Consider the following 144,179-nt stretch of genomic DNA (forward strand, 5'->3'; position numbering starts at 1 on the left):
AATTGCCTTGATCTGCTGTTCAACCCTAAACAACAAATTGATTCTTTTAGTCCTTTTCAAGTATTTTGAATTAATAAGTATCCTGATGCTTTCCTATAGTACCTGTACATGGTCTCCTGGAATTATTTCTGCCTTTCCGGCTATTTCTTTTTACTTCTACACTGATTTTTTTATGTAGCTCTCCTTTTTCAAATCCAAGTTTGTGGCTTAGAATTCTGTGCTTTTTTTCTTTTATAGGGTGTTGAAGAATAGCTGTTCCTGTGTGTCGCTGGGGACTAGCTGCTTTTCTATTACAGGTTTTTAACTAGTTATTTATGATGTCTAAAAATACAGTGTTCTCATCACCCTGTCAAGATAGTTTCCCAGTCTGTGTGGAGTAACTGTAGCTTCAAATCATTCCTGTTTTCTGTCTACATACCCAGTCTCCTGTAGCCCTGTGGACAGTGTCACAATCTGGTCAGTTTTAAACTAATCTTAATCCATGCTTTTTTAACATGTTACATCATTTCCCCACTGGCCTTGCTTGCTCTGATGTTCTCCTGCTTCTTGTATTTGGAGAGTTACAGCTTCCCATTGGGTTTTGGTCCTCCCTTGAGCTTCATCTTGCTGTGTCCCCCTTATGCGAGTCCCCCCGTCTCCTGCAGCAGCACAGGCTTGCCCACTGGGAGGTGGGACTATGGTGGGTGCAGCCCGTGTCTCTGCACTTCTTGGCACAGAGCTTTCTGTCTCTGAAGAATTGCCAGATCTTGTAAGCAAGCTGTTCTTTGTTGTAGGAAATGCCACAGCACTGTTGTGTAAACCTAGAGTTTACTTAGAGTGCTCTGTGCAGTTTTGGCCTGTTCATTTCTAACAGGATATAGCAGAACGGGAAGAGGTCCCGCATAGGTCGGTAGGTCAGCAGTGTGGACGTTTCTGGTACTGGGCATGACTGATTGACAAAGACTCATAAACGCAGAAAAGAGATTAACTGTGGGGGATCATCAGACATACAGACTTATGTGAGTACTAATGGGGAGGTGGGCAGGGAGTGCTTGTTCACTGCCTCACAAGGCCTGAAGGTATCAAAGGGAGTCAGCTTCAGGAGGAGTAGAAGGAGCCTGGTGGGTAGTAAATCTGCAGAGGTCTCTTCTAAAGAGTACGTTGGGGGCAAAATGTTTATTTGGGTTCAGTGTGAGGCTGGTTGAGTACCTGGAAGAAAACAAGCCATGTTAGGCTCAAAAAATCCTTAGAAGTGAACATGGTTGGAGGTGGGAAGGCTACTCAGGAGAAGGCACATGGGGGTGTCCCACTCTTGCTCTTTCCTCAGCATCCACTTAGGGCTGTGGTTGGAGAGCAGGCTGCCCAGGGAAGAGGGGTCCTTGCAGGGAAAAACGGCTGCTGGTACGTTCTCATCTTGTGCTGAAGCTTTTGCCATAGGTTTTGATTTACATTTCTGATCTCCACTAGACCTTCACCTAATTGAGTAGATTGACCCTGGCTCTTACACAGCAGGCAATTAATCAAAGACTGACTAATCAGCTCTCTCAATGGCTGGCACCTTGCAGAAAGGCTGGGAATCATTTATGTGCTACCTCTACAAACCAGTTTTATGCTTTGAGATTTATAGCCAGTTAATTCTATTGAATTCTGTGGATTTACTGTAAATTTTAATTATTATAAACTCTGAAACGTAATAAAAGTTACTTTAGTTAGCTACCTTAAGTGGAAATTTAAAAGTGAAGTTCTGTAGATGCTTTAACTAATTACACTCAGTAGTTTTACCACACTGTTAAAATTTAGCTGAAATCTGTCATCTGTCCCTGAAATTAAACACCTTGAAAAGTGGCTGGCTGAGCGATAGCGTCTGAACTTATTCTTGAGGGTTTAAAAGTAGTTTTATTTCAAGGTCTTAATTTTAATCTAAATCACTTCCTAAGTTAACGTTTGACACTGTTGAAATCTAGAACTTGACTTTTGAGCTAAGCTTCTCATTTACCAAGCTGCAGTAGTTAATAATCACTCAGTGATGTTAACTGCCATCTATTAGGAGTTTTAAATTGAAGATGCACTGTGAAATAAGATAAAATTAAGCAAATCAGAATAAATGTGTACGAACACTTAGTCTTGTCACACAGCCAGTCTTGTTAGTGTGGTCTGTGCCAGGGCTGAAGCAAAGGGCAGCGAGGGGTACGGTTGGAGGCTGTGGCAGTGTCTCGAGGGGAGCAAGCCACTGCTGACATCCTCATCAAGAATGACATGAGGTGTAATCTTTTTTTTTTTATTTCCCAGCCAGACATATGTACCAGCTCCAGGGTGGTCCTCTTAGCCCCCTTCTGACTTCATTTTTCTGCAAGAAGGAGGTAAGCAGATTGTACTTTGCTTGTTTTGTTGATGCTGAGTTTTGCTATGATGCTTCAGAAAATCACATCTATTCCTTTTCTAGTAACAAATGTTCAAATCTCTGATTTACCAGCATTAATACATTTAATTAAATAAAGTAAATTGCCGTGGGCAATTATGTAGGCTGTCTCTTAATGTACCACAACTTTCTTTTGGTTCATCTGGGAACCCTGGATCCTTGAACCCTGGAGGTCCTCCGCTGACTTTTTCCATTGCTTCCTAAAGCTGCTTGACAAGGGGAGGCCAGACACACTCATCTTTGCCATGTTGTTTATGGTCCTTGGTGCCTATGTTGTAGAAGCTGCCTGCTTTGCTTGGCTTTGTCTTACTGACTTTTGTGTTCTTTTTGTGAGTTCTATGACCTAAAGCATGTTGCTGTCACTGAAAGCACAATCTTTTTTTGATCTCCAATCAAATCCTGGGCTGGACTGCCTTTGAAGCTGTGCCTTTCCTGATGGCAGATCCCCCCTGTACATTTTGTCTGCACTGTTAATCTCGTGGCTCTTTTCATTGTTTGATTTTCTTTTTATTTCTGGTAGATAACTGCATGGGATTCAAGTGGAGTTGCATAGACTCTGGAAGCATAGTTGATCTGTTTAAAGCGTGGATTCCCTGCATGTTATGGGGTATGGGCATTTCCCAGTGCATTTGAGTTTCTCTTTGGTTACTGCAAGTTTTTGACGACCATTGTTTTGATATTTATTTTTAAAGTATTAGTTCCTCCCCCCGCCCCCCATCTACATTCGGACAAATCTTTGTTTCAGAGCATGGCTGGAGCTCGGCTGGCTTGGCAGTGCAGCCCTGGTGTCCTTTCTCCTGCTTGTGTCGGTGTGTTCCAGGCAGACCTCTGTCTGTCATTCACATGCACTGAGCATGGACAGATGACAGTGCTTGTGCGTGTCCAGTGCTGTGAAGGTTTTGTGATAACACTCCTGTTGTTTTGGGCTCCTTATTGGTTGCCTGTATTTGCTCATGCATCTCCAGATGGTTTTACTGTGTATCACGAGCAGCTGGTCCCCTTCCTTCAGTCTGATACTGCTGCTTATCAGTGTCGCTGGGATTAGATTGTAGTGTTTGTACATGGCAAGTGTTTGAATTAGCTAAAGTCATTCTGGAGGCATCTTTCTGTTATTTGACAGTGTTCCCTTTCAGTGTACATGTTACTGTTTGCTGGGGTGTTTTTTCTTCCTGGGGTATTTGATTCTGTCTCCCTCATCTCTGTCAAAAGAGCTCTTTGGATGGGTATTTTCCTCTCTGCCTTTCATATCACTTTCAATGCTGGAGTAGTTGCTATTGCCTGCATACCAGGTCTGTTTGTCTTGTCTGTCCAGCTACACTGCTTTAGCCTATGTGCTGACTTGGTGTTTGCATTATTGTTTTGGTTCCTTCCCTGGACAGAGCCATTGCCTGTGGTTCTCTGCTTGCATTTTTGGAGATTTAGATCTGCTCTTCTCCATACTCTTCCCTGCAAGCTGGACTCCTGTAACCCACAAGCTCTTGATTTACTTTGATGTTTCCAAAGTAGTATGTGGACTCAGTCGCAAGGTGAAAAACACTGATTACCCGTTTCTTGATTTCTGATCAAAACCTGCTATTTTTCTGGGGAATTCCAGCCTCCGTTCATCTCATCTGCAATTGTAATGGTTTTGGTTGCATTTCTGGCAACACTGTCTTTCAGTGCTGGAATATTATTTAAAAAAACCCACCCACCCACCTTTAATTGGAAAAAGAAAATCCTCACCATTGATTTTCAGGTCTCTAAATAGACTTGAACCACCCTTGTGTACATAGACTTTTTCTTTGGAAGTCCACCTCTTACAGAACTTGAGTTGGCCTGTCTGCTTGCTTTGTTTCTAGGGGTTGATTTGCATGCCAGCTTGTCTTTGCTGGGCATCCCACTAGAGTGCTGTTCCAGGCTTTCCTTCCTCCCACCTCCACTGTCACAGTAGAAGAAGTGTGGGTTGCAACAGAGACCAGAGATCCTGGGGTTCCCTGAAACTTCTGCAAACTTCTGTGAACTGGACTGCTCAGATCTTCTTCAGATACTATTGAATTAGTAGGAAACGTTTTCACTGGAATAAGAGCTCTGGAGTCCAAGTTTAGGGTAGAAGTCAGGGTTGGATCTGAAAACCCATCTGTGAAGTTTGCAGGTACAGAGGATTGTAGCGAGCCTGACCATCAAGCAACACGTACTGGAAGAGCCACAGGGAAACTGTTTGATCAAATTACAGCTGACAATAATCTAAACAAGCACAATTTCTCTTTTTGCATACTTTGGCAAACCAGGTCGGATTTCTCTACTACAGGTTTAGAGGGCACGTGTTTTTTGTTGATATTTTGAGCTATAGGTGAAGCTAACCTTTTTGTTTGTGGGTAATGGCTTGTAGTTTCATTTCAGTTAGTTTTAAGTGTGGTTTCAGGTAAACAAGGCTGTGCATTTGGTCTGTGCCACTTCATAGAAATTTTTATGAGGAAATGCCAGGGAGTCCAGACACGTGTTTAATTGTAACGCTGCTTCTGCTAAGACAGTTTCCTCCTTTTGAGTTTGGGACCTCGTCATCTGTACCCGGTGAATATGACTTAGGCAGAAATGTGCTGTGTAAATATTTCTGACTTCGTGCCTATTTAGCACAGGCATCTTCCTTCCATTATAGTCTGCTACTGTATTTTGTTAGCCCAGAGGAGTGGAGTACGAGGCAGATGCTGGGTGAGTTCAAAGAGAGACGTTTCACTCGTATATTCATAACTTGGTAAGAGGAGTGAGAAGTGCACTGTCCTGAAGTCTGTTTCATAAGATTTTCTAGTTTTGGGGCTCTTGACTTGGAGGCCTGACTCTGTTGTATGCAGTTCTGTCTTTTGTGTTGTATTTCTTTTGAATAAGGCTTGGGGCAGAGGGAGGAGAGTAATTTTACCTTGAGCCCCAAGAAGTGGGAGATGTATTTATTTTTGCAAGTCTAGAGAATGTTGAGGAAGGCTTAGTATAGTCAACAAAGTGAAAGTGTGAGTTGCTGCTGCTTGTGTGAGTTTTATTGCTGTCCTGCTTTTCCTGCACATTAATGGGTTTTTTTAGCCAAGTTTATCTCTAGCAAATGCTGTGTGCAGTGATAACTGTTTTGCGAAGGAACTACAATGACAGTGGTGCATGTTAAATACTGGTGCAGCATCGTGGCAGGTATCCCATGGCTGCTGCTCTGTGAAGGAATGAAATTGGTCACGCCAGTCTAAAGCCTATTTTTCTTGGCATAACTGGGCCATGCTGGTGTTGATCTCTCGCCCAGGACTGAGGTGGTCACACTGTCCGGGTCCCTGTGAGTCTTTCACTCTCCAGCAAGGTACGCCAGGATGCAGGGCCTGGGGATGGGTGAGGGGCTATGAGGGCAGCAGTGGCAGCCAGCAGCAGGAGCGGGGCTCTCGGGAGCCCTCTGGAGTGCTGGGGTACCCCCTGGCTCCCTCCTCTTCCCAGGATTTACAAAGTCTCCTCTATTCCCTCACCGCTTGATAATGGGTCTGGGTCACTGCAGATGTCACCCTGTGGCATGGCTTTGCCCATAGTGAGCTGAATTAATTAATTAAAGGGGGAGATGACATTCCCTGGCTGGGAGGTGACTACCAGACACGTGCTAGCCTAGTTTTTACTCGGGGTTCATTACAAGGTGACATGCCTTATTATCTACATCAGGGCAGAGGTGATCTGAATGACACTTGTCTCGATTCAGTTCAACGCGGTGAGACGCTCCTGTCTGGGGAGGAAGAGCATGGAGTGTGAAGGCAACGAGGACTTTGTGTGGCTTTAAATTAAAAAAGCAAATTCAGATCAATGAAAAAGCTCAGATGAAATACCCTCTTCCTGCTCTCTAAGAGATGCAAGCTTGGTGTACCTTGAAAAAGAAGAATTAGAAATCAGTTTATGAGGGGTTCTCTCAGAGGCCCTGGCAAAAGGCTTTTGGTGGAGCTTTGAAGGAGAGCGTGGCCGGCTGGGCGCCGGTTCGGCGGCGGATGCCTGAAAGGGATCTTGCTGCTTGGCCAGGCTGGAAGCATGTCGCGTTGCTGGGGGAACCGGCCATGCCGTGGCTCCCAGGTGAAAGGATGTTTGATCTTTAAAATAATGGTGTAAAGGTTTATGTGAAACACATTGTCTGGGTTTTAAAAATAGCGGCTTGACATTTAGCGGGACATAATGGGACTATTTCTAGAGTTTAGCTTGTGGTTGACAAATAATAATAAAAATGTATTTGAATTTCTGCCAATTGTGCTCTAGCTCTTTTAGCACAACGGTTCTGAAAAAAAAAAAAAACCAAGCAGAAGGAGTGTCGAGTTGACAAGGATGGGAGTTTATTCTCCTAACATTATTGTGGCATTATTTCTGGATTACTTTTTCCATTGGAACTTTATAAATGACGGATTCAAGAGTAAAGCTTAGAGTAAGAATGTGGGGGCAAGGAAAGCAGCTGAATGCATGGGAGTCAGAGAGGAAGACTTTAAATGGTCTCCCGTTTTCCTTCATAAATATGACACTCCTGATGAATCTGGAGAAATCTGAATAAAGGTGAATAAATGTCATATTATCACAGAAAAGATGTTAGGGGCTACAGTGAAAGTTTGGAAGGGAAGAGTCCACAAGTTAGGGAGTAACAAAATAATCAATGGGAAGAAGTTTGGAATAAGTGACTTCCCTGGTGCAGCACTAACTCAGTGCCAGTGGCATGGATGGAAGATTGTTTTCCTGGGTGCTGGGTAAGCTGTGTTGAACCTGAAACCTTCCTCTCTCTTTGGCAACTCATTTCACTGCCTCCCTTCTGGAGCTGCTACTCAGACATTTATTTTCAGTCATGCAGCATTGGGACTAAGAGTATGTGCAAGGAATGAGGCACCCACAGACCTGCGTGCTGAACTGCCCCGGCCCCTTCCTGGTAGCCCATCTCTGCAAATCTTCAAGTGAATGGTGCTTGCTTCTAAATTAGTGGGGAAATTTCCCCCTGACTTAGCAGACAAGGCAAGTCTCCTGGGCAATGGATGAAACTTGCTTGATCAGTTGGCTTCAGTGACTCGTCTGACATAACTAGACTTTGTGTTTCCCTTGTTGCTCGGCTGCACCCTTGCATATTTTTAGCACAGTGCTGCAGCCACCACCTCCTGCTCTGGGACCTTGTATGGCTGATCAGCATGATTACTCAGCCATGCCTGATGCTGGCATCACAGAGACAGAGGAGAGGCTGTGAGTCTGGAAAGAGCCCTGCTGAAAGGCTTGTGTCCTCAACAGTGGCCTTTCACCAGGGTTCTGCTCATCCTGTGCCTTTTGCCTGCAGCCATCACAGAGCCCACAGAACCAGACACTCTCTTCAGTTGCCTCATCCATGGGGACGCCAGAGAAGACCACCCTGGCTGAACAGGGAGCTTTGGCTGCAACTCAGGGAGAAAAGGAGAGTTTACAGCCTTTGGAAGAAGGGGCTAACCATACACAGTGATTACAAAGAGGCTGTGAGGCTATGCAGGGTGGAAATCAGAAGGGCTAAAGCCCAGCTGGAAATTAATTTGGCCTCTGCAATCAAGGATAACAAGAAAAGTTTCTATGTCAGTAGCAAAAGAAAGTCCAGGGATAGTCTCCATCCCCTGCTAGATGCAGGAGGAAATATGGTAACAAGTGATGAGGAGAAAGCTGAGGTGCTTAATGCCTTCTTTGCCTCAGTCTTTAATAACAAGATTAGTTGTATCGATGAAATCCAGCCTCCACAGCCAGAATACAGAGACTGGGAGAACGACCCCCCTGCAATCCAGGAGTCAGTCAGTGACCTACTGCATCACATAGACATACACAAGTCTATGGGACCGTATGGGATACACCCGAGAGTGCTGAAGGAGCTGGCTGGGGTGCTCACCAAGCCGCTTTCCATCATTTACCAGCAGTCCTGGCTGACCGGGGAGGTCCCGACTGATTGGAAATTGGCCAACGTGACACCCATCTATAAGAAGGGTCGGAAGGATGATCCGGGAAATTACAGGCCTGTCAGCTTGACTTCGGTGCCTGGGAAGCTGATGGAGCAGCTCATCCTAAACACCATCATACAACACATGAGGGACAACCAGATGCTCAGGCCCCGTCAGCATGGGTTTATGAAAGGCAGGTCCTGCTTGACAAACCTGATCTCCTTCTGTGACAGGAACCTGCTTATTGGATGAGGGAAAGGCTGTGGATGTAATTTACCTTGACTTTAGCAAGGCTTTTGACACTGTTTCCCACAGCATTCTACTGGCAAAAATGGCTGCTCAAGGTTTGGACAATCGCACACTTCGCTGGGTAAAAAACTGGCTGGACGACCAGTCCCCGAGAGTTGTGGTGAACGGAGTTAAATCCAGCTGGCGGCCGGTCACGAGTGGTGTCCCCCAGGGCTCGGTTTTGGGGCCACTCCTGTTTAACATCTTTATTGATGATCTAGATGAGGGGATCGAGTGCACCCTCAGTCAGTTTGCAGATGACACCAAGTTGGGTGGGAGTGTTGATCTGCTCGAGGGTAGGGAGGCTCTGCAGAGAGACCTGGACAGGCTGGAGCCATGGGCTGAGGCCAACTGGGGGAGTTTCAATAAGGCCAAATGCTGGGGGCTGCCCTTGGGCCACAACAACCCCCAGCAGCGCTACAGGCTTGGGGAGGAGTGGCTGGAGAGCTGCCAGTCAGAGAGGGACCTGGGGGTGCTGATTGACAGCCGGCTGAACAGGAGCCAGCAGTGTGCCCAGGTGGCCAAGAAGGCCAAGAGCATCCTGGCTTGTATCAGCACTAGCGTGGCCAGCAGGGACAGGGAAGGGATCTTGTCCCTGTACTTGGCGCTGGTGAGGCCGCACCTTGATTCCTGTGTTCAGTTTTGGGCCCCTCACTACAAAAAGAACATTGAGTTACTCGAAGGTGTCCAGAGAAGGGCAACAAAGCTGGTGCAGGGTCTGGAGCACATGTCCTATGAGGAGTGGCTGAGGGAACTGGGGGTGTTTAGTCTGGAGAAGAGGAGGCTGAGGGGAGACCTCATCACCCTCTTCAACTACCTGAAAGGAAGCTGCAGAGAGCTGGGGATGAGCCTCTTTAGCCTAGTAGAAAGTGACAGGACAAGAGGGAATGGCCTCAAGTTGCACCAGGGAAGGTTTAGTCTGGATATTAGGAAGCATTTCTTTACAGAACGGGTTGTTGGGCGTTGGAATGGGCTGCCCAGGGAGGTGATGGAGTCCCCATCCCTGGAGGTGTTCAAGAGTAGGGTCGATTTAGAGCTTAAGGATACGCTGTAGGTGGGAACTGTGCTAGGCGAACGGTTGGACTAGATGATCTCCAGGGTCGTTTCCAACCTAGATGATTCTGTGAATCTGGTACAGCAAGACTCATGTTAAGTCAAGGGGCTTGATGTCTGCTGAATAAGGACTTTTTTACCCCTCTTTAGCTCTTTCTAAGTAGATTTTATTTTGAAGATGCAAGTCTGGACTACTCTTCTGGGGTCTGCCAGGCAGCAGCTTTATAAACAACATCATCAGAATTTGGGGGGAGAAGAGAGTTGCATTAGGAACACCTGCATAAAATTGCCTCTGGGAGCAGTTTACCTTAGAGAGGTATATATACTGCTGATAGCTGATTAGAGCCAACTTACAAATTGCTGCAGGCAATGGGGCCAGGAGCCCTTTTGGTTGGTAGCAGCCAGGTCTGCAAGTTCCTGCTGTGTGTGGGGTGTACTCCCTTCCTTCTCCCCATTTTCTGTCCACTTTTGCCACGCTCTCTCCTGTTTTGAGCATTGTGAGTAGCTGGGTTCAGATGTGTGGTTCTGTTTTACAGCCTTTCCATGCTGATTTTGAGGAGCACCAGATATCCTATACGCCGGAAACAAAATTTTGCACAAATTAATAGTTCTGGGAAGAGCTCCAGTTTCACTGCAGAGACCTTTTGCAGGCAGTGACAGTGGGGATGGATTTGCCCTGAATGCTGGGAAAAAATAACTCTTCTGCTGGGAATCAAATCTACATCCAAAATGCACATTCAAAGCAGCAGTTGTGTGGACAGTGAAAACAGGATGTGATCTCACATTATCACAGAACCTTCCTTAGAATATACATTAAGGTTAAAAAAACCCAAAACCCAGGAGCTGAAGTCCATTCTCTACCTTTTTTTTATTTTTTTTTTATTAAAGTGTGACTTTGTAAGAGACAGTCTCCAAGATGAAATCTCCAACTATTCATGGGTGTCTAGCAAGTGTTTGACCTGGTATGCATTAGGATGGATAACAAGAATAGTTTTTACTCTGTGTACAACCCCCATGAGCAAGCACAGAGCTGCTGAGGCAGCTTTGCTCTTCCAGCCTGTGAGCCCACAACGGTGGAGCAGAGCCATTCAGGGAAGTAATGACTGGCTGAGGCCTGGCAAGTGCAAGGTGTAGGCAGCTCCCCGGAGAGGAAACACTCTGTTTTAGGCTGAATGTCCACTGTGAGCCTTACTTTACTTTTTCACTGCAAATCTCTGGGAATCCAGGATGGAAAAGGTACATTTCTAAAGTACATCCAAAATATTTATGTCCAGAATGTGAATTTAAGCCAAGTAATAAATTATATTTTACAGGAGAGAAAAATCACTTAAAATTTCATGATAAATGAATGGCATACTATTTTAAGGCAAATTTGTCAGCAAGATAATATTTGAATAAAGACCTAGCACCCATAAGGTGAGAGCAGTAAGAAAGCTACAGGTGAGGCAGTAGTCTTTAAACAAACCCTGTCAGAAGCTGCATGGACTGCTTTATCTTGTTTCTGTGGCTAGCATTCCTTTGGTGGCTGTCACATGTTTACCAAGCAGAAGCCTTCCTTCTTCCTTGGGACATAAAATCAGCAAGTACATACAGAGGAAGGAGCAAGAGCACGAGCACTACTCCTGTTTTTGAAACTCATGACTGTGCTTCTCTTCAGCTTTGTTCAGCTTGTGTGAACACTGCAGATCCCAAGAATTTAGCAACCTGTACCAGGAAGAAAGTTTTAATATGTGTTATTTACAAGAAGAGTGTTCTTGGGAAATTTTACTGCTGGTTTGACTTATTTTGCTGCTTTATGTGAGTGCGATTAGGTAAGTCTCATGTTTTGAATGATTTGTGACTATTTCTTAGTGAGGATAGCTTTCCTAGTTCGTTACTTTGGTGACAATTGCAGTTTGAAAAGCAAATCCTGTGTTACCAACACTCGTTACTTTGGATTTGCATGGTTCTTTGGTTTTCTTGAAATACATGGTCTTGGAAATGGCAAGTAATGAAATAGGAGTTAGCTTTTTCTTCTGTTTTCTGCTTTGACATTGTGCTGTTTCCTGCTGTCATTTCAGATTTTACTGTAAAGCAGTACTAAGACCATAATTCTGTATCCATAATGAGTAACACAAGTGCAGAGTATTTAATTCCTGTTAAGCAGAGGGCACATCTGACCACTGTGCGAGGGAAGCCATGGATACTTGCAGGTATTTGTGACTGAGGTAGGTTAAAAAAAAGGACCTAAGTGTAGCATGATGGCTGTGGGAGAAAACACCTGAAGAGATCCAAATAAAGTAGCAAGTAGACTCCATAACCTGGTTTAGTGTGCCTGAAAGCATCCAAGGAACATGTTGCACTTTATTCTTGTGGTGCTTTATGTCAAATGTTTTGCTGGGTATGTGTGGGGATGTTTGCTCACGTGGGCTTGACTGGAGCTTAAGAACTGCAGAAGCCCTTGAAATACATAGAATCTATTTTAGTCTGTCTCCATTGCATCTGTTTTGGCTAACAGTCGCCTCTATCTGCCTCCCCCTTCTCACTCTTCTGGCTCTGAAGTGGCATGGCTCTGTATTTATCCCTGAGAACAGGCTGACGTCACAGCTTTTACTTGAAAGAAACTGCGGGCGGATGCTTTGAAACTTGTTAACGCAAATGAATCCTCCGAGGCAGCGTTGTGGTCGCTTTCATCTGGAGGAGGCCCTTCTCACAGGTTTTGTAGTGCTGGGATCCTGCCCTGCATGTTGTTTTTACAAAGGAATTATGGAGGGTGTCTTGCATCATCAACATTTGTTTTCTCTGAGATCATTCCTTCTCCCCATTAGATCAGTGACAACTCTGCTTTTTATTTCCATGCTTTTGATTTTCCGTGCCCTGTAGAGACAGATATTTTGGGCGTAAGTCCCAGGGTCCATCTTTGATTCAGTTTGGCTGAACTGAGATTAAACAAGGCTGAGAAGTGCCTGGAACAGAAAGAAGGCATGATATAGGAAAGAATAAGGTGGGAAAGCACACATAGGGTGCCAGCTGTTCTCCTGGCCATTAAAAACAGCTCTGTTTCCCTCTTGCTCATGCCTGCAGGACTTCATTGCCTTTCTCTTATCACAGAGCCCTTGGTTAGCTGAGTGATGACTTCAGTTCATGCCCTTTTCCATGCAGCCCTAGTAATAAGTTAACTGGTTTGTTATACTAATGTGAATAACAGTGACATGGTAGAAGGTGGCAGTACTTGCTAAGCTCTTTACTTTATTAAATACGTGCCTCTAGAAACCACTGATTTTTTTTTTCCCCAAGCATTAGTTTTAATGGCTTTTGTTATTGTTAGAACATATTTTCCCAGGGCGTAGGTCACTTGGTCGATACCAGAGGCCTAGAAATCTTCCACAATATGCTCTTTCTTTGAAACCACACCTTGCTTTATGAGCAGCCGCCTTCTGCTTCAGGGCTACCTTTTAAATACCAGCAATTCCTCCATCCTGTTCCTCAAGAGCTGAAGCCTCGCTTGGTAGCTAGCCCAGGTCCCAGGGAGCTGTGTGGTGGAGCAGCATCTCCTGTGCAGATGTTCTTCATACCAGGTCAAAAAATATCTGAGGGTCCCCTCCCCTAAATGTGGCAATACAGTGAGTTAATCTGGCAACAAACAGTGTGTGTGGAATGAGTTCAGTGTAGGTCCTGCGACTTTTAGGTGTGCTAGTGTCCTCTGAGATGCAGTAAAGAATGACCTAGGAGGGCAAGAAGAGCCTGAATACCAGGGTTGACTCTGCTTTTCAAACGTCCAGATCCCCTTTGGCAATTGCATGGAAAGGTCATAGTCAGGGCCATTTTAGGTGATGTAGCACTGGGGTACATCATGTAGATGGTAATTGATGACTTCTTACAGACATGAATCTCATCACCATCAAACAGAATTTCTTGTCTCAGCAGCAGTGCAACTGTGGAAAGTTCCTCTCCTGTTTACTGTTCATGCCTCTTTTGTGGCTCATTGGTTGTGCTAAATGCCAGACTGATTGTTCCTCTTTGTGGCTGGGCTCAAATGCAGGGTCCAGACACCTTTAGTGGAGCTGTAGAAAGGTTGGTCTTGTTTCTACTTTAATTTAAAAAAAAATAAAATATCAATTGCTGGTTGTGTTTTCAAGGCAAAATTAGCCATGAAAGCTGCCCTTTTAGCACTGACAATTAGAAGTTGTCCCACTTTTACTTTTTGGTCAGCAGTTTGACACTGCTGTTACCTGAATGTGTCTAATGGGAGCTCAAAAAGGGACAGAGTGGATTGAGAAGGCTCAAAACACGTAGCACCAGGCTTGTAGGGAGTGTATGTTACCAATATTGGAAAATGTATTTTTCTTTCAAAGGTCAGGGGCTGAGGCATGGACCCTGTGAGTGTCCTGCTGCCTGCAGGCAGCTCTCAGCAGGCAGCTGGTCTCCTGGCTGCCTGTCATCTCTGCAGCCTGCTAGGCACGTGCTGAGTGCAGGCATGGAGCTGCCATGCAGATAGAGACCATGTTGTGGCCTCTTGCTACCCCCCTCATCTCCTTCAGTAGCTGTCAGGAGATGTCCGTGGCCTACAAGGAGCCAACAAATAATGGGTCAAGGAGGAGCCAGGGCTGTGTTTGGAGGGTGCCCTGCTTCGCATGGGCACATGGCCTGCTCTCTGCAGATGGGAAATCATCTAAGTATTAAGAGATTTGGTTTGATTAGCTGAAATCTCCTGTTGGCAGCACATTTCCAGTCCCTGGAGCAATGGAGATCAGACAGGTTGCCAAGGCAACACACAGCCTTCAGCAAGAGGTTTACTGCTGCATCGTCCTTGGTCAACTGATGGAGTAGCATTTATTTAGGTCTTTGAGAAAAAAGCTGCTGTCCAGCCTTTTGCTGTGGTGAGTCATTCTGCCTTGGGTCAAATTGGTGGAACTATGAACAAGGTTTTGTGGATGAGAAAAGTAAGTACATGAGAGCATAAAGATCCCCATTAGATTCCTCTCTGAAGAGGTGAGAGCACTTCAGTTCTGAGTGGAGACAGCTTATTCATTGTTATCCCCCTAAATAAGAGAGAAACAGCAACTGAGATCCTCCTTTCTCCTCCTTCTCCTCCCCTTTTCTGTCTCTCTCAAATGTAAAATACTTATTTTTGTTTGCTAGAGGACTGTGCTCACTGTTGAATTCTTGACCCATACCAGGGATCCTGCCAGTTTAACCTTCTGTCACTGCTTTGCTTATTGCTCTCTGCTCCCTCCCTGTTGCAGAAGCCTTGATAAATTCAGTTTATATAAGTTTTCATTTCCTCCTTTTGTACCACCTGAGAGATGAAAAGCTCATCATGTCACCACTGTGAACGCCACTGCGGCAGTGGTGGTGTGCTGGAAGTCATCGTGTCTGTTGTCTGTTCATTGATCTGGACTCAAAGTCAGGGAGTATGTTGAGACATGGGCATCTCTCCCTGTGACTCTTCCCTGGTTTTACTGCTATAACAGGGTTGTGCCAGCAGCATGCAGAGATTTCTCTGAAAATTTGGAAGGGACCTGCTGCAACGTTCTCATATGCATGGTCAAGGAGGGAAATGCTATTATGTTGAGTGCAAGGCCTTGATTTGATAAGTTAGTGAAGGTTTCTTTAAAATAATTCTGGCAGTGATAGGAAAGATGTGCTACGAGGCTAACAAGACCACACCTGGTGAGTTGAAAGTGGTGCATGGGAGACACCATCACAGTGCTATTTTTCATTTCTCTTACTGTTGAGATAAATATGGTTGTGCTCAGCAGTAGATACCTTTCTAGTTCAGGAAGAAATCATTGTACAAGCAAGATTTATGAAGCAGTCACCGCACGGTTTAACATGGGGAGCCAGAATGGCATTTTCTGAACATGCAGGTGCTCCTGTTCTCTTGTGAGTGTGTACCTCAGCTGGTGTCATGTAGCATGTGGAGACGAGAAGGAATTAAAAAATAAACCTAGATGCTGCTTACTGAGAGACAAATTCTCTGTCATAAAACCAAAGCATGACCTTTGTAGACAGCAATTTGTATGTGAGAGGGAAAAGTGCCAAGTTCAAGGTCTTGCACATGGATTGAGGCAATATCATGCACAAATACAGGCTAGGTGATCAGTGGATTGAGAGCAGCCCTGCAGAGAAACATACTGGGGGATATTAGTGCATGGAAAATGAACATTAGCTAGCAATGTGTGCTCACAGCCCAGAAAGCCAACCATATCATGGACTGCATCAAGAGAAGTGTAGCCAGCAGGTCAAGGGAGGTGATTCTCTCCCTCTACTCCACTCTCATGAGACCCCACCTGGAGTCCTGTGTTCAGCTCTTGGGTCCCCAACATAAAAAGGACATGGACCTGCTCGAGTGGGTCCAGAGGAGGCAACAAGGATGATCAGGGGGCTGGAGCACCTCCCCTGTGAGGACAGGCTGAGAGAGTTGGGGTTGTTCAGCCTGGAGAAGAGAAGGCTCTGGGGAGACCTTACAGTGGCCTTCCAGTACCTAAAGGGGGCTTACAGGAAAGATGGGGAGGGACTCTTTATCAGGGAGTGTGGTGATAGGATGAGGTAACGGTTTTAAACTGAGACATGGTAGATTTAGATTAGATGTAAGGAAGTTCTTCCCTGTGACGGTGCTGAGACTCTGGCGCAGGTTGCCCAGAGCAGCTGTGGTTGCCCCCTCCCTGGCAGTGTTCAAGGCCAGGTTGGACGGGGCTTTGGTCAACCTGGGGTAGTGGAAGGTGTCCCTGCCCATGGCTGGGGGGTTGGGACTAAGTGATCTTTAAGGCCCATTCCAACCCAAACCATTCTGTGATTCTATGAATTAAAAAGGGTGGAGGAGCCTTTAAAAGTCTACACTGGCATCCTTACTTATTTACCCTTTTTGAGAGGATGACAGTTGATAGATGTGTCACTGTGATGATGCACGGTTATCTTCTTCCCCTGTCTCAAAATACTGCATTAGTGGTGCCATGGCAACAAAGAAGTTGTCTTTAAGGAAAAGGAAAAAAAAAGAAGCGTGACTTCAGTGTTCAAGAAAGGTGGCAGACTGACAGCCCTAGTCTTCCCTTTCTACCAGTAAGGCAGTGGTGGTGTCAGCTATGACAAAATGTATCCGATTATGAACTGTGTGTTGTACTGTGACTGAAAACAAGCCTGGGACATGATCAAAGACAAACCTACTACAGGAAGAGTGGGCTGAGAATCTTCTGAGAAAACATGGTCTTGTTGGACAGTTAAATTCTGTTTAAATTACACCTTTTTCTAAGACATACATGATCTTGAAAAAACTTTCCTAGGCCCAAGTTTTGGCCCTACTCAGGGTAGAATTCCTCTCTGTGCAGACTGTGGTGATGGTGAGAGAAACCAGCTGTTTCTTGCCACTGCGGCAGGTTTTCTGGAGGTTAGACAGTCAAAGGACACATAGAAGGGGCAAGTTCAAGTCTCTGTCCTGCTTGATTCAGACTTGCATTTGAGTACAGGTCTCATGTCTAACACGAGAGCCCTAAACAGCAGGAGGTTGGATTTTAGGAACTAGTTTATTTCTCTCATTTGATCTAATCCAGATTGTATATGTATTTGTCACTATAGCCTTCTTTTGCTTTCCTACATCTTAAGTGAAAGCCTTGACCATGAAGTTGGCCCGCTCACTGCTTTGAGTGATGGCTGTTTTTACAAAGGAGAATAGTTCCAGCATGCAAAACTGAGAATTTGAGCATAGCTTGGACATTAGAGTGAATATTGAGATAGAGTCTAATGGTTTCTCATAGATGGTAGAAAGTAATTTTCTGCCTGATTCTAATTTTTCTGCTCTGATCTGCAGAAGGACTGAAACAAACAGTTGTGAAGACTGCAGTTTTCACATTGATTATTTCAGCTGTTGGCCCAGCTCTGAGAACGATCCTGTCAGGGACCTGTGGTATCACAGGAGGACCAAGGCTTGCATGGGTACCACAAGGTTCCTCATGCTGTCCCTGTTAAACATCTTCAGCCCTGACATGGAGGGGAACAGCCTTCAGTTTGTGAATGGCAGTTCAAGTGATGTGCTGCTCAAATTCTCAGTCTCTCTTGCCCTGTTAACTTCAATGAATTTTAAATACCATGCTGAATTGGAGAGTTTTCTAAGATTGACAATTAGTCTCTGAATCACCCTCTAGAGGCCTAGATTATTGCTTAAGTCACCTCTGTTAGACAGTGTGAATGCTCCTCTGTCCGTTAGGACACATCTGTTCCCTTGTTTCATCCATATTTGTGGTATCTGTGCTTACAGACAGAGGAATGGAGTGAGAGCCAGGACTCTTCTGGATGCAGAACTTCAGGCATCATCATTTGCAAGCACCGTGTACTTGCTGTTGACTTGAACTATAGCTCCACATTTGAAACACATCCAGAAAAACTGATACTTCATCATTTCTAATTGAAAACCAACTTTGGTTGAAGGCAGAATATTTCACAGAGCTATATCTGCTTGGTTGCAAATGTCATCAGTAGCATTGCTTAAGGCCAGGGTGGGATTGCTGCTGCTACTGAGAAAACAGTGCTGCCACAGGGTTGTATAGGGTGAGATACATAACAGTCTTTGTAAGGGGGAAACTCTGGCCCAAGGGTAAGCCTTCTTGAACTTGGGCATCCTCATTGCTGGCTTATGGCTCTCACAGGTGAGCTGCTGGATGCTCTGAGGTTTTCCCTCCAAGTGTTTTATGTTTTGGTCATTTTTCTATAGCAAGTTCTCAGTGAAGTCCAGACTGTACCCTGAGATCTCAAGTCTGGGTCTGCCTTTTCAGTAAACAGGTTGAAAAAATCAGATGTACGAGGGCTGGCCCTACTGCTGGCCCCAAAATGGGCTGCACAGTGAGCCAAGCTCAGCCTAAAGGGTAGAGGATGCCCTTCTGTAGTTGTGCACATGCGACATGGTACTGGGAAAAGCAAAATGTGGGTTTAAGCATGTAGTGCTAGGGTGTGAATAATAGACCCTGAAACTAAGTTGACCTCTAGATGAACCTCACAACCAAATGTTATCCATTATTAGTATCTGCTAATTAGTAAAACCTGTATTACCATTAGCATTTATTAATTAGTATCTGATCATTAAAGATGCATGTGTGCTCACTAGTGAAGGGTATAGCTTGGACAAAATGTAATCAGTAGTGAGGATGAAATGGCATGAGAATGTATCCAGCTTTCCTTGTTTAGCCTTGTTGAAGGCTGAGAACCCAAGTGTTCGGCCTTGTTAGAAACTCCCTTGGTTCTCGTCCCCAAGCCCTGGCCAGGCTTTGGGTGGAATCCAACAGGAGAATGAAACCAGATGTTTCTGCTCAAAGAAAAGTGCAAGTCATTCTGACTTGCTGATTTTTGGTACGTAAGGCTGGACCCTCTTGCTGCGACTTTGGATGCCTCACCTATGGATGGATGCATCATGTAGGACTTCCCACTTGCAGGGAAAGGTTCTCCAAATCCTCGCTGCAACCAGGGCTCCCCAGTGACTGCGGATCTGGACGTTGGTAACGTATGCAAGTGGTGATGTATCTTTCTTAATCACTGTTTTCCCCATTGTGTAGTGATGATTAGGTGCATTGCCTTGCTTATTGTTATTTTCTGTAGTTAACTGTATGTATTAAGTGCACTATTTTGTTTTTTTTCTTATTGCTTATTTTCTGTATTACTTGGTTATATCCTGTAATTAACAGTAAAATAGGCCTATTCTTTTTACTCTGGTATCTGAGTTTAATTGGCACTCTCAATCAGCAGAACAAAGCAAGAATTTCTCTCAGGCCTTCCATTTCTTAGGTGAGTGCCTTTGCTTAGTGCTACCGCCTCCATGTCCCCTGTAGTGCCTGTTGTGCCTTCTTCCCTTGAAGTCAGTGTTGGCAAGAGGTGTCAGGCACCTCTACTAGATTGCATCCCTAAGAAGAATCAGGCTTTGGAGGAAGAAATGGAGTCCTGTAGCTTTCAGGTGACCCAAGTTGACAGAGGAGATGCCTGGAGGCCCGTGAGTGTCGCTGTGGTGTCATCCCTGGGAAGGTGCTATAGATGTTGTATTTGTAAGCCTCAGACTTGGGGTGAAAAGTAAGGTGTTTCAAGACACTGAAGTGCTTGTGTAGATGAATAGGACTTTTCCTGATCTTTTGGTTTGTGTCTGTGCAGTGGCTCCCCTTCTGTGGAGCAGCTGTGTTAGCATTTCCCTGCTTCACAGAGTTGCTGGGGGGATAAATGCACTGAAGTCTGCAAGGTGTTTGGGTACTGTGATTATGTGGATCATAGAACAAACAGAGATGAAGTTGCTGTACTGTCTCTGAGGCCTTTGAAATTGCATGTGTGTTACAATAGTAAGCCCAAACAGGTAAGATGCAGTAGTTGCTCACTGACTGGTGACTGGTACACAGCTTGTGCCCAGTAGCGATCCTGACCACACTAGAAATCCAGGGACCAACTGGGAAACCGAAACCGGAATGAGAGAGCAGTGTCCCCTTGTATACTGAGAATGACATTACATGATGTGGAATACTCCAATGACAGATCCAGGCCCAGCCCTCAAGCTGTGCTCCCTCTCAGCCCAAGGAAAGTTAACTCTATCCTGGCCAAAGCCAGGACAGCATGCTTATGTCATAGGCCATAAGGGCAGCTTAAATCTTTAAAGGTGACCTGCAAATACCTCAGCAGTAGCTAGGAATGGGCCCATTCTTCTACGCTTCGATCGGTCAAATTTTACTGTCAAAGTTAATAAAAGTACAGTCGAGTCAAAAGTGCCTTTCAGTCCTTCATATTCTTTATATAAAAGGACTGGAGAACTTTCTCATTCTTGCCATCTGTAAATCAGCACATAAAAGTAAAGTGTGCAAAGGTGACCCTCAATGCAGGGCAAGTCCTCCTGCCTTGGGTGGGAATTTCACCCTTCTGCTACAGTGCTGAATGTGGTCTGATTGCATTTCTGATAATGTATTTGTGGATCACCTTGAGAAGAGGAGGAGTTATACAACTGTTCCCTCACAGTGCTGTTAGGAAGGGTCGGGCTTTGTCTCCTTTGAAACCGATATCAGGAGAGAGCTGCAATCCTGTGAAAACACAGATTTATTTCTGAAGTGTTTGTGTATTGTGTGTGTGGTGCACATGAATAGAATTGCCACCTGTCCAAGGCTGATAACGATGATCTGGAGAGCAGTGGTCATGCACTCCTTATTCTAGCAGTTTGCTGTATGAAAAATTGGTACCCACAGCTTCCCTTGGTCTGAATTTATGAAATGTGCATGCAATGAGTTGCATTACCCTTTGTGGCATTTTCTGAGCTTGCATAGATATGGATCTGTTGGAGGTTTTGCCATAATGGAAACAGTGTTAGCTGTGGCTCATGAAAACCCTTGACTTATTTTTGGTCTTGCACTCTCAGAAAGATCCTATTAGTTATCCTATTCCCTTAGGATTCCACATATGGCACTATTTTCCTTTATAACCTTGGCCTCAGCCTGTGAGTGGGCAAAGTGACAAGATCCTGATAACCATGTGCTTTGGGCACTGAGTAGAGGAAGTGACTGAGAAACCTTCTTGATGTTTCCGTTGCACGCAGCAGGGGACTTGTCCTTGCAGTAGGGCTGCTGTCATCGTTTCACCCCACATAACTTTCTTTCAGTAGTTGCTGAGCCTTGCTAGACATGAGGCGTGTTACAGACGGACTCTTGTGCTTTGCTGCGCTGTGACAGTGCTGATAGGGATGAGGATATGTAGGTATGCAAGTAGGTGGAAACTTTCTAATACATCATAATAGTAATAATAATAACGTGCACTTCTACTGCCTTGCAGCTTTCGCTAGAACTTCTGCCCACGCATCAGCCTACTTGGTTCACAATGCAGTGTGCATGCTAGACAATTAGTGGTTGATAATGAAAAATGTCATGGGAACCAGCAGGAAAATCATAGCTTACTCCAAATATATAATGAAATGTAATTAGCACAGACAGTAAAACAGACAATTTATGGTTTTTTTCGTAATTAAAAAGTACCAGTAAACATTCCTTTTGCAGGAAGCTGGGTATCAAATGGAATTAAAGAGCTATTGTCTGGAATAGGATTTTATGCAAAATTTAACTCTTGCAAAGCCTAATGGATTAAGGTTTTGTTAATTGCAGACTCTCCAAGGAAATCTATTGTGGTACTTCTTCCATTCTTTCTCCTGGTCCTGGTCTGTCTGGAGGGGCCAAGTCTGCTCGCAGAAACCTGATACAAGCCAAATACCCAGCTGGATTCAATGCATGTAGCAGTGTGGCCAATACTTCCCTCCTGTTCTTCCAGACAGACTGTCCCCTGAAGTCATCTTGTAGTGTGGAGGTAGGTTTGAGAGAGAGATTGGAGCAGGAACAGCATTATAATGTCTTGTGCTCCCGGTGTCCTTGGTCAAATGTCTTCTGTTGATCTCACTTCGATCTCTGATCTCTTTCCCAGCTTGGGGCCCTTCGCTCTGCACCTCTTTTTTGTTCTTAAGCCGTGTACACAAAGGAGTGTGTTCAGTTCTTTATGCACACCCTCAACTTGCCAGGAGTGCAAACACTGTTTCTTGGCTTGTGCTCTCACCTGGGGCAACAGAATGTGTGGACCCACTGTGGCATTGCACAAAAGCGTCTATGGCATTAATTACTTGGCTTAAAAATGGGTGAGTTCTGGCTGGATATCCCAAAGTTCATGTCCCAAAGCACATGGTGGCCAGCTCCTTCCCCAGACATGGGTGCCCAGGGTTTGAACCAACCCTTGAATGCCTCACATCTCTTCTTTTTGCCCTCAGGTACAGTCTATTATCTATTGCCGTAAGGCTGGATATTTTACTTGTGTGAGAAACTCTGACACACTTCAGCAATGCTGTAAAACAAAAGTGACATGTGTGCATTTCTGCTGCTCTTCCTCCTCTATACCCTTCCAGGCCCAGACATCCCACTACAGGCCAGAACAGAGCTCTGCTCCAAATCAGTTTTACAATAATTTTCCAGGCATAGTCTTAGCCTAGAATTTCAAGTCTGCAGAGAGAAAGCCCTTCAGCTGAGGGTTGAGAGGAGAGCTGGGCCATGTGGTCAGGACCCTATGCAGGTGCAGCATGTTTTCTGGTTGATGATGGAGAAGCAGAGCGCCAGCATGCCTGCCATTGCAGGGGGATATGAGCTTCCAGCTGGAGCCAGGTGCACAGACTGTAACATTTCTACCCACGTATGTGAGACAGTGCTCAGGTGCAAAATCACAGCCCTAGTATCTGGCACAGATAACATGGAGGAAAGAAGAAGGAACTTCTGTTTAAAGCCATGGGACAGGATGCACAAGCTCCTTTGCCTTGTGATGCAGAAGACCCAGCCACCTCCTCACAGTTGGGCAAGACCCTCCCAAAAGGAGAAGGACTCTGTGGTTTACTGTAGGAGCCATACGTGTAGGAGGTGTCAGTTTGTGCCGGAGCTGTGGTGGCCCTTCTGGGCACCTTTCCTCTTTGCCTGGCATCTACAGTGAAGGGTGGGGTGGTGCAGGGATATCAGCCCTGGTTGGTAGCAGGCTGATAGTCTTTGCTGTTCAGGATGTATGGGGAGGGGTCTGTGCAGTCCCTTCTTACCTGTGCTCCCAAAACCTCTGCCTCTGTGTGGACACAGCTGTTAATGTTCAGCTTGGAAAGCATCCTCCTAGTTGGGCTTTTGTGAGCTCTGACAGGAGGTGCCTTTTACATCTCTGTCCTAAGGAGTAGGAGAAGCCTGAAGGATTGTTGAAGTCCTGCGCCACAGCACTGCTACTTTCTTATTTCTTTGTAGCTGACCAGGAAACAAAAATAGATGGGCAATAAGGGTGTTGTGACAGTCTGAGATCCTTTAGAGCAAATGGAGAGCAGCTGATAATTTGTCTCCAGACTTTTTTTTTCGGGATGCCTGGACTAGTCAAGGGTCTGCTTTTTCCTCTGGAAGGTACCATGCAGGTTTGTTGGAGAAAGGGGGCCTTTGAGGGTTTCTGCAGCTGGAGGTCATGTAGCATATTGGAGCATGTATTGGACAATTTATGTTTAAAAATATTGGTGGCTTGCTTGTGTCCTATCTGAGGAGGGGAAGCCCTGGCATCTCCTTGGGTGCAGAGCTGAGATTTTATAAAAGGGCTTGATAAATAGTAACAGTGGTGTCTTTGTCAACCTTCTACATCACACTCTCTGCAGTGAAATCACTCACATAGAGCCTTCAAAGCCATGATTGTCAGTTTGCTACATACATGCTCCAATTTCACACACACGTGCTTGCATGTGAGCTTGTGCACATGCATACACACACACACACACACACACTTGTGTGCTGAGATGTGGTGAGCATAATCTGTCTTCCTGCCTATGCAATGCTCAAGAAAATGAGGGGTTGGTGATGGGACCCAGCCAGGCCATCATGTGTATTGTGGGGTTATGTCTACTTTGATTTATACTCTGGTCCTTTGATTTATACTTGACTCCAGCAGCCACTTAGTGGTGACTTCAGCAGCTGAAAATAGTCAGAGTAGATGTATCGCTCAGCCACTCTCATGTCCCCAGCCCTGTTCCGTGGGTTGAGATGTGAGGGGAAGATAGAGCTGGTATGTTCCTGCCAAATTATCCAGGGAAGCTATGGCACCAAATTTCTGTGCTGGCAGGGAGATCCACTGTCTTCATGACCCTTCTTAGTGCTGGTGTGGCACAAGGGGTACACAGAATTGTCACCAGAGAAGTGACTGTGCCCATGCAGAAGATAGCAATGGAAATGTAGCCTTGATCTTATTTTCATTTAAGATACTCTAATTCAGTGCATATTTCTTTTCCTTCCATAGGCTGGAGGGAGCAAGGTCAGAGCCACCACTGGAGTTTGTGTGACCCATATTCCTCTGGGTTCAGTCCCAAGCACTTGCCTGTTTTTCATGTGGGCTGCTGCTATGCATTGGTGATTTTTGTTTCTAATTGGCTTGTATTATTATTTTTTTTTTTAATCCCCTAGATCATAGTCCTGCTGTGCACTATCAAGGCTGTAACTGGAGACAGTGCAGCAATTCTAGCCTAAGTCTTTCGCTGAGTCAAGTCTTGTAAACTCCCAGTGGGATGTTTCACAGGCAGGGCTGGCTCTGTTTACATCCTTTCCTCTAGCTCATCTCGTCTGTGAGCTGCAGCTTTGCAATCACAGGCATCCCTGGTGGGCCACTGATGCTGCTGATGTTTCATTTTTATGGGGTCTTTGACTTGAATTGAACAACTGAACTTCACCCCTTCCTGGTGAAGTAATTACCAGAATAACAAGACTTTTTTTTTTTTTTTTCTTTTCCAGATGACACAGTTTTTGACGTGTGTGCCCTTGCCATCTGCATCAGATGATGTATATAGTGTTTGTCCCTTGTTTTGGCATTTTAATATGTGTGAGAGAGGTGAAATGGCTTTAAAAGCTTTTTGCTGGCGCCTGCGGTTTGTTGCAGACCCAGTGATACAGGCAGAACATGATAAATTGAAATAAGACTGTTCCTCTACAGTTTGACATAGGGATGTTGATGTATAGGATTAGGTTGTCAGCTGGTGCAAAACCACTGTGCTCATTACTCATGGCCAAACCTGACACCAAGGGAGCTAAACTGAATTACCTGAGCTGGAGGCTGGTTTTCTGCAGCAAGAATGGTAATTTTCTAGTATGGTAATATACTTCTTACTTAAGGGTAAAGTAACAGTTGAATGAGGATCATAGGCCATACATTAACCTAGTTCTTAGTAAATGTAATGAAGATAGTGAATACCATTGTGTTGTAATCTGATGGTTTTAGAGAAAATACACAAGTTGCAATGGAGGTGTTGGGGCCTTTCGCTCCCTGAGCTAATCTTCCCCACAGCCTTTCTTGAGAATTTACTGCTAGCTGTGCGGAAATGATTTATGACCAATAAATCAGTGGCAGGATCCTTGTTGCAGTATAGATTGAGAGCATCACTCTTGAAGCTGGCGGAATTCTGCATTGATACAAAAGTTTATTAAAATCAGTTACAGTCTTTTCTGCGTTGGAGTTCATCATGTAACAGAAAATAAGACCTTAATCAGAAGCAAGTTTGGTGTGTAATGTACCCTGTTGTCGATGTCTGCAGTAGACTGGCCCAATGCGAGTGTTGTATCTATTTAATGCAAGTCCAAGTTCCACTGAATTTAATTGCTATTTTTTTCTGGGAAGAGGATGGGGAAGCAGAGCCATGGGTACAGATATGGTTAAACCACATCTATCTCTAGGTGGTTTTTCCCACTTGTGCTCATGTTTTCTTTCTGACTTTCTGTTCCTAGTTACTTCTGAGGCCATTGGGTTTTTGTCTGTGTTTGGAGTCTTCGTTATCTTCCCTGCAGTCCTCTTCCACTTCATCAACAAGAAGCTCTGCTTTGAAAAGAGAGGTGGACTCCCATGTCTGGAACAACAAGGGAGAAGAAAACACTACAAAGAAAAGTCCAGAGTTCATGAGGGCCTTGGTAAGTATCACAGTATTATACTGCCTTTGATGTACAGAATCTTCTTGAGGCTTTGATTGCTGGGAAGACAGAGAAAGGCCCATTTGCTGTGTCTCGGGTTATTTCTGTGGAAAACAGCAGCGTTTTGGATAGACTACAGTAACCTCCAAAACTTGATCAAATGGATGTGCAATTGCTACCATGGTCCTATTATCTTTGTTGTCTGAAGTAATCTCTTGAAAAATGGAGGGCAACACTGAGGAGAAAGCACACTCCCCCTCTCTGTTGTGGGAGTGTTTTGTTAATCCAGTGAAGAGCAAAATGTGAGCAATTCTGAGTAAAGACACTGTTTTTCTGCTCTGAAGGATGTGCCTGTCCTGGTTTTCTTGTAGTAGCTATTACATGCTCTTTCATGTGTTTGTTCTTGTCTGGAAACATTATGTCTTGGGTAAACCCATGAGTCCTGGAGTCAAAATAACTGGGAATTTTACTGTTATACAAAAAACAACATTTTAATGTTTCTCTGCTATCAAAAATGCATCCATTCTGGTAATGGTGGTAACTGAGAATTTGGTGTTGTCACCATACATTTTTTGGTAAATGTGCATATAAGTGTATAATCATTGAAATAATCAGCCAAGAGGCCTCAGAAGCCTCCCAATTGAAAAGTCTGCTTCTTGGTGGATCAGTCTTAGAGCTAATTATAGAAGGACACAATCACAAAGCAAGGGGCCCCTGCAGGTGGGGGTTTTGTTGTACATTTTGCCTTGTCCACTGAGTTCAGCATGGCTGTTGCAAAGGGCATGATCTGGTCACACTTTAAGAGTTCAGAATTTGTGGACAGGCAAAGGCCTGGATGCCACATGTGATAAGAAGTCAGTGGGACTGACTGCTTCTTGATAAATGCATTGGGGAGCCAGGGACAGGCACAAAATGTTAAAAGCTCAAAAGGTACTTGAAATTATTTCTGCACCCCACCCTGCCATTGAAAAGTCCTAACATTAATGTTTCTAAATAAAGACTATGGTTTTTTTTTAATAAGTTTCCTTCATCGATATTATTTTTAAGTCTTTATTCCCTTCTCTTCACCTCCCATCAAGTGGTGTAAAAATGTGGCTTTTATTTCAGTTTTTAAGATGACACATTTCTCAGGAGTGTGTGGGCGTTGACATTCTATGGAGCTGTCACAGGCTATCATGTAAACATGTATTCGCAATGCTTTTAAAAATGTGAATTATTAATAAACAGGGTGGCTTGCTTTTTTTTGTGTTTTGGTCCTTCGAAATTTTGAAGGACAAAAAATTACTTCCCAGCTGACACACTCAATGGCAATTTTCATTTCAGACTAAATCTTATGTGTCTGAGTAATAAACCTTTGAAAACATGGGTTTATAATGGAAACACTAATTTAACTTTAACTACAGCTGTGCCGTACAAGCAAAATACCACACACATTAATGAGGTGCTAAATCTGATACGGCAGAGGAATGTGTTGTAATCATTAATTACAATGGAAGCTTAAAGTTGGAGCCTGCTTTTTCCGTTCAGACAAAATCAGCTTGGCGAGTTGGAGCTAAGAGCTATTTAAAAATATCGTCTCTATATTTAGTTTAAATTTCACCGTAGCGTTTTGCTGCTTGTAGGGCCAATATGGAATATGCGTGTAGGAAATGCTAATGCTTTTAAAGGACAGCAGTGTAAGAGAATAGATTAAACCCTGGGCTAACATAGCATGTCATATGGCGAATGTAGAAACCTGGAGCCTGAGTTTGGGCTGGGAAGCCAGGAAAGGCTGTTTCTAGCATAGCAGTTGCCTGGTGAGGGAGCTCTCCCAAGAGGAGTGTTGACAAGCAAGAGTTTGTTTCAAATTCGGAATCTGACTTTGCTGGGTGGAAAGGAGCGGGATGGGAGTGTTTGTAACGTGTAACGTATTGGTTAGCATTCACTTTTCCTCTTCTCAGCTTCTTGTGGTGAGCTGTGTTTGTTACAAGACCATCTTGATTCTAAAGACTCTGCTGCCCTTTGACATGTAACTCATTAATGATAGTTCTTTCTGGTTCTAAGCTCTCAAATTGGGGAATTTTTTTTTTTTGCTTCTCCACATCTGTAATTACAAGTGGTTAGAACATATCTGTGTGCTATGACTATCAGCTTTATAATTGTTTAAATAGGAGAGAAGGTATTTTGCATTTTGATTCCTCTGGCATGACAGTAACATATGTAATAGGATAAATGCCAATTTCCAACAGCGTAGGTAAATAAAGGCTGTAGCCTGAGAAAGGTGTGTATGGGTTCAGTGCATGAGATCTTTCTCTTGTCCTTGGATCTAGTTGAGTTTTGAGTTATCTACTGATAAAAAAGAGGGTTGGTATAGAAGCATAAGCAAATCTGTCTACTTTATGCTTTGCAGGTGCACAGGCTGACATTCAGAAAATGTACTGTAAAGTGTCAAAGTTGTTGTTTTTGCTTTTCTCTATAGATGCTGACCTCAGAATGAGGCAAGTGACAGAATGAAATAAGTGTTTCCATCGTCATGGCTCTAGGATACATCTGGCTGGTTTGTTCCTAATTTAATTTTAATTGCACAGTTTGTGTCCTTATGAAAGGAACAAGATAAGGGAAAGATCTTTGTGAAAATGAAGAATTAATTGAAAATCTTTCAGGAGACTCCAGGACAAAGCCTCTTAATTACTGGGACACAATGGATAACGTTTTTGATACTTGAGGCTTTTGTGGATCCTGTTCTTGACTGCTTCATTGACCTTAGAGATGAGCCCATCTCTTGAGCAAGGATGTGCTGCCCTAATTGCCTCTCACCCAGCTGCAGGAGTCCATTCACTGCAGGGGCTGGAGCTCATCTGGACACAGCCAGCCTGTATTTAGGATGGACTTGGCACTGCAAGGGAGAGCTCAGAGAAGGCTGCAAAGCTTGATAGAAAGACTGGTAAACATAACCGATGTGAGGGTAGCACAGAGGTAACTTCACATGTATCAAGCTTGCCGGGCTATGCCCAAGCACGTGCAGAAGGAAGTGGTGGCAGCATGAAGCAGTTACTGAGCTGGCCGATGTAGACCCTTGGTGTAGGTCATGTGCAGGATTCCTTACTGAGGGAAAGATTAAATGCCATGCATTTGGCCTTAATGGAGTCAACTGGAGTGGTTCCTCACAGCATTGGTGGTCTTTCAGTTGGTGGGTGAGTGTGTGTGGGGTTGAAATTTCCCTTTGGAGCATCCTCCCATGCAAGGACGGAGAGGACCTTCCCTCAAACAGAGCCTGACAGATGTCGGTGGGGTCTCACGTAAGACCATTTGATGCTGTGATGGTTCGATGTCCCTTTCTGTAGTGTGAATTTCAGGACCAAGAGGCAGTGATGGTGTTCTTACATCCAGTGTTTATAGCATTGCTGAGCCCTTTGCTTCAAAAGTTTGTAGGTGAAATGAACTTCACAGAAACATGTGACAGTGCTGGGCCAACCCTTGTGTAAAGAGCTGTATCGAACCTTGTGCTTCAGTGCTGTGACTCAAAAAAGAAAAGGGCCCTCTTTGTTCTCTACTGTAATCTTTTTATAATGATATGAGCTGAGACCGGGAAAGAAATTGTAGTTTCCTGACTGCTTGATACAAAAATATTCCAGTTGTGCCTTGCCTTGAACACTTGTTGTGATGTTAAGCCTGTACTCCTGATACGTGAAATCAGCTTAAACATCATGAGGTTTGAAGAAACATTTTTTTTTTCCATTTTTCCTTCTATCTTATCATCCTTGAGAATACTTTCAGTTCATGTTCTCAAGCTGTTCTGCACAGCCACTGTTCTAGCCTCTGGGGCTAACGGCACACTTAAAATAAATAAAGGGAGATGCAGTTCTTACATAAACCACTCATCTCCTGGAGCCGAGTCTTTAAGGAGAGCATCAACACCTGTAACACTTGACAAAGGCAGGAATGTTAGCAGCACTGCCATGATGTCGACCTTGCTTTGTCAGTGCAGCCCTGGGCCCAGTCAGGCACTGGGAACTGATCATGTGCGGCGTGCGGGACTGTCATATGCTAGCTGAGGCTTAGCTTCATGTTTAGAAACAAGTAATGTGGGGGAGTGTGACAGTACCAGCCTGGTGTGCACAGTAGACTGGCTTCCTCCAACAATGCAGTAAGCTGTGGAAAGCCCAGGAATGTCCTTCTTCAAAGAAATACAATTGTTGTTGGTGTTTGTAACCCTGATGCTAAGTACCCACTAGCTCCATTGTCCTTGGCAGGATGGAGATTGAAAATGAGTCCAGGGTTATCATGTCACCTAGCTGAGGTAGGTAGCTCAGCCAGGGTGTTAGGTTCCTTGACAGCCAGAGGCAGGAGGGAGAGACGCTCTTGAAAGGGAACTTTCTCAGTACCCAAATGAAGCCATTCTTCTAAACTGCTTTTTCTCTCAATTGCTTCTAGAGGCTCGTAGGAAGAGTGGCTGGACATGGGACAGTATGACTGTTGTCACTGGTGCCTGTCCTGGACAGTAGATAGCCGGGTTTGTAACAAGGCTGAATTAAATGAAAGATAAGAGTAGCTGAGGGAGCAGTTCTGAAGGACAACTGCCTGCTCAGATCTATTTCTCTGAATTCTTCTAAATCATTTGAAACTAGGTTTGGTTCTCCCAGTGACCCCTCAGCCTCACAGCACGTCCAGCTGGAGTGGTGGTTGACTTAGCTGAAGTGAAGGGAGATGGGAGCTATGAACTTATCTGTGCGCACACACAAAGATGGATAACCAGGAATGGATGATCATCCACTGCATTTGCCATTCGGCTGTGGTTCCCCAAAAGCACTGTCTGCACTGCTCAGTGGTGGTCCGGAGTAATTTCCATAGGCTCCGTACCAATGGAGTATGTGTGGGGGAAGAAGGAGGGAGAGTAACTGGGTGACTCCTCAGAATGTTTCTAAAATATCTTCATTGTGTTAAACAGCTAGACATGCTTCCCACTGCTAATTTCCATGCAAGTAATTGCTCTGATTGACCCTGGCTTGTTCAGTTGCTGCAGACTGGGTAGCATGATTGCAGGCAGGGTCGAGACTTTGGTCTGCTCTGTGCAACAGCTTGACAGCACCGGTGGGTGGGTTTGAGTGGTGGTGTAAAGTGGTGTTTCTCCAGCCTTTTGAACTTGTGATTTCCTTTTGGATCTTCTGTCTTCATGTAAGCCGACAAGTGACAGCAGCTCAATTACAGAATGCGCTGTAATTTCTGACTGCAGGTTTCTTCTTTCATTCCCCTAATCAGTAATTACAGATGTTTCTCACTCCTTTACCTTGAAAGAGCACAGTTGCCACTACTAACACCACTTTTCTAATAGTCCATTGATCTGTAAGTTTCTTTGTGCCCTTTTTGTAACCCCCACTTTGAGAAGTATAAATAAACTTATTAATTGTTGCCTTTTGTACTACCACTTGGCACAGAACTGTTGCTCTTTGTGCCTATGGGGACAAGCGGCTCCTTAAATACAAAGGACCTTATTTTGATTTGGAGAATGTCAGTGGCCTCAGTGGAGTGACTCTGGACTTAACACCAGTACTGAGGCAGAATCTGGCTTGCTGGTGTATCCAGGCCAAATATTATGGTCATGAAAGGTGTTTCCATTTTCTCCCTCCTGAAAATTCCCTCAAGTTTTGTATTAATATTTTGTTGACCGGAGTATCTATCTGTGCAGTCACAGAGTCCCTGTTTCGTGAGACCACTGGACTTACATGAACACACTTCTGAGTTCAGGAGGTCTAACAAAGGCGTGAAGTGATCAGCACAGGAAATTGCTATCAGCTTCTCAGCCCTGTTGCTGGTGGAGCTTCTGAGCATAATATTTGGATGCTGGTCTTCCAGGGGCATTTTTTTTCCTGAATTTATCACCATACACTCTATATGGTGGAGAGACCTGGGTTTTTTGAAACAGGCTCCACAGTTTTGAATGATTAATGTCACATTTGCATATTTCCTTTTTTCTTCTATCCCTTTCCTCTTCTCCCCATCCCACTGAAACTGTGAGGATCAGTAATTGTTGCCATTATTTTTGACAAAAGGAGAGCGTGCAACAAAGGAATGGGAAGAAGAGAGGAGACACCATGGGGCTAAATATCCTGATCAAAACCACTTCTGTCATTTGGGTATCAATTTTTACAACTAATTTGGCACAGCATCACTAGTAGCGAGCTGCCTGCAAAGACATGAGATGATTTGGGAGTGAGGAATAAGTCTGCAGGCTTCCTCTGCGTAGGCTAAACCCCGTGCAGCAGGGTGCATTGCTGTCTGTCTGATCTCATCTTTGTTTTCACTTCACCCTTTTGGAGCTTGCAGGACCAGTGTGTTGCAGGAGTGAGTTTATTGCCTTGTTGATTTGTAATCCATGAGCGTTTCCAATGAGATATGTGTAATTTATTGGCATAAACAATTAGATCTTCCTTGAATGCCCTGGAGTTTCTGAATCATCATCTGAAAACTATTATTACAGAGCACGTAATCACTTGGAAAATGCCTCTGTCTTTTTTTTTTTTTTTCACATTAAATTCAATGACATAATTAGCATTTCTATAACACATAGGCCTGAAAGGTACCAAGATGTTCTGTATTTCTGTTTTGTTTCACCTTTAGGAAAACTTGGTCAGCAGTGACACTCACAGTTGATGTGAACCTTGGGCACTGTCTGTGCACTTCCCTCATAATGTTTCTTCAAGAGGCTCCAATCAACTGAGCAGCTTCAAGTGCACAGGGTGGTTTTGGCACTGTGTCAATTTTAACTGGAAATACAGTTTAATCATATCAATGTTTGGTTATCCTTCACTGTGAGAATGGAAGAGCTTTGCTAGCATCTTGTTAAATATGATTCTGGCAACTACAGGAGGAGTGAAGAGTCCAGATTGTTCCCAGAACTAGGATAGAGGATTTCTTGGCCCAGTCCTGCTGCTGCCTGCCTTCAATGGAGCACATTTCTAATTTCCCCTCTGCTAGTTTATATGAGTGGTAATTGGGCTCCAGTCTAAAAGGAGGATCAGGCTCATTATAGTTTTCAATAGCTTAAAAAGAGTTACTGAATCATCTTACGCCTCCAAGCCTTCCTTACTTCCTCTTTCATGAACAACAAAATGGCCTTGCATTTTGCACAGACCCTTGATGTTCTGGGCATCATCTTAGATTCACACCTTGGTTTAGGTCTTTCCCCCTAAGCTTGGAGCAAGATTTCATGATGGGTCTGTAACACTGCTTTTCCTAGGTGTTCACACCAATAAAGCTCCTCTCTATGGATATGATCTGTAGCATGCCAGGTGAGCATGAGGGGCTGATGCTCTCTGTATCAGATCAGGAAATAAAGGTAAATCATTAGCAACGTTTTAATTAAAAATTATCAGAAGTGGGGAAGGCAGGAATCGTTCCTCTGGGTACATGCAGCATGGCTGTCTAAACTGGTGACCCAACACAATGCTCAGTATTTTGGTTATGGACAGATGGATTCAGCAACTTGTCCAAACTCCTAAAAAAGCTTCTTGGTATAATTTTCTTGGCAGTGACAGAAGAAGTGCATCTTTCTAAAACAGTGATGTGACAAAGATGTCTTCTGATCTTTGCAAGCTGGGAGATGATTTCCTCTTCTTGTGTCTCTATATGGGATGGTACATACCCAGGCAGAGAGGTGAGGCTTCGGATTTCTTCCTCATCTAGTGTTTTGGAAATAAGCACTTGCTTGAAAATTGTTCAGTTGTTATATACTGGGACCCTGTGGTCTAAAGCCTCACTACAAGGGAGGAGTTTGGTAGAAAACTTTTGTAAGGCCACACAAAAAGTGGCTGAGGAAACGAAAAGTTTGTGCCTACGCTTTACAACAGCTTGAATAAGGGAAATCGTGAGAAAAGCAGATCCGATGGCAATTTTTTAGGAGCCTGCATATCAAGAAGATTGAAAGACACTTTACTAATATTACAAACCTCTGCATTGTGGTAGTATTTGAAATTCTGCTAATAGTCATCTTTTTTTAGCCATACAGTAATTGCACCTCTCAATGGGAACACTACTCAGGAATAATGATCCTATCAAGACAAGGGAATATAGATTGTAGTAAAGGTTATGATGGTTTCTGTGAGAGGCTTAACATTGATCCTTTTAGCTATCTGATTTTCCAAGAGGAAAAAAAAACCCCAACAAATAAACAACTTTGAGTTAAGCAGGCGATTCAGTGTGAAAATTCTTGTGGTTAGTTGTAGAAGATGGAACTTGAAGTGAATTTGCTAAACTGTTTTCTTTCTCTCTCTCTCTCTTTTTTGATGAATGCTTTTAAAAAGAAATGGATTTTTCTTTCCCACACATTTTAAATGCTCTTCTCAGTTCTTTTATTTTTTTTTTTCCTAATGCAAGTCAAAATTGTTAGAGAATTCAAAAGTAAAAATCCATTATGTTGAAAAGGCCATGTTGTGAAATATATCATAAACACCCTGTTAGAGCAGTGCCTGCTAATTAAGGGAGAGAGCTCCTGGGAAACAGCAAACCTATAACAGAGCCCAGCCCCCTTTGATCCTCTGTTGAGTTTGTAAAAACGTTGCCCGCCTAAACTTGTCTGCAGCTTGTTACACATTTTATCCATCTGCTGCAAGACCAAAAATAAGCAATTTATCATTTAGTTGAACTCCAGTTGTTTGGCATATGTGGAGACTGTGGAGTCTTCACTAAGAGGATAAGAGGAAAAGCCAAGTAAAGGCTAAACAGCCAAGCACCCTGGAAATTGCATTGCTTTTGCCTGTAGGGGTTATGTAGGTGCTGGACTGCAAGTTTCTCAGGTGTGTTGCAAGTGTTACTGCAAAGTGGTTCAGATTTTTTGGGTGAAATATACTTCAGTGTTTATCCATTGTCTGTAAGGTGAAATCAAACCATTTGTTGGGGTTCTCTGGCTTTAATTCAGACAAATTTCCAGGTCTTGGGTAGAATTGTGGATGTATATATACATGTGTGTATGTGTCATGTTTCCCCCCCAGCCTACTTATAGCAATATGATCAGGGCAACTCCTTTGTATGTGAAAGATGCACTTTCAAGTCTTATCTGCCTCTTCAGATGCCTTCATGACTGCATTCCAAGCCCTGCAGGTGATTGTAGATCACTACTTTAATTCTGTGACTAAAGAAAAATCTCACCTTGAAAAGCTCCCTCTGTCTTTATGGTTGTGATACCAACCTCCTTAAGGAAGAGTCTCTTGTTCAGGACCGCGATGTTTGCCTGAGCCATGGTGCAGTGAGCTACAGCATCCGGGAGAGGTGGGATGTCTCTGTTGGACCAACTGCGTGTTAGCTCTGAAATCTAGTAACAAGAGGAGCTAATTATTCCCTGTGCAAATATCACAAGTCTGTGTTCTGTTGATTTTCGGAACAGATCAGCACTTCATTTTAGCACCCATGTGTTTTATCTGCATTGGTTAGCTGTCACTCCTGGATGACTGCATCCCTCCAAGGGCTACTGCTGTCATGTATCCTGCAGCTGAGATGGAGGCAGAGCATGATAAAGTTCTCCTTTTATCAGAAATCAGAGATTCATTTGCTGAATTGTCTGTAAATAAATGACAGGTTAAAAATATATCCAGTGTTTATCCACCCAGATTTATCTTCTTTCATGCCTGGGAGAATGTTGCTGTTGCAAGTGCCATCTCCTCCCAGTGACTTCACTGGTGCTGTGACATACTAGTGGCAAATCTGCATTATGCTGAAAATGTGTTGTTTGGAGTGTCTAATCACTTTAGGTCTATGAGAAAATAAGTTGCACAAAGTTGAGAGGTTTTGCCAAGGACAAGGTCGGAGAGAGGAGAGTCAATGAAGGGAATGGTTTACCTGGGAGGTTATGCCATGACATCATCTGTTCTTTACCAAAGATTTAATGCATGGCAAAGGGTGTTACCTGGGTCCCAGCGCCTGAGCCAGAGGCCAGCCATTGACAGCTGGATACTGGAACAATGTATGCCCTGAGCCCAGAGAGTTTGTAACAACCATCAGCTTTTAAAACGGCTTTAGTAACCTACATACATTTACTGCCCTTGTTAGGACTGTAATTCTTAACACATACTGAAGCTGATAATAAACTTGTTGGAGGTGTCTGCTGTGTAAGTCAACATCACTGAACAAAATCATTTGGCACAGGTGTTTCAAAAGGTAGAGAGACCTCTTAAGCCACTGATCTCATCTGTTAAAAAGCTGCTCACCGAGCAAGGTGGGATCTTTAGTTTATGTTCCATTTAAAAATCCAATTTCCACTGGGATTCCCTCTACATTTCTCTGGAGACCATTTCACAAGTTAGTACGCTCAGGTAATACACTGCTGAGCTTATTATTTTTTTGCTGCTTATACTGTATTTACCCGTTTATAGTTTGATTTCTCCTAGACCTCAGAATTCAGCAAGACACTGGTACAAATTTTTGAAGCTTCTTTTTGCTTCTTTCTAGTTGTCTTATAGCCTAAAATCTGCAGCTATTTAGTTCTTTCTTTGTAAACCCATCATCCTATTTGTAGGTTTCTCCTTCTCAGAGTTCCTAAAAGAATATCTGTCTTGTGATAATGTGGGAAGATGTATACTGGGCAAAAAGGCACCTTCACATTCTGCAAGTTACGTTTTTATTTAGCGTTTGGATGAGTTTTGAGAAAACACATCATACTGACATGATACCAATGCTTTTGTTAACTTGCTTCTGTTCCCAGTAATTTCATACCTATAATATTCCACCTCCTGTGTTGGTTTTCTTAATTTCTATGAAGGACAAAAAAACTGTGAGTTGTGTCACACTGTGGGCAGAGAGGACTTCTTCGGAGTCCTTCTGGAGCAAAGCATTTGAGATAATTGTCTGCCATGGGCTGGCTCTTCAGGCTTTAGGCCTGTCACTTTAATCAATCAAAACACAATTCTCCCCCGATTCCCCACCCTTCAATTTTCCCATCTGGACATGCTAATGCTAAGGATGTGGTGGAAGTCAGGGCCAGGAGATTATTTGAGATTTTTGACTACAGGTTGTTTTGTACTCTTTTTACCAGGTCTGTTGAGAGCTGTAACCAGAATGTGTGCGCTTCAGAAAAGGTACTTCTGTTCTGATGTTCTGTGTTTTTATTTTTATATAAGGTTTAGCAGTTGAATGAAGTCTTTCCAGATGTCTGTGGGAATATGTGTAATTTGTCCATCATTTCTGGATTTCTAGTGGTATTCTTAATCCTCTCAGTTCTAAACATCTTACATAGATAGTGTGTCGACAGGTGTTGATGGACAAGCAATTTACAGTAATCTCTTATGGTGCTTATTCTGTAGCTCCCTGAATTATAATGACATGCTGGCAAACCTGAACAACTGATCACCAGATACTGGCATAGTGTTAAACATGGCTTCTGAGGCTGCTCAGAATTTCCTTCAGCCACTGTCTTCTTGGATGTCTCAAATATATGAAGCTATCCAACAAGCAGGAGACTCTATATCTGCTTCACTGCTGAATTTGAGTGGAGTGGGTCGTAAGTCAGAAGAAGAGAGGAACCAGGACTTGGAGAATAATGGAGGAGTTTATGAGGATTATTCTGAGGAATCAGATGATGAACAACACCTGGACCTCTGGGATGAGGAATATTTATATCCTATCGAAGATGGTCACATTGAGGGTCCTGATCTTGCTTCACAAGACCTCCCTCATGGTTCTGACATGAGTCTGCACAGGCAAAAACGGTTTAAAAATACCAGCAGTTTACCAGACCAGTGTGTTGAAAGCACCAGGTCTTTGATGGCCAATGGATCCTACTGGATGAATGAAGATCTCCAGCCGCTTGATCGGCTTCCTCCCATCGCTGAGGAAGAAGGTGAGCCCTCTGTGAGGATGGGAGGTCATAAGCACAACCTCAGCTTGGGTGACTCCTTAAAAAGTAATAATGGCAAGGCAAGTTTTGCAGGTAAGCTGCTAGCACGCACCCTGACAGTATTATCCAAACTTGTCTTTCCTGGTATTGATTTGATTTAGTTGCTAATCTGCTCGTTATGTTCTGTGTCGTCTTTGTTTCCGACAGCTGAAATAAAACTCCCCAAATCCCAAAGAAAAATCTAACCTTTCCTCTTCTGTTTCCAATTCTTCTCTCGTTTGTGAGACTAATCTCATTGAAATAAGTGCAAATCTCCAGGGTGAAATGCTGTGTATTAGAAGGCAGTCTGGCCCTGTTGCTGTAGCAAGGAGTATTTTTCTCCCCCATGTTTTGTTTCTGGTAGCAGGACCCTTCCAAGGGAGTGTTTAGCCTTAAGCCTTTGCTTTGAGAACCATCTGCCTTTGCGTCATTGCTATTAAAGATATATATAATCTCAAACCTTGTTTCTTTGTGCCAGGAATCTCAAGATGTTACTGTGCCATGTGCTGTGAAATGCTATACTAAAAAGCCAGCCATATCTCATGATTTTATGGATGAAAGGCTCCCAAATCGCTTTCCTCCCCTCCCACCACCCCCACAGGCTTTTCAAATAAGACTGAAGAGGACAGCAGGCAGGAGATTATGGGAAGGAGAACTGAATTTGATATTTTCAGTTTTAAATAGGCCTAACTATGATTTCTGATCATTAAGTGACATGAACATCTTTTCAGGTGATTGTGTTCAGGACTGAATTTCAGCCATGTGACTTGTACTCACTAAATACTGCCATAAATATGACTGGAAGTTACCTGGGTCATAGAGGACTGATGAAGACGTATGTCCCAACCACAAGCAGGAAAACTGCAGTCCTGCTGACACCATCCTTGGGTCTTGCTGGGTTAAAGCTGCTCTTTATGAACATCTCAGGAAGGGGGATAGGGAAGGAAAGGGGAGGGGAGAGTAGTTCTACAGTGCAGAGCTGATGAAGAACTTGAGACTCACTGAATGGTCCTCAGAATTTGGCTTCAGATATCTAAATTAATTTTTTTGTAGGAGGCAGTAGATCCTCTTGAAAATGTTTATTTTGTAATGTCCAAGAGCTTTTCATCACTCTTGGCTTCTAGGGAAGTCTTACATATTTAGCCTTTTCTGTGCAGACTGCGGAAGATCAGCCTGTTTGTTTTTGTATTTAATAGGAATATCAGACTGAGAGGGTATAAACCTTGACAGTGTTCTTTAATGAATGTTAAAATTAGCTCTTTTCTTTATTACTATTCCTCACACTGTTATGGCCAGGGAATAAATAATTAAAAAGAGCTTTTCGTCTAGCTGTTTTGTCTCCCAAACTGGGACTGCTTGTTTCATATTCCAAATGAATGATTGCCAGTTCTCAGGTTAAGCACCCCAGAGCTGTATCTCTTGGATACAAGTGCTATCCAGGCTGCAACCTTGTCTCCTCTACCTCCAAGAGGGGCTGTTGGTGTGATTCATGGCAAATCCTGAGGAGGCTGGGAAGCAGCCATGTGCTGAATGCGTTATTCTGATGGTGGCCTCCAGATCTTTGTCCTGTCTCTGGACTACACCCTTGCTGACAGTGGATGGGAGAAAAGGTGGTGAGGTCTCCAGGAAATGGGGGCCAGGAATGGGCTGCTGGCACTGTCAGAGCAGTTTCTCACTTGCAGTCTTCTCTGCAGGGACATCTGAGAAAGAGGGTCCTTAGGAGTGTGTGATGGACCAGATCAATCTTCCTGGTGAGAGACACATAGAGTGACAGTCAGAAGCCAGAGTAACCCATCTCTGCCGCTAGAGGAGAGGGTGACTCTGAACCTCTCTCCCAGCTGAGAGCAGATACTGATCAAGTTTCTGTTGGACTCTTTCTTAATATTTATTGTCTTTCCTTCTCAGTGAGTTTTCTGGAGCCGTGACAAACTGGAAGTTTGGCCTTACATAGCTCCCCAGCACCTACACTGCCACTGTCTAGAGCTTTCTACTTCCACATGAAGCACTTTAGAGGACATTGCATAGCTTTTTACACCAGAGGGAATGTCACTCCAAATGCTCTCAAATAGTCTTTTAACTTTTTGTCTCTGCAATGCACTGCACAAAGGGCCATCCAATGGCCTCAAGACTTTATAGTCATGAATTTGGCTGTTTGAGAGTTGGAGGGCTGGGAGCTGATGCCTTTTTTTCTCAGAACTAGGTTGTGTAATAGGAGAGAAAGTGTTGAACTGTGATTTGAAAACGTCTTCCACAAGATCTTTGATGTGGAACAACTCATTTTGCTCTTCTAAGTGACCTTTCACTTCCAAAACACACACATGCTCTTTGTATTTCATTTTTCAACTCTTTATTTCCTCTTTTTCCTTTAGATTTGTTCTCTAACATCAAGAGTATGAACTCTTCTGATGATAACCTAGACATGCAGAGAGTCTGTAATACCCTGGCAACTTAAAATTTCAGTCATGGATTAAAATGATAAAGATAAGATGTTTGAGATATCTTTATTTCTGTTAGCTTTGTTACCTAACCCTAAGTGACAGTGTAAGCGAGCATATGGACTTGCTGACATTCAGCAAAAGCATTCAGTAGCATCAATATTAGCTTTGAACATTTTTCCTTCCATTTGACATTTTTTCCCCCCATTTCTGCAAAATACACGTTTCCTGTTTATCCTTATATTCTTTTCAGAACAGTGCATCTTGACTTTATTTCACTTAATGTACCATATTTCTCTCCACAATAGAATATTTTAAAGCTAAATTGGCACAAAACAGTAGCAATGCTCAATGCTTTTTGTTGCCATGGAAATATTTCTGGGCACTTACTGAAGACCTGGTTGCCAATAGTAATGTAACAGAGAAAATAGATATGCTTCATTTAACAGCCACTGGTGATTAAAGAGCCACAGAAACCCATTACAAGGTCATTCCAATATATAGTTTATTGGGTTTAGGGGGAAAAAAACCCCACCAACCCTAGATGAGAATCATCTTGTTTTCAAAAAGATACAAAAGAAAATCCAATAGTTGTTCCTCTCTCAAAGTTAGAGCATGCTTCTGAGATGAAATAAAATAAAATTGCAGTTAAAAGCTATCATTACCCCTTCTCCTTTTTATCAAATATGTTTTTGACCACATTTTTGCCTCCTAGGAAGTGTTTCTTAGCTCCCAGAGTAGCTTTTCTGAGGCCCCAGAGCAGCGCACACATTATTCAAAACCATTTTTAGGCTTAGGGATCTAATAAAGTGTTTGAGCAATGAAATTCTTGGGTTCTAAGTCAAACGTCTGTTAGATACTATGAGGCATGCTAATCGGCAGGGTGCAGGTTTGGCTGCTGCTGAGTCCTGGTCTGTACTTAAATGATGCTAGGAATGTTGTGCCAAGGTTTCAAACAAATACGGGGAAAAGTTTTTCACTTTGGATGCATCTGATCCACAGTTCAGAAATGGGGAGGTAGTTCAGCAGGAAATACTGCAGCACCAGGTGTTGGTTTAAGAGCTGAATGGTGGGCAAGCAGAGACCCTTCCATGCATGCAGATCCCTGCCTCCATCTGCACATCACGTAATTGTAAATTTTTCAAATACAGATGAACTTTCTCTTGAAGCTGCCTTAAGACCCTCCTTCGTTGTCTAACCTCAGTGTTTCTGATAGAGAAACTGTCTCCCATCGCAGAACGGGGAGGGAGCAGCCTTTGCATCCCCCTGCGGCTAAGATACTGCTGCTCAGCTGACTGGGGGTGGCTGTCAAGAGTGTGGCTGCCAAATCCATCCTTGCACATTTGGCTTAAGAATTGAAAAAAAACAGTGGAGCAATAAGCCACTTCTAAAAGTAGTGCACTGCAAGCGGAGGGGTGGAGCTGGCCAGTCCATCTGTTTCCCAGTCTGAATCTATAGAGAAAAAAAAGTGATAATGAAAAAGGTGAAGAGCAGCAATAATTGTGCTATGAATGCAATGGCTTTAGCCCAGTTCTTCCTCGGGGGCCATGTCTTCTGCAAACAGAAAGTCAAAGTGACCATAAAGTTAGCAGTTTCAGCAGACACTGCTCTGAAAAGGCATGGGGACAGAAGCACCAGCAGAGCTGAGTCTTCTGAATCAGAGCTGAACTATTTTTGCACAGCGAGTTCTGTGATTGAAGAGTCTCCCGAGCTGTCTGACACTGTGTTCATAACACTAGTGTAATATATAGGTGAGCACTACACTTAAACTGCAGGAAGTCCTTTGAGATTTTTTTCCCATCAATTAGACATTCTTGGTGCTAGCTAAAGATTGTGTTTCAGTTCCACTCAAATAAATTTTTTGACCTTGGAATGCTAGGAAGTTTTGATGTCCTAATATGAGTCTTGTCTAGATGGCTAGATAGTTATCCTCAATACATGTGTTAGGGGAAGCACACCTCTGAGGCTCTGGGAGTTTTTAAAACTAGAAAGCAGTATTGCATTTACTTACCTTGGCCTCCAGCTTAACAGGGGTCATTGATTTTTGCCAGTAATTGCTGTAGTAGAGGAAATTATTCTTTCTGCTGTATATGAGCATTCTTGACCTCAGTAAATGACCCTTCATATGGCCAGGAATTCCTAGGCAAGATGTGAGTTTTCATTAGGTTCTATAAACCCATACAGCAACATATTCCTGTAACAAAAAGATGCTGCTTGTGTGATAAATAAAACTTCTGCTTGAACCTGAGACTATAACAGATAGATAGCCAGTTTCCATGTAAAGATACAAAGTGATCTTTATGAATTTTATCACCTGTCTGGCTGCGGAGCCAGCCAGTGCTCTAGCCAGAATGTAGCCCTATAAAAATCAGTGCCAGTACTCATAGCAAGACACTTAAAGAGGCCACACTGAATCAATAGCACCACTAGGACTGAGTGAAGGAAAGCAAAGACAGTGGATAAAAGCACTTCACAGAAAACACTCCTGACTGCTCGAGTGGGAGAAAGCACTAATGTATCTGGGGATATGCATCTGGTCTCTGAAGAATGTGGTACAAGTCTGCAGCTTTCTGAAATGAAGTGCAGATGTGAGTTTGCATTGAATGCCTTCTCTCTGGAAAATTCAGAACCTCTCAGAAAGCATTTGTGTACAGACTTTTGTCCTTGTGAAGGTGGTACCGTGTTCTTTTTTATATTTAAAGTACTCCTTTGCAGTTCTGTCTTTTCAAAGTTTCAAATTATAAGGGATCTTCATCCATGATGCTGAAAGTGAGTGGTGATGAGAGTATGCCATAGCCCTGGAAGGAGGGTGGATTTTGGTATGTCAGCTTTACAGCTGGGGAAATGAAGCCAGGGAGTGGTTCAAAACACAGATTTTCGAAGGTGCTACCATTGCGGGCTCTGGCTTAGGCCTGCCAATATTGCTGTTCATCCTCATTTGGTGATTCTATACACAGTACCTTTGCAAGCCTGCAGTGGATCAGTGGTTTGGGTTTCCACTAAGTTTCTTGTCTGGTCGGCAGAGCTTCCTTTTTTCTAGCTCCCTAGGGGGCATGAGGAAGGATGCTCTATTCAGGAGTACTTGTCATCTGCTCTTGCCATCTAGAAGGTTGCATAAGCTGTATGGAGAAGGTTGTATTTGAGAGGAAGAAATGGATTTTGCCATTCAGTGCAGTTACAGAACAAATTGTGTGAGTGTGTGTGTTTGTGCATGTATTTTCTGATCCACTTTTGCTAAGTGGCATCCTCTTCCCACTCCCCATATGGCAGTTGCGACTCTGTCTTCCTCTGGGAAGGTTGTTTAGGACTCAAGAGGCTTCATTTACCAATAAACAGCATCTTGGCAGCATCTGGGAAGTGCTGCCTCTCTCCTAGAAACCCTGCCTCCTCACCTTCCATCTCCTACTACAGGCGAGGCAGGTGTGAATGATCTCATTGCGTTGTGGTGGAGGTTACGTGCAGTCATACTAGCAGCACTCTGTGCAGAGCTGGAACATAGTATTTCTTGTGCTGATACAAACACTACTACTTTTTGTCTTTTTGTTTGTTTTTTTCTTTCAGTTGCAGTTGTTGCTAGCTTGGCCTGTTTTGTAGAAAGCTACCTATGCAGACCCATGATGCCAGGCAAATACTTGCAGAAGTCAATGACCATTAGCACTTTTGGAAGCATGGGATAATCCATCTCATTTTCTTCTAGTGTCTTTGCATTGCTTCACAGCACAAAACCCACTCATGTAAGCTTATATGAGATGGGATCACTCTGCCAGAAGGTGAGCTGGTGTTGGTCCTCACTTCTTGCCAAACAGGGGTGTGGATATGACTTCTTTGTGCTCAGTTCATTTTTGGCTGTTGTAATGACCTGTAGGTAGCAGCCATCATTTTGAGTGATCTCAGTTTTAGTAATCAAGGGGAAAGACTTCAGTGAAAGAAAAGAGGGAGAATACAGTCATGGAGGAAAAAAATGTGCAGTTTTTATAGACAGTGAATGGCATTGTTGGGCTCTGTGGGTCTTCCAGGTAATGATGAAGGTGTGGTTGGGCTGTACCTCTGCAGATACTGTTTGCATGATTCTCATGCAGTTTCCTCAGATTGAGTTAGGGAAGCTTCATTAGTATGTGTTTGTAGACAAACATGAATGTCTTAGGTTGAGTCTTAAACCAGTTCATAGCAAAATCTGTAGAAAATCCCTTCTAATGACCATGAAAAAAGCTGATGCTCTCATGGCTCCATCACCCTACCTATCAGTAGGTTCATCAGTTTGCTGATGTTCAGGCGGATGCTCCCCTGTCTCGAGAGCTCAGTATCCATGTGAGATGAAGCATCCCTGGAGGGACTCATTGCACTGGGCGTGAGTGCTTGCCCACACAAGCTGGGTGCTTGGAGGCATTTCTCTCCTCAGGCTGAGAGAGATTCAAGACCATACGGTCTATATGTAGCAGCATAATCTGTGTGGGAGTATTTTCCAGCAAATAGTATGAGAGTGGTGGTGCTGGAGAGAAAGCCCTGAATTTGGATTAATGAGAGCACTGAGGTTTGCTGAAGCTCTGTGTCACAGGGTCAATTTTGAGGTCTAGACTTATTGCCATAAATAATGTAGCTATAAAACTCTTGGGCCTGAGGGTGCAGTTTTGCAGTTGTCAGTAGCTGATTTAAAACTGCAGCCGAGGTATGTTGTCCTTCCCCGATCACACAGTTGTGCTACTTTCCATGTCTGGCCTCATGAGCATGCCACTGTGTGGTGAACTGGACCAGCTCATTGCTTGTCTATCCCCTTCCCTGTTACTTTTGAATCAGGGGGGTTGCCCACACGATTGCTAAAACTGAAACAATGGGAAGAGGGGAAGGGAAGTAGGACAGGATTGCCCCTTTTGGGTGACAGCTTTGGTCCTGAATGCATGCGAGTCTTGTTGCACCACATCTCACCCACTGCTGCTGCTGGTCTGTGATTTTCCCAGGAGTGCCATGGAAACTGTGGTGTTACAGCAGTGGTGAAGGGGGGCTGTGGTGAATCAACCCTTTGGTAGCAAACAGAAAGTTTCAATTAGAAAGATCAGTGGGAAAATAAATATCCGCCTTGTTGCGATGCAGTTGTTATCCGTAGCAACCCCAAACAAATATCTTTGCGAGGGAGTTGATTTTCACCCTGTTAATTATCTAACAAAGACTTGTGGGTGTGAAGCTAATGGTTACAATGTTGGGTGCTATGAATGGTATGTAATTGGCATGCGTACGCTGGATCTCACAGGTTGTGAGTATGGCATAGTGAAACCACATTAAAGAGGAGCAAGAGTCAGTGTCCTGGGTCTCCTGGGCATTTCCTTGGCCAGTTTGATTTCTGCTGGGTAGAAGGCCATTTTCTGGAAGAAGCTAGTGCCAAGTCAGAGAAACTTCCTTAAATGTAGGGGAGAGAGCTTATGAAGTGACTGCCTTGCATTAGAAGAAGTGTGTATCCAAGCCAAGCAGACAAGTAGAAGAGATGATTGATGGGTAACCTGAAGGAATTCAACCCACTGTGGTATGAAAGCTACCAGGAAGACTGTCATAAAAATAATGCTTATAAAGTGAAAGGTATTTTTTGTTGGAAGGAAAGGATAGTGTTTTCTAACTCATCAGCCATTGGGATCTAGCAGTTTGTTTAGTTTCCGAGTCCGTGAGCATTTACAGCCCCACACCCCAGAGTGTACACAGCTACACCTGTGCCCTGCAGTGTCCCCAGCGTACACACAGCATCTGTGACAGAAAGTACTTTTCTGCCTCTGCAGCTGCATGTTTTCTTCAAGCAACCTAACCTGTGCAGGCAAAGGGGTGTAAGCTGACTCATGGATGTAACTACATCCACACCAGGGGTTTTCCTGGCTTTGCAGTGTCTCCTGCAGTGTGTAATCTCTTTTTTCTTCCACTTCGCTACAAATCCTGGGCCTGCGCTAATAAAACCCAGTAGCATAAATGAAACCTGACTCATGCTTATTCCACATGTAAAATGTAAAGTAGGTGATTGGGAAAATCAGGGATGATTGTGCTTCTGCCATTTCCTTTAGCTGTGGTAGAACCTTAGGCAGCAAAGTGAGAGTCAGTTTGAAGCTAAATCCCATGTTCCTATTCTTAAAATCCAAATCTGAGAGTAGGAAAAAAGCAACAGGAAAATATCTTGATTTTCATGCTGTTTTCTGTGGGCAGTTCTCTATTTCTTTGCACAGCAGTGTGCAGAATTGGAGTTTATTGCTCTGACTGCTGTATTGTTCAGCTATAGAGGTACTTGATGGTCAGAGTCAAATAATGTCTTGTTTCTCATTACTCTCTGATTTTTTTAGTTTGCTTTTTTTTTTTTTTCTTTTTGTTGGAAATGTCCCCTGGTATGAAAGCTGCCAAATTGTGATTCTCTCTGCCTGCATTGCACGCAAACACCCTAATGTGTTCATCTCAGAGAGCTTCCCAGTTGGTTTGATCATGGGGTAAGGACAGATGAAGAGGTAGAGATTGATGCGTTGCAAAAGCAGGACACTGTCGCTTGACACTCAGCAAAGAGGGGTGGACATTACCTTTAACACTGGGCACCAAATACTTCCCTGGTTGGTATACCTACCAGAAAGGGACAAAAACACATAGGTCTGGGTGCAAGGAGAAAGTCCGGCTGACTTCTGTTTGTTGATGAACTATCAGTTGGTGTTAGTCAGTGGTTCACAGTCACTGTGCACAATCTCTTTATCCACAGCGTCATGTGTAGAAGCATGGGTTTACTGCAGCACAGCATATTCTCCATAATTTTTAAATACATTTGAAGCCTAGGTGGATGTTTAGGATTTTGTTTCAGTTTTATAAAAAGAAGGCTTTTTGGGATCAGATTGTATCCAAATCAGATTGTATCAGATTATCTGCAAATAGTTTTGAGCATAAATGAAGCTACGGGGTGCTCTCCTCCTTAGTCAAGCCCATATATCAGGCAGTTGCGTTACTTTGTACTTCTGTTTGAACTCCCAGTTCAAATGGTTGACAGCAAGAGTGAGAAGACTCCAGACTGAAGACAGTGCAAATCAGAGCTGTAGTTGTATAGGAATCAGTAGTAGCAGCTCCACGCGTTTTGCTGCACATTCCCTTTACAAAATGCTCATCCTTTTTGTTTGAGAACCTTTAACAAATCCCTTGTTTGCAGCAGATTGTTCCAGTTTTCCGAAAGAAAAGACCTTTCCTTTCTGTGTGCATTTCTGGGTTTTGCTGAGTTGGGAGCTGTTGCAGATCACTGTTTCTCTGTCATCCTGATCATGAAAATTTTAAGGCCAGGCCTATGTGACTGCTTCTATAATAGCAAAAAACATGGCACAGAGTGCTCCTGGGATCCTCCAAGTATATGCATTATGCATAGATGTACTGATATTGTCTTTGGTTATATGATCAAATACTTTTTTTTTTGTATAGTACTTCTGCTTCCTTCAGGGCTCGGTGATGCTCCCATTGAAACTCTCATTGACTTCTGTAAAGCACAGCCAAAATCTTTAAGAAGAAAGTGGACACACAAGGGCAGCATTAAATATATAGGAAGCAGAAATTTGGCATTTGCAAACTTTTCATTGTTTAGCCAAAATGACTGTTTGTTGTTGTTTTTTTTTCACATGCAGGCAGGCAAGATACATGGAGTACATCTGTATTTTACACCTACTGTATGTATTTTATTCAGTAGGGTTTTTTTCCTGGATAAGCTTTGAGCAAAGAATGGCTTATTCTTTATACTTGGTAACACTGCAGAGAATTCTTGAATTATTTATTTCATGCATTTTAGCTTAGTGTATTTGGATGCCTGTAAGCTAACTTTGTAACTGATTGGGTTTTTGAAATTTCTAAATAAATAGTGGTAGTTTGAAATACCTTGCCAGAAAAAGAGGTCACCCTCCTTCCTCCTCCGCTGTCTCCTCTGGGAAAAAAAATATAAATCCCACATGCCTCCTTATGAGTGGTGGGAAGTTGATTTGTAAAACAGATGCTGCATAGAAGTAATTGAGTTGAAGTTGCTAGAAATATGTATGTGCTGCACAACATCTGCAGATCTCAAGATGTATTCATTATCTTTCCAGAATTTAGATTGTAATTATGGGTCCTTTATTTAAGTTGCCATGGTGATATAGAAAATGTTTCCCCCTTGTCCTTTCCTAATCAGGACTCTTGTATATTTGAATGGTGAACGTTTTTCCCTCCCCTGGGTAAAGTTAGTTTTATTAATACAGAGATATTAAGTTGACACAGAGCTGTCTGTTGCTCAGGCAGAGATTCAGCAGCAGACATATCAAGCATTTGCTACAGATTCCCCAGTGCCACCATTTAATTAGCCTATATGCTTCCAAATGCTAGGGAGAAATAGCATCCCGTGTCATAATGAGTGACGCAGTCACGCTTTGGTGATTGGTAAAATTGAAGTCAAAGTCAAGTGGCCAATAATATGTCAGTGAGCCAAACTCCTCCCCTCCATCCCTTCACCCTTCCCCTTCTGCTTAGAAAAAGGGCTCTGTTCTGTTCTGCAGGGAGTTGCATGCAGGTCACCCAGGGAGTGCCCTTACAGGAGCAGCCCGGGAGTGCTGCACCCACGTGGCCTTTGAGAAATTTCTTGTAATAACCAGGATTGTACACTACATTAATGCACATTTATTGAGGTATACAGCCTCACACCCATGGACCCAGGACTTTAATGTTACAGTTGTTTTAGAAAATGGTGAAAGATGTGGCTTAATTACTAAAGATTTTATTTTACTCAGGATTTCTGGCAAGCTGTTTGAGTGAAAAGCGGACTTTTGTTTAAACTGGAATAATCTTTATATTTTGTCTTAAATACCCAAAAGATATACACATATAAATAGATCTTAACAGCATTTGCCAAGCATTTAAATTAATTTTGAGGAGGTGGCATGAGCTGCAGGTAGTGAATTGACAGCACAGTTAGCTGAAAAGGAATGTTTAGTTTTATGTGCTTTGATTATTTGAATAGACCGTATCACATTTAGGCCATAGGGTTGTTACAGCTTGAAATAATTTCTATTTAAAAAAATTCAGAGAAGCTTATTTTTAACTTCTTACATAAAAATTTTATGATAGCTGGTCACTGACCATTTACAAACTAATGCCTAAAACTTGTTTCATTCTTATCAGAATAGGAACACTTAGCTTTTTCCTCCAATTGAGAGCAATCTTCTAGAAGGAACAGCAGGCTTATTGTCAAGCTGTGGCAAATCAGACCAGAGGGTCAAATCTACCAGTGTGGTGGCATGGAAGAAACTAGTTTCTGCTGGGCTGATGGTGGGAGCAGTTTGCTCTGGTACTGACAGCTTCCTTGCTCTGTCCTCTCTGCCCGAAGAGTTGAGTGCTGTCTTCTGTGCAGCAGCAGGTAAAATTTAGGGAGCAGTGACAGCAGTTGTCATTAAGTTTATACTGCAGATTTTTAATAGACCTAACACAGTGTGTAAAAGAAGGATCTGGTTTCTCTACCTGTAGCTGTGTGATTGATGTGGAATTTGAGGTGGAAAAAGGTGCTTTCCTTCCAAACCAGGCAGTGTCACTGAGAAAGCTATACCCTCCACGCATTTGTCTGCAATGCCCATTTGTTCAGCTGCTCGGGTTTGCCATGGCGATTATCAAAGCAGGTCTTGGCAACCATATCATATACTTTGTGCTCAAGAACGAGCAGCAGGCCGACCACACTTGACAGCTGCCTTGTTCACACATGTGTACACAAACATGCCCGTCGTCCCCACCACTCCTTCTCTGTGCACGTCTGTGGGTCAAAACATCTTGCTGTTGTGCTTCCAGGGAGATCAGCAAAATGCTCCCGTGTTTTCATCCTGACAAAGCAAGGCTGAGTATATATAGTATGTATTGAACCCTCCTTCCCCCATCTGGCAGATATTCACACACTAATGAGGGTGCAGTCATCTCATATTCAAAGCACATGTTGGTAGCAGGAGGGGAAGGGTACTCACAGGGACATGCTCAAATGTGTATCTTCACTTTTAAAGGTTACAATTTACATTGGTCTCCCGAGTTCCTCTGCTGCTGGCAGATGGAATCGGCAGTGCCTGTTAGCCATGTGCCTATTTATGTGTTCACGGTATTATCCAGAGCAGGTTACCTCCGAGTTGCTTTTTCTGCCCAAAACAAGTTCCCTCTCCACCTTTATCAGAAGCTGGAGGGGAATGGAAGCATGAAAAAGTTTTCAAGTCCTTTGCTCTACTACTTTGTGTTTTTACGTGCTAATGATTTTACAAGTGGTTCTCTATGTGTGTTGTGACTTACTTTGTGTTCTGCTCTGTTAAATATCTTCATTTTTAAAAAAACCCACAGAGCAATGTGCAGTTGGGAAAGGTCTTATAATATGTAGATGTCGCTGATAGAATATGACATTCACAGGCTTTCCAGAGGTTTGAAGAAGCATGTGATTCTCAAGTTCATTCCCTAGTCCTCCCTAAACCCTTGGCCCCTTCTCTCCCCAGAAGGTCCATCACAGAGCTAGAAGTGTGCTGTGTCATCTGGCTTCTTGGCCAATGGCAGCAGACTGTCTAAAGACTGGGTTGTGTTTTTCTCCCAGTAAACAGTTACAGGGAGGATGAAGAACAGACAGCATCTTCAGGCTGCGATGATGAGGTGATTAAGCAGTCTGAGATCTCTGTGTCATGCTCACAGAGTTTTCGATCAGAAGTTTCTGAAAAAGCAACAGCAGCAGGCGTGGAGCATAGACCCAAATTCAGCCGTTTGCTCTCCAGCCATGAGGAGTACAGGACAGAGGTATCTGAATGCAAAGGTACTGTTTGCATGAAATGAGATGAAAGCAGTTGGAGTGTAAGATCTGTAGCCTCAATATGGAGAGGTTCTTTTGTTGTGGAGAACAAGTCCTGAATCTTGCTTTCTTATTAAACTTGGTTGTCTTATTAATTACCTGCAGTTCATAAGACTCTGGATCCAAGCCCTGCTGAAGTTCATGAAGATCTTTCCATTAACTGTATATGGCTTTTGACTACTGGCCTCTAGTACATAGGGATTTTCATGGATTTTATTGCCAGTTTTGCCAGAGTAAAGACTGCAGGACTTGGTTCTAATTACTTTTGATCTATGTCACTTAAGTCATTTCTTTAGCAAGCCTTTGAGCAGAAGTTGAATGTCTCCTTTTGTAACAGCTTTGCAAACACAAGGTGAACAGTGAATGAATTATGCTGTATCATTTGCCAGCGCATATGCCAAATGTCAGGCAATGACGGAAACTAAAAATTTATGGCACAGAAGGGAAGAATTTTATGATCTTCTATGGACTAATGTAATGACTCTTTTATACAAACAGAGATGAAATGCATTTAAAAACGTAGCTACTTAGAAAATTGGCCTGAACACATTCTAAAATCTGGAGAAGTTCATTAGAGGGAAGAGCCGTGAAAGTGCCCTTTGTTTTTAGTTCCATAGAATGTTTTAATTTTGAAATACAATTGCTTGATTTTAATGCAACCTCTGATTAGAATGATCGTTTCAAGGTATGACTCTCCATTGAACTCTTCTTCTGGTACAACATGTTGCAGAGTTGCTCCTACTTTTCTTTTCAGAGGTAATATTAATATTGTTTAAATAAATGTTCAGAAACTAGATGAAAACAGATGTTGAAACCTGCTAAAACATTCGGTTCCCTGCCCCATTCCTCACTGAACTCAAGTTTAGACTCTTTGTTACTAAGAAACACCTACAAACTAATCCTTGGGTATGTTAGGTCTCCTTCAAACCCAGAGACACTTCTGAGGCATGTAGAGCTACTGTTACTGGGTGTACAGAGGTAGTTGCAGACACCCACAGCTCCTGATGTGAAATGATTTTTGGGATAAAAGCTGAGTGGTTGTGGTAAATCCTGGATAACCCCACACCCTGATACCCTCCAGTTGCTAGTTCAAGAACTCCGTGTGTGTGAGAGTCCATTTTGGCCCCAGCTGGTGCTGTGATCCACAAAACACAGAAAGGTTTGTGGGTGTAAAGCCATCATTGTGCCCCAACGGTGTATCAAACACTGTTTCAGCTGAGCAGATCCTCTGGACCTTTCTGGGTGGAAGGGATGAAGGATCTTTTGAAGGTGTTGAGTCCAGATTAGGATTATGGTACTTTCAGAATTTTTTTAGATTCTGCCTGAGAATTTTCTTCTCCTTGTGTTCTCTTAACAGACCTTTTACTCATATAGCTGGTAGTTTTCTTAAAGAATCAGAAATCTGTAACAAACTCAGGCATATAGTGAAGTTGAGCATCTCAGAGAGCACTGAACAGCTTCTCTCCCACTCAGCCTTGACATATGGCAGTCTTCTCACATCATATTCTTACATGAGATCTTCCTTGACCCTCTGTTTCTGTTATCAGTGTCATGACGGTCTGCACTTTGGACTCATTTAGCTTTAACTTTTCACCTGTTAAAAATCTTTGTAGTAACCTGAATAGAGCTTGGAAAGAGGAGTGCACACTACAGGAAGGAAGTGTTTGAAGGATGCTCTGGGGAGCTGAACGGCTTGAATGCCAGCTCTGCCCACAGCCTCTCTGCAAATCACCCTGTTAATAAAGAGCCCATTTTAGTTCTGGAAACATGGAGTCTTCTCAGGCTATTACCCAGCATGTGGTAAATTAAACAATCTTGGCCTGATTGCATAATGTCACTTGAAATTTAAGATCCTTTTTCTCTTTAACCCCTAAAATTTACAAGCCATTTTTGTTTAGATTTATAGTAATTAGATAATGATTCTGCTCCTTTGAGGCTCTTCTAGGAAGTTTTTTAGCACTTTTTGATGGCTAATCTCAAAATAACCAGGGGCAGGAGCACTGCTTAGTCTCTCTGCATCTGGTTTGGTTCAGTGTGAGGGAGCATGTGGTGCTGGGGTACTGCCGAGGGATTTGGACCTGGGTCTGTAGCAAGAGCCAGGCAAGGGGATTACTGCTGTAGGAGGACAAATATGCCTCAGTCCCACTAACTAATATCTCTGCTGCTGTTACTGCCTTTCAGGAAGGGGGGTTTGAAAATCACCTCTGGTACCTAGGAGGATTTCAAGTCCAGAAGTATCTAGATCCATACTGAAATCTTTTCCTCCTCTGGACCTTATTTAAACAGGTTCTTAACTTTCAGCATGTATTTATATACAGTCTAGAAGAAGGGATCAAATGTCTTTAATTTTCAAAAATTACAAAGAAAAGACATGCTTTTTCTTGTAAAAGCACAGTGATTCACTGCAGTCCACAGAGCAAACATCACCTCAGTCTCAGCACAGGTAATAGGCACACATTAATACTCTTCATCTTGTTTTTTCTTGCTGGTCAATGAACTATGTGCTGTTAATGTAGCAAGATCTACTAGGCTTCATCTTTTAACTCTGGCAGTGTGTTTTAGGAAGTGATGAGGCCTCTCAGGACGTTTCTTTGGCACATTGTAATGCTTCATAGAACTGAGAGATCGTGTATCATTAAAAAAGAAGAAAGATACTGTAGGTTAACCAGGCCATTTACCTGTCAGTGTGAGGGGAGACTTCACAAATTTTCCAACTTGGTTTTCAGGGTTTGATGTGCTGAGCTTTCCCTGTATCTTTGGAGAGATGCTTCAATATCCCAGGACCCATTAGAGTTCTGTTTGGAGGTGATGCTCATCTTTTCATCTGATAAATGTCATGTTTTCTTCGTAGCCAATTCTCCAACCTTGAATACAGACTTTCCTGATTTATTGGTGATTTCTGTTCCCCAGTCCCCTTGCCTCCTTCCTGGCTTATTGGACACATGTGACACAACACGGAAAGGTTGGGGGAGCAGGACTGGAAAAAAAAAAAAAATCACACTGTTTTAGTGTACAGTACTATCTGCCCTTAATTTTAGAATTGGCTGCTATTGCTCTGTGGGGACTCTTGGCTAATTAAAGTTCAGATAGTTAGATGATGCTGTCTCAACGTATATCCCTGAGGCTGTGCTGTTTATTCATGTCAGGTATTCATAAGACAGTTGACATTTTCTTCCTTAAAGATCTCTCAGGTAAATTACAGGCATTTTAGTGCTCTGACCTTTTCCTTTACATGAAGAACTTCTGTTTTTTTTGTGAATATAATGTTAGAATGGATGTAATTGGAGAGGTGTAGTTGTTCTAGTCTGTAGAGTTGGGCTATTACCTGTAATGATTCTCTAATACTGGTATTTATAAGTGATTATCTCTTACCAAACTACTTTAAATGTAAAGAATAAGCTAGACTGTTTCACTGAATGGTTTTGGTGAATCACCTTTTCCTTTCCGTGAATACTATATTTGCTTTCCTAACACATCCATTATGTGCCTGAGTTTTAGGGAGATGGCTTGTTCTATTAATATATTTCTGGAGTTCTCCTGTTATGAATAGCCTTTTATGGCTTTAATGTAGTTTTTGAAAATTCCTCTATTATTGATCTAGATATTATCCCAGCAGGAGTCAAAACCACAAGACAATTGTGTGAGGATAATTTCTTACTACAGTAGCATTTTATTTTGAAAGCCTGCTGTGTGGTGTGTGCTTTGATGGATGACCCACTGTTTAAAATGTGTATTAGACACTGGCTTGCTAATTAAATGCCTTAAGGAGTGCCGTTCCCATTCAGTCTCAGTAAATTTGTGGAATTTCTGTTATTTTATTTCTTGCTTACGTTCTTATGTTTACTTCTTTCTGTTTTCTGACTTTGTAGAGAAGAATGAGAGTGATGGCAGAAAATCAAATTACTTTCTATCCTCACTCAAGAGTTTCAGCTCAGGGCAGAGGCAAGACAATGAGGGCTCTCGGTTTCAGGACTAGGTCTACCAGATGGGAGGATGAGAAGAGGTGGGTTTTGCCTTTCAGAAGGGAGTGCGAAGAGCATTCACCTGAAATTTGAGAGATTTGAATTTGGATCCTTCTTTTCTCCTGAAGGACCAAATCCTATGTCTCAGGAGAAGACCATAATGACAAACCTGTGAGGTGCTCTCAGACTTCTCTGTTGAAGTGCCTGTGCTTGAAGCATTTTACTGGGAGGGAGAATGTGAGACCATTCATAGTTGAAGAAATGGGATAAAGTTATTCTCTTATAATCTCCATTCCCCTTATTGGATTTTATTTTTTTTTTAATTTTTTGAGCAAGTATGAATCAGAAACTTCATATTTGCTGCTGAGACCAAACACAGAATTTCTTCTACTCAGAAAGATTTGGGCTTTTTGTTCTAGACAGAGGGATGTGTAGAGAATCATAGAATGGCTTGAGCTGAAATGACCTTTAAAGTCCAAGCCCCCTGCCATGATCAGGTTGCTCAAAGCCTCATCCAACCTGAGTTTGAATACTTCCAATGATAGGGCATCCACAACTTCTATGGCAATCTGTTCCAGTGTCTCACCACCTCATAGTAAAGAATTTCTTCCTTATATCCAATCTAAATCTACCTTCTTCCAGTTTAAAACCATTAGCCCTTGTCCTATCACTACAGGCCCTAGTAAAAATTCTCTCTCCATCTTTCTTTTACGCCCCCTTTAAGTATTGAAAAGCAGCAATAAGGTCTTCCTGACACGGTCTCTTCTCCAGGCTGAACAACACCAACTCTCTCAGCCTTTCTTTGTAGAAAAGCCCTCTGTCCATTTTCATGGCCCTCCTTTGGACCTGCTCTAACAGATTCATGTCTTTCTTGTGCTGGGGACCCCAGAGCTGGATGCAGTACTCCAGGTGAGGTCTCATGGGAGTGGAGTAGAGGAGGAGAATCACCTCCCTTGATCCACTGGCCATGCTTCTTTTGATAGGGTTGGCTTTCTGGGCTGTAAGCACCCATTACTGGGGCAATATCCAATTTTTCATCTACCAGTATCCTTAAGTCCTTCTCTGCAGCGCTGCTCTCAATCCCTTCATTGCCCCAGCCTGTGTTGATACTGGCTGTTGCCCTGACCCAGGTGCAGGACCTTGCATCTGTCCTTGTTAAACTTCATGACATTCATATTGGCCCACTTTTCAAGCCTGTCAAAGTCCTTCTGGATGGCATCCCTTCCCTCAAGTGTATCAACTGCACCACTCAGCTTGATGTCATCTATAAACTTGCTGAGGGTGCACTCAATCCCACTATGTCATTAATAAAGATATTAAACAGGGCCGGTCCCAATATGGACTGCTGAGGTGCACCATTTGTTACTGATCTCCATTTGGACATTGAGCCATTGAGTGAAACGTTTTGTATGAGGTCTTGGAGCCAACTCCTTATTCTTCAGACAGTCCATCCATTAAATGTCTTTCTCTGTAAATTGAGACAAGGATGTTGTGTGGGGCCATGTCAAAGGCCTGGCCTTACAGAAGTCAAGTTAGGCGACCTCTGTTGCTCTTCCCTTATCCACCAATGCAGTCAATCCATTGTAGGTGGCCACCAGATTGGTCAGGCAGGGTTTGCTCTTTGTGAAGCCATATTGACTGTGTCTAATCACCTTCCTGTCATCCATATACTTTGACATATCTTCCAGGAAGATCTGTTGCATGATCTTACTGGTCACAGAGGTGAGGCTGACTGGTTGGTAGTTCCTAGGATCCTCATTTTTATCCTTTTAAAGAATGGGTTTGACGTTCCCCTTTTTCTGGTCACTGGAGACTTTGGCTGACTGCCATGACTTTTCAAGTGTGATGGAGAGCTGCTTAGCAACTACATTAGCCAGGTCCCTCAGAGGGTCTCAGACCTGATCTTCTCCTGTGATGGGTGGGATTTTGTTCCTTCAGTCCCTGCCTTGAGATTCAGGGACTCAAAACATGTGGGATGAACAATTGCAGTGAAAACTGAGGCAAAAAAAATGTTGGGTACTTTAGCCTTCTCCATGTCAGCTGTCACCAGGTTCCTTGTCTCATTTATCAGACAAGGAATGAAAACATTGGTTCATCTAAACCAAAGCAAACTAATCATTTTCTATTAAGCACAGTCATTAATACTATTTTTTAAAGATTTGAGTTGGAGACCAAATTTGAAAAAAAAAGACTGCTCTGTAGTGATGACCTGGAGAACAAACCTGCAGGTTTGAGAACAAACAAGCAGGTAGCCCTGATTGGGCAGGGGGCATGAACAAGATGAACTCCAGAGGTCCCTTCTAACCTCAACTATTCTGTGAAAACATTAAACTCCAAATAGCTGTGTTTGCAAATGAGGTAATTCTGTTTTCATTACTGTCATCAGCTCTGAAGCACAACTTGTTTTCTTTCACTGTAGCTGCTTCTTGCTTATATGACAGAGATGGAGGAAGAATCTAACTCTTTGTGTTCCTAAAGCAAGGCCTGACGTAAGATGCATTAGGAGGAGGAAAGTCCCTGGTTTTCTTCTGAAAGTGCTTGCAGAACACATTCAAGGCCAAATCATGATGTTATTTTCATCTGTGTCCCTGCACATGTAATTATCTGTGTCGCTCTACCCAGAGAGCTCTCACTGGTGCCTTCAAGCAGAGAAAAGCACGCTGTGTTCAGTAGAGACTTTAGTGGTGCAGAGAAGGAATCTATGGTCTGAACCAGAGAAAATTATTTTATTCTCATTAATGAACCTTACTTTAACTCATGGAGTAAGTGTTTAGAATCAGATGAATCAAAACTAATAAAAGCAGTCAGAAAATTACGGAACACATCTTCTCTCAGTTGCCCTTGGAACAATTTAGCCCAGATAAGGGATTCTGAGATTCCTGATTGGCTTCTGGGGCTGGTCATGGGTGATAGAGTCATGGTGGCACTCTGTTATCTCTGTGGAACTCCTTTCTTCACCAGCACCATCCCTTTGAGGGCAATGCTAACTTCTGTCCTTTCCTCCTCCTGGTTGTCCTGCATAGAAGGAAATTGCTGATAGCTGTTCATCAGGCCTGTGCTGTGCTTTTCTGTGATTTGTCAGACCTGTGTTTTCATGGAAGTTATTGCTTTGGGGTCACAAAACAACCCCAAGGCACTTGAATATCCCAAACACTCCATTGGTAATTGCATTTGGTGGTTAACTTCTCCACGTAAAGGCAACCAGTTTCTCAGTCAGGATGGGATGAGAAACAGCCCTGTCCGCTCTATCAAATGCTGATTTATACACATTTTGGGGTTTTTTTATGTCAAATGCTGTAGTTCTGAGAAGTAAAAACTGTCTATTGCATTCACTGGAGATGAGGGGTAAAAAAAAAAGGATAGAAAGCACAGAGAAGGACATTTGGGAGAGAGGGGGGAGGAATGCATTCTAATCCCTCTGAAATTATTTTCTTGCTGAAAATCATTAGATCTGGATGGACTAAGCCAACTGAGTTACCAAGACAACCTATCCTATCGTGAAGATGACCATGTATCTGTTGATTCAAGAACAACAACTGAGAGTAGGGGCACTGGGCAGCGTAAAGGGCCTAGGATGGAGTCTGGCATTGCTGATGGTGTTAGCTGGCAAGCCACGAAAGGACGCTTGGAAATGGCAACAGCATTTACCGACCAGGGATTTGAAGTAAATGATGCTACTGACAGCTCATCGGCTTTGAGCCCCGAGGTATGATGAATTGTCATTTATTGCACATGGTGTAAGCTTTTGAAGGATATTGGGGGCCAAAAAATGTTAAAGGAGAAATGAAGTGAAAAATTGATCAGCACAGCACAAGATAATGGTACTCCTGTGTGCATGTCTGCATTAATATACACCCCTCTCTATGTGTTTCTCCTTTTTCTGGCATTTTACCTCTTGCTACTAACACTCATTCAGAGAAGCTGTTTTATTGCTTGATTTCTAATTGCAATCTCTGAACTGAAATTAGAGCCATTAGCTGCCTGACAGCATTTACTATCGTTTTAGCAAAGAGCACTCTGTGGTGGCCCGGGGCTTTGTTACTGGCTGTATGTGTGAGGTATATGTCTAAGGACATGGTGTGTGGTCACTGGGTCGGATCTGTGCCTCTTTTTCCATGTAGTTTCTATGGCTTAGACAGTTGGAAGCATCTGGAAAACTGGAGGCAGCTGGTGAGGGTGGCCCATGACTTGGCCGAGTGATCATCACTCTAGTCCCTGTTGATACCAGGGGTCCTTCCAGGGAAGGAGAGAGCCTGAGGTTGGAGCTACTCTGCTTTCCCTTAATTCTGCACCTTTATTTTGAAGCTTCAAAAAAAAGTATTACAGATTTTAAGGCATTGTAAACACCTGATGGCTTAGCATCCCCCTTTTCTCTCATAATCTTCCTGTGTGATGTGTTGGCTTTCATTATTACTTTACCACAAGATTAAATTTCTGGAAAAATATCAGCCTGCATCAGACATTTTAAAAGAACAGCACAAAGGTCACATCTTCTGCCTGAGTTAAAAGAGACTGTTCTTCAGCTGTGGAAATTAATACCTCCTTCACACTCTGAGCAACAAGGCTTTGAGGGAAAGGTTTCTTTCCTCAGAGCATGATGCCTGCAGCCAGTTAAAGAGATGGAAAGCAGCTCCTCAGTGGATATACTCCAGCCCTAAGGGGTGTTTTGAACAGCGTTTTTGTTTGATGCCCATTCCAGTCCCACAGAATACTACCCAACACATGGGAACTCTGTGCAGTGGCAGCCCTTCCCTCTCTTTGCTGTGTACCTCTGACATACACTGTCTGCTCACCTGAGGCTCATTTCTCCTTTTCCACGTTTGAAGCACATTGCCGTGGTTCACATGTGCCACAGTGTCCTCTTGTAGTTCTTTGGAATACATCTCTTGTTTTGCTCCTGGTATCTGTATTTTAAAAATGCAAAGAATGGTTATGGCATCAAGGGGCAGATATGCCTGAGTCCTAGTTTATCTACTACAAGCAGCTTCTCATCCAAACGTATTGTGTAGATTAATGAAATACTTTTTATTGCAGGAACTAAATGTTCTGACATACCAGAAATGTCCAAGCGCTATTATGCTCCACTGAAAGGACCTCTCTTTAGAGACAAAAATGAAAATTTTCTGCCCCTGCAGTGGAACTACAAGTACCATTTCAAGTCTTGTCCATAATTAGCTGCGCTTTCAGGTTTCTCTGGACTTATTTTACCTAGTGAAGTGGATATTGGCTGTCCCAAATGGCCTGGTTAGACATACAGTATCAATCAGTATACTTGGCTTGACCTTTCAACTCTGCTGGGAAGAGGGAAAGAAAGAAATTCCTATGAAATATCTAAACCCCACACTTTCCTTGGATTTCAGTTTAAGTGTCTGTATAACCAGTATGTTCACAAAGGACTCAAAGCCCCACTGAGCTCTGAAAGCTGAGGGGAATTCTGTCAATGACTTCCACAGAAAGAAAATGGAGTGTCTGTTATAAGCTTCGTGTGCTGTAAACCTCTATAGGGGTGAGTCCCAGATAGCACAGTGCTCTCTGAAAGGGCCAGCCCATGAGGTCTCTAAAGCTTGGTTGCCCATGGAAAGGTCACTGTTGCAGAGTTAGGCATTTCTCTTCCCCTCTCTGCCTCCAGTTCATGCAGTTTTCTCTGCAGTGGATGTGGCTGCAGCCATAGTAGCACAATTAGAGATTTCCTGATATCTAGATGCTTTCTACCTGTTCTGTCAAAAACCAGATAGCTGACCTTCAGTCTGCCCTACGTGCTGCCAGAAGGCGAGATACTCAGCCCTGTTGGGGCAGGAAGATGCCTCTTGGATCTTCACAGCTATGGGTTTATGATGACGCACGGGGGTTCACATTCTCCAGCTTAGGCTTGTAGATGAAAGCAGGGTTACACCACAAGCACAGTTGTCTCCACACTCTAGCAGCAGTTCTCAAATGTGCCTTGATTCCCTCTCCTCAATAGCGAATGCACAGATGAGAGTGGGGAGGGATGAACATGTGGAGGGAGACATGAATCAAATGCAATCCCATTACGTTTCCTTCTTAAATATTATTTCATCAACCAGACAGATATAACTTGACAGCCACACAGCAGCACTTAGCATTTGCATAACATCACGTTCTCTCCAGGCAACCTGGTCTGCCTTGCATTTTTGTCTTTGCAGCCTGCTGTTCATACAGAAAGGCATTTTTATGGGCAACCAAGTAATTTTGTCTTCTGTCCAACTGGTGATTTTTCTCTTTTTGACATTGCTTCTGCAAGACGTAAGACAGCAGGTCTCCATCGCTAATGTGCACACATGGACTTTTTGTATTCACGTGCATGAACCCCTTAAACACCTACGGAAATATGAAGTCAGAGCTTTGCATGACATGGCAGATGAATCTGAGCTCTTGAAAAGTAGGTTGACAGGAAGTGGATACAAATTTTGAGGTTTGTCCGAGGTCTTGTCTGAGACACATACTACCCTGGACACTTCTGAAGGGAATGACATCAGAAGTCCTGTGGCCCATCATCTGTACTAAAACCAGTAAGATTCCTATGTTGAAAAGAAGTGTTACTTGAAATGCAAAAGAAGATAAATGTTGGAGGAGGAGGGTGACTCAGACTGCTAGTGACAGGCCTTAATTCACCTTCTGGCTATTAACTGAAAATCTTTCCCTAGTACAGTGTATACTCATGTTTAAATACAAATCATTGATCACTATAGCAACCCCTTTATCACATGAAGCACATTCTAGCTCTAAAATAAAAAAGCACTTTTGAACAGAAACTCACACGCCCACTCATCGAAAGGTAAGGTGAGCATCCATGTTTTTTACCTTGTTTTATCAAGATGATTTTTGTTTTAAAAGTAGATAAAAGATGTGTGTGAATTGGTCTGCACCTGTTTTGATTGTTTATTTTGAATTTTTATTCTAAATGTATTAGTATCCAAACTGAACAGAAGGAACAGATGCTTCTCTTGGGAGATTTAAAAAGGGAATAAAGAATCAATACTATTTAATCAGACAGTTCTTCTCAATTATCATTGCTTTAGCTATAGGAAAAGTATTGAGTTATAGGGTAACATCTAGAAATGGAATTTCCATTCTGCAAGAAATTCTGACATGGTGATTTCCCCTCTCATCAAATTGAACACAGTGCTTAATTTTTTTAATTTCCAGCAGAACAAAATATCCAAACAGTTATCAGTCTTGACTGAATTGTTTGATTTTGGTAATGTAAAAAAATCAGTTTTGAAAAAAATCCAGTGTAAATTCAAAGTGTTAGGGTTTTTTTTTAACCAAACGAAACCAAAAAGTTTTATTAATGCCTCAAAATTCACATGAATGAAATTTGAAAAGATCCTTTGTTTAGTTTTTCCCTATGTAGAATTTTTGCCAAATTAAGTCTCCTGCAAAACATTTAAATATTGGTGAAACTTTTTGTTGGAAATATTTCAACAAGTGCTGTTGCTTACTAAATTGTATTGGGAATATTACACAAAATCAGGCAATTACTATCACTGGCCTTTCAAGAAACAGTGGGATCCTAGTTTGCAGAGCAACTGCCTACATTTGCAAGCACAAGTGAGAACAATTTTTTTTACATACAGTTGGGAACACAGATGCAGTTGAACTCCAGTGGAGATTTTACTTCTTCCTTCTCTTTGCAGGAACATAATGAAGTGAGCAGCATACTAGCTCATCACGGTGCTCATGAGCCTATCTGTAAATGCGGTGATCTAGATGTCATCTTGAACTATAAAGCCTCAAGTCAAAAGCTGGTAGTTACTATCTTGGAGGCCAGGAATATCCCAGACAAAGACCGCAGTGGTGTGAACACCTGGCAGGTGCACACAGTCCTGATGCCTAGCAAGAAACAGAGGGGTAAGACAAGTGTTCAGAGAGGACCCATCCCCGAGTTCAAGGATAAAATTACCTTCAGTAAGCTGGAGCCAGAGGAGTTAAGCAGCCACGCCATTCGTTTCCGCCTCTATGCGGTACACAAGATGATTGGAGAGAAGATGATGGGAGAGCAGTTGTTCTACCTAAGCAACGTTATCCAGAAAGGGGAAGTGAAGGTGACATTGGTCTTGGAGCCAAGGAGTAACTTGAGCGTAAGTGTGATGAAAGAAATATAGAGTCCTTAGAATTGTTCATCTGGTGAACAAGCACCAGCTTTACCTGATGTCTTTCATTCAGGGCTGTTGGGATGCAAGTGGTGGATCTGTCCTGCTGTCACTTGAAAAGTTATCAGTAAGGGGAAGCACAGGGTGTATCTTCCCTACACAAAGCTGTGCCTTACTAACAACGCCTCAGCTAGTAAGCTTACACAAAATCATGTAGATGTACTACATCTACACAAGTCATCAAATGCTCTACCATGCAAAAAGAGTAGATTGGTCCTGGAACCACCAAGGCTAATTAAGTCTTAATTTCAACAAGGACAGTAGTTCTTGTGCACCATTATGTTGGTGGACCTGTATTACTGCCAGTGCAAGAGCTACCTCATTTGGTGGTAGCTACTAACTTGTGGATCTCTGCGTTGAGCAGTTTCCATATTATCAGAAATGCTTAGTAATGTTCCTTTTCATGACACATGGAAGAGGAGATGTGGGTCATGTGAGAAGGAACTGGATGTGCTGCTTCATAGTCTTCCATGCACATCACAGTTTTATCCAGCCCTGGGTATGCCAATCAATTCCTGTAGATGAGCTCTGTTATGATTCATTGTCTACAAAAAGCTCAGTGAGAGGATGTACACATGAAATGAATAAAACATCATACTCCGGGTGAAGAGGGGGTAGAGAGAGCATCATGATAGTAAGGAAATAAAGTAAGAAAATACACAGTACATGACCCAGAAAACCCAAAATGCAAAATGTATTCCATCCAAAAGTCATTGTCAAGGAGTTTTACTGTGCGTTTGATGTACTAGGATGTGTGCTTATCTCGGAGGCTTTGATTTACACTAGCGATAACACATTACGCAGAGTTCCTCATCTTTAAAGAGAAAGTTCAGAGATGTGTTTTTGTAAAAGTGATGCTTTGATTCTTCTGCTGCCCCATAATAATTTATTCTTAGTCATTATCATTTCTTAAGAGAGATTTTACTAAACAAGGCTACAAGGTATAAATTGAGGGAGGGTGGTGGTGAATGTCCTGATGAGACTTTCAGTGCTCTCTCCCTGCAGAGTGCAGACTCTCAGCTTAGTCTGTCAGCAATCTCTCACAGTGATAGCGCTTCTTCAACACAGTCCCTGTCGCATGGAGGGGTGCCAGAGCTGCTCGTGGGATTGTCGTACAATGCCACTACGGGGCGGCTGTCAGTGGAGATGATCAAAGGCAGTCATTTCCGAAACCTCGCAATTAATAGGCCACCTGGTAAGTAATTTCACTGCTATTAAATAACACCATTGAGTCAAAATTTGCTTTTTATTTTCTTCCTCAAGGTATTCAATTATGTCATTTCTGAGCTGGGTTTCCTTGCAGAGTATCTGATTGAAAATTAAAAGCATTATTTCGAATATGTGTACTGGTAAATTTTACAGTGTAATTGGAAGCAATCACATGAAGACACAGCTGACAGGACAGTAACACCCGAATGTCTCTTTTATTGCACATACCTTTACAACATCTGATTATGGCAAAAGTGCTATTATACCCAAAGCACTGGGAGTAATTCTCAGCAGTTCCGTAAAAAGAAAGACATGCTTTTCAAGTGATTATATGTTACCATGTGACCTGCAGAGGCCCTGCCTTCTGCTATTAAGTGTTTCCCAGGGCTATACTTTCTTTAGTCCCCTTGCTGTGCTGCTGAGTGCTAGGTGACCTCGTGCTTTGGGCCCTTTGGGGATCCTGCTGCTGTGAATTCTCTGCTGCGGCACAAAAAAATCTTCTGCAGAAAGATTTGAAAGTTGTTCTTCTGGGTTGCAACAGTTGAGTTCCCTTCCTCCGATACCTAAAGGGAAAAATTGGAAATTGCCTTATAGTAGGTTTAGTTAGTCCCAGACCTGTAGTTAGTCCTTGAGATGGGTAGTGGATGGATAGTGCTAATGCCCACAACATAGATGGGGTCATGCAGCCACAGTGCATGGTGTTATCTACTTTGCTGCTGGTGTGCCTCATTCAGGGGTTGAATGGCAGTGCCATCTCATATTGTCCTTTTGCCTCCTGTCTGAAACCAGCAGCTAATGACGATGTGAAATCACATTTTTTTTATTTGTTGGTGTGTTTGCTTTTTGTGATGTGGTTGACAAAGGTTATTACCTTTAACACTTCCTTGAATTCACTGGATCTGACATAGTATCTCCAGCTTGCAGAATGCTGAGATTGCTTTTGCATGTTGCTGTACTCCTTGGCCCAGAGCTAACAAAATATTCACGTAATATTCTTGTATATGGATGGAAAAACTTAAGTTTCCACTTCAGTATATTATAGAAATAATCTGTGTTGTCAGTCAGTCCTTCAAAAATTAAGGGCAAGTCTATGAAATGGTAAAACCAATGACTCCAGTCTGTGTAGCCCTAGCTAGTCTTATGTTAGCTGTGGTAACATAGGCCTCCATGTTGTTACTTAAAGACATGTTCTTGTTTGCATGTACATGTTTTATTAAAACTTTTCAAGTTGGGACCTTTTTACTAATTTCAAGCAAAGGTAGACTAAGACAAGAGTCTTACCACATGCTCTAGCAAGCAAGCTTGCCTGTGTTTATATATGCTGTAGTGTAGATACATCCTAAAGTTTTATTCTCGGAAATGAAATTAAAGTAGTCTCAATATAGGTCCAAGTTAATTAGCTGCAGTTTTTTCTGTCATGTTTTCATTTATCTACCTGTGGTACCAAAGTTTTGTCTCTTAGCTGCATGAAGGTCAGGATTACGTTACGCTTCTGTTCTTAAATCAGGTCCTGCACAAGTTGTTTTGTGTCTGGATGGGTCAGGCATCTGTAACGCCCCTGTATTTTCTGGTACATGACATGTCTTCAGTGCAGAGAACTCAGATGTTTGCTTTCCAGCTTACTACCTGCAATATCATGACCAAATTGCTGACATTTTTTGATATTCTAACAAATGTCTTTCTGGGTGCATGTTGTATAGCTCTGTGTGTTGTGGTAAACTGAACAACCCTATAATTCATTGTCTGTGTGTGTTGGGGAGTCGTGTCAGTCCTGGGACTCTGGTGGAATGGGGTCTGGCAGATTTGCCTTGTGTGCATGGGTTAGCTTTCAGCATGGGAAAGTTTAGCTGCCTTGATTAGACGTCCCATTCAGCTTTTTATCTGGTGGGAGCACAGAGGTGCAGTAGCTTGGTTGGCAGTATCTTTAAAACTGACAAACATTTTGTGTTTGTTGATGAGATGAGAACAGAAGCAGGCTATGGGAAAAGAAGGGATTTCTTGAGGGACCTTTCATTTTAAATTCTGCCTGAATTTTCCATTTCTGTGTTTGTAGGGCTTCAGATAAACCTAGTTTGATCAGCTTGATAAGCTGGCCAAAGTCTCCTGTCAGCCACCCAAACTAATAGTCCTGACATTTTTTCATGACAGTTCTTCCACCTTTGCTGTTAAGGCTATCTTGAATTGGTTTTTTGTGTCCTTTCTGTATCCAGATGTACTTTAGCATTGTTAGACCAGTATCTCTCAGTGTGAGATCAGGTTTTAGGTGAAACACGGAAATTCATAACTGATTACAAGCAGATTCTGAACCTATGTCTATCTGCTTCTTTTATTCTAAGTCACATTGTTGCTTCTACATTCTGCATTGTTCTTCTGTGCCTATAAAGTTCCCAGTACTGTGGTGAGAAAAGGAAAATCCAGTGAAGCAGAAGCTGAAAGAAGTTAAAAAGAAGAAAGAAAATCAGCCCTTGTCTCAGATGCTGGAGTAGCATTTCGCTGATAACTCCTGCAGGCACAGCAGAGGAGTGCTGTGAGGTCCGATCGTTACTGTCTGAAACATGCTGGTGGCTGAATGAGATGTTCAATAAGTCCTTCACTAGGTGAAAACTAAAACTGCTATCTCCCTTTCTGGAGGGTGAGCAAATAGCCCTTGTGTTTTCTCAAATAGGCCCTATCTGCGGTTCTGTTGTTTGAGTCTCAGAAGGAGTGATTTATTTCTTTAAAGTATCATGGGGATTTCAGATATAATAGCCCTTCAGGACACTTAAATACCAAGCCCAAACTGCTATTCAAGGCAGCCATTTATGGTAAGACTGAGAGAAGTCAATGGACAGAATCCATCTCCATTCCCAGCCCTGCATGCACAGAGCCTATACAATACCCATATGTGGTCCTGTTGCAGCACAGTGGCTTTAGTATTGGCTGCTGCTGACAGCTGGAGCTATGGGGAGTGGCAGGAGAGCCTTGCACGACAGCAAGTTCTCCAGCTGTGCTTTTTGCCCACCTTGACCCTCTTGTCTGCCACCTGCAGTCCTGCACAGGTGAGCTCAGCATCTCCCATGCTGTACATGCTCTGTCCTTGGCATCTTTGCGCAGGGATTTCACTGTGTGCAGAAAGAACTGATTTTAGATCAGTTTTTTAAGCACTGGTGATTTTAGATGTTAAAGACCGAAGAGGCTAAACCAGATGGTTTTCTGGAGAAGGAAGGGAACATTGAGCACATGTCAGTTTTTCCTGGGCACACCTTCTTCTTTACTTAAACCTTTAAAGTGAGTCAGGTAAATATCAAAGTCTTGGGTGCTTACATGAGTAATAACTGGGTCATAAAACAGCTGGACAGCTTACAGAGACTTAAATCTTGCAGGCAGTATCTTGTCTTCAGGTCACATATGTGGGATTTAAGAATAGTCTGGTCAAGAGTAAGTGTCCAGCTATTGTTCTGGGGAACATGCTGAGTTATAGGCCTGAGTCTACATCCCTGATCACACACATAGATCCATTATCACTCAGAGCACTTAAGGGCACTCAAGAGTGTGGCTGCAGCATTGGACCATAAATTATCAGTGTGTGCCAAAAAGCCTCACGCAGAAAAGCATCTACAGTTTTATCAGATGTGGACACCCTTGGTATTTTAGTGCTAATGGCTTGTGTGCTGTGCACCTCATTCTCTTTGGTTCTTGTAAAAATCATTAACCTGTGGTAGCATTTTGTAGGGGTTCATAGTTTGGTCTGTGGTATTGTATCTTCTAAGAACAAAACCCCAGTGTGTTAATTTAAAGGATGCTTACTATAAAAAAGTAACGAGAAGCCTACACCACTGGCAGACATGTCTTTAAAAATTTATAACCAGTTACATACTATGAGCATGGTAGTAGTGCCTTTGTAGTGATGGACCAGGAATTATTTGTGCTAGTCAGTGTATAAACACACAACAGAGAGATGGTCTCTGCTCACATGATGTTTAACCTTCATCAGCTGCTCTGCTGGGTGCAGCTCGCTCTCCTCTAATCCAGCCTTCGTTCTTTCCACTTTTGCATGTCTTTTGGGGTTTATGTCTGTGTAATGCAATTTGAGAAGGACTATTGTAAAGATATTCCCTTGCCTAAGAAAAGTCCTCCAAGCTTCTCAGCAGCTGTGGAATTAATCACACATAATAATTACATCCATACATGATCATTATTATACTAGCAGCATATTAACCCCATTAAACAAATACAATAGCATTAACACTAGAAAAGACAGGAGGAAGAGAACAAGCTATCAGGATTTCTACTGGCAACAGGAGACATTCTTGAAGTAAAGACTTATCTGAAAACAAACATCTATGTGAGCTACGGATGATAATACCAAGAATTACAGAAGATGCTCCCATATAAAAATTAGGATCCTTCCACGATATTAGTTGCTCTGGTATCAGAGTGCTTGAAAGCCATTAGTGATTTTATTTTACCAGGTTTTTTGTGAGGGAGGATGTTGTTATTCCTGTTTCATTCCTGGAGAACTAAGGCACAGGTTAATTTCTTTAATTGCTCCCAATCAGACCAGGAGGCTGAGTAAAAAAAAAAACCAAAACCCCACTTTTTACCTGCATATCTTGCTCTGAACAGGAAACTTGCTTGAGCTCCTAAAGCTCTGAAATTCATGCTTCTGTCTCATTAGTAATAGAAGGGGGATCTGTTCTAGGGCAAGCTAGGGTAGGTTTAGCTCTGGTTAACAGAGCAGTACAGGTGCTGGGCAGCTACTTGCTGCTGGGCAACTACTTGCTGCTGGGCAACTACTTGCTGCTGGGCAACTACTTGCTGCTGAGTACTCGCCAGTCAGTCACAGGAAGCTTGTACAACACCACCTCTCCTTCTGCAGCTTTTTGTTGCTCATCCTTGAATATATCTTGAATAAACTTATGATAAGATCAACTGAGAATTTTTTGTTCAGGGTGGTAGAGATGAGACCAGATGCAGGGAGCCCCAGAAGGATGTCTCAGTAATGAGCAGCTGGGCAGTGAGATGGATGATGCAGATGAATGTAAGGTATTGCATGGGGACAGGGGTGGAATTCAAACTTAATCTGGATGGGCTCAGAGCCACTTGAGTGTGAAATATTAGGCTTATAGTAAATAGCTCCAGGAAAATGTCCACTCAAGGGTCAGCAGTATCAGTGAAAAAAAAAAAATAAAAATTAAAGGTTAGAAATATACAGAGGACAAAATGAAAAATTGATACTTGACGGTAAATATAGTCACTGGTGTAATGAATACTGTGTACAGTTGTGGCTCTCTCCATTCAAACAGAATATGGCAGAACTGGAAAGATGTAGTGAGGAGTGTTGGAGACAATCAGGGGTATGGGAACAGCTTCCACTGAGCAGCAGCTGAATATAGACTGTGCCTCCTACGATGCTATGACAAAGTGAGATGGGGAATGATTTCAGAGAGGTCTATGAAATCATAAGTGTTGTTGAGAAAAGAAATTGGCAGCAGTTATTCATTGTCTCTCCCGATACAAAACCAAAGGATCGTAAAATGAAGCGAGGAGGTGGCGGGTCCTGAAGAGGAGACTGCTTTTCACTTAGGCTGTCTAGTTCTTCACTACAGAACATCATGGATGCTAGAAGCCTACTTGAGTTTGGGATAGCACAGCACAAGTTCATGAAGAAATATCCACTGGGGACCATTAAATACAAAGACAGTGCCTCTGTCTGAGAAATTTCTTGAGTCACAAATTGCTGGAGACTGGGAGAGTATTTGGGAGAGAGTCAGCATAAGCCATATTTGCCATAATGTTATAGATTTACTAAGGCACGTGGTATTGGGTACTGTTGGGTGGATGGACTGGCTTGGTACAGCTCTTCCCACCACATGTGAGATCTGGGAGTGATTAGGCTCAGAAAAGCGTGTCACAGAATAATGGACTTTCAATCAGTGATTGTGGGATTTTGTGGGGATGTTCCATGATAACTAGACAACCAGTGAGAGCATGCCGTTATCCAGAAATGTTTTCAATAGTTTTATATTTCTAAAAGATCTATGAAAAGTATAATCCATGTTAAACTTGCTAGGTGTAAAAATTAAGATATTTCTGAGGCAGAGGAGTGAATTTGAAGTGGAATATATGGTGATGAATCTCCCACTTCCAAAACAAGCAGAAGCCAAAGCCATTGTTTCCAGAGTAGAACTCTCCTAATTCCAAATTTCAGTTGGAGCTCAATGCATACTGCAAATCTGCAGTGACTCTACAGAACAGTGTTTGCAGGAGATCTGATGACAAGCTCTATAATAAAGCCCATGCCTGTGGGCACTGCTGCTGGAGGTGAGAAAAGCCAGGCTTAAGCATCGCTTATATCATACTGCTGCCATTGTGGAGAAGGTGTGTATTCATGCTTTCTGATACACTCTCAGTTAAAGTTCCCACTCCTTTTCTGAGGCAGCAGCAATACATAAAGACCAATGTATTTGTGGAAAGTGTTGAAATGTCCTTATTAGAGGAGAATCACTTTGTGCATCTGGAGAGGTGTCTGTGTTCTGCTTTAGTTGTGTAAACCCGGACTAAAGCTGCACCTCCTCAGAGCTGGAGAGTACAAGCTGGTGGTAAGCTGGCTTCACAGTCTGACATCTGTCCTAGGTGAGGGCTGATGCTGTAAAATGGAGTGAACATGGGGTGTTGTGGCAGCAGAGGAGAATCACCAAGGAACTGAGCTTGGAGGCCCTCTGGAAGCAACTTTCCTTCCCGAGAGACCTGCGCATTGTGTCCAGGGTGCCCTCATCTCCTGCCTCTCTGCCGCCAGTCCTTGCATGAAACAAGTCACTGATGCTGGCAATTCCCTCCCCTCAGGCCAGACAGTGCTTCCTGGAGCAGTGCACTCCTTTCTGCTGTATTGTAAATTGAAGGCACTGTCCTCTGATGACTCACATGATGTGAAGATTGCCAGATCCCAGCCTCTCCCTTGGGTGAGAGCTGCCAGCCACGAGAGAGGGGACTTGAGCAGCAGAGACTTGGTGGAACAGGGGGAGAAAATTTGGCTCCTCAGCAATGTAGTAGGCAGCTCTCAGCTCTTGTACGATTTAAAGAGAAGGCCACAGGCTGCCTCTGGCCTAATCCAGATTTTCGCAATGTGGAGTTGGGAATAAAAGCTTGGGTGTAATTCTCCTCCCTGCTCTTTTCCCAATCCAGGTGCAGTGAGACTGGTTCAGTGTGTTTCTGCCCCACTGCTGATTTAATGGGGAGGTGAAGCTGTGACTAATGGTCTTCTGGGTCTCAGACGGAGGCCTCGCGTTGAGCTGCGATGTACAGAGTGGCACAGAGTTGAGCTCTGGGGCTGCTTTGCCATGCAATGCTGCCATTTATTATGTAGGCTAAGAGCGTGGGCATGCCAGCTGGGTGAAATTAAGCTCTAGGCCCAAGGCTTTATTTTACTGCGGCTGTTATTAGTCTGGATTGCAGCATGCTGACATGGTTATACTGCTTTTGGAAATGAGCTAGCTTGCCTGGAGCGCGGGTGGGAAAGTCCGTATGGCACTCTGTTGTACCCTTCAGTCCACAGACCTGAGGGGTCAGGAGTCTTTGGTTGTTTATTCCCTTTCTAAATATAAATTCAAGCAGGGGGCTAGATGCTTTTGTATTTGCAGTGTTTTCATTCGCAGGTCAGCTTTATTAATAATGGTGGTGCTTAGGGTAAATGCAAGCAGAATGTATGCTATGGTCCCTGCTCTAAAAACAGGAATGTATAAATTATAGTTGATTATTCCCCTGGGTTGTTATTATCAGTTAGTTCCCTTAGAAGGATGATGACAGAAATGGGTCATTAGAAGAACTGCAGATAAACTGATTGCCTTTGCAGATAAGCTCTCAAGAGGTGTGTTATGGTTGGGGCAGTGTTGATGGAGACAGAGCAGTCTGCATAAGAAGAGGTTTGGCCAAACCTCTGGAATAAGATTATGCAGCACCAGCCCAAAATATGTATGGTTTCTTGCAGCATTCCTTGATTTAGTGTTTTTTCACTCTGGTATTAAATGCAGAGGTGTTGATATTTTATGTATACGTGAACATTGCTCAGTCCACTCATACCAGAGATGAAAGATGAGTTTAGATTAAAGATGATCTGTAGCAAGAACTTCTGTTCCAAAGCTTATATGGAAAGGAGAATCTGGTGGATGCGGTGCTAAAATTGGTCTCAGCAAAATTAGACTTTGTTCTTGCTTCTTCACAGACTTTTGTATAACTGTGGGCAAGCTGCAGTTTGACACCCGCAGATATTAAGAGGTTTTGCTCTTCATGTCAGTGAGATAGGTGCCTAAATAGAAGGTGAACAATTATAAAGAATATAAGCCTTAATCTCTCCTCCTTTTGTGCTTGACAGAGGTGGCATGAAAGTAAATACACTGAAGAGTGTAGAGTGCTGAGATACCACAGTAATGAGGCCATTACTGAATCTGAGCATGTAATTAGATGGAAAATGTTTGCCTTCATAATGAATAGATGCTCTCACACATATTCTTCAGTAAATTTTCAAGTTCATCCTTGCTGTAGTTCCACTAATTTCACTGTGTATCCAGAGATGGATTTTCTTTGTCGAAGCCAACCAGAGGAGAGAGCTTTCCATCTCAGAGGACCCAACTGGACCACAAGGAGAACTAGAAAGTGTTTCCTGATAAGACACCTAAAAAGATGCTGCAAGGAGCACAATGCAGTAAGGGCAAACCACAATCTTAAAATGTAGTTAGTGAAACAGAATAACAGCTCAGCCTCATACGTACCAGTTCTGCAAAGCAAATTTCAGATGCTAAATATATTATCCACACCTACTCTTTTATTTCTGTGCAGGCAAGCTTGATTCTTTTGGCTGGTAAAATACACTCAGTGGAATAAATTTGAGAAGAATTAGCAGCCTGCTTTAGTTGTCACTTGCACTGGGTTTGTGCCTGTGTTTACATGTGTATGAGTAGGGCTCCTGGTATTAGCTCTGCCCTGAGCATAGTCTCCTTCCAGCCTGCAGAATCCCCACCAGCCTTGGTACTCTATAGACAAGGTCTTGGTGCAAGATAAATAGCAGATCTGATGTGTATTAAAGAAAAAGCCTAATTTTCTGACTTTGATCTCTGTTGGGTTTAAGTCATTGGTTGTGCAATGCTTGGTTTTCTTTGAAGCCAGATACATTACTCCCCACTTGCAAAAGTTGAGTCCTCAGTCAGGGATGTGACATCCTAGAGTAGATGACTACAAGAGACTCATCCATTCATTGCCTGGAAAATTAACTGGGACATCCTGAAACAGCATCATATGAAGTGTTTAACTGTGGCACTTGCTTTAGTGTTAAAACCTAAATCGTCTGTAATGGTAGCATTGTCTACTAGATCGCTGCTGAATTATGCCATGTGCTTCTTTGGTGGCACTGACTATAAATTGGTTGACACCTTTGGGGACTGCTCAAATGAATGTACCTGCTGTTAGGTGTGATGTATCCCACTTGAGCTGCCAATACTGGTGGCAGTCAGAAGGAAGGATAATAGGAAGGTTTACTGAGAGGAAAATCTAGACTTCTCCCCCATCTTCTCAGAAAAAGAGATACAGGCATGTGTGGATGACCTTTCTCTCAAGTAGCATGGGAATATAAACTAAAAAAGTACTTAATCTGCTGTTAGTTATGCTGTACCGTGCCATGCTCAGGTGGGATAGCAGTGAGGATGTTTGTAACAAACCCTGACTGCGTACTGCTTCTCTGCTCTGCCCATACCCTGCCCCAACACAGTCAGGAAAACCCTCCCAGGAGCTGCCAAGGGGTCCAGGGGCAGAAACTTTCCAGTGCTGCTCCATGCTCCAAATACCTTCACCCTCAGCACAGCAGTTCTCAGAGGATAGTGGGGAAAACGATATGACACCAAGGACATATTTAGAGAAAAATGGAGGTATTGGGCCAGGAGCAAATAGAGAAGGTTCATCTCCATGAATTCCTAGGTCTCAGCAATCAACTGTCTCACGTGTCAGCAGAAATGAGTCCCTTCAGCTTTTTGCCTGTAAATGGAATAGGCTTGGAAGGTGTACAGAAATTATGTAGAAGATGTAAGCGTTCAATTTGAAAGAAAGAAAAATTTTAAAATTCAAACAGGGAATTGTACTAATTAGCTGTTTGTTTGTATATAAAAACCAGCCTGGTGGAGATTTTACTCTATTTTGAAATCCCCTCCTCACCAAAAAAAATAAAAAAAAAAAAGGTGAATACATTAAAAAAAGCCATAAAACCCCTATTGCCTGCTTATCTTTATTTCCAGGGAGTTTCCTGCAGCCTCCAAGCAGCAGCCTTCCACATGAGGAATGCTTCAGTGCACATTCTGCTTTGTCAGTGCAAAGCAAAGTGACATCTCGACGAGTACTGCAAGAGGTTGTGTCTGGTGGTTACCTTGCATGGTTTCACCTTGAATCGAGATAGAGGAGAGAGTCCTGTCTTGTGCTTTGTGTTTCTGATGGGTCTGAAGTTGTTACAGTCCATCAGCATCACTAACATTGAATATTACTGTGGGAATTAGTCCACCTTTTGATAAAGCAGTTTTTTCCTTCCCAGATACAATCAGGAAACTATTTCATGTCAGAGCTCTGCTTTTCTGTCTAACGAGTAGGTCTGTGTTGGCAAGATCTGCTTCATCTCCAGTGTTATGCTGGGAGCCAAGCTGGCACCCCCAGCTAATGATTGGACTGAACTTTCCCCATGGTAACTTGATAGCTGTACAGCTGTGCAGGCTCACAATTTGCTCCTCGATTGTCAGTCTCCTGACAGCTTTTTCAGTGGAACAGTTTGAGAGGAGTGGAAAGCCCTGCTTTGGAGACACAGAAGTGTTTTCACACCTGAAGTGTAATTTCACACCTTGTGTTGCTCAGTAGATAAGTGCATAAAATAGCACATCAAACGGGAACAGAAGAGGGTAGACATGCTGTAGACAAGAGACGGAGGCTTGTTATTTATTTCCTATCTTCAGCGCACTCTGAAATAATACTCACTTGCAGAAACCTAGGCACAGATTTTGAAGGGGTCAGGAGGGGACTTTTCTAACCAAGTGATCTGTTACTGTCACGTGCAGAGCGAGGTGAAAACTTTGAGTTGGGTCTGTGGAGCTTTGGGACCACAGAGCTCTGCCTAGAGACCACAATATTAATGACCCCATAACAGAGGTGAACAAATTAATACAGGAGATGGCAAGAGTTTTAAGGGTGAATTTGTGGGAACACTGACTTGGACCATCCCTTCCCTGTATCTACTAAGCATTTTTACTCCTTGTATTGTCTTAAATAGTGAATAAAATTGACCTTGAGTCCACCAAAAAAGTAAGACGAGAATTTTGAAAAAGCCTTGAAACTGTCATGTGAGATCAAATCATTTCACTGTCTATGTACGTTTCCTTTCCTTCTGCTTCAGTACCCTTTTTGTTTGCTATCTCAAATAATAGGTCGTAGAGGCATTCTTCCAATGGAGAGTGATGGAGAGCCAAGTGCAGCCAAGGGAAGCCTTGGTACAACAGCACCAATGAAGCTTTATTGTGAGGGAGAAGAAGGGAAGGTGGAGATGTGGAGAATCCATAGAGATGCTCATAGTTGCAGTTAGTATTAGATATGTTTGCTAGGCTTGAGAAACAAATTTCCTGCTCTTTCCAAGAGAGTAGGGCTGAAACATGCATCAGTTTCGTTCCTTTTTCTCCCTAGCTGAATATGAGGAAATCCAAGAGGTGCTTTCACCTGCTGCTTCTCCTACTATGGATTTTACTAAGGAGACAGTCCAGCCCTCATCTGTTACTCACTGCAGACAAAGCTGCTCTACTTGGAGGGGTTTTTTGGGTGTTTTTTGACCACTTAGGGCTTTCGTTTAGTCTTGTCACTGTGCCAAACGTATTATTTCCTCTTTTTTGTCCCAGACACCTATGGAAAGCTCTGCCTGCTGAACTCTGTGGGTCAGGAGATGTCTCGCTGCAAGACCTCCATCCGCCGAGGACAACCCAACCCTGTCTACAAGGAAACTTTCATCTTCCAGGTTGCCCTCTTCCAGCTCTCTGATGTCACACTAATGATCTCCATATACAACAAACGCAGCATGAAGCGCAAAGAGATGATCGGCTGGATTTCTATGGGTCAGAACAGCAGCGGAGAGGAAGAGCAGAGTCATTGGCAGGAAATGAAGGAGTCGAAAGGGACACAGGTCTGCAGGTGGCACACGCTACTGGAGTCCTAGGGTTACCGTGGCAGCCTGCGGGTTGTGGAACTATGGGCTGTCTTCCCTTGTCCTCAGTCAGCAGAAAGCAGCTATCCGATGGCAAGCGCCATGCTCTGAGGGGTCACGTACACTTTAACTTGACTTTTCAGTGTCAGCAGTCACGGGTATTAAAGGTGGCAAGGCCTGTGAAGCAAGTTTAGTTCTTGTCTTTCCAGGTTGTCCTGCATCTTTTACATCCAAATAATAAATCCTAGGAAGAAACAGTGGGAATACCTACAATACCCTTTCCTTGGTCATTGTCTTGCTCATTTTGGCATAGGCTTCATCATGACAGACATTTTGATACTGTTTTCTTCTGGGATAAACTCTCTCTTCCCTTCCTCCCCTTATTTATATTAATGAAGTTTGCAAATATTCTTCACACGCAGATAGCTCACAGAAAGGCTAACCTGCATGCAGATCACGTTCTTTCCCTTTTATTATTGTGTTTCTAAGTCCTAGAAATAAGCATTTGATACCACTGCAGACTGGATGATATATTTTTCAGCAGCATGGGAAAGCACTCTTGAATTCTGTCAACTTTTAAGTGCCTAGACATTACTACTGTTTTCCTGTACAAAAAATTGATATTAGGACTAAACACTACCAGTATTTTTAATTAGGCATCCTGTGCATCCTTGTTAGCCTGCATTGCCATAGGTTTGCACGAGAGATAACTAGCATCACTTTTATATTGCAATTATAGAATGCATGTTTAGATGCTTACTTGAAGTTCATGGCTTCTGTCATCATGAATACCAAAAAAGACCAGAACAAGCTGCACATCCACCTTTGTGCCTGAATCACTCTACTGCATCACTGTTTTGCCCATGTGTTACTTTGTTTTTTTAAAAGTAAGGTTCATTCAGGAAAGCATTTCTGTGAGCATTACACAGGAAGGCTTTAGATCCATGATTTCTCTGTGATTCAGTTAAGCACAATTCAGTTTGCTGAGGGCTATTCTTCAAATGTGCTATTCAGTAATATCTTCTTGGGATATGAAAGGGGACTGGTTTTGGCGCACTGAGCAGTAGAGGATGCCAGATCATGTCACCTCATTTTTGGGGTGAACTCTCCTGAAGGCAAGGAATAGCATCTGGGGGACCTTCTAGAGGGGCTGCTGGCTCTGCTGAACTAACACCAGCGAAAAGTATTACGCTTCCTGCCTCTAACTGAAAACACTGCAAGGAGCAAGCTTGCTGGATGAGGCGATGACACTTTTATGTAGTTACTTTTCAGATGATATTTTCATTTTCCATTTTAATCTTTTTTCCCGTCTCTGCGAGTTGAAGTTGTGGAGACAATGGCTAGGGGACGTGTCTTAGTCTGCTACTTGATTACTGAAAGTTTAGTGGTTGTTAGCTGTTGTGATGCTGTGTGCAGAGGTTGTTCATCCCCTAGTGTAGTGATGGTGTGTAGGCAGTAAGGTGCTGAGATCTTCAAATCCTATCAGCTGCCCAGTCTCCTGTTCTCTGTGCTCTCTAGGAGAGGACTGGCATTTCTCCAGTCCTGCTGATAGCAAGACACAGGAAATATTTTGCTGAAAAGGTTTGTCTCATTTACTGAGACTTGACACCAAATTCTGCCTCATACTGCACCACGGCTGTCTCCTTCCCTTCAATGGTGCTGTGCAAATCTAACCAGTGCAAATTTTGGCACTGGCTATTTGACCAAAATTGAGCCTCGGTGCTGGTTTGCATCATGTCCAGGCTAGCCAGACCCTGCAGGGCAGTGGTGTGATACACACAGGTTATCACTTGGTGTCCTATGCACAGGCTTTGTCTGTCCTCATGAGGCAGACAGAATAGTCTGCATGTAGACGAACTTCTGGTATAGGTGAGACAAATTATTCTACAGACCATGGTTTTATATATTCTTACCACTTACCTGTCTGAGCATCATTTTTCTGGTAAGACTCGTGGGTATGCTATGCAGGAGGGTTGTCCTCCACTGCCTAGACAAGCTGGCATAATATCTGCTTTGCACTACTGGGGCTTTGTAGGATCTAACCCAAAATACAGCTCAGCAAGCAAATACATTTTTGACTGCACTGTTAATGCTGTTATATTACCAATGTGAGAGAAAATGAGTGGTAACCAGCAGAATAGAAACGTTTTTTTATCATGTACTTTTCTTCTGGAAAAAAAAAGTAGAGGAAACAGTCCAATTCAAAAAGTGCATTTGCTGATTTTAGTTGTTTTCCAATCTGCATCTTTTTTTCTGAACTGCGTAAAATGTGTATACAAGTGTTTATAAGTAATCTTATTATCTGGGATGTGTATGTATAATAAACTTACTGAGATTCTCTTCATGACTTCTTGACCTTTTAAAGTGTTGCTTATGCTTAATGATTAGCTAAGGGAAAAGTTTAAGTTGATAATATGTTTCAGCAGTGAACTGGAGATAACTCAGATTTATAAATAACAGTGTGATTGAAAAACATTCTTGGAAAAGGTAATTTTAAAAAGCAGTGAAGTAAACTGATTTTGGACTTCCATGCCGTTTTCATGTCAAGATCTTTTCTGACGATCCAGTGTTAAGAGAGTTGAGTATTGGGAGTATTGGAAGTCCAAAGAAAGCAAGTGAAAATAGGTTACTTAGTGTAAATTAATATCTGAGCACATGTTAAAACTTTGCTCTCAGATGGAAGCAGGTTGCTGCATTTGGCCTGATGTTTCACCAGAAAAAAATGACGGGAAGGGAAAAGGGATGAGGTAAGGGGAGCACTCTTTTATTGGAGCTGTGGCTAAACCTGTTGTCACGTCCACATCGAGCAGTACATTTGTGAGGTTCATTAAATTCAGAAGCAATGAAGGAATTTAGGAATCTTGGGATGAACACATTGCTGGGAGTGCTCATGCTCGCTCACTCTTTCGGGGAATTTTTGTTGCTTTTGCAGTTTATTTTTCTTTTTGGTATTGAGGGTCTGTGAACTGAAGGCTTTGTAGCAGCTCCCCTGTATTCCAGAGCTCCCATAATTCTTCCCATTGACAGATTGAATTAGTCATTGCTAATATTGATACAGGCTGGGCTTGTGCTCACGGTCTTTCTTATGCAAATACCACTGCCCTTTCAATCTCTGCTTTAACCCCTTGTTTCCTTTAGAAATGGCTGAAAAGACTGAATTTCCAGAAAGATTTCCATTCCTTGGGAGCCTTGACTTGCAGTTGGCTTTGAGTTGGCAGTGGTTGGTAGACCTGGGACCCTGCACTCCACTGACCTCCACCCACATGGATGCTGATGCTGGTGACTGATCTCTCCTTCTGTGGGGTTCCAAGAGGGGGAAAGAGCTGTGGGATGTTCAGTGAGCAGGAAAGTAATGGCTGACCTGGTTCTGGGAATGCTTGGGCTCTTGCAAGTCCAGATTATGGATGTTTCCGAATATACTCATGTTTTCTAACAATTCATCCCCTTTTGACACCACTGTCTGGAATCCCCTTGTAGCTTACTTGAATTTTGAAAAAAGCCTGAAAATCCACAAAACCATTGTGTGAGAAGGAACTGACTGCACTGGCATTAGCCCAGAATGTTGTGGGCAAGTGCTCTGGATGCATCTCTATCTTTAACAGTGTCATTCAGCTAATTGCAGTCTGTTCCTTCCTTGGTGTCTCTCCAGCCAGCACGCCCCTGTCCTGCTAGGTTCTGTGCTGTTGTTTTATTTTTTGTTTTTAATGTGTATTGACAACAGAGCAGAATGATCTCACCACGTTTATATTCCCTGTAATAATGCTGACTTTCAACTGATGCCCACAGAAATGAGTACCTCTTTTAGCCCACTGAGCTACAGCTATAGCTTACTGAAGTGCCCATTTGTAAAGGCTTTAGTCTGCTACGTCGTTTGATTTGTTTGGGTTTCCTTTTTACCTGTGTCTTTAATTACCTGAACCCTGCGGTGGGCTGCTCGCTCCTGTCGCTCTGGCTTGTCTGTGTTTCCCTTGCAGGGTAATAAGAGTTGTGCACCTCCTGGGGCACACAGACAATACCTGAATGTATTTTTAGCGGCTGAAGATCCTGATAAGTTATTTGGTGCTTTACATAGTCGACTGATCTTCAGTCATGAATGTCTTTAGATGTTCTTGGACACACAGAACCAAAGGCTGCCAGCTGCTATTGATCATTTCTTCAGCATAAAGCCTAAGGTGGCAGCTTGGCAGAGGAGCAGGCATTTCCTCTGGTGGCAGTTCATTTTCTCCTTCAGTTGAAGCTGGCGGTGACCTTGGAGCTAGTGTGCCTGTAGAGCTTTCTTTCCACTCCCATATTTATCATCATCTTTAATCTGTATGATCGCTGCACTTCATCTCTCTGCCTCTCAGCTGCCTTCTGCCCTTCAGCACAAAAGGTGGACAGAAAGGCTGAGCAAAGAATATGGCCTTCCCTATCGCATTATTCCCAGGCTGAAGGGGAGCTGACTCCTGCAGGGGTCATCTTAAAGTTATGATGCTTATTACCAAGACCTTGCCTCCCTGATCTCTAGTCCACTTGTGGACTTTGAAGCTTGTTGGTTGGGCTGTGTTACTTTAGTAATTACATAGTGATATCGTTCACCTCAATGTGGACTGAGTTAATGACAGAGGAAACAACCTGTTCTGTATTTGCTTTCTTCTTTTTCTTTTTTTTTTTTTTTTTCATAAGCATCGTGTTCTGTAAAAGGACAACAGAGCCTGAAGGAATTAGTATGCAGGAGCATCAGCTTTCTGTTTAAAATGTACTAAGTGTGATGTTTGCAACTATGGTTTAATGGAAAAAAACCCAACAGCCAGGGTTTGTAGAAGAGCTCACATTTGAATGAGGCAGGTTTTTCTCTTCAGCGTGCGCTACCCCAGCAAATACGTTCTCATACCCCAGGCAGTGATGCTGGCTCCCGACTGATCTGCTTCTGTGATAAAAGCAGCCAGAAGCTGACAGATCCTAAAGCTTGGAAAGACATACAGGATAATTCAACATAACTGGTTTGGGTGTTTATTTGGAATCTGGTGCAGCTTTAACAAGCTGTCATGAAAGAAATGAAAACCCCAAGCAGTGGCCGGGAAGGTGGTGGGGAGGGAAGGCTCTCAGTGTGCTTGTGCTGCTGGAGGGCTGGGAGTTTACTCACTCTGTACTCCAGAAAGCAGCACAGCTGGGCTGCAGTGGCATCAAGCCTGAGCTGAAACCCAGTGTCTCTGCATGATTCCTTAGCTTCAGATCTGCTGAAGGCATACAGATTTTTTCTTTTCCTTTTTTTTTTTTTTTTTTTTTTTTTCAGTGCAGAGTGAGCTCGTGTCTTCCTGCAGCCTACGCTGTAGGCCTTAAGAAATGAATGTGTAAATATTTTGTCTCTCACAGCAGCCCAAGGTCATCTTTCTGGAACAGCAAACAGGCACAGAATCCAAAGAAGATCAGTCTGTCATGTGAGTAAGGTTAGCATCTGCACTTACAAATGACAAAGGCTATTAATCCTCATGCTGTAATCCCCAAGCTGTTTGCCAGCTGGCAGCAGGAAGATGTTCCCGCTCAACCCACACAGCTATCCATGTTTTTTCACCTTTATGAAGCAGATATAGGTCAATACTGTAGCTTGGATAAAGAACTTGGTAGATACCATTCATCTCTCCTAGCGTTACGATCCCTCTCTCCTCCACACAAGCCATCTGTACAAATGAGGGTGTAAGAGGAGAGCTGCAGGCTGGGCTCTCCCTGTGCTGCTCCCCCAAAATAGAAGGCTGAAGGTGAGATTTCCAGATTTCCCCCCCCCCCCCGCTCCTGAATTTGTCATGGCAGGATGAATTTTGAGATCTTGCTGCAGAGCTGAACAGCCTGGGCAAAGCTATGTCACTAGTCAGGTCTTTATACACAGAGCTGGGAAAACCCAGTGCTTGTAGAAAGCAGATAAAAGTCCTGTGTTGAGAATTTTTTGATCCTAATTTGGGGTCTTGCATGGGTTTTGGGTATTGCCCATCACAGGGACATAAAATCCTGAATCCTGTGAGGTACCACTCAGAAGCAGAAGAAAACCGGCCACTTGGCAGCAATGCAGGCAGGCTGTGATAAACTGTATGATCCTGCACAACAAAAAACTCTACGATCACCATGTTGCATCCAGTGAGCATTAGCCAGCAGAGGTTGGAAAAAGTTCAAGAGACCCAAAAGCCAGATGAGAGCTATGAAACTCCTTTCAGACTTGTTAGTTGTTCATCTCTTTAGAAAATTGGAAAGCCAATTGTCGGGTTTTACTTAACAAAAGTGGTTTAACAGAACTCACAGCTCCTTGGGCAGCTGCAGGTGCAAGGAAGTGAGGACATCACCTCTTGGCTCTTGTGTTTCCTCACAGATGTAAATGGGTGACCATTGAATAGATACCAGATACTCTGAAGGTGTCTATCCCCTGTAATGTCATAGCCAGTGTGGGCTGATCTCATTGAGTAACAAGAGACAAAAAGCTGATCTTGGCCAAGGGCGAAGAACGAGAAGGATTCAGGATTCAGACAAAAGCTATATTCTTTCCTGACTCCCACAACCATTAATTAGCCTTGACCTCCGGGGAAGGCATTTTATTGTGCCAAATACTTCCCTCTCCCTTAATTTCTCAGATTTAGGAGAACATTGCAAATTTCTCTCTTCATTGGCAGCTGGGAAAAATCATACAATTTTGCCAGCTTTCCTTATCCCTGTTGTGTCTTGTTAACAGTTTCCAGGTGCTTTTTATTCACACCGTCTCCACCATCACACCTCCTACTCTCTCATTAATGTCTACAGAGGTCTGCTCCAAGTCAGGTCCATGCCTGGTAGCAATATTTTAGGTTCATGGTGCTCAGGATAAAACCTATCCTCCAATCTCTTGCTGTCACTACATGGCACCTCAAGCACAAATTTTTCAGTGAAACTGGTACCACACCTCTCCCGTAGTCCTCTGCTGACATTGCTGAGTTTTTTGTCTTGCTGTGCTGTATTCTCAGCTGTAGCTTCATTGACTTTTTCCCAGCAGAGGGTTTTGTTTGTCAAGAAGAGTAAATGAAGTAATCATTTGGTAGACTTAGCATTTAAATACTGCATGGCATTTATATGTGTGTATATAAAAATGTTTTTTGTGGTAGAGTGCCCCAAGGCATGAAGCACATCTCAAAGTATATTTGACTGTTGATTTAAATATACTGTATATAATAAGTTATTTTTAGTGCGTATTGGCGTCTTTCTATATTGGAAATATATTCTATATGGGGTGCGTTGCCGCAGGACAGAGTTGTGAGCCCACTTACTGCATCTGCCTCCTGGCATTTAGTAGAATAATCCACCCTTAAGGCTTTTCCTTTCGTTGCTGTCATACCCTCAGCGCAGACCATGGGCAGGTACCAAGCCAGTTGGTATTCTGAGTAATTCAGCCCTGTGGCTGAGGGTCCATCAAGAGTAATAAAAATCTCAGTTCTGCTTTCCCAGCCTGAGATGTACAAGCACAAAATTTAGCTATAAATCAATCACTTTAATAACAATGAAGACAAATTAATAAAAGGGCCAGGTCCCTAACTTCTGTTGGTGCAAAAGCAAGGCTTCTAGAGCTTGAATTTATTGCTGAATTATTTTTATGGTAAAAAGAGAATTATTCATACTGTGAAGGTTATAAGAAACAAATTCATATACCCTTTTCACTTCTGTAAAGTTCAAAGATTTGCACTGAAAATTGTACCTTCAATCTAGTTAATAAATGGCTGATATTGACTGGTGAGGCCACTGGAATGGTATGAGCATCATTTCACTTGCACTGGGTGTGATTGAAAGAGATATCTGAAGTGCAAAACTGTGATAAAAAAGATGAAAAATACGATGAAAAGATGTTTGGATATTCAACAGGAAGAGTGGTACGGTTTTATTCTTAGCTTTTCATGTACTTGACAATGAAACATTTTTATTCTACTTAAGTGCTAACGTGCATGATCATACAATATATTGCCTCTTGCTAATTATATGCTGCGTTAGGAATACTAATGTCTAGATGATATCTGACTGGAAAAAAAAGCATTAAACCCAGCTTCTGCAGAATTCTGAGCTGAAATTATACACACACATACAACCATCCACACCTTAGAAACAGTCTTATTTTGTTATGGTGAACGCTGTTGTTGCAGGTTTTTATCAATAAAATAGAAGCAGATGGCTCATGTAGACATGCAAAACTGGCGTATCTTCCTTTTTGTTCATATTGTGGCAGAACCAAGTAAATATGCATCTAGGAGAGGTGGACGTGTTTTGTTCAGAACAAAGATGCAGGTGTCCAGTGCATAATGCATAACTGGGAGGAATGGGAGATATCCCCCCTGCCGTGGTCCCCCTCTCCAACCACACGGACAGAGGGGCCCTGTGGCAGCAGGCAGAGGCTGCTGGGGGGCTCTGGGGGACTGGCGAGGTTCCCATGCCGCGCTGTGACTTGGCCTCCCTCCTGTATATATCCGCCTTCCAGCCAGCTCTACGTGGGGATGGAAAAGTGGTGGCTCTGCGTTCGGTCTGCTGTTCCCCCATCTCTCACCCAGCCCCTGGCAGGAGTTGGGGGAGCAGCCCCTTGTACCCAACTCTGTGGTGGTCCCCCAGCCATCGTTTCTCCTGTACGCCCATGGATGTGTTGGTACCTGCACCAGGGCACATGTGGGTCAGTGTCACCAATGTATCTCCTGCATGAGGAAACCAGCTTTGTTGGCATCCTGACCCTGTGTACAGGACACGGAGGGATGCCCCTGTAGCTGTTGGGGTGGCCACAGGTTGAGCGTGTCTTGCTTTCGAAGCAGGGGTGAGAGCTCAGGTGTTGGGCTGGGGAGTTGACATTAGGCTGACGGGAGGCCAGGCACATCACCGCAGCAGTGAGGGTATGTCTTTATCTGCTGGCCACTTACGCTTGCATGTACCTTTGGCCATGATGTATTTGTGTGTGTGGTATACTTCTGCCAGGTTGCAGTTGTAATCTATGCCTACATTAAGACAGAGAAAGACAGAAGCTAAAAAAAATTCCCAAAATGGTGATTTTGAACTGGGGGTAGTTTGTTCCTCTCAGAATAGCAGTGCCATTTTTGAGGGAGACATGAGAAACCACGATTTCTGAATCCCTGCTGGCATCCGCAGGGCTGGCTTTCCAGGACCAGCCCAGAAATAGAGTTTCTTTTTCTGGTGACGGTTGGTAGCTTCAGTCCCTGGAAGCCTCAGCAACAGCAGCTGATACAAGCTGCGCCGGGGTACACGGAAAACCCAGCTTCATCTGAAAGACAGTGGGGAAATGGGGCGTGCTGGGAGGCTCAGAGAGACACAGCGTTTCGAAAAAACTCACCCGCCTTAGTGCAAATTGGTGATGAAATATGTGTTTTTCTAAGGACTAACGTTGGTGGGGTGACCAGGCTCAGCTGAGAGGGGTGGGGGTGGGAAAGTGCTGGTGAAGTTTTACAATTTTGGAGACCTTGGAAGCCGGGCTGGCTGCAGAGGGAGGCTGGGGGTTTGCTCTGGGTTGCAGTCAGCCCCGCGGGAGCTCCTCTGAGCGCAGAGAGGGATCTGCAGGACCAGGCACCGTCTGCAAGTTGCTCTGGGGTTTGGGACCTCGAGGGGGTGCTGCTGCCAGGGCAATGACAGGGTCCGAGTTGGTACCAGAGCAGCGCGTTCCTGGCCTGATTATTCGTAACACTATTTCACCCCATGCATTTTTCTGAAAAGCACTTAAAATTCACCCTGCCCATCAACTGGCTTCAATTCTCCCACCAACTCCACCCTATTTCTCCCATGTAAACCCAACACTGAGGAGTACTGGCAATTACTCTGAAGGACTTGGGCACCACTGGGAACACCGCGCTCACTTCGCTGTTCCCGCAGCCCCAGTGTCCGTGTGGGAATGTCCTCAGCCACTGTGTGGTGACAAAGGAACTGGCAGTCTTGTCACAATGGGTGAGTTTTCTCAGGCTGATCACCAGCACGGGGCTAACCAGAGTGGGGTTTGTTTTATTGCTCCGGGCAGATTTGCCTGTGTCTCCGTGCAGGCTTGGCACATGCTACGGTGAAGCTGCTGGCACTGAACTTGGGGAGAGCAGGGAATGGGCCATATGTCTTGGTGCCAAGATTTAGTCAGCTTGGCCTGAATGAGGCCACCCATAAAATCAGTGGTAAAATACTTGGGCTTTCTATGTGCTTGGAGTACAATGCTGCTGTGCAAACACGACGGTGGACTTAGCAATCCACTTGTTACTGCTCTTGCTGGGATGCTTGCTGTACAGCAAAGCACACGTGGTCTTGCTGGGCTCCCCTGGGGCTCTCGGCTGTTTTTTGTTTTATTGTTCTGATTATCCTGTTCTGCCTCCAGCTGCATTTTAATTCCCTGCTCAGAGCAGCTTCATTCCTTGGCAAAGCACCGAGTATTGTTTTGCCAAGATGTTCCTGATGTCATCCTCATTTTGACCAGTTGGAAAAGTCACATTTTTAATGTCGGGAAACTAAGTTTTGAATTTCAGCGAAAGAGTGATATCATTTTTCATGAGAGGGTGAAAGCATTCCCACTTCTCAGTCAGCTCAGTTGAGGCTAAAGAAGCTGAGCTGTCTGCCATCTGTCTCCTCAAGTCTCTCCCCCACCATCATAATTTTTGAACAGGTTGGCCAATTTCAATCACATTTGAACGAAGTGTAAGTGTCTCAAAGACAATTATGCTTCTACAAATTTTGTCACCTGGCAGAGGATCATTTACAGAGAAGCAGAAGTAAGTTTGATGACCAAGGGTCAGTCAGCTGATCCATCATGATGGTGTGCAGCTCCAGACTAGTGACAGCATGTGCTGCCTCTTGTGCTGTCTCTGGTTGAGTTGGAGGTGTCCCAGGGGACGTGGTGGGATTTGGGGGGTGGTGGTGGTGGTGAGGATGGAGGGGATAAGCAGTACAAATATGTAGGAAAACGGGCTTCATTAGCTCTGCTCTTCCCCAGCTTGTTTCCGAAGTTTTCTGAAGGTTTTTTAAGTATAAAAAGATCAGAAAAACTTAAATTTAAAAATACCAACAAATTTTCTTGCACAATGAATTGGAAGATAGAGCAGAAAAATAGAGTCCTAGTACAGGAAAAACAGAAAGAACACATCTTTTACTAGGAAATGCAAAGGCTGCATTTACATGAAGGCAGGATTAGCCTCCCAGGTCATCTGGTCCCTCTGAGGTTGGCCAGCCATTGGGAGGCATGAACAGGGGCCAAAAACTGGAGCTACTTGTCTCTGTTTGCTGTGGCAAGCCAAGGATTGGAAAAGTCTTCGGGGGTTGTTGTCTGTCAGAGGCAACTGAGTGTGCCAGGCCAGGGATAAAAACTGGTCCAGGATGTAACTCCTTGCATCTGAAACTGCTCAGTGTTTCAGGTACAAATGCTAAACATTTCAGATAGATTTTATCTTTCGAAAATACCTTCTGCATGCTGTATTTAGAAAAACAGCACGTGTGTAGGTATATGCTGCCTGGGAGGATTGGTGCTTTTATATACACATCTTCTGAATGTTTGGTGCTTAAATTCAAAAGGGCACATTCATTTAATTCCTTTTTCTTTAACAGTTGGCTTGAGGAGATGTAGCTGCCTTGAAATGAAGGAACTGATTTTTTCTAATTCTGTGAGGCAGTTAAAGTAAAGTAAATGCTAATGTTCTGGGGTTTTATATTCCCAATTGCTCTAAACCATTTAAAAACATATATTTATTATAGCACTGACTATGCTAGGCAATCTTGCTTTCAAAAGACTGGGGAAAAAAAAAAAAAAAAGGCAAAAAGCTACTCTTCTATTGTCTGCCTGTCCAGGTGTTATCTTGTGCAGTACACATTTAAAGTCTTATCTTTTAAAATAATATCACTGTCAATAGAGACTTTGGTCCCAGTTCATGTTTCTGTTTAATTTCTATTGCATTAAAACATCGTGCGCTTTAGCTGGGCAGTGATTCCTGACCAGGCATCCCTGGCAGAGGGGAAAGCTCCTCTTCAGATGAGGAGGGAAGGTGATCTCTTGTGCCCCCATGGCAAGAGGAAGGGGATGGGATGGAGTATCCGATGTTCATCTTGATGGAGGTGGCTTTCAGCTAGCAGGGCAATGTTGGTTTATACTGGCTGGGGATCTGTTTCCCTGCACTCTCTGCCCCCTCAGAAAGGGGACAAAGGAAAACAGCCAGACTTTTGGATAGTGGAAGAATTTGCTCTGGGCAGATCAGAGGAGAAGTGCTTCTTAGAGCTAGCTGAGGAAAGATTAACTGACCTTTTTGCTGTAAATTATTGCCAGCTAATAAGTCCTGCTTACGAGCTGACAGGAGAGGAGAAGATGTGTCTTTGCAGCAGAAATTGTGTTGAATGTTAAAAAAAAAAATACAATCAATTTCAGGAAGACTGGAGTAAGTAAGCCTGTCGCTCATTCAGCTCTCAGACGCAGAGTAGGTGCTTCTGTGTTTTCCTTTTCTAGCTCTGCTTACAGAAGTGATATTACTGAATTAATTATGACATCTTTGTGAAGAGATGAAGAATCGCTCAAGTCCTCTATTCAGCAGCAGAGAAATGTCAGATTCATCTCACAGTAAATTTAAAATTACACGAACCTGAACTATCGCTACTGGCAGCATAATAATAAGGCAGGTAATCAAAATCAATTAAATTCCAGTGCCTTCCTATTGTCCTTGAAAATTCAAATTTGAAATTAGTTTGAGTTCATTTGACTTCTTAATAAAAGAAGCAGAGCTTCAGAGATAATTTGAACTAAGTATATGGCCGTGACTGATCTTTTCTCACACTGCAAAGACCAGAGGAGCTGTCTGCGTGCACGTGTGTGTCAGTGCATGCTGAGCGCCGAGTACAGCCAGGTACTCAAAGTCAGTGGAGTGACTGGTTTGAGGCTGCTGTGCTGACGTATGTTAGCTGGGACTCAGGCCTGCCAAGACTCGATTTGTTAAAATCTGGATGAGGTATTGATCGAGTGAATGCCAAATGGAGTGTGCCTCCATTCCCATTGTGTTAGAGGGAAGAGGACTAAGCCTGGCGTGTGCTGCTCTTCAGGACCTGCACAGAGACCCTGGAGAAACCAGAGGGAGGAGGGTTCCGTGTGTCCTACCAGCAATGACATGCCCAGCTACAACGTGTGTGAGGCACCCATCTTCCAGATCACAAGAGAACAGGGGATTGCCCAGGAGCTTCAAATGCTGCCAAAATGAATGTGTCCCCATAGCACCTTGCCTTGGTTTTGGCACTGGCTGAGCGTTTGAGTCACCTTCAGTAGTAGGATAGGATAGCCCCAAGTCTAGAAGTGGCACACTTCCTCCAGAGAAGACCCCTACACATAGCCGACTGGAGAAACTGTTTTTTAAAAAAATACACCGCTTTTTTTTTTTTTAAATCTTGTATTTGCCAGTATCTACCTGTAGAGTTAGGAACTCTGGGAAAGGGATTTCCTCTTTTCATGCACACTCCCTTACACAAGTAAGATTTCACATAGTCCTTCTAAACTTTTTCTGAGCCTTGCTGGTAGACCCTTGGTCATGAGGGTAGGCTGAGTCTGATGTTCCACCTCTTGCCAGAAGGAGGGTGCTCAGTAGTAAAATCCCCCTGTCTGGCTGAGATGCAGGAGCTGCCCCACCCCACAGTGACCTGCTATGTTGTTTGGGAGGAGGTTTGAGTTGTTTCACTGTGCAGCTTCTATTCCTGCAGCAATCCCAATTGGGATTTCAGTGTGCTGTGGTGCCTCTTTGGGGTCACAGGTTATGTGTCAGAGTGAGGCCCAGGGTACTGTGGTGGAGCATCCACAAGGCTCAGGGAAAAAGCAGTGTGCTAAGGTCTGGTGGTGGGGATGGAAGAAGGAGGGAGCAGCCTAAGTCGGGAGGGAAGAGGAGAGTGCCCCAGAGAGAAAAGAGCTCGGCTCTCAGCTTTTACTGCCAGCAGTCCCAAATTGGACTCACCACTCCCCCCAGCCTTTCCAGGTACCGTTTTTCCCCCTCTTGCCTTGAAGCGGGCAGAGCTCTCACCCTCAGCCCCTGCTGCATCGGGCACCCGGCACCCCTGCAGCAGCCGATCCGCTCCCTACATCCTTCAGACAGCCCTGACGGGGGGTTTTATGTCCGTCCCCGCCGCGGGCCGAGGCTCGGATCAGGGCTGCCCTTCCCTAGCTCTGGCCTTCCACATCCCCATCCCCTGCCGCGACGCCCCAGGCAGCTCCTCACCGCCTGTACAGCTCTGAGCCGCGGCATCTGCTCCAACCTCCGGCTCACCGGGCAGCCCGGCGTCCTGCCCGCCCCGTCCCTCCCGTCCCGTCCCGTCCCGCCGCGGAGCATCCCGGTGGCGGCATCTCCTCCTCCTTCCCTCCCTCCCTCCCCTCCTTCCATCCCTCCCCACGGCCTCAAGTCGCGCCAGTGATGGAGAGAGCGTCACCGTCTCCTAGCAAAGCTCCTAGCAACGCTCCTAGCAACCGGGCAACATCTGCTCCCGCTGGACCAATCCGCGCCGGGAACATCTGGGCACCCACCTCCGCGGGCTGCGGCCGGGAGGTGATGCGCTCCTCAGTGGCTGCAGGGACCCGCAGGAGCTGCCACCGCCGCCGTCACCTCCACCGCCACCTCCACCGCGACTACCGCCTCCAGGAGCAGCGGGCGGCTCCGGGCAGCGAGGGAAGGACGGGGAGCAGCCCTCCCTCCGGAGCCGGGGCTCGCTGGGTGAGTGCCATTGAGCTAGCGGCGTCCGCGGACAGCGAGCCGTGGGGTTGTCCGTGGCGAGCCGGCGTGGGGGGCTCTGCGGGCGCCCAAAGGGCTTTAGCAGGTGGCTGTTGGCGTGGAGTAAGTTTTGTGTTTGTTTGCGAGCTCTCGGCTTTGCTGCATCGTGGAAGAGGGCAAAGAGCGGAGAGGGCGGCTCGCCGCTCGTCCTGCGGTCTAGGGGCTGTGGGCAGAGGTGCCTGCTGCTCTGCCGGGCTCTAGCACGCTCTGTGAAGAGTCATTTTAATCAGTCATCTTTTTACGGTGAAAGCTGAACTCTGAAAAGTGACCACAGCTACTCTTCCATTGCCTGTTAATGAACTATCATCCTCTGGGATGAGACAACTATCTAAATATAGATGTCTTAGAGCTGCGAGACATGAATACACACACATACATGCTCTCTGTTTCTTTCTCTCTTGCAGGTTTTAGACTTTTTTCTTTTTTTTTTTTTTTCATTCATGTACATAAGAAGTGTGAGTGTCTCTGCACAGACATGTAAAAGTGCAGAGTTTGGGTATGCACATGCATATCTGTGATCATTTTTCCCCAGGAGTGGGAAATATTCTTACTACAGCGTGCCAAATACTCCCTCCAGAAGGCAAGGCATCAGCTGGGTGCTGCTGCATCTACTTGCAGCCTAGAAACTGTACCATATGTAAGGCAAATATGGAAACGTGCACGCTGCGATAATTCTGTTAAATAAAAATGGTAATCTGACTTTTCCCAGACCTGTATTACTCTGCAGGCAGTGTGGGTGTGTATGAGTGTGTATGGTAGGGAATTAATGCTACTACTCAAAATAATGGCGTGGTTTTAACAGTAGCCCTTTAGCTTTCTTCTGAGACTGACAAGAATTAATGGATAAAATAGTGTGCCATTTTAAGAGGTGGTGTTCAGGGCAATAATCACGTTCTAGCTCAGGAAACGTCCGGATATCTAGAAGAGCAAGCTGTATTTTTGCAGCATTTGCTCTGAGAGGACCACAGCTCTATCACTGAGAGACTGAGATGATTTTTCTTAATGTTTTATTTTACTTTCCTAATGTTTGAAAGAGAGTCCAGGAAGCAAGGTCAAAGTTAGAGAACTGGTTGTGACATCAGAATACTTATTTTTCCTGTTATTATGCCCAGTGGGGCTGCTGAAATAGCACTTTCCTCTCTTGCAGTCCAGTTACTTGCCCTGTATGTCCTGACTTTGCCACCTGAACCATGTGTGTTTCTCCTTGATCCACCACGGCAGGTAACCGTTCAGCAGTGCTGTGCTGCCAGAAATGCTCGCTGAGCCCGTGCAAGAAGGAAATCTTACCAGAACTGCTGAGGTTATCCCAGAAAGACCCTTTGCAGATTGACTCTGCATCCTCAGGTAACGAACAAGTTTGCAGACTTCTGCTAATCGGGTTTTGCCTTCCGAGTGAGGGAGATTACTTGGCTTAGTGTTGAAAGGGGGTGAAGGTGGAAATCTGATTTTATTCTGTTGATAAAAGCAGTGAGACTACAAGGAACAAGACAGGAATTGTTCACATCAATTCCTAATGACAAGTCAGTCATTAAGTCTCATGTCTTCATGCACTCATGAGAGCTATTCAGATGCTTGTGCCTTGCACACGTGTGTGCTCAGGGAGAATCTGCAATTAGGAAGATCTGCAAAGCAATTAGCAAATTAAAAGAAATGCAGTTTTAAAGTGCAAAGCCAGCAGCTTCAGCCAGCAGCCAGCACAGCTGCGGGTCCCCACCTTTCCGCAGGTCAATTAAAGGGGCTTTCTCTGCCTGAGAGAGGAATAAGACTCTATACTTCTGAAGGACTGCAATCGATTGACAGTCTGTATGAAATCCTGGGGCTGGCATATGTTTTCGATCCACATGTTCATCTATTTGTTGTCTGGTATCTTTGCATTATCAACTGGGAATCCCACAGCGGGACCAGCTGCTTTTCTTGCCCCTGAAAAGAGGAAATGCAGCAGCATAGCATGTGAAATCAGAGGAGGGTTTCAGCTGAGCACTCCCTAATTGTGAGTGCTGCTAAGGTTAGAGATGGGGGAATTTATCACTGCAGTTTGATAGCAGTCGCAAGGACGTGATGATATGTCCTGCCATGTCAAAGTCACGTTTCCTGCTGATAATAAATGCCAATTTCTCTGTGCTCAGAAGCCTCAGGTTTTCTATTTGTGCATGTAAGAGACACTCAGAAATGGTTTCCGTCTCAGCCAGCTTTAGCTTGCATATTGATTATCCTCCTTTACACTGCAAGAGGGAACCCTGCAGGGCACCAGCACATTTGACTCACCACCTTCCCCGCGTAGCGTCGGCAGGTCTGGCTTGGCCAGCGAACCTCTGTGCTTACCCCCTGCAGACGTCTGCATCAACAAGCCAATAGTACCGGCTCGTACAACCCCTTTCACTGCAGCACCGAGCAGGCAGGAATGAATTTTCTTCCTGAGGAAAGGTAGGAGAGGTGGAGGCACAGGCAGGTGTGGGAATGCTCCCAAGGTCTTACGTATGAGCTCTGGGGCAGAGCTTCTGTTCAGACCCAGGGCTTGCTTGTTGCCTGTGGAAAAGCACAAGTTTTGTTGCTTGTTTGTGTTGTTTTGTTTTTGTTTTGTGGTGGTTTTTTTGTTTGTTTGGTTTTTTTTTTTTCTCCTGGCTGTTCAATCATTTGTTAAACTCCGTCTTGCCTCCTGTCTCGGCTAGCTTGCAGCCCTGTGGAAATCACCTGGCACTAATTCATGCCAAAGAGGGGCTCCTGTCACTGGGGTGATGCAGAAGCACAGGGGCCAGATGAAGAGAATTTCTCACGATTTGCAGTTCAACTGTGAAGTTGCCGTGTTATAAATCTATTTCCAATCCAATTTAGATAAGATAACCCTCTGTCCAAACATGCCTAATAACTCTGTGGGTACCACACCATAGAGCACTATAATTATTCCTGAAGAAATAAATAGGAACAGGCACATTTTGCTCTTTTGAAAGTACAATTAAAGCCCTTGCAAAGCTGCATTTGAGAGATCCAGGCTTGAGACAGAGGCGTCTATTCCCTCACTGCTGCGTGTGGGATTTATGTTTCAAACTTCCATTAGCGTTAATAGCAGCTACAGCCGCTGTGCTCCGATGTGCTGTGCATTCAGAGCAGGCATGCACTGGTGGGGTGTAAACACTGGCCAGCATGAGCAGGCAGCCCCTGCCCTGGGGCTTTGGAGCCCTGACAGTGCTGCCCACTGCTGCAAATTTTACCGAGACCTTGGTGACTAGCAGAGGGCTTGCAGCTGAATGCTGGCGGGATGCTGAATGCGCTTTTCTGAGGTTCATCCAGGCTGGAAGGACAAACCTCACACTCAGGACTCAGCACTATGCTGGTTAGTCCCTGTGGGGAAATTTGGCCCAGTGCCTTGACTTGTGGTGTAGCGCTGAAAAAAATGTAATGTGATTAAGATGTATCTGTCTCTGAGCTCGACTGAAGCAGAGGCAGTGACTCATACCACCTTGCTGTAACTGTCAAAACACTTGGCTCACAAGAATAGCCTTCTACACAAAAAGCACTGATTCAATATGTTTATATTTAAACAAAACACTAAGGGTCTGATTCACTGCGGCATTACTACAGACTTGTATGCCTGTAACCCCAGCCAAGCAGCTCTTAAGCACACACAGAGCCAGTCTGCTCTGACTTTCAAGATAGATGTTAGAGAAAATCTTGGTCCTTGCAAGCCTCCTGCAGGGAGAGGTGCCTGTCGTAGGTTTTGGCATCGGCACTGGTGTCGAGGGCACAGTGTGAGCGCACAGTGCAAGTTCATGCTGTCAATCCCCTGCACCTGCAGACGGACGTGTGGACATTACCAGCAGCCACAGAAGATGACAGGGACAATGAGACAGGTGGTGGTGGGATGGCAGCTACACAGCACAAGAGCAGACCTTGAGCTTCTGTGGAGCAGGTCTGTGATGGGACTCGCTTGCCTTCGATTGACTTTCTCATCCTGTTGCTGCAGGCATGCAGGCAGCACCCCTTCCCTTCCAGAGAGCGGAGACAGAAGTTGAGCCACCCATGGGAGCTGCTGGCCTGGGAAAGTGGGTACCCCAAGCCCTGCAGATCTGGAATTGTTGGAATATTCTAACAGCTAGTGTGGTGTCGAGCAGCTTGTGGCTACTTTGCTCTTAGAGTGTAGCCTTTCACTTAGAAGTGGGAACGTAATTAAAAAATGACCTTACAGCCCAGAGGTGTTCTTGGTGTTCATTTGCTGTTTGTTTCCATTCCTTGCTATTAAACCAGGTTATGGGGGTTGTTATAACTGTACTGCTTTGTCTGATGTAAGGTCTTTAGGAATTTAAATACAGCTGACCACTTTGTGCCCAAGGGGTATGTCCCAGACTGGTGTTGAATGTAACCCTAGGAAGGGGGTGCCAGTTGGATACTTGATGAACCCACTGCCTGGATGATCGTATGTGTTCCTCTGCAAAATACAATTCTTTCCATCTATTTCTGCCAGCCAGCACCAGCCCCCAGCTCCCAGCATGTGCTAAAACACAGCCCGCCCTCCCTCCTAGGGCCAGGATGCCAGCAATCCAGTGGCTCCTTGCCTTGTCCTGGATCACTGCTGTTTGCTGGTGTCCCCATGTCCACCCATGCTTAGGGGACACTGTATGTCCCGCCGTCACTCTCCATCTCCGGGGGAGGGAGAGGAATTCCTGTGACCAGGAGCAGCAAAGGAGAGGTTTGCACAGAGCTGGTGGAGCTGAGTGACTGGGCTGCGGTGCTCTGCACACTGTGGTTGTCTGTTTTGCCCCCACACTTGGGCTGATTTTCTGCTTGCGCTGCACAGAGGCAGTGCTAGGTGTGTGATTCCAGCCTTTTCACTGAAAACCATTAGGGAGCGAGTTTTAGCATTTAGAGGCTTGGTTTGAAGGGGAAGGATGATCATCAACCTGTAAGCTGGGTTTGGCGCCTTTCCCAGCCCTGACAGCCTGGGTGGCCATGGGAATGAACTTCATCTTTCTGTACCTTTCCTCACACTATTCTCCCTCAGAGTAGTGTGAGGAAAACTGTAATGTTCTCCCATCCCATGGTGCTGGGAGGATAAATGCATTTGTGATTGCACTCAGATAACACGGCAGTGGGGTTTTCACCAAGGGGAACTTAATATCAGAGTAATTAAATGTCTAGGATGTCCAGGCTCTGGTGTAATTCAAATACTGGAATAAAACCTTCCAGCAGTGAAGGTTGCTGCATATGAATTTAAACCAGTGTGTACAGCTACTCGATGCTAGCAGAGCGGTGAAGACAGCAGCTGTACCCCTGCCCTTGAGAGCTGAGATCCGTACAGGGAGCATCTCTGGTATGTGCAGCCATCCAGGTTGACTAAAAGAGTGTTGTCCCACTGCACTGCGATGGTCCCTCTCCTGGGGAAATGCTGCTGTTTCATGCAATCCATGTCGGGCTGGCTCCCAGAGCAGGGCTGGGGGTCTTCGCTCCAAAGTGTTAATCCACCAGTCTTTTCTGCCCAGGTTTGTAATGTCTTTTATGGGAGACCTCCGTGCCCACAGACTTGAAATTCGGGGATAGAAATATGAGAAGACTCTCTTATGATGGGATTTCTTCTTCAGCCCCTTGTGGGTTTTTCATGTAGAGGAAGGGAGAGCATTACTCCTTCCTGCCAGTGAAAGAGAGATGCTGCCAGTCCCTGAAGTAATTGTGTGGGTATCTTCTCATTTCCATCTGCAGCTAAGACACAAGGAGCCCCCTGTGCCCCATGGCAGGATCCTTCCAGTGACATGTGGTCTGTGTTTTGGCTGTGCAATACCTGCTGACTTTTCTACTGTGGCAGAGAAGCAGTCCAGAACCAAGTCCTTTATTTCCTTGGAAAAATCTAAGCTTCAAATGCCCCCATAAGGAGTTTTTAGTTTGTGGGAGAAAACATATCCCATAGAACCTGACTTTGAGTTATTCTAAAAAGTGGGTCCAGATACTTTCTTTCCCTGGACTGCCTTAAAATGTCAGCATAATAACTTTTTTAGAAATAGTGCATTTAAAAGCAAACAACAGAAATTTCTTACAAAAGAGAGGGTTTGGGAGGTGATGATGTTACACATATACACATGCCTCCTCGTATTGTCTAATGAACAGAAAAGCAAAACCTAATCCTGGCTCTCATGGGGACCCGGTGTTCATCAGACTGAATACCACCAAAGTTACAGATCTTATTAAAATGCTGAATTAGCACCATGCCACCTCTCCATAGAGATGAGCGAGTTTGGAGCAGCCAGCTAGGCCCAGCTGTGGGTGTGCTGAGAGCCCTGTAGGGCTCTGCTCTGGGGCAGCAAACCTTCACTGGGTTCTTGTTACAGGGAAAAATCCCAGCAGTCCCTTTTCTTAGCCCAAAGGCTGAGCCTCTGTCCTCTGTGCCCTGAAAAACCGAAACAACCCAGAGACCAAAGCATCTCCATCACCTTCCCACCAGGCTGGGGCTCTCCTGCTTCTCTGGGACGACACTACCATCTAGTGAATACGCTCTGTATTCATTTTCCAGGGAAGCCACGGAGCTCTGTGCATGGTGTGTGGAAATTTAAACCCATCCTTTGTCCTACACACACCCCAGCATGGTGCAGGGACCCATGTTCTGCAGGTGAGTGGCCCCATCTGGTCCCTCCTACAGTGCATGGAGACCTTCCCGGCTCAGGCATCTCTCTCACCCTGCTCTGTGAGACTGTGGTTGTCCAGGGGTACCCCACTCAGTTGTAGGACTCGGAGACCCTGCCTGGCCTGTGTCCAGTGCTGTGGCTGTCACTCCAGAGCAGGGCTTGTCATGCTGGCAAGCCTCAGGGTGGCAGCTCAGAAATGACTTCATGCTTGCCAGCTGCTCAATTATTTTTCTAGTGGGTTGAGGGCTGCAGGTTGAGTCTGAGTGTTGTCCTGTTGCATCCCACCTCTGGACCCCCCTCCTTCCCCAACACACCCCAGACCATGACATTACAGTCACCATGGCAGCATTACTGAGACTCTTTTTCTTCTTGTTTTGTGCAGAGCTGATCTGATCGGGGCCTACCAAAGACATTAACGACGTCGAAAGTAGCCTACTTTAAGAGAAAATATGCAGAAGAAGAACATTTACATCAAGATTACCATGAGTATTGTCCAAAAGTGAGTAGCTCTCTCATTCCAGACCCCACCCTCCCCTGGTTTCATTCCTCAGTGCTAAAGACCCATTTGCTTGCTCTTTACTCCCCAGCACCTGATACTACCTGAGGACCGGACTTGTATTCTAAAACTTTCTCTCCAGAAACTCCGATTCCTGGATGACCCCGAAGCTTATCTCCGTAGGTCTGTATTAATTAACAATCTGTTGAGGAAGATTCACTTAGAGACAGAGAGGGAGAGCTATGAATACTTTAAGGAGGCTCCGTGTTATAGGACTGCTTACTCTGATGCACGAAAACGGCTGAAGTTTATGGTACAGGAGTGCTGTTCCCAGTCGCTCTATTATGAAGAGCTGCATTCGTATCGCATCGTGCCTTACTCTGCAGAGAACGCCGTTTACGGAATGGGCTACACGAGCAGCCACTTGGAGCAAAATTCTCAATTGCTTATTTATAAAATGAATTAAGTAGCTGTTAGACCCACTGATGTTTGTTTCTGAATGCTTGAACTGCTTATTGAGATGTTAAGATGAGGCACTAATTGCAGATATACTTGTGATCAAAGGCGGATGAGTTCAGAGCTGAGCGGAAGGTACTTTGAATAATGCTCTGCAGTCCCCGCTGTTAACCCCCTGGTTACGAAGTACCTTGACATACACACAGAGCTGGTGCAATACAGAGGTCCTTATCCACAGAGACTGCGCGCAACGTGTTTTGTAGAAACAAAGCCGCATTTAAGTTATCTGTGTGTAGATACAGACGTTCAAAATCACTTTGCAGTTAAATTATGCCATCCCTGTTGGAAGGGGAGCCCCCAAAGCAGTGGATTAGTCTAACAGTGAGGAGTAAAATGCAAGTTATTTACTGTAAAGGTATAGATAGAAAGTTTCTTTGAGAAATGGTTTGACCATGAAGGAGTCAGTGCCAAATGAAACAGCCTTTTGCTTAGGATTTTCAGAGACTTGCTATTTAAGACACTCTATACTGAGATTTGCAAGGTGGGGTTTTTTTTGGTTGGGTTGTTTGGTTTGGTTTTGGTTTTTTGTTTTTTTTTTTTTTTTTTAATAATTGCATTCACCTTTTACTTATCTCTTAGCTGGTATCTACTCTGCTATTTTAATACAAACCATAATGACTCACAGGAAAGATTGTTTCTTCAGCCCATCATCAGTGTTTCCTTAACTTCATTTGATTCTTTCTCTAGTTGTTTCCCTGATACTTCTTTGCATGCTAATTTGCTGTTTGGCCAGAGGTTCACATTGGTGCTAGGGAATAGACAGTAATTTCTTTTTATGTGGAATATAAAAGGCAGAAAAACAATGATAACTGTCATAGATAGAGAATGAATGTATCTGACAGATGCTAGTAAAACCTCAGAGGCTCTCCTGATGAAACTGCTCAGCATTAGTAGTAGTGTTTCAGGTTAAGTGAAATGTCTAATTTCAATCTGGGAATTAACCTTAGAATATGTAAATATATATTTCACAAGCTATGACATGAAAGATGTTCAGCAAATTGATAACTAGAAGTGGAAAGTTTTATAGCTGCCAAAGCTATGTCGTGAAAATACCAAAGAGTAATACAAGGGAAAAGATGATGCTCCAGCAATGGGGTCAAAAGCAAAGGTTGCACTATAACCTGGGGAAATGTGATTAAGGAGGCTGTAAACTAGCCGTTACTGATACACCTGCAGTTCACCTGTGGGTGACTTGTGTCCCAGAATTGCTGAACAAATAATGGAGATGATCCAAAGCCTGTCAAAGTCCTACAGGTCTGCTGGCTTATAGTGAAGAAACTGGCTTTGCCTCCCTAGCTATCACCACTTTAGAGCTTTAAAGCAAAGTAAATAATAGCGCACACTCAGCTGGAGGCAGATAAGTATCTAAGAACCTAATCTTTTATTTTAAAAGGCTTTGCTCATGCAGATGTGGCTGATGCTATTTCCGAAGCATTATACAGTATGAACAAATGCCATTGCTTGCCAGGGCTGTGCTTCATGTAGGATTCTTCCTGTAACCCTGCTTAGAGCATCCTAGTGTGTTGCACATACCATCACAGCTCTCAGGCACGTTAGTGCAAGAGAAAAAACAGAAAGGCAAAAGCAGGAGGTGTGAAGAGCAAAGTTAAATTCGATGTCAGTATTTAGAAGCCAGTACAGGTTTAGGAAACAAAAGGAAACAGTGAAATCCATATACTTTTTTAAATGGAGGAAAAAAAAAAGAAAAAAAAAAAGGCAACAGTCTAATTCAAAAAAAGGATAACCTGCAAATTGGAGAACATAACACAGATATTGTGGGAAGGCTGAAAAAACAGAGCAGTGCTGTTTGGGAGGTGCTCTTAGTCACGAAGAATGTCCAGGTTTTTGTTTTTATTTTGAGACAAGGCATATTTACTTGTCTCTTACAAAAGGGTGTCTTTAAACCCTCGGTCAGTGAAATTTGGTGTCAGAGCTGCTTGACTATGTGTGGTTATATTCCTGCTGCCCCTGGGCTTGCACCCGCCCAAAATCATGTGAATGATTAACCTTGTATTTGGCATAGTTAAAGAAATCTCCAGCTAAAAGTGGCCATGCCTATCTCAACAGGGAACGGCTGAGAAAGGCCGGGCTAATTATCAGGTGTGTGGAACAGCCCTAATAGCACCGGTAAAAGCTGGCAGCGAACCCCCTCTGCTGCGTGGGATGTGGGCTGATGATATGATGGCAGTTGTGAGAGGTGCCATTATTCCCCAGAGAGCTCTCTGGCCTCTGCATGCCTCATGCAGACTTAAGGTCTGGGGTAGGGACATTAGAAGACTGCTAGGTGGTAAAGGAAAATTACTTCTGTCTTCTGATTGTTCAAACTATGTAATTTTCCGCTCTGAAGTGATCTGATTTATGCATATTTTTTTTCTTCGTGTCCATTTTCGCCTGAATTCATAATGACCTAGCAGCTACGTGAAATGCTAAAATGATTTTTTTTTTTTCTCTCACTGACCTACTTTATTATATTCATAGGATGGTTCTGGCCTGAACAAACAAAAATTTTTACATAAAATTAATAATGTTTCAATGGAATGAAAAAGCTCGATAGGATTAAAGCCTTTAACCTCACCTGAATAAAAAAACATTGCCCCTGTCAGATTCATCTTTGAAGAGTAACTTCTTTGCCTGATGGAATTCTTGCCCGTTGAAAGCTACTCTGATAAGGTGTTTTGATAACTGAATAGATATAACCGACAAAAACCTGGATCAGATAACAAAACTCCTTGGGCTACCTGTGAAAGAGGATGATATTTTACTCCTATATTTCTCATGTGGTGTTTTCTTGAACAAAAGACGTTGTCTGATTTTTTTTTTTATTTCTACTTCCTCTAGGAGATGTTAAAATGGATTATTTCTTTCTAGAAAACATTTTTTTTTAAAATTACTGACTTTTTGATATGAACTTGAATCAAAGGTCTACAATTCTAAATACTTCGCTCCAGTTTTTACTGCATTCCACTTTGCACAGTTATTTGTGCTGTTGAAAAGTGGGTCTGAAATATTCTACTTTAGTGCTTAAAACCGTTACTTTACAGGGTGTTAAAGAAGTACAAAGGTGCAATAACATTGCATGTTACTCCCGAAATATTTAATTTGACACTTTTTGAATTATGTGCTGATTTTAACATTTATTTACCAAGTTACTGGGTACCAGCATTTTAATACAGCTACATACAGTGATTTTTCTTTTTTGGGTTTGTAGCTACAATTCAGCTCTTCTGGCTTCTGATGTGTGAATCTGTCTGTAGGTGGTCAGCTTTCAGTGATAGAGATATATATATATATTCTATTACGACTGCATTAGGCACTCCCACATATGGGCTATGTTTGCACTGGATGTAAAGAAAGTCCTTCCTTCCCTTTGACTCAGTTGCCTTGGAGATAGTATATTCATCAGAGAGAATATAGACGAGCTGGGTGACAAGGACAGACTTGGTATGACAGCTGATCATTTTGAAAATGACTGGCTTAGGACAATTCATTTTCATCTCAGAATAGCAGCACACTTGACTGTAATTAGTGTTTCAGTGAGTTAAGTTTTCTCTGTGCCGTTTTTCCCTAACTGGCTGTAAATGCCAGGCCTGGTCCTGGCTGTGGAAGGGGCAGTGGTGGCTCTGTGGGAAGGATGGTGTGGAGGCACTGGGGTGTGCAGGGGGTCACCACCCGGGGCCACGGGCACAGTGGCTGAAGGCCAGAGGGGTGCACATGCCGGGAGGCAGCCTGGCTCAGCGGGGCGGCATCTCTGCCTTCACGGCCTGGTGCAGACACCCCAACAGGGTAGGGCCCCCATCCTGTAAATGCGTCACTTATCATCTAAGTTTCTTTGTACAGATCCTCTCGCCGAAGCCAGAGAGGCTCCTCGTGTACTTGACGCTCAGCATGAGTATGAGCGTGTGCAGGGCTGGGGCTGCTGTGCACCGCAGAAGTACTCCTCAATTGCCTAATTATCAGTGAAAGTGATTATCGAGCTGCCGCTTGAGTTCTTGAATACATTTATATTGCACTGTAAATTGAACTTTTGTTTTCAATGAATGTGTTGAGTATATGGACTATTGTGCCTTAAAGTCCCATCCTCATATGAGCCTTCGTATATGTTCTGTAAATCTGCAAACTGTCTATAGCTGATAACTCTGTGCACTCTATACAGATCTGGTTCGGTACTCAGCAGGGCCTCGAGAAACACGGCCCTGACCTCAGTTTGCCATGAACACAGAGGGGATATGGCAATTCCCTCTTCTCTTCTTTTTTAGATTGCTTTTCTCTTTGCCGTTCACGAAATTATGTTTTTCTGGTTTCTGTCATAGCTGGGTTCTGGGTGACATACACCCCCAGGCACCCCTCACAGGAACTCAGAAAGTTGTAAAAAAGTTGTCTCCAGCTTTTAAATGCCATCTGTATAGCGCGCTCTCAGCAGGGAATCACAATTGCATATAACAACTGTGGCAGGTGGTGTCAAGTATATCATCATATATTTGACATGATTAACAAAGCAGAAAAGGGAACACCTATTTCTGTTGAAATGCATGAGCCTGCATTATGTTAAATACATGGTGATTATACACCACATAATTGGAATAATACCTACTGGTTCTATAATAAAAAATGGCTTTTTAATGTTTAAAATTACTTGGGACCTGATTAAAGGTTTTTATGAAATTGTTTTCTAAGGTGAATAGTAGAAAAATGTATATGTATTTTAAATATACATATGATGTGCATGTTATTAATAAAGATCTATTTCTATTGAACCAGATGGACTCTTGTTGAATATATACTGCTTTGTTTACAAGTTAACACGTAATGCTACTATAAAAAGTTTTCTAACACCATCAATTCCCTTACAATTTTATAAACCACAGATTCTTTGAGGGGTCTGGATCCTGGGGTGGAACCTGGACCCATCTGACATATCTGAAGTGCAGAGCTGGGGCAGTTCCTCTGGATGCTGTGCAAATCCTGGCATACATTTGTCCTGCCCTGGTCACATTGTTTTGCATCCCAACTTGCCTACGGGCTTGCAAGACCCTACTCCTTTTCCTTGTTTCTTTACTTTATTAAAAAACCTTCAAGGACCCATTTTTGTAATGATGTTTTGCAGGGCAACTTCCAGATGATGCAGAAGGGTCAAAGATAAAATAGGTAGCTATTGGAACCATTCAGAAAAATGGGAAGATTTACTAAAAATCCTGGTTATAATGTAAAGATCAACCTCTGCCTTATCCTTAGGGCTTTTCTTTAGGATTCTTTTCCCTGAAGAAATTGAAATGAAACGCTGAAAATGTTTAAGGGATATTGAAAAGGAAAAATATTTACGAAAGGATGGACTTTACCCCATGTGCAGGGGTCTTCTGGAGCAGCCACAGAGAAGCATCTTCCAGGGCCAGGAGCTTCAGAACCCACCTCCAGCCAGGGCTTGAGTACTATCTCAGGCTGCAGGTCCAGGCTTTTTAAAAAATAAGCATTGCAACCAGCTGCCATAGGCACAGCAGTAAATCAGTCATCTCCTCTAATGGTCTTGCGTTAAGAGAAAAGAGCTGCATGCTATCAACCTGAAGACAGCTCTGAAACCACCGATCCTGAGTAGCCTACATGCCCTCATTGAAAGTGGTGTTACCAGGAGCAAGCAGCCACCACCCAAATCCTGATATGTTCTTTATCAGACACAGCCTTTCACCCGTCTCTGAACCACTCCTGGTTTAACCAAAAAGCAATACCGAGACCTTGGCAGGGCTACGTGCGTGACTTACAGGAATGGGCTGCTTAAAAGAGGTAGGCTGCACGTCTGCAGGCTTGGCCTGTTTACTCTCCATATTACATGTCAATGGCCAAGGGCCTCTGGGGTGGCCTATCCCTGGCACAGAGGGATGTATTCAGATGGCCAAAATTCCTCAAAGATCCTGAGTGGGAGCTGCTATCTCTGAGGATACACCACGCTGGTAGGAGCTGCTGAGCCTTGGGCTTGGTCCAATTGTGGAGGCAACTGCTTTCATGTGGAAATAAAAGGCAGTGTAGCAGCTTCCCGCCTCCCAGGGCGGTCACACTATGTTGTCCAACCCATGCAAATACTTTCCCACCACAGATATTTTCAAAGCTGTGGGAATCATCCTGCCACAAGGCAAATTCTGCTGCAGACTGAAGGTGGAGTCATCTATGCCCATTCCTCTGCTGCTAAAGGAGGTGGTGAAAGCATGGTGGCCAGACCACTGTGGGCTTTCTTTGTTCTCAGCTGTATTTCCTTTTTTGCTCTTTATGGTCATTTGCAGCCAGTTTGAATTGAAGCAGCTGCTGGCTGCCCTACCTCAGCACTGCCAGCCCAGACTCATGGAGCAGCTGGCGCAGGACCCAGGGAATCCAGCTGAAAGCTGTAATTCACCAGCATACATCCCATGCTCCATGCATTTCAGGGCTTAATTAATTCAGGCCCTAAGATAAGCAGCGCTGTTTGCCAAACTAGGCGATGCTTTGAGCTCCTGGCTGAAGTGTGCTGCAGAGCATTGCAACCTCCTGGCTTTTCTAGCACAGCGGGACAGTCTACACTGCCTTGCTGCCCACAGACTGATGTGCCACTGATGGTAAATTATCCCCAGCTGGGCTGAATGGTGCCAAATTGTAGCTCTTACCGGTGGAAGGAGGCTTTTCCTGAAACAAACTGCTTAGTGGAAATTGTTGTCATTTTGCAGCAAGAAGGATTGTATGTAACATCTGCTGTTAGGGAAGAGGAAGGATGGCTGGAAAGGTAATGATCTTTCTCCCTGTAAGGTGCCAGAATCTCCTGTTCAGAGTGGGGAGCTGATATTGCTCTCCCACATTATCCTTTGAAGCTCAGGACCACACAGACTTTTCAGCTGTGCCAAGACCATCCCATTGCACATCCCCTGTGGTGCCCTCCAATGTGAATGCCCAGTACTTGCAGCATGGTCTGGGCATCCAGTGAGCCCATGGCCCTCACTGGGATGCAGGGGGGAGCCACAGGAGTTTTCCAGCATGTCCCCATACACAGATGGGATCATTGGTCCCATACCCAGGGAGCATTCCCAAAGGCTGGATCCCCCCTGCCCAGGCAGACAGGGTCTCTCCCAAAGCTCTGCAGCACAGGCAGGGTCTGCAGCTCAAGATGGTATCATCCAGGGAAACCTTGGGATTTTGTAGGTGTATGGAGCCACAGGGTGGGACTGTACAAACATGTCCACTGTGACAGTGCCATAAGGACTTACGTGTCCTCTGTTGTTGTAGCACATATTAATCCAAGTTCTGCGCAGCCAGGTCTGGAGGGTGATACCCCCCTGCACCTGTGGCCTTTGCCTCATGTAATTGGAGTGCCATTACTGATGATCCCAATGAGATGGGCCCCTTGCTTTACAGCATTAGCGTAAACAGCTATTTTTCTGCAAAATTCTGTGTCTAAGGCTGATGGGCATCTCAGTACCCTTTGGAGCCACAGGTCCATATACAGATAGCTGAGGTGAAGACACATCTGCTCTGGGGAGAGGCAGAGCTCATCTCTCATTGCTGCTCAGACATGTGAATGGAAAAGCTTTTGTGGGAGCACCTGAACTAGGACAAAAATCTGGACTGGAAAAGGTGGAAGGCCTCAGCTTGCAGGAGCCTTGCACTGTGCTACCAAATAGTTACTCTTCACCTGTGATTGTTTTACCTGGCAGTTTGTGTCTTGGGACATGGGTCTGAGTGAAGTAGTGACCAGAGGCTGATGGACCATCTTGGTGGTGTCTTATCTGGTTCCACTTCAGGTGAAAAATCAATGCTACGAGTGTTGGGAGAGAGACTTGTCATGAGGCTAAAAGAGCTCACATGGATCTGGAATTTGCAGTTCACACAGCTGGGGATCATGTGGAAAGTGAGGGCAAGCTGTAGCTAACATGGGGAAATAGCAAGTTAAATGCTGATATCTCTGGGGACTCTGAGAGAGTCTGCTCTGCAGCATATCTTGTCCTGGCTCCCTGGCAGGTCCCTACCCGCAGCAGAGGAGTGCAAGACAGGCTCTCTGCCTGAAGATGGCACTGCTATATTAAAGGATTGTTGGAAAATTGCTGTATTAGAGCTGTGTGTAAAATCAGATGGAGAGAGCTGCTGATCTGATCTCAGGTATGGGTGCAGGGATGGGTGCTGTCTGGGTCAGGGCTTGAAGGACCCCATTTCCCAAGGACAGGCAGCCCCAAACCAAGACTCACTCTAGGCCCATTTTACAACACTGTTTTGAGTTTTTCCTTAACAGTTGGACCCAGACTCTATTCAAATCTTACTAGTTTGCTGTAAATTCTTTCTCCTCTGCTCTCTTAAGAAACAGTGTGGTGTGTGCTGGTTGCTGAGCACTGTAGAGGTCTGACATGAATGTAACAAAATAGAAGGACCTGCTCTGATTTATTCACAGGAGTTCCTCTTCATGATCAAGAGATTGGACGAGAATGTGACCCAAGCTCTGCCCAGGAGCTCACATAAAGTGGTGGCCAGAGTCACAAGGTTTGAATGAAGTTGTCTGTCCTGGGCCTATGTCCTGTCCCTCCTCCTTTTAATTCTTGAAGGACCTGAAGTAGCAGCAAATAATCCCTGCACTATGCAGGTAAGAATTAGTCCACACAGTGCAGGAGATGCCCCTGGTTGACCAAGATCAACCAGATCTGCTGTCTGAGCATCAATACTGACCCTGTTTCAATGCAAAGGTGATAGGAGACCTTCACCTTTAGTATGCAATTATGGTATGTGAGATGGCAGTGATGTCCTTTAGGGGTCAGGACTGAACATGAAGCAGCCCAAAGGTGGTGTCCAACCTGAGCTTGATAGTTTGGGCATTATCTGTATGCCAAGAACAGGCAGAACTAGGCCTGAATTAAGATGGGAGGGTGCTCTTATTCCCAGGGGTATGGCACACTGTGCATCTGGTTTGAGGGACTCCTTGGCAGAAGGACAACCTGTTGGATCAGATGAGGCTGTGCACAGAGAAGCCTTGCTCCTCTGAAAACTTCACATGGCTCAGCTTTGTCCTCGCTGCTGTCGGAGCTCAGCCCCTGACCCATGGTCCTCGGGGGAGGGAGCCTGAGTGCCCACTCAGAGCCAGGGCTAGATTTAATGTCTTCTGTGCATTGGCACCCCCAAATGCCATCAAGAGAGAGAAGAAAAAGCAATCATTGCCCATTAAGATAATTCTGTCTATGCACATACAGAAAAAATGCATAGCTGCGTCTCTTTATTTTCACCACTGGAGGGCTACACCTACCTGCAGACTTTATTTAGGTTATATTAAACCCAGAGCACCCGTCACCTTGAGAAATGTGTTGTACCAACGTAATTGGGAAGGCTGAAAAGCAGAAACTGTTTTCTTTGGGGAAAAACCTGGCCGTAAACTTCATCGGTCTGCAGTGAAAGCACTTTTTTCCCTGCTGGAAGTTTTGTGGTTAGTTTTAATAAAGGTGGTGGGTTGGGAGCGAAGGGGGGAAATTGCCTCAGGATAGTGAAAATAGGAGCATTGAGGTTGTTTGGAGCTGTGTTCCCACTTACATAAGTTAAGTACTGGGGCCATGTGCCATTGGAAGCAAAGAGGTCCTTGATCTCCTGAATGTACTACCAGCCATTTATTTACGTGTTGTGCCTCAGCCGGGCAGCGGTTGCCTGTGGCTCAGCCCCTCCAGTCTCCAAACCTCAGCCCTCCTTGGTCCCGGCGGGCTCTGCAGGTTTCCACAGAGCCTGGTCTGTGGGCTGAGCTCCCTTCTTCTGGTTAACTCACTAGAGAGAAACACGGCAGGCGAATAGCTTGAGCTTGACAAAGGAAATGTCTTATCTGCGGATGTGTTGAAGTATGCTAAGGAGTTTGTGGCTCTCGGGGGGTCTCTGTTCAGGTGGTTGTGGTTTTTTTTCAGCTTCACACAGACTTTGCAGATTTTTATTCCAGCTTTGAATTCCTATAGTTTACAGACACAACAGAGCCACTAGAAACATGAGCAGAAATCCAGGTATTGCCCCAAACCACGTTTGTCCTCTTTTTAACTGCCTGGTGGTTCCTGATTGACTCTCAGGGAGCGCCTCCATGGTGATGGGAGATCCTTGGGATGACTCCCCCAGTGACCACAGGGACTTGGCAGGGTGACAGTTGCTTGCCCAGCTGGACCTGTCATCACTGCCTTTTTGTTGTGCTGCTTTGGGCCTACGCTTCTAAAGGCTGGTGGAGGGATTCAGTTAAAAACTGTAATGTTCCTGCCATGGATTGAATAAAGCTCTGCTTGGACTACAGAGGGCAGCAAATTGTTCAGAATACAGTAGACTTTATCCCATGCTAATTTTAGCAGCTGCAGCGATCTTGGAGAAGTTCACTGCAGCTGACAAGAGGAATGGGGCTCCAGTGCAAGGACCAAGTGCCAGCCAGTGTGGGCAGAGCAGGCAGGTCCGCCCTGCTCACTCCTGGTGGCTGGTGTAGCATGTTGCTCTTCTCCACAAACTCCTGTGGAAGTGTGTTTGCCAGCTCATTTACCAGTTAGAAACTATTTGGGATGGAAAACTGTGCTTTGTCTTTTCCAGGCTACAGTGTGATATTTAAAGTATTTTTTTCCTCACGCAGGTATGTGCTCTCTCCTGAAAAGACAGAGGAGTAAGTAAGGAAGGTCTGCTAGCTTAAAACCACAGGCAAGTGCTCCATGGATAGTCTTCTGCATTGCTTGCAAAGGGCTTCATGTGCATATGACCCCCTCCGCACCTGTGTGCTTAGTGGTCCTTGCTAGGTGCTGGGTAGGGAAGTGTATAATGATTTCAATAAAAGGTTTTGAGGACTTCTTAAAGAAATCATTCACAGAACTTCAAATTTTTGAAAAGGCCATTCTAGATGAGAGCTTTTCTGTGCTGCACTTCTGTGTCTCTCTCCGTCCCCTCTCAGATGACCATGCTTTCTATAAACTCCTTTGAAAATATCAGCTTTGATAAATAAATCAAACAACGCTGTGCTTCAGAATCACTAATGGGATCTGATGCTAGTCAGTGAGCAAACTGTTTCATTTGAAAACCTTGCAGAAAAGGAACCACTTGTGTTATATATCTTGTATTCTCCTGGCATTCATATTTGTGGAGCAAGACACTTTATTTTCTTTTAAATATGCAGAAGCTGGGTATGAACGTGCCAGGAAAAACAGCCATGCAGCCCTGTTGGTTCATGCTGAACCACTTCTGGATCATCCAGAGTTTTTATAGACCTGTAACTGGTGGCAGTTATATCTCTATACACTGAGTAATACGGATGCTGGTGTGGGGAAGGCCAACAATGCTTGCTATTTAACACAGTGAGAATGAATGTGCATAAATGGAGTGAAATATAGGCCTGTCCATTGTGCATGCTTCTAGTCAACACACTTCTACTTTTCCTGCCTGTGTGATGGTGGGTGCAGGAAAGTGTTACGGAAGGCTGTACTATAGATGTCTGTAAATGTATTGCTTTTCTATGCAAGACAGCGTCTGTTCCAGTTCAAATGTACATGTAGAAGGATGACAGCAGACAAGACCCAGCTGGGATAAGGTATTAACAGAATGAAACAGGCATTGGACTGGCTGTTTTGGGTGGTCTCTCCATTTCAGGGATAGTTTTGACAGGGTGATTCAAGGCATGAACTCTGCTAAAGCTCAGGTAGATGTGGACCAAAATAGGAAGGATATTTCATCTTTTTTAGGAACTATTTTGGAGGCTTAGCTAAGCTCAGAAGGGGTTGGTAGGGGACAATTTGGTAAATTCCAGCTGGATTGCCCTCTCTGGGTCCATAAAGGGTGACTGCAGGACACCTGTCAGAAAGCATCCAGTCTTGATGTGGAGACTCTGTCCTTTCCAAGTAGACAGTCCCAGTGGTCACAACCAGTTAAATAGGTGGCTTTTAAAAAAAAAATTCCTTATTTTCAAGTGTTGCTTCTAATTGGAACTGGTCTGGACTCAGCTTCTAGCCACGAGCATTTTGTTAAGCCTCTCTCCTAGATTAAGAATCCCTTTTAAGTGCCCGTTATCTTCTCCATGTGAAGACAGTGTAATCAAGTTGCCTCCCACTCTCTCCCTTTCGAGACTAAACAGATTGATCTCCCTGTCTGTGGCTAAAAAGCCTTTTCTAAACCTTCCATCAGAGCTTCACTTGGGTATCTGGGGCTGAAATGGGACTGTAATCACTAAGTGAGTCTTAGGCTAAAGTGTTTTTCTAAAGCATGACATGAAATATTAAGGATTTCTTGGCCAATACATAGTGAAGTCTTTTTTATCCAGTTTATTGACTCCTGCCTTTTTATGTTTGTTTCAGTGTTTTGGACACTAAGATGCAAAATTGATTCTGGATATATCACACTGCAGCACCAGGAGACAGGTGTGTTGGCTGGGGGTGCAGATCCCTTCATCAAGACCAGAATATTAACTGTTCTCATTAATTTCATGTCACAATGGAGAAAGAAGATGAAGACAGGCATGCCTGCTGCAGGGACTAGGGAGATGGTGAGTTCAGTTTTGAACTCAGGAAAGCCTAATGCTCAGTCTGTCTGCTGCAAGTGCCAGTGTGATTGCTATAGGGCAGAAGGTATTAGACAAAGGTTATATTGGTTCCCTACTGGGGATGGTAAGGGTTTCTCATTGCATTACCTCTGCTAGGAAAACAGTGCCTTGAACTTTGACATGAAATTCTTCACAGGTAAGATACCTGTTTTTCCCCCTACCCCAAGGGTATTAAAAGAAAAATTTAAACATTTAAAAGAAAAAGTGGACAACTCAGGAAAGAAAACAGGCAGGAGAAATAGCCCACATTGTCCTCCTGAGCGTTGCTCAAGCTGTTGTCTGTAATCCACTGCCCTGTGTCTTGAGAGTGCTGGAGCTCAGTGGATCATACAAGTCCCAAATGCCTCGGTTCTCACAGCCAGCACAGGGCGCTCTGACACAGCCAAGGTGTTAGGGATCAATGTTAATCAGGAAATCCCAAGCCTGGGAAATCCTATTCTGTCCCTGTAATATGAGCTTCAGAAACTCTTAGTGCTTCTGTTGTCAATGCTAGAAGCTGCTACTGCAGAGCAAGAACAGGAGAAATGACTGTTAAAACAACATCAGATTAATATTTATAGTGCTATGACTGATGAGGAGACAATCTGCCTTCACACTGACACTTAAAATCTATCCTTACCCCCATTGTAGGAGCTGGATCTGCTCTCCCTGGAATGCCCTGTATTGCACTAATGCTGTCCAGAACATGTCCGCATTAGAAAATCCCCACTTTGAAAACCTCCTCTGTGTAAAACTCAGATGACTTCAAGTAGCCACTGAGGCATGTTGGATCTTTTTTTTTTTTCAGCAAGCTTCCACTGATGTAGTGCAGACTTAAAGTGTGTGTGGTGGGATGGGGACTGAGAGTGGTGGTGGGGGAATTCAGGAGCAAGTGAAGACCAGAAACCAGTTTAATGGTGACTTGTCACAGGGGTGAGTTTGTGCAGACAGCTTTGCTACTGAATGATTCATTCCTGGGGATGAAAGAGAAATGCAGGGAGGAAACAAAACCAAAATATTGCCCTGTGCAGTAAGAATTATGGTGGTACATAAGATACATACACATATGGTGTATGTCTAGTTATGCTTCTGACAGTATCTAAGAATGCAAGGAAGCATATCACATACTTTTTTATTACCAATAGTTTCTTTTTTCATCCCAGTTACTTACTGGTTTATATTTCTGTTATCTTTATCAAACATAGTAAGAGTAAAGCTTCAGGTTTTTTAATAACTATATCAAGAACATAACAGGCTAACTTTCTTTTTTCCTAGTAGCTCCTCTGCCTTCCACTGAAAAAAAAAAAGAAGATAAGCACTCAAACTTTCCTTGTGTGGGAGAGAAAAGCCATCAAACAATCCATGGCTGCCAACTTATTTCTCAAGGTCCAAATTAAGGAGAGGTCAAGGACTGAATAACAAAACCCAGAAATACGAAGACAAAAATAAAGCCAAGAGTAGAGCTGTGGGTCTGGCCATGGTGATTGCTTTTTGAGGGGAAAGGAAGTGTGTACTGTTGCAGATTTAGTAGTAGGAAGTCAGGCATGTTTCACCTCTCAGAAAGGATCAATAAAATAGAGAGTTTTCTTTGGGAAGACTATAGAAATAATACAAATTATGACATAAAAAAGAGCACTTCAAAAATAAATGTATAAATATCACTGTACACTACAAACTCATCGTCTGTTTTGGTGAGTTATATTAATTAGCAAGCTTTGATTTCCTAGCGACAGTCCTTCTAATGAGAGTACCTTGCATCTTCCTGGTGAGCAACTAAAGTCAAACACTCATAACAAGCAAATGTGTTGGCTGAGACATGTCATCGTTAGCATGTGGCCATTAATGTTTTGCAAAACAGAATGTCCCTTAACAGCTCATTAAGTAGTTTTTTTCTGTCTCATACATTCTCATTTATTTGTCAGCTCAAGGTTTTCTTCTTGTTTACTTTTATATTCTTTCTCTCTCTGAGAATCTTCTAACTACCTGTCTCATCTCAGCCTATAGAAAAAAAAAAAAACAAAAAACAACCTTTTCAGAAAGTTGTGCTGTAATAGTGAAAGGATAACCAGATGACCTAGTTGCTTATATCCCAGCTGAAGCCATCATTGGAGGTAAATTTCCAGGTGTGAAAGCTTGTTTTATCCTGATGATGCTGAATGCTCCTGTACTTTCTGTTCTGACCTCACACAGACATGACTGTGGCAGTACTGAGGAGCTGTCAAGTGGGACTGTCCAGGAGCCAACAATATGTGGGAGACAAAGTGAAAACCACTCATCTGAAAAGTGAAACCTTCATCCTCTTTGGAGCAGACAGAAGAAAACACAGATAGACTACATTTGGGAAAGATTGGCTTCTGTCATTAATGGGAGCAAATTCTTCTCCAAGTTGACTGGTATGTGACAGTGAGCAGGGTGACCCTCATCTTAAGATGTAATATTACACATCTGATTTTTTTAAAAAAATGATTTAATACTTCCCTGGTTTTGAAGTACTTTATGGCTCTACACTTCTGTTTCTCAGTGCTGCCGTCAGATCCGAGGAATGAACCACTGTGCTAAGAAATTCCACAGATAACTTTGGCTTGGGGCCAAGTGAACTTTTTGGGAAAAAATGAAACAAAACAGAATCAAGTGGTAGAAACCTACAGAGTCTGTTTATTATATTTTTGTGGAAGGAATTAAGTGCATAAAAGTGCTCCTTGCTTTGGGATGTGTGTCTAGTGCTGTGTTATGCACAGGAGCCCTAGAACTGCAATTTGTCATTTGCTCACAGTTTGTGCATGGTCCTGTTTTAATCCTCCTTGTCCTGTAGCCTGTAATGAATTCCTGATGGGTCCAGTTCCAGATAGGAACAACCCTGCGGTCTTCCAGCAAGCTGGTTGTGAAAACAAATTAGATGCACGAACTGTATTTGGGTAGGAGAAGCCACCTCTGTGGCTAAATTGAGGGTTATTGATAAGGTTTGATTGTGGAATAAAGGGATTATATATCCATCTTTGTAGTTAAATGAGAGTGTCAGAAGCAAAATTTATTACTTCTCCTCTTTATCCCTCCTTTTGTTCCACTCTCTCTCCAGGCAGCAATGTGCAGGCTGGTTTGCATTTTCAAGCCATGCTCTGGTTCATGTGGTCTGGGTTCAGGGCACTGTGCTGGCCCGCATCCCTGCGCCAGCCTGGTCAGGCCCACCTCTCTGATGGGCTCTTGGCCCTTCTGTACGACAGGGACTGAGCTGTCCCCTGCCCGGTGACAAGGTGTGGGTCGTGGAAGTGAGTGGCAGCAGTATGAGCCATCAGTCTGAAACAACAACCCACAAGATGCGCATGCAAAATGTGATGCCTTCTGCCACGGGAGAGAAATGACTTCCACAAAATGACTGTGGAACAGCATTAAACTTGAGTAAGGAGCTGAATTAATCACAGACTCCTTCAGTGTGCTGTGGAGGGTGGCACAGATGAAGGAAAATGAACCACACTGAGAGCTGAGCCAGCACCCAGCTGCTGAGGTGCTCTCCTCTCTTCCAAGAGACTTGCAAAAGGATTTTTCTCCCCCTTGGAATTAAGGTGGCTTTTCAAATGGCGAGGAGGAAGATGACAGTAAACATATGTTCTGCTTCCCGTTAGCTGCTGTCTGAGATTTTGCTCCTCCTGCGTACAACTGATTCTTGATTTGTTTCCACACTTCTCTCGCTGTGCCCAAAAGCAGGAACAAAAGGGCAGAAGAACAGCAGAAATGTGAAGACCAAGAACAGCATTCAACACCCACAGGCCTTACTTTTGTTTTTTTGGTGATACTCTAATGCTGGGCAGGGCTGCATGTGGTGAGAGGATTTATTGATCTAATTCCTTGTTCCTACTTAGTCCCCATGTTCTTTGGTCTCCTACTTCTTCAAAACATGTCTCACAAGCTTATTTCAGCCATCAGCTGGAACTTTTTTGTTTCTGTGCCTGAAGTATTTCTGCCCATGTTCTCTGATAATTCCTACATCTCTAACAACATCTATTTGTAAAAGGTATTTCCAGACAGATACTGTTGCTTTCAGAGTTGGTGCAACACAGATTCCCGGACTCCTTCCTTCCTCTGGGTACAACTGGCCCACAAAGGAGGTAAGCAGTGGTTTAGCTAATCCCTGTGCAATCAGAGAGGTGTTTAAACCCCTCCTGCAATACACCCTGATGAATTACCTCCTGAATGGCGAACAAGATGCAGTGCAGTCCATAGATGGGCTAATGCACCCTGGTCCACTATAAAATGGAACCAGTTACGATGAAGTCTTAGAGGTCTGCAAAGCTTTGGGAGTCAAGGATGCTTCACGGGCAGACTTGGCCTGGCCTGGATTTAGGGCTCTGGTTGTAAATAGTGCCTCTGAGACACACAAGGGAAGAGAAAGCAGAGACCTTGTTTTATAATCCTCTCTTTACAGGTCTCAGTCACAGTCTTCTTGAGGCTTTAGTACAAATTAGAGCTAGGAGCAGTCCCAATGGGATGTAAAAGCACTTATGCAGGATATTAGACACTGCTGAAATGTGGCTCTGGGCTGTTGTGAAATATGGCTCTTGGAAGGGCTGTATGGAACTCTACATATCTAATTTAATCCCTTATCTTGGGTTTGACACGGTTTGTCTCCTTGCTTATGGCCTTCTGCAGATGATGGAGGCTCCTACCCACCGCCTTCTCCAGGTGGTGTATTCCAGTGTTCTGTTGTACCTAGCATTTGCAAGCTGTCCCTAAGGGAGATCTGATTAGACCTTATGGCATTTTAAGTCTATTGTTCCATCCCCAGTTTTACAACATTTATTTGTGTATTATGTTTTACATATTGGCAGTGTCTTCCCTCTTCTTATCCTCTCCAGACTGCAGAAACTGCAGCTGTAAAAATCTGTTTCTCAGCAGGCTGGCCACAGCTCTTGGAAAGACATCGTTTGCTCTCTCTGGCTCATACAGAGCCCCAGCTCTGGGGGAAATGCAGGCTAACTGGCACTTACCTACTTTTAATTGGATTGAATTACCATTCACATTGGAGAAGGTCCAGCACTACTTTTTGGCATCTCAACAGCACGCTAAAGCTCTAGCCACTTGTAGGGACACTGGCAGAGGTGTCTTGGACAGATTATTCTCGGCACATTGCTCACTTCTCTAGGGGACAGTGTTTTACCTGCTGGCTCTCTGACACCTGGAGAGGCTGATCGACCCTGGAGCAGTCCCTTGTAGCCTACAGAGACACAGCTCCTTGAGCTTTCTCTGCAGCTCCTGTTGTGAGCTCTCATGGCTCTCTGAGGAGCCACAGTGCAGCTGTCCTGCAAAAAATGGTCAGAACACATTTTGATTTGTCTTTCTCGCTCTTCTCTGTTAAATCCTGGAACCTTGGGACACCTGAAGTCTACTAAAACCCAGGCTGTGATATCAGCCATGGAGGTTCCTTTTCTCAAGCAAAAGGGGAGGCAAACACAGGTGCTGTTTGCTCACACTCTGCCAGTTCTTCCACCACGTGCATAGGCCAGAATATTTTCCTTGATGGATACCAAGGCTGTGCCTACCCCAGTATGCACCCATGCTACGTGTTACATAGCTCTTGTCTTCAATTTTGTCCTGGCCCAGGCAGTGCTGGATCAATGCTGACATTGCTTCACGTGTCTCTTGGGTGTCTTTATTCTGCAAATCCCTCCTGTAACTTCTCCTTTCTGAGTCAAACAAACAGTGTCACTGCATGTCACTTCTGTGAGCAGCTGCAAGTCCCAGGTCCTCTTTGGCAGAAATGTCACCTACTTTTTCTCAGCTTATTCTTGCAAAACCATCCAGTTTGCCTCCTCGTCTAATGCTTTAACTTTTTTGGTCTGCTTCTCCAACTCATCATGTGCTCCTCTGTGGTGTCTGTGTACCAGAGCTCCAGGGCTGCCATATATAGAAGTATTGGTGTGCTGGAGCAAGGCTAAACATGAGACCAGTCAGATTTATTTATTTTCTCTGACTGTAACATTTGCCTTCTGGACAAGCACTGGGGACCTGCCTTGTAAGCAGTTACCAGTTGAGCTTGAAAGCCAAAGTTCTGCTGTTGGAGTTGTAAACAGCCTCTTATCTCTGTGCTGGACACAGAGAGTGACCTATTTAACACATTTACCACCCTGTTTTAAAATAGTTTTAAAAATTACAAGTGCATGATGAAAAGATGTGCAGAAACAGTTCAAATAAATTTTGCTTCATCGGCTTCTGCTAAAATCAGTCCTTTTTTATTTTCCCTAAAAAAATAGTTGGCTTGGCTTGTTACTTGCCTGCAGCATTAGTGCCAGATGGAGTTTAATAGCAGGTACATAATATCCTGCTGTTTAAAGGTTGGGTTGTTTTTTTTTTTTAAACAAAAAAACCCTTTTCTCCCTTTTTAGAAGGGTCACATCTATGAATGGGCAAAAGCCTGAGTTTTGCTATATTCTACTAATTTGTGGTGTTTAAAAATGGCCTTACCCTTCTCAGGGATACTGTATTTTTTTGCTTTAGTTTCATTTTTCTTTGAAATAACAGAATTGAATGTCCAAATCTCCTTGAGAATTTTACAGCTATTTTCCTACCATTACAGCTATGTCAGTGAAGTTGTAAGTACAGACAATGACCAAGAATCATCCCAGTACGGAAGGACAAGAACTACATTCACCTTGCCCAGCAAGAATACAACTGCAGTATACCCTAGAAATTAATCTGAGAGGAAAATACCAGTCATTAAAATCCTGACATAAATTCTCTAATTCTAAGCATCTTTTTCATATGTAACTTCATATGTAACTACTTTCATATGTAACATGTTAATTCGGCATTTACAGAAGGTCTATGTTTGTTAAGGGGATGAGACAAGGAAGGAGGGGAAAGATTTTAGCATACAAAGGAAGAATGGCCCAGTCTCCCATTCCTGATGAAGTTCAGGGTTAATCAGGTGCTGAGGTAGGCTGTAGGTATTTGCATTTTTATTTTTCTTAACTAAGACTTCAGGAAAGCTTGTTTCTGCTACCTACAGGGTTACCTTATGGAAAACCAGAGCATGACTCTTCCCCTCTGAGGAACTACTTTTAGATGTGATAGGACTGCACAAAAAAATCAGCACTTTGCAGATAAAGCCAGTTTTGTGCTGAGTTCCCCCCTGATGCTACTCTAAATCAGAGAATAATTGTGTTAAGGACAGCTAAATCACCAATGGGCTTAATCTAAATGCCTTTGCCTGTAAAACCTGCTTTGCAGAGACACGCAGGCCAGTTTATTTCAGAGATGCAATGATCAAAGGCATGGTACAAAGATTCAGTGTTACTGTGTGCTGCAGAGGAAGGATGGAAGTAATTTGGGTCAACTAAAGTTAGAAACCATCCCCCACCTCACAAGACAGATGTGAGCTTTGAAGTCAGGGAGGTTATCAACAACAGTCCAGTAGAGCCAGTTTCACCCCAGTTTGCTGCCTTGATGCCTGTGCAGGATCCTGTTGCTGGGTGAGAAGGACAGTCTGCCCAGTCCTGTGACCTGCCCTTGACAGAAGTAAAAAAATAACTTCAGAAAATGTAAAACACTTGAGTGAGTGATGCTGCAGCATATTTCTGGGAAACAGTCCTTCCAGACTAAAGGAGCTTGTGATCAATTTAGGCTGAACATCAAAGGAATTTAGGGTCCTTATATTTGCCTGTTGTATCTGACATGGACTACAGGAATAACCACAGCTCTAACATCTTCTATTTATCAATTTTAGTACTCAGGCTTGTGCCTTCTGGGGCTGGTGGCAGGATGCAGACTCAATATGACCATCCTGTACAGCTGAAGGAATCCTGTTCATAGACTAAATGGTCTTCTATAGCAAGACCTTTATCTCTGCCCGGCACCATAGATGGATGATGACTTGTTTGGGAATAAGACCCTGGTCTGTCTTCTGGATGTCCTCCTCCCACCTCCCTTAGCTCTTCAGAGGTGGAAGCTGTGGTTAAAGAGTGCAAGCAGAGGCCTGATGAAATCCAAATCCCCAGAAACTGAAAAGAGCAGTTTTGATGAAGCCACAGTTTTGTACCTATGAGTGCTTATTACCTTTTTGTCACTTTTTCTTTTTCCTGTCTGGGAGAAGATATTCAGCTTGGTTCCTTTGTGCTGATTTGATGAGTAACCCTATTATTGGGGAAATCCCTGACGTATATGTCTGGCTTTTCAGACTGCTCCCCACTGCAGACTCATAACTTCTAAGTGATAAATGACTGCAAGACAGTCTGTAATCCACGTTATCAGTGAAATAGGCTCTGTTGTAGAGATGCTATCTTACCTTTCCAAATAGTCTTATGACAACACTTCCTTACAAGTTTCAGCCTAATGGATCACTGTAACAGCTTGGACTGTTTTCCCTCTGCAAATATTTTATGCACCAACTTGTGGACCTAAGCCAGGGACAGCCCGAAGCAGAAACCACTAGGCCATGGATCCATTCTGCCATGCCCAAATATATGTTACAAACCAGCAAATGCCTTGATTCTGCTCCTGGTGTATTGACCCAATTAAGGTTGGTCAGGAAGTTAAACTCCCTCAAAAAGTCTCTGATGAAGGTGCTTCCAGTGGTTTATGCACTCAGAAGCTAACTCATGTAGAGGAGGCTCACTGCCCCATGGCATCTCCCTATGTTCATTCATGCCATGTCTGTATGACATCAGGTAACACTGACCTCATGGATTACCTTGGCCTTCACAGGCAACTCTACCTTCTTTCCTGCCACACAATGCAGGCAGAAGGACAGAACTGATGTGGGTCATGGGTACGAGCATGAGCCATCTTCTTGTCTGTCTTCTGTTGAAGATCCTCACTATTCTTCTGCAGGTGGAAGAGGACAACAGCTGATAAAATAAGACTTTTTCTGAATACAGAGATTGGAAGAAGGGACTACAAGGCAAATATTGAAGCTAGCTCTTTTGCACATTCATATATAATACCAAAGAGCAAAATGATGAGAGATATTTGGGTTTCTGGCTTCTTGCTTTAAAGATATTAATTATAGGTTGCCTCATATCCCCTCTCTCTTCAGTTCGATGCTTGTCTTCTCTGCCTCCTGGTTTCAGTCTTTCTATTTCCTAATCATTTTATATCCCTGTCTGTAACTTGTCCCTTTGCACATGAATCCCTCACTTTTTCCCATAACCCCTTGCCAATTCTGCATTTTAAAGAGATGCTTTTGCTTCCTCCAGAGTGTCAAGGGCCCAGGAGGATATGTTACCAATGACAGGTCTATCGCTCCCATCCAGACCTGGAACTGCCTATAGTGATGTCCAGTTGAAATGGCAGGGAAAGCCTCATCTTCCATGGGAGCTGTGAACAGGATACTTGAGTATTTTAGAACTTGAAATACCAAAAATCACAAATGTGGATCTTCATGTGGTGAAGAAAAGAACAGGCTGTCGGTGAATGTTAGCCCCTTTCTACTTGCTGACATCCCACAGCATGGGTATGCTAGAGGTTTTCAATTAAAAGCTTAAAATTCCCTTCCTCTCTCCCAGATCTGGCATCATGGAACAAGGCAGTATCTTTCTATAATTTTCTTTTTTTTTTTCTTTTTTTTTTTTTTATCTTTGGAAGCCACTAACCTGTTTGGCTTTAAATGCTCTCCAAAAATGTGCACTGAAGCAACTGTATGAACACTTCAGCACAACCACTTAATGTTAAACTGAATGATAGAAAGAGTTGGGCAAGCTTGATTCCAAACAGTGTCGTAAATCAGGCCTGTACGTTGAGCAGGTCTGGAACATAATTTCTGGGGAGTCTCTGGGTAGCAACTTACAGGTTGTTAGTCAGTAAATTCCCACAGGTCTCTGTGGGTTTGGGATTAAGCTCCATGTTCAAATAATCACCTCAGTCAGGGCTTTTAGAGATCTTCAGTCCCTACTCTTGAAACAGGTGTAAGGTTTAAACAAACCATGCCAAATTGTCATTATATAGTGATACTAACTCCAGATGTGTCTGCTCAGACCATGTCTTACTAGGACTGGGAAATGCAAAACCAATCACCATGAGTGAGCTGGGAACAAAGCATTTTCCCCATGCTTTGTGTTGCTGTCCTCTGCAGAGAGGCTGGCAGTATCTGGAGGGATGATTTCCCATCATCTGTGCACAGTACTGCCACATCAGGCTAACAGGAGCCAAGAGAAGTTCAGAGACAAGGTAGTTTTCATCTCAAGTGGTGCAGGAGGGTTTGAAGTTCTCATTTATTCCAGAGGCATACTCTTCTCAACCATGAAATGAACCCAGACACATTTTCCTTGAGATGATTCCTGAAAATGATAAAATATTAAAGCCTTTTGCGAGGTTAATTTACACAAAACTATGACAAAAGCTATGGCAGGTCACCTGTGGTCTTACATAGATATCTATGACTCTTTCTGATTCAGATTACTTGTATTTGAGAATTCTTTTGCCATAATTAATGTTGCCTTCTCAGGATTAGGTACAGTTGTGAGCTGAATGTGTGCTTCAGCACCACTTTTGAATCTTGCTAAGTAGAAGCAGCCTGTGGATTAAGGATGGAAAGGTCACAAGGGACTTCTCTGGGTTTTCTGCTGAATGTAGCTTGTGAAGTATCACCCAGAGTTGTGGCTCTTCAACTTGAGCTACAGCTTGTCTTCTCAATGGGTACTCCACCCTCAGCCATGTAAGCAGAGAACATTCCTGCTCATCACACCCTGATGAGGACAAGGCTCAGCAGTGCAACTGAGCTCTGCAACTGCTGGCCACAGCAAGGTCAACAGTTAATGTCATTTTAAAAAGTCAGTTTCTCCTTCTCCATTATAGAAAGTTCTCCAATAAGTTCATCCAGAATATTGTTTAGTCTCTAGATGTGGGTGCATGCTGCAGAGTACTCAGGGAAGCCCCTGTTTTCTTGGTAAACAACAAAGAGAGCCACAGTTAAAGCTGTGGAGATCTGTTCTGTCTGTTGTAATTTTGACTATTGGCTTAAAAACCGAAAAAATTTTGTGATGCAATTCCTTAAATATAAGTTTTCCAGGCAAAGTATCTAAAATATGGATTTGAAACTCTTCAGTAGATAAACCTTAGAAAAGCATCTTCTAAAATTGTTACCTGTAAGTAAACCATTGCCCAGTTTCTGTTTTTTCACTCTGCTGCATCTTGCTAAATATTTTTAATGCCCTTACAATGATTTAAGTAAGAAGAAAGCTAGCATTAACATTCATAGTAGAAGAAAATATCTGTTTTAAAGGTACTGTTCTCTACAACAAGGCTAGAATTTAATAGGCTTTTACTGTATTATCGATAGCACAATGCTGTGGCATTGATCCACAGCTATAGGGAACAATCCAATTACTGTTCAATTGAGTCAAAGCAATTAGTCGGCTTAGGCCAGGGGGTAATGCAATCAGCTGAAAATATTCAACAATCAGATTTGCAGAGAGCTGACTTTCTTTCTTAGCTGACTCAGAGATCTCATTCTAATTAATTAACATGGGCAAAGCAAGAATTCAAAACACTGAAAACCCCAAAAGTCCCTTTGAAGTTGGTGGCTAAGGTAAAGATGGCTTGTAAACAGGTAGGTTATTTTTGAGATGTACAAACTCATAGTCTCTCTGTACTTGATTCTCCTTCAGTGTGTGCTTAACTTCTAAAATACATTTAGACTAGTCTTCTGACTTTGATGTTTATTTTCTATATTCAATCCTTTAAAAAAGGAAAAGTCATTATGAAAATTTATTGTTAGATCTGAGGTATAAGGACCTAAGTGGTTGTTTATGTGGATGTAAACTTGGGATCTTTTAGGACTGCCTAAGCAAAAAACTTTAATCAAAGATTTTCCTATAAATTGCGTATGCCTATTCTGACATCACTAATGTTCTCCAGAAAGGTTTTTCTCTAAAATATTTTTTTTGACATGGCACTGCATTTTTATTATTCTGTTGCCTGTGTTAAGTAAGAGATTAAAAGATTCAAGCTACAGCATTATGCCCAAGTATCCTGTGTTCTTCCTTCTGGCCTAATGATCTTCTGAAGGCAGAATTAATATAACCAAAATGTTAAAGACTCAAATACTTTACTCTCATGCTGAATGAGTAGTTGATACATTATGGGTCTCACTTCTGTTTCACAACTATTAGACTCACTTTGGCTTCTTTAGGGATTGTTGCTGCTCAGACTAACGGCATACAGCATTCAAATGATCTTGTTTCTAGCTGAAAGAATTAGAAGGGGGTGCTTCATAACTCTACAGAGCATTGCTTTTGCCATCAAAAACTGAATACAGTGCAACTGTTCCTATCTGAGCATGATCTGCTTATATACACTTTCTGTTAACCTGCTTTATTATCCTGAAATGAGTGGTGCTCTTGTGTGTTGTGATGGAGAAGAGCTGACATGTTGCTACTATGTAAGAATTGACAAAACATGATTTGAATAGTTTAACTCTGGAGATCCTAATCTGACACAGGTATTTTTCGGGCGTGTTCTGCTGAAAATCTATGCAGTCTGATTCCATTACACTGAGAAAAGTTAGCATTTGGAAAAATCAAGTTATCTTCTGAATGTAATGTGGGTTTGTGCAGAACAGGCCCATAAGAGTTTGTGGTATTATAGATGTGATTTCTTCTGCACTCAACCACAGGAAAGACCACCCTAAAGCCAACATTCTTTGTACTCTTTATATCACTTGATATCCTAGTACACTCTAGGGTGAGGCTGTAATCCAAAACTGTCCTGGCCTCTAAGTTTGGCTTGGAAAGGAAATGTTGGATTTCTCCAAATTAAGTAAAAACATAGAAATAATGTACAAGTTAGAGTTTCTTGAATTTTTAAGTAAAACTTGTCATGGTGGCTCCTCTGAAATTCAGCCTTTTGCCCACATCTTTGTCTGTGGTGTTGTCTGGAACACATACAGGGGATTGCTCTTGAGATAGATAGGAAGCCTCACTTGCAGCGGTCTTGTGCAACTCTTTAAAGTTAGCTCAGAAATCTATCAAAGTGAGAGCTTGTCTGAGTCAAGGAGAGCAGTTAGGGTTTTTCCTGTCTAACTAACAGATTGAAGGCACCGATGTGGAGCTTGGGCTAACTTCCAAGCTAATATACTGCTGTATGTGAAAATACTTCTACATTAATAATGAAACAATGGGATTTACAGACTCTCTCTTGCCTCTAGTGTTGGTAAAAAAGCTTAATAAGCCCTTATCTTGAGTCTTCACACCAGATTGGATTTACAGGATGGGGAGGGGGGAGTGGAAAGGAGACGTCGAGATGTCTCCCCCAGAACACCTCGTTGCAACATCAGCCGTTTTGTTTTATACCATCTCTGCAGACGGATCTGGCCCTTGTGTTCTGTTGAAGGGGGAAAAACATCATTATCCTTGGAAATTCTAAGTGAATACAAAGTCTTTAAGTGTGAAAAAAGGTTTTTTTCTTGCTTCTTAGGCTATCTTGAGGCTATTTCTAAATACTGTCCATTTGTGTTCATGCATTCCAAAGAATTTGTCTCTGGAGTTGTAAGCAACTCTTCTAATGCTAAGTTAGAAATATTTCAAGAAGACATTAAAATAGTATTCTAGAGGCTTTAAGACACGTTGTGCCATTGTGCACTGCAGTATAAAAAGTTGAATAAGAAATCAACTGAATGAGCTGCGCTATTCATATAAGGCTTGCTAACCTATGAATAATGTGATCACCCCAGACACAGCATTGTAAAGGTTTTATAAGCATCATTACAGTATTTTAATCTGTATTTGCATGTCTTAAAAGGAGGAAAAAAAAGCTACTAAGGTTGTAGTGTCAAAGCTAAGAACTTGACTCTGCATTTCTTCTATTTTTTGTTTGTTTGTTTGAATGTTACTTGCCTGTGGTATGAAATGCTGAGTTTTCTTTTAAGAAGAGAGCAAAGAGATTGGGTAATGTTAAGCTGACTCCATACATCATCTGTGGATGAGTCTTCCTATGTTGTGTAAAGTCATCAAACACTTGTACTATATGAAGCACCGTGAAAGGAACTTGTATCTATTCAAGTCTGTGCCCACCTGCCCAGACACCTCTCTCCTTTCCAGTTGTGTTGTGTGTTCCTTAAAGTCTTTCTTCTCTTCACAAAGAGAAAAAGAGGATTAATTCATGGCTTAACGCAGCTGGAGGGTGCCTTGGTGTCATGGACGTTCCATCTGCCTGGTGAATTCCTATCTGATGCTGTGCAAACCCAGCTCTTCCCAAGTAGTCACCAGCTGTCCTCAGCTTTCAGGACCACTGAGAAAACTACAGTGTGGTAGGGTGTGTGACAGGTTTCTCTTTTCTCTATTCACCCTGATTATGCTGCTCTGAAATTCATGTTGCTGCCCAGCTCTTGAGTTACAGTAAGTGGTAGCAGGAGCAGGTTGTCACACACTGTGGGCAAAGGCTGGAAGGAGATGACCCTTACCTTCTCAGCTGCCCCCTCCTGCTTTCAAATGCCTGTGGATGGGAGAGACAGGGAGACTCAGGACTGTGCTCCAAGGGGAGGAAGAAGCCCCAAACCTTCCTGCGCATCCCCTGTAAGATTGTCTTTTTTTGACATCCTCCCTGTAATGTGTAGCCACCCTATTTAACCTATGTTCACCCTCTCAGTAGATTTCCTGGCCCACATTCTCCCATTATTGTCTTCACCCATTTGCTTTGCACTTTGTGCAAATCTGTTGTCTTCAATTTGCAGTGAAAGTGAGGGAAAGGCCCTTGATCTTTGCTCAGACTCTGTGAGCAGGTATGAGGAGAGGCAGGCTGACTTGTCGAGTCCCTTGCACTACTTCAGGGCAGGTTCATCAGCCTATTACATGTTAGAACCAACTTTACTGTTGAAAATTGAAAGGCTTGTTCCTTATCTGAAAGAAGTTTCTGCCACCTTCAGGAGGTCAGCTCTGGTGCTGTGGGAAGGTCAGACTGGTTCCTAAGGGACACATGCATGGGAGGGGAACATGAAACTATTGATGAAACAGATCTTCTGCTCTTGTCTTGTCTCTGCCTGCTCCTACTTGCCCATGGGAACTGGGAGGGCTGGTGAGTGGCTGTTTGCAGAGCAGGTACCGGGGCAGTCAGGAGCATGGCTTGTGGGGATCTGAACACTGCATTCCTTTTCAGGGTGTCCATCAGTGTAGACTTCTTGACTCCACTTCACCTGCTGTGCTTGTTAATGGCCACAATTACTCGATTTATTTATTGTAATTTCAATTTTGACTGCACTTTTCCCATTCACTTTGAAACAGGTGAAAGCAGAGTCCTTTCCCAGGAGAGTACATTAATTTTCTATGTTAGCAAAATGAACTTGGCCCTGCTGTCAGTCACACAGTTACCCTGCTAGCACAACTGGGATGGGGAGTGAAGGAAGCTGGGCTGTAACTGGATCCCTGAACTGAAAAAAAATCTGCACGGTGAACATTTCAATGTAACTGAGGAAATTATAAACTTTGGGATAGGGATAGGATTGAGCATCCAGAGGTAGGATAAAGGATAGGCTTTATCTTCAGAAAAATTGGTAAAAACTACTACCTTGGATTAAAATTAAATTTTGTTGGCTTTTCTAGTATATCCAAGTGTCTGTTCAGGTAAAATTCCTGTCATCTTCTGAAGGGTTATCTGGAGTCAGACAACGGTTGCAATAGGGGTTTGGCAATAGTAAAGTTATGTGGAGTGTCTGAAAACCTCTCCCTCTGGTACCCTTTGATCTCCACCCTTTAGATAAGACACCGCATGATACAATCGGCTTAGGCTCAGTAGCGCTCATCTAACTAAGTGGAAAGAAGCAGGAGCGTGGGTCATATTGATGTATAGCTGCGTATGTTACTCAGCCTCTGGACAAAACTGCAGCTGCTTATTCACCTTTGTGATTGATAGCTACTGTATTATGTTCTTTCATGTTGTGAGTCACTTACCAGATAGGACAGACCTTTTCTATCCACTAAACATTGCACAAAGGTTACTAACTGAGTGACTCACTGCAGTGTATAATTTTTAATGTCAGCACTTTTTTGCTCGTTTATCTAGGTTTCACTTTGGATGGGGTTATTGTTGCTGTGGGATGCTTAAGCATCTGATTACAGTGAAAGCCTTAAAAGCATGACTCACCAAACTGGTCTGGTAACGAAACCACAGGCATTTCTAACAGGAGAAAGGGCTCCTTCTCTTGATCCTGAGAGCTGTATTGTTATCTATTAGATTGCCCCCTGCTTTGTCCCATCTGACTAGGTATGTTATGCAATAACCTGGTGTGTGTTTGTGTTATGCAGATTGCTGAGATGGGCAGAGCTGTGGAGCCCTCGAAGGCTCTGGAGCCAGCCCAACTCTGCTCTCCAGCAGGTGACTTGCATTATCTCATGTCCTGGGGCTTTTTGTGCCCATATGCATGAAGGTATGAGAAGGTGGCTTTGAGAAAAGGTGCAGCAAACATTTATTAAATGTAGCTCAGTTGTTTGATGTAGTTCAGTTGTTGTTTCCTGGGCCCAGAAAAATTTTTTCTTCCATGGCTGTGTACCTGCTTTATGATCTTGTAGTTGAGATGTACTTTATGACCGTTACTCGAGGTGTCTCAGCCCTTGCTGCATCACAGTGTGCAGAGCCCGGGGGAATTCAGAGACAGCTGGTACATCTGTGTTGCAGAGCTTGGACCTGAGCAAGGAAAGGCTTGGAGGCAGCAGAAGTCTGCTAGGGCATTTATTTGCTGGTGCTAAGATAATTGTGTTGGTGCATCTACATGGTGATCTGGAGCTAGCATCTCACATCCCACATGTTAGGGATAGGCCTTTGGTGTCTCGGTGATCCCTCTACAAGATTAGGAAGTACTGTTTATTCCTCCCTTCCTCATCTCTGTCTCAGATAAATGTGACTGATTAAAGATGCTCAAGTCTCAAATACTATGGGGAGAAAAGTCTAGAGGTGTATGGAAATGGGTTGTGAGGACACAGAAATAATACCTGCTTTGCAGTGTCTCTGCTGTCACTGCATCTCTTGGGGATTCCCTTTCCCATCCACTGTTCACTAAGTTTATGCCGTCTGCTAGGGTATGTTCTTGGGAAGCTTTTTGTGCCCAAGGCTGTGCTCCCACAACATGGTGGGAGTTAGTATCTTTAGTTGCATTGCTTGGTTGAGAAATTGCTGAAGAGAAGAATCTTCACATTACAAGCAATATATGCAGAAGAGTAAAGACTGGGGACAATGTCAGATTGCTTAGATATATTCCAATATAGTTTTGTTGGACACAAATTTCTTGAGATCTCCAAACTTCTGGTCATAATCTCTGAGAAGATTGTGTGTTCTTTGCCACCCCAGCTTTAGTATGACATCAGACAGTGAAATCGAGTTCTTCTAGGCCTTTCTCTACAGCCTTTCATTTTGCCTCCTAGACACATTGAACTCCAAGAGGACTTCAGTGCTCTGAGCAAAGAAACCACTCTGATCTTTAAGATGAAGAGACCTCTTACACGTGCTTGAAGTGGGAAGTATGTAAAGCTCAGATGAGTGCCAAAATTGGTTTTCGCAGATTCTAGTTGAGGGACTTTTAGATCTGAACTATAAGGCATGAGCTCTTGACATGAGAAGGAAATACTTTTTTACTTCCCAGGTAAATTCAGTTTGTGATCCTTTGTTATGACGAGTTTGGTAAAAGAAAAATCTGTTCATGTTACTGCTGGTTCAATTGCCACAGTAACTTCCATATAGACAAAATTGCGAGTTTCTGGCATAGTTGGTTTAAGCGATCAAAGCCCATAGCTCCACAAATGAGTTGCCTGTATTGTGGATAGGGAATACAGCTCTCTCTATGTATCCACAGAAATTTGTAGATGCTGTTTGTATCTTCTGGGTTTTTTCATTATTTGCCATTAGCACTGCCTGATTTATTTAAAGTCTCTCTCATGCACGATTAAAAATCAGCAAAGTCAAGGGGTCTTCAACAAAGTTAAGATCCTCTAGAACATGGTCACTAGCTGTCTGGAGGAATAAAAAAATGAGCTGAAAATCAAAATATAATTTCACCACAACGCAGATTCTTCTGTATCAGCCAGGAATTTTTCATTTTCTTCTATTATGTTTTGTTATGAGCTTTATTCATATTTGAGTCACATGTGGAGAGGTTTCAGATCTTTCATGTCAGACTATAAAGAAATGTAAAAGCAATAACTTCTTCCAGATATTGTGTTCTAACCTTCAGGTGGATTGCCTGCTATTATCCTGCTGATGAGAAATGGTAATTCTCCTCAACATATTTAGATGATGCATTCTTTGAACTCAGATGAATCTGCAGGCATTTTAGCTCCTCATAGAAAGAGTCTTTCACTTGCTGCCTTGTAAACAAATTGAAGAATTAATTGTAAACTGAGAGAAAAGGGATTTATTTTTTTTTTTAACAACCAATATTGTAGAAACATTTTGGGTGGAGGAAGGGATAAGACATACAAGGGATAAGTGTCTCCCCACCTCAGTATTTGGTTCAGGAGTATGTCTCCATTTTTAATTAACTGTAAGTGTTTTCAGGTCCAGATTTGCCAGTCTTCTATATTGAAAACTTGTGTGAGTGCCAGAATTTGGCTCTGTGTTTGTGTTTTCAAGCACAGTGGCACTGGCCAAAATTCTTTTTTATGTGGTTTCTGACTACCAGGCTTGGCTGGAGCCAGCTGAGCTCCAGCCAAGCTTCAGCTGCAGAAGGACTGAATTTTTCTGAGCACAGGAAATCCAAAGATGGAATGAGACCTTCAGGTGGAAGTCCTTCAACACACATGGGAATGAAGGGAGAAGGCTGTTTTCTAGCAAAATCCAGACACATTGCAAGTCTCAAAATAGTCCCATCTTCTGAAATTTCCAGCCTGATTTGGAGTCTGATGCCTCCCTGATGTAATGGTAGTGACAGTCACAAGCAGCTGTGTGCTTGTATGTCCACTCGCATCAAATGCAACAACTACACTGCATTCTGGCAGAAAGTCTTTAGGAACATGGAGATAGGCAATGATAACAAGACTTTAGCAGACTTTCAAAACTTCTGCCTGTTACTACCTGGACTGGAAGCCCAGAGAGTCGCAATGGTTCTGTGATCCCCTCAAGTTAAATTAAGGTGAAATGACACCAAACAACCAGTTAAAATATTTTACTTGCAGTAGAAAACAATTTAAACTTGGAAAAGGATAATAATCAAAGTGGTCTCTTATAAATCTATGAGAGAGAAAAGAAAGGAAATAAAAGAGAAAGTCAAAGAAATCTGGATCACCACCCAAGTATCCCACATTGTCTTATGTTTGGTAATCTTGGGTGATGGATGCACACACAGCAAAGTTTTCTGTTGCCTTTTAAGTTCATTTTATCAGCTGATTAGCATACTAGACAAAGAGAGGCAGGTATTCCATGAACTCATTTCCATGAGAGATGGGCAAAAGGTGGAGCATGGGTTCTGTGCATGCACTGGGGGGGAATGGGTTACATTAACCCTTTTGTCCAATTGAGCCGGTGGTCACAATCTCCCCCTACCACTTTTACCTTTCCATCAATTTTTGTTTCTTGGGCAGTTATCCAGTCATTAACTCCATCTGGGTCAGTTTATCTTTCTTATCACTCTTTTAGCTCTTCTATGAGTCTATAGTCATAAATTAAAGTGTAGGCCTTAACTCGAACATATGGTTTTACTCATCTACGTTCTCCCATCAAGGCTTATCTAAGGAATTTGGTTAGACAACTGCAAGGGAGCAGAGCCATGCATCCTTAGATACACTCTGTACTTCCCTAGGCAGATAATTCATTCCTTACAGTAATCACAAAGGCCACAATCTATCCTTGAGGTTTTCTGTGTCAATGAATGTTTGAGGCATTACTTCCTTCAGTTCCTTACACTGCCTTGTTCACAACTGCCAGATATTCTTAGAGTAAGTTTTTTGTCTTGTAACATATTGTTTTCCTAGTTCTATTGTGGGACTCTCTATAGACCTGTAGCGTATACCACATTGCAGGACTGATTTTATTTGAGGGGATGGGGAGGTTTTGACCAGCTATGTTCCATATCACAGGGCCTTCCAGGCATCTCCTTGATGAACTAGGTAATATTTTTGTAAAGTTGTAGCCAGAGGACAGCGCTTGAGATCTGTTCAGGTCAACATGCCAAGGACATATGAGCTGCACACCAAGGGTATTTCTTATCCTATGCAGGCAGTGTGTCTGAACTATTCTCTACAGACTCAAGATGACCCAAGAGAGTTGCGTCCATCTCAGATGGTTTCCAGAAGGCTAACTGTGCTTACCTGGATTTCTGATGTCAAGAAATGAGAGAACAGCATTAAGCCTTTAGACAGGAATAAAGCAAATTTATGATTCTTCTGAAACCCCATAAGGAGGAGGAGATGAGGGGAAGGAACAGCGATTAAAGTAAATTTGCAGTCTCATTTAATAAGTTACGACTGAGCTGGGGAAAAGCTGGCAGAATAACATTTCTGAAGCCTTCAAAAGCAAAACAATCCCAGCTTGATGGGAAAAATGTTGAGCCTTTCAGGAATAACTCATATGCTAACAAGGATGCTATATTTTGTTTCTTTCCAGTAACATCTGTGGGTGAATCAAGAACAGATCGCACTGTGCCATGTGTTGTATAGACATGTTAACGTCTCGAGATGGTTCTAAAGAGTCCTCTGGGCAGGAGACACCTGATGGGGGGATTGACATGAGATGGGAAGAAAGGATGTAGGAGGCAAGGAGGGAAAAGAGTAGCCTTGGTAACTTGAGGCAAATCTAGTCAACTGAAGGGTGTTTCCTGAGTTCCCATCATCTGCCTTGTCTATATATTTTGCATTTACAAATAATCTTGTTAAAAATGATCATTTCAAATGGTATGAATCCTCTTGTTTTCTGTAATTGGAAAGCTTTGAATGTTTCTCAGCTTCATATTGTTGAAGAACCTCAGACAAGAGGATTCTTGTCTTAGAATAATTACTATTGGTAAATACACACTTATCTAGCTTCTTATGTAGATCTCTGTCAGTGTCCTCTTCCCAAAGAGTACTTCATCCTATCTAACAGCAAACATCCAGAGAAGTAAGGAAATTTGCAGGAAGGTAGTTTGCTGGTGGGATGAGTCAGGTTCTCTCCACTGACTGGTTCCTAAAGTGTACATATTTACAGAAAGCACGATGGCTGAATGGACTGTCATGGCTACCATTGAAATCCCCTTTCCATTTAGTGTTAGAGAATTCATCCCAACATATTACTGGTATTTCTTGCTAAAGGAGCCTGTAACACAGTTTTACCTGTGAATTAAAGAAATTAGAATATTCTTGCGATGTGGTCCTTCTTTTTCTATGAACTTTGCAGCAAATGTATAAAAAGGGTTTGCATGGCACAGAATTTAAACAGCTTTTAAAAAATCCACCTTAAGTTAAAGCTGCAAGATAATCCAGTATTGCATAGGCTTGAAAAAGTCAGACAGCTATGAATTTAGTAAGGTGGTTCCTTTGTCAGTCTGTACCCTCTCTGGGAATAGGTCAGTAATAATAAATAATTGAGAAGGGACTGTCAGAGTTTTCAGAGGATGATGGTGCAGGGGCAGATTCCTTTGCAGGGCTACCTCCTGACTCTACACCAGGCCACCTTCCACTTGGCAGAGGTTTGCATAGCACGGTCCGGGTGGGACCCTCTGCAGTAGAATTAATTGTCAGGTTTCTTCACTCGGACTCTCTAACCTGAAATGTTCCAGCATCTGCATTTCCCACAAAAATGTGTGAGCGCATACTGTTTTGTGGGAGATAGTGGATATAGTACACTTGTGTGAATCTCAACCTGTCTTAAAATATGAATTGTTCTATGACTAATGAATTCTCTTAAATTCCTGTAAAAAAGGATATGAACAGGTTTACCAGTGGAAAGCATCCCAGCTCAGCAACTTTTCTCAGTCCTAGACAATTGTTATTTGGTTGCATTACTTTCATTGATTTGTAAATATTGCAAAACATGATAAGTTTAAATTTTCACGCTTTAATGTGAAGCCGTGGCTGCACTACAGGTTGGGAGTCTGAACGCTAATTGATAAAAACATACAGGGGGGATGGAGGAGGTGGTTTGATAGGGTGTAATTGGAGTTTACCAACTCAGATGATGGTAAAAATCTGAGCTCCTTTAGTTGCTTTGCTAAAAAAAAGGACATATTTGTCTTTCTTTTCACTTTTATTGATAGGGAACCCTCTCAACAAAGCAGGGAAATAAGCTTTCTTCAGACTAAGCCTACCTCAGGAAAGGACTGCTAAACTCCCATATAATGGAGGTGGCGTCTAGGTGTCTTAAATGAGTCTAAAGTTGTCAGTTGCTAGTTGGGCTGGGCTGGCCAGCCCTAAGCCCATCCACATTCATTTATTTAAGCAACTTCGACAAATCCCTTGACTGGTAAGAGAAACCCTACACAGTTTGTAGCATTGCTGGGATGATATAGACCCTCACAGTTTGAAGTAAGGATGCTTGCTTGCTTGCAGATGATTTGCAGTGGTCAGACTACGTTAGCAGTTGTCAGCACCTGGCTCTTTAAGTATATGGTGTTTGATCGTAAGAATAAATTTTTGTAAGCCAAGGAAAAAATTCCACACTGACTGTCTTTTTGTGTAGTTTTTCTTTCTTATATTGACTGCATATTTTGTATAAATCACACATCCATTCTGCATGTAGAGCAGACTTGCTTTTTGGTTTGTGAAGATATGAAATATGTAGCCTGTATTTTGCATTCATAGCAGTCCGAAAGAAAGAGTGTATGCTGTTGGAAAGCATCCTGAAGGTATTCTCAGCATCTTCATTTTTAGGTGTCTGGCTTGAGAGCTTTTTAAAGAATTTTTGCTCTGAAAAATTAATTTGAAAAAGCAACAGGATATGGGTAAATTCAGGCAACTGCAGTCAGCACTGACCTCAGCAGTTCTGAGGCCAGAGACAATGAGAGATACAAGACCTGGTGTATGAAGAAGGACAAAGACATTGGAAGCAGGAATAGGTGCACCCTGATACTCTAATACCTCCACCGTCATTTGGGATCTGAGAGGACCAAGACTGCCCTACTCTTTTTAAAATAGATTTGTCACTCTCAAGCCAGTCATCAGGCTCTGTCTTACTCTATTTGGCAATCATGGCTGTGTCAGATGTTAGGTCTCCCCTGGTTGTAGAGATTGCTTACTACTCTCAGGAGTGACTAGACAGGGCAGTTGTAACTCCTGCATGGTTAAAAATAATGTTTGGGTTTTTTTTTTTTTTTCCCCATGTACCCAGTAGTGGAAGGTGTACCTCTCTAACAGCGTTTTATTTGCTTCAGTGATGATAGGGGGACTCTTACACAGGAGAGGTGTTACCTGAGAGCAAACCTACATGAGGGTGGTAGCGGATGATGTAGACATTACAGACATCTGTCAACATATGTATCACACTTTCAGGCCTTTAAGAGAGTCATGCACAAGGGGATATGGCTTCGTTTGCTGCAGTTACACTCAATGACATGTCAAAGAGCGGTGGGATCAGTGCTGGCTCTCTACATCCATCTGTGAATATTTTGGCACAGCACTTGCTCAGGGACTTCTGTAAGATTTGGCCTGTTATTAGCAGTTCTAAACCGATGATTGCTCACAAATCCTTTTTAATAGATACAGAGACTTGTGTGTGTTTCATCTAAAGCCTGATTATTTGGATTTTAGGCAGCAGGGATGAGTTTCACTCAAAATGGTTTGGAATGCAAAAAATTGGTGCTCTCTGATTGGTTCCTACTATTACTGCACTGGAAATACATAGGGTTTGACTGGCTGAGAGGTGTGTGTATAATACATACCAGTGTTACGATCACGGCTCATGGGGACTGAGATTACTTTTTTCTGATCGTTATACCTCACTGTATATCTAAGTATGAAAAAAATCCCCTGGAAGTGTACAGCCTGTCATGTTTTATTGCTTAATGATGTAGCCAGAGGCAGACCTGACATTAAGGCCATTCTTTCCTCCCAGTCAGGAATGCATCTTTAATCCCATCAGAGCAGATTCATTTAGAAATGGCAAAGGATCTTGCTCAAAGCTGTCACTTTGTTACCTTAATGAGCCCATTCTTCAATCAAGGTTTATTCTCTGGGAGCTCAAAGATAGTGTTTGAATACTGGATATTTACAGTGTTAGTCCCAGGCTCTTAACCGCATAATGGCTGAAGGCACGCATCTCTGTTTTCTCATACTGGGCCAGCTGGGCAAGGAAGGGGAGAGGTGGGTAGGATTGAGGGCATCAGCTGAGCTTTGCAATTTAGACTGTCTCAGAAAAGGACTCCTGAAAAGATGAAACCTCATTAATCCCCCTTCCTTCTGGGCAGTACACTACTTAACAAATCATGCCAGGCAAGGAGTGGGGGAAGGAAAATTGAGTGTAAAAATTAGTGCAAGCTTAGCGCTTGCTCCTGAAGCAAGGACTGCAGCACAGTGTTGTGCTGACAGTGCTGGGATTCACCTGCCTCTGTCAGCAGCACTGCCAGCTTCATTTGATTTGCTTAGCTTGGCTTTGCTTGTCTTGTTTTGCCTGGATTGCTTCTTTAAAGTAACAGGACTTGGCTGTGGCAGTAGCACCAGACTGGTGGCACATAGTGTCTGAGGAAAAATCTCTTCTTTTATTAAAGTATCTTATTTTTCCCTACTTCTCCTATTCCTAAACTCCTCAGTTTTCACAAACTAGTCAGGACTAGACAAGGTAATGAGGGGTGTGTGCTTATACTGCATACTGAGCCCAAACTAGAGTCATTGTGTCAAGCCTTCATTTGTTTTCTGTCAAGATTCTCAGGACCTGGAACTGTATGATAGATCTTCCAATCCAGGCTCTGCTAATTGCTCTCAGGTCAACATGGAGAGGTAAGAAATTCTTATATCTGTAAGCCATGAAAATGCACTTGACCCGGCCATAGGATTTCCATAGCCTCCTCCTGATGTTGTTCACGCTGTCTGCACTTGCCAGGGAAGTAGAGGGCATTGCCAGCCAGCTCTCTGCAACACTTGGCACTCAGCTCATCTTTCACACTAACCTGCTAGTTTGAAAGATGTCAAGTGCCTGCTGCATGCTAAGAAGACGCTGCTATACAGATTTTAGATAAAATATTAATGAGTGGTTGAAAATTATCAATAAAAGCATCCAACCATGGCTGTGCAAAGAGCGGAGTTATAACTTTACCAACACACAACCTTTCTCACCAAGGAAATCTCTGCCAGTTATCCTTCCTGTTACCACCAGCACTTTGAAATTAGAGAGCAGCTGTTAACATGCCCACAGGTTGGAGAGGAGGCAGCAAGGCTGGCAAAATACCAGCAATTCTTATTAGATGATCTTGTGGATATTTCTAATCTCTTCTAGTCATGGAACAGACATGGTTTTGTCCCTTGGGGTGCCAACTGTGAATACAATGCTGGAAGCAAAATGCTTCTTGCCCAGACTTCTTTGTCACTTCACCTGGCTGAAGTTATTTTGTGTTATACTAAAAGGGAAAATTCTCCATCCTGCGTTCTACTGTTCAGCGAATAAGGGCAAACAGTAATGTCCCAGGCACGTAGGCAGTGCTTCCTGCAACTCGTTTTGGATAAAGGCTGAGGGCTCAGAACTTTGTTCCTCCTCCCCCCAGCTATACCAGCTGATCTACAAAATGGGGTTTGAGTGTTTATCCTTGAATAACAGGTAGTTTTGAAGAGCCTGCCCTTATCTCAGTTTTAATCATCACACTGTCATAATGTAAATAATTTTGGGTGTTTTTGGAGGATGGTCACTGCTTCAGTAACAGTTTTCCCTCAGGAGCTCTGACATACTCATGAGTGCGTGAGAGAGATGTTTGTGCATGTTTTATATTCATGCACTTACTGCTTTTGTCATGAAAGTGCTTGATTATTATTTAAAAAAAATACATTTCCTTAGGCCCCATTTTCTTAAAAAAAGAGGCAATACTCCATGATTGTGTTCAACAAAGCATCGTATCAAAATTGTCTACAGTCCACAGCCTCATGCTTCAGTTGCTCTCCTCTTCTTGCTTTTACAAAGCTTTGCTGTTGCTCACACCCCAAATGCATGACTCACAGGAAAAAAAATCATAAAACCGAATCAAAACAACATTTATTCATAAATGAAACAAGGGTATGTGGAAGCTTGGCATCACCACTGATATTGCAAACAAATCTTGTTTATAATAATCAAATAATCAATCCATAAAGGAGGCACTCAGGAGGACAGCGTGCAGCAAGAACCACCTGTATCTGCTCCTACCTGAGATAGGCTATTTTGGAGTCTAAAACAGTGTCTTGCACCGAATTTTGTTCCTCAAAGTGTTTATTCAAAGGTGTCCCGAGGATGAGGTTCTTCATACTGTGGAGATCTGGATATGGTTCGGACTGGGGCTGTTCAGATCAGGCTCACATGTTATTTATTTCAGGGCTGCTGTCCTCCTTCCATGGAGGGTTTTGAGCAGATGGCACTGAGGTGGAGGATTTTGAGCAGTTGCCACTGAGGAAGGACTGGATCAGGGTGAGATGTTGATGCAAGTCTGTATGGGAGAAAATTGTAATGACCCCTACTTCTGTCCACCAGGGTTGTCTTTCTGGCGGACTTATGCTGAACTGTGCTCTGGGGTGGTGACACTAGAGCACTGGTGAGTACAAAACATGCCCCTTATGGGCTTGTACTGATTTAATGCTCTGCAGCACAAGAATGAAAGCAAGCTCTGCTGAGGCTTTATTCTCTGCAGCCATTGGGTTTATGCACAATACACAGCAAGTTTGCTTCCCAGGAGAGGTGTGGGAGGAGGAAGGTGGGAACCAAAGCAGGAACTTTACTTCCTTCATTGTCTTATTCGCAAAGAAAAGCTCCAGGCACTATATAGAAATATATTTTCTCTTCTTGAATACCTGGACTGAAACCATGACTTGGATTGCAGAGAGCAATTAAGATCAGCGCTTTTCTGATGAAGATGCATCTTCCCTCATACCTTTCTGACAGGGGTGAAAGAAGTATGTAAGTGCTGGAGGAATTAAAACAAGGTTTTCTTTGTCGGAGACCAGAGCTGACTTTGCTTTCTGTATGACTGTATTTGGTGGTTCCTGATAAATACAACACAGAGTGGTACCTTCTCTCTGTTCCACAGGCAGACAACACAAACTACACCCTACACATACACCACACAACAGGCTTCCACCAGAGGCTCCAGGCAGGAGGTAAGACCATCTCCAAGAGACTGAACTTTCCATCCATGAATTTGTGTAAGTGGCTGCCCAGAGAGCTTTCATTTGGTACCTGCTAGCATGTTAGAAAAGATGGGAAACACTTACTCATTGGCACAGAGGATGTAGTCCTGAAATTTCTGTACGTCCAATATAAATTTTCCTTCATCTTTTACTTATCGTTCTTCAAGGTCTGTTTAATCGCTCATCCCTATAACTGGCCTTGTCATCCTTCCATTGGCTTAGTCTTATCCTATGCTTTTTTTTTTTTTTTTTTTTTTTTCTTTAAGACAGAATGCTCCTAATCAATGCTGTGGGTTTATGTGCAGGTTGTTGATGGACTTTGGATTGTTTTAAATGTGAGCCCAGAAACTGTGGACTGGTTTCATGTATGGTCCTACCACAGTTCTCACGTGGTTAAGCAAACCTGAAATCATTTGAGTTTGTGCCCTTGCTTAGGGCTCTCGTGGTTTGTAAGCACTAGTGCTCCCCACTGCCTCTGTGTTTTGGGGTTTCTATTGTTGGATGCATTAAGCAAAAAGTCAGATGGGATGTCCAACCTGGTCCCTAATGCTTTGTATATCAGTGATTATCAAGGCAGGCAAAAAGCTGAGTGGAAGCTCCCTTTGGGTCCCTGAAAAGTTAATGGTTATGTTATGTAAAAGACCACACATTTCAAGGCTTGACATGCAAGTGGCCCCTTGCTTATTAGAGTCAAGGGAGGAGAAACCGTTGCATCAAAGTTTTAAGTCCAAGTCTTTAGGCATTTATTTACTATTGTTTTGCTGGCTCTTAAACTATTTGCTAGTACTCATCCTAAATTCATGAAGTACTATAAATACTCACAGAGAAAAACTTCATTATTTTTTCATAAAGGACAAGAAATATAGTTTGAAAATGTAGTATAGTAATCATGCTTCCAAAAAACTGAGGGCTTGCTGGGTTCCCATTAAAATCTTGTCAGATGGTGCCTATGCTCTGAGCCCTGGGTGGGCTATTCCAACTGTAAGATGGAAAAGTTAAACATTTCTAATTAGACATATTCCCATATGTGAGAGAGACAATCACCCTCTGACAGTGTATGTCGTAAATTCTCAAAAGACCATGGGAAATGTTTGCTACCAGTACCACCTGTCACGATGCATTTTTGATTTTTAATTCCAGGTCCTCTTTTAGGTCCCTTTATGCTGCCAAATTAAATTATTTTGGTATAAACAGGAACTGAATTCTGCCCATTTGTTAATATAAGAAATGACTGCTCAAAGTTCTTATCTCTCATGATTAGCAAACAGCTATCCAGGGCATCCTTCTTGCCCAAGACATAATCAATTTTATTTTTGCCATTCCTGACATACCAATTGCTTGACACCATGCTTAAATTCCTTCTTCCAGGGGACCCCAATACCGCCTTTTCATCCCATCATTTGCTTTGATGAGTGTTAGAAATGTTAAAGCTATGCCATCCTGGTATTTTAATCTGTTAGAATTTAATTTTACTACTCTGTGCCTTCCTCAATCAGGATGTGGAGAAGAGTTTATTTCCACTGGCTTTTTATCTGCCTTTACATGGCTCTGTGTTCTCTTAGATCTCTCTTTTCTAGGCTAAACTTTCTCTGTGTTTCTTCAGAGCTCATATTTTCTAGATATTTGCATCTTGTGGTCTCCTCCAGGCTGTCTTCAGCTAGCCGACATCCCAACTGCACTGTAGTGCTGCACATGGGAAAACCCAAGCTTGGCCTCATCACTGGTGAAGGGAGTGGAAGAAACCTTTTCCATCCTACCGGCAGTGCTCCTATTTGTTCATCCCAGTATAGTGTTCACTGTAGTGACATGTGACGGAGTCAAATTTTTTTACAGCTGGAACTGAAGTCTTCTAGCCTGAGAAATCATGTTCATTGATTCAAACTCAGTGCTTATTTGTCCTTAAAATTTTTGCATTGTGGTGTTTCCCATTGAGATCATAACAAACTTGGGCTGATGGAAAGTAAGTGTTGCTATTTCTTGCTTGTGGTGACTTGGTACAAGGTCTGTTGCATGATGGGGGGCACTGCTGTTATTCTTAGGAGACTTTTATCTCAGACATAATCTGACTCAATTTTTCATGAACAGCATTTTTTTTTATTACTGTATTCATCATACCCCCTTAAATTATATTTAAAATTTGTTCTTACTCATCAAGTAGGTTTTCTCTCCTCCCACCCATTCGTAATATTTTCTAGATATTCACTCAGGTTAATGCTCATTATTTTATGTTCCAAAATTAATAATCCCCTGATAAAATACTCCAGTTTAAATTACTCCTTAGGCTTAAGGTAGATGTCATGTGTGAGTCATAATGTATTTCCACCACTTTGAGAGGAATATTGTTCATAATGTCGCATCTAGAAGCATCAAATTATCTGCGGAATATTTAGACATGAGTGTATATTCAGTAACTAGAAAGAACAGATATAAATGAATGTTCCAAAATGCTATTACTGTAATGATACTTGTTAGGTGTTTTTATTTGTTGGCTGCAATGTAGGCATTTAAAAGTATCTGAATTGTTTTCAAAAGTCAAATGGAAAAGACACTCTTAAATGAATGCTTGTAAACATTTTCTAAACTAATTTTCTTGCAGGCTGGAAGAGCATTGATATATCCCTCAGCTATCCCTTTTACAGCTTGGTCTGTACTAAGCTTGGCTTCAGTACTAGGCAATTTGAGAGAGATGAGGTAAATATGCTGCTCTATCACTGTCCCATTACCAGTTTTCAGGATAGGTCTCAATGCCTTGGCTTTTCTAGGCTGTCTTTATTCCAAACTCTTGTATGTGCTTCTTTTCTATATCAGGTTTAATGTCTAGCCTGTGCAGTGCTGGATATCAGGTCTGAGTTATGGAGCAGACTCCATATTTCACACATGCTGTTTTCATACATTCATGGTTTTAGCAGTGAAGAGACCCTGACACAATTATCTGATTTCCCCCAGTAAAGCATGAGCTGTGCACAGTATCTGATGTGCTCACTCCTGATCTGAGCAGAGTAAAGCACTTGGTATAGAAGACATTAAAGACAAATTTGTATAAAGTTAATTAAAAAACCACCACCAAAATGAACACAAAGACACTGCACTTGGTTTTATTAGCTAGTGTAGTGAAGGAACAGGTTGAAATGAGTCTTAAGACTAGCGTGTAATCTTGGTAGCTGCTTGTCTATGGTACCAATAAATGTATGCCAGTAAGCACACCTATGCCTTTAGCTTTTCTGCAAAGAGCCTGTTACATTTCGTCTCTTGGAGAAGAGGGAACAAGGGATTGCTGGGGTGTGCCCTAACCCCCAAAGGTAGCTTTAGCTGCCTGTTCACTCAACCCACATCCCACAAGAGGGAGAGACACTGCTGCTGGATCCTGGCCAGAGGATCCTACAGTCAAGCTTCTGACATGTCAGCTTCTGCTTGTGGAAAACTCCATCTGCAGGTTTACAGGCTGTGATGTCTACAGACAGATTGGCACCGAAAGCCAAGTAGTGCCCCTGCCAAAGCGCTGACAGTTGGAGAGCGTTAGCAGCATCCCCCAAGCATGCCAACGTTTTGAAATTAAAACCAATTTTACCTAAAGCAGTAATCCAGAGTCTGAAATGTTCACATCTCCTTCTCTGGGAATGTCACCTGTCTGAGTTGGCACAGGGACTAAAGGGGTCATGATGTAACTTCACTTATCACTCTTTCAATTAATGTGTAAAGGAATGAGAGAAGTGGGTCATTAAAGAACACAACGGATCTGCCAGGACTAGTGAGGTGTGTTGGCGTGGTGGGACATGCAGGTGCTAAAGCACAGTGCTGATGCGCTGTGGGGTATCTAGGCAGAGCAGGTGCTGTGGGAAGGACAGGCTCCAAGTTAAAGGCTCAGATCAGGACCCTTCAGCTATACGAATGCAAGGGAGGAAAAGCAGGTAGGAAGCAGGAAAGCCTACAAACCTGGAGGGTACTGCAATTCAAGAGAGATGTGATCAGTGAGATGTGGTCTAAGTGGGAAGTATGGTGCTGATCGAGGACCTAGAAAGTGTCACAAGAAGATGGTAAGGATGGGGTCTCCTGAAAACAGAAAACCAAATGAAAAGGGAAACAGTCCTCAGTTGTGTTAAGTGAGTAAGTGGCTTCAAAGAGCAGGGGAATAATCTGTTCTAGTACATGGTGGGTAGAATCAGTAATAATGAATTTAAATTAAAACAAGGGAGGTTTAAATTAGCATAAGAATTTTGGCTCTAATAGCAAAAAAATGGAATAGGAGGTGCAGCCTTTGTTATCTAAACTGTCCTTAAATTCTTCAAACAAGATCAGTCAAGGATGGCTCATACAGAGTTAGATTCCCCCCCCCCCCCTTATGTTTTGCTGGGGACTGGTAGGGGAGCAACAAGTTATTTACATCTGTTCTTCCTTTCCTCTTTAAGAGTGGGATTCATCTTTTCTACCTTGTACTTCCTCAATTCATCTCTATTTAGGTGGGGTAGTGCTCTGAAATGGCAACCTTTAATGGAGCAAAGGTTTTATTTGTTTAGGATGAAACTGTAAGTTTGGGAGTTTTCCTTTGATTTTTGGTAACTAGTGTCTAAACCTTCCCTTAGAAGAAGTGGAAAAAAATTACCTTATATTGAGTGGAAACCTGAATTTTATTCTTGATTCCGCTACGGTCTTCCGGTGTTACTTTGGGTGATCCCCTAATATGCATTAGTACATCAAAGTGAGGACAAAAAGTAGTCTTTATCCTTCAGAGAAAGGGGCAGAATGGATCTTGTGTGATTGTACTTTCTTAGTGGCAAGGACTACTTCTCTGTACTGTCCCTAATGCGTGGAGACACAGTCACACCTGAAACCTTGGTGCGGCTGCATTAGGCAGTAATCTTCCTTTGTTGAAATCTGGGATCGCCAATGTTATACAAATACAAAATCTCCCAGACAACACTTCCTAAATTAAATCCAGTAATTATGTGTTTAAAGAGTTTGGGCAAAAAAGAAGAGAGCTCACTCTGGACCTAACACAGACGGATACACTCATGTGAGCCCAAGTCTTTGTGTCTCCAAGGCAGGTGTTTGCTGGTGAGACCTTGTTGGGCATTCCAGTACTGCACTGTACAGCATGCTGGTATTGCAGTACAGTGGTTTTGAGTCAGTAGCAGCTGTGTGGCTTCATTTTGGGAAGCAGTGTCCCCTGAATGGGATGTGACACCACTGCAGGGAGTTTTGTTCTGTAGCAGGTCTGTGCTTCCACCAAAGAGGGGTTTTATAAAGCTTGGGGTTGTTGCAGTGGAAAATGTAGTTCTTCAGGCTCAGAAAATGAAACAATCTTTCTCTTCATTGCTGTACTAAAATTTTTGACTTCTCTTCCTTTGAGAAATTGTTTCAATCTACCTATCAGCATCCTGTAGCCCCTCCTGACTCCTGTTTCCTCATCAGCATTGCTCTTGGGCACTCCAGAAATGTCACTGATCTTGTGCACGCTGTGAAA

At 43.4% G+C, this 144,179-nt stretch overlaps 1 protein-coding gene across 6 annotated transcripts; it reads left to right on the top strand.

Moving 5' to 3' along the window:
* Positions 1 to 237: 237 nt before the first annotated feature.
* SYT16 (synaptotagmin 16) lies at positions 238 to 79,683 on the top strand. Of its 6 annotated transcripts, none has more exons than XM_074908831.1 (10): positions 238 to 296; positions 2,269 to 2,339; positions 25,881 to 26,060; positions 28,519 to 28,596; positions 37,063 to 37,105; positions 37,331 to 37,956; positions 58,562 to 58,818; positions 62,771 to 63,214; positions 64,292 to 64,481; positions 76,387 to 79,683. In XM_074908831.1, the coding sequence occupies exons 6-10, from the start codon at positions 37,401 to 37,403 to the stop codon at positions 76,698 to 76,700; spliced, it is 1,761 nt and encodes a 586-aa protein (XP_074764932.1). In that variant the 5' UTR covers positions 238 to 296; positions 2,269 to 2,339; positions 25,881 to 26,060; positions 28,519 to 28,596; positions 37,063 to 37,105; positions 37,331 to 37,400; the 3' UTR covers positions 76,701 to 79,683. The 6 variants fall into 6 exon arrangements, with proteins under 6 accessions (XP_074764932.1, XP_074764936.1, XP_074764937.1 ...); XM_074908835.1 differs by having other exon boundaries at positions 64,355 to 64,481; XM_074908836.1 differs by having other exon boundaries at positions 37,331 to 37,866.
* Positions 79,684 to 144,179: the final 64,496 nt, after the last annotated feature.

This window comes from Athene noctua, chromosome 6 (genome assembly GCF_965140245.1).
Source record: "Athene noctua chromosome 6, bAthNoc1.hap1.1, whole genome shotgun sequence".
Lineage (NCBI taxonomy): Eukaryota > Metazoa > Chordata > Aves > Strigiformes > Strigidae > Athene > Athene noctua.

Bases quoted from the DNA above. Each gene is read 5' to 3' on its own strand.
- SYT16 (XM_074908831.1), top strand. From the start codon at position 37,401: ATGGCTTCTGAGGCTGCTCAGAATTTCCTTCAGCCACTGTCTTCTTGG. The intron at 37,957-58,561 runs GTAAGCTGCTAG...GAAAATCATTAG, and splicing joins TGGCAAGGCAAGTTTTGCAG to ATCTGGATGGACTAAGCCAA. The intron at 63,215-64,291 runs GTAAGTGTGATG...CTCTCCCTGCAG, and splicing joins AGCCAAGGAGTAACTTGAGC to AGTGCAGACTCTCAGCTTAG.